The 144,179-nt window shown below is 41.6% G+C and overlaps 1 protein-coding gene across 5 annotated transcripts; it reads left to right on the plus strand.

Moving 5' to 3' along the window:
• Window positions 1-5,264: 5,264 nt before the first annotated feature.
• On the plus strand, window positions 5,265-77,716 carry LOC124551086 (F-box/LRR-repeat protein 17-like). Of its 5 annotated transcripts, none has more exons than XM_047126016.1 (8): window positions 5,265-5,369; window positions 12,124-12,494; window positions 24,433-24,601; window positions 29,226-29,545; window positions 43,935-44,123; window positions 59,109-59,282; window positions 69,524-69,748; window positions 75,361-77,716. In XM_047126016.1, exons 2-8 carry the CDS (start codon window positions 12,127-12,129, stop codon window positions 75,491-75,493), a joined length of 1,578 nt encoding a protein of 525 aa, XP_046981972.1. In that variant the 5' UTR covers window positions 5,265-5,369; window positions 12,124-12,126; the 3' UTR covers window positions 75,494-77,716. The 5 variants fall into 5 exon arrangements, with proteins under 5 accessions (XP_046981972.1, XP_046981970.1, XP_046981971.1 ...); XM_047126014.1 differs by having other exon boundaries at window positions 5,273-5,448; XM_047126015.1 differs by having other exon boundaries at window positions 5,279-5,427.
• Window positions 77,717-144,179: the final 66,463 nt, after the last annotated feature.

Genomic DNA, 144,179 nt, shown 5'->3' on the forward strand with positions numbered 1-144,179 from the left:
CATTTCCCTGTGACAGTTTCCAAAATGGCCACTAGTGAAAGTGTAAAATATTTTCACATAATAATGGACATTCAGTAATTCTCATCATTCTGCCTGAACAATATATCTTAGCTGAATTAATGAACAGAAGCTACTAACAGATGGCAACCATGATTTCCCAAAACAACTACTGTTTTTGTTTCCTTCAAACATATGTTGTCAGCACCACAAGTGCACAAAATTTTCATAAACATTGTCATACAACATTTTATTGCACTTAGTTCCCTGCACTGGTTAAAAAAATCATAGGGACTAGGAGTACTTGTCAAGTATTGTGGTTTGTTCTCAGTGTGGAAACTTCGCGTACTCTGAAAGTCAGCAACATTTCAAACAAGTTTAAAAACTTATAAACAAAACAAAAGAGCTTTGTCAACATGCCTCAAGGCACAAGGATTCTGTTAAGAGATGTATTCTTGTATTATTATTATTATTTTTTTACATTTAAGGCCATGGCCTTGGTATTACACAAGAAACTGGCTGCTAAAAATGCAATAGATCTCAGAATTGACAGTGGAATGATGCTCTTGGATGAACACTTGAATTTTACATTTTTTGTGAAGTGTGAATATTGCCATCAAGGTAGTAATTGGAAAAACTGTGAAGAGCACTCTGTATCTTTAGCATTGGGATGACAAAGTTTTCTCCCCTACTTTCTGTAATCTTACAGGCACATATTTGTTCAAAAAACAAACTTATTGTAAGGATCTGATACAAATTGCCATTTCTGGAAAGAAACCAAACCAGATATATCAATAGTGAGTATACTGGAAGAGCTGCATGTACTGTTAGTATAGGCTCATCCTTTGGATAAGAAAGTCTTCAGCTGTTTTGGGGGAAAAAGGATCGGCATTGTCTGTTGACAACAGAAGGGCCTGGAATATCTATCTCCCCCACCCCCACACCCTCTTTCTGTTCCCCTCATCTGAGTCTCCAGGTATATTTAGTGATCTTTTTTCTTTTGTATGTATTACATTGTGTGTGTGTGTGTGTGTGTGTGTGTGTGTGTGTGTGTAAATGTAGATGGCCATTGTCAGAGTCAGTGAAATTCTTGTGTTTATCACCGCATTGTCCATCCTTCATTGGTGTTTTCATTATTTCTTTTCATTTGTGGATATGGACATTCTTAACTGATGTTTGCTGCCCATTTTCCATTCACATATTTCTACCAGTGGCAAGCAGTAAAGCAATTATGATGTAGAGCTGCTTACTTGCTGCCTAGCCGAAGTGGCCGTGCGGTTAAAGGCGCTGCAGTCTGGAACCGCGAGACCGCTTCGGTCGCAGGTTCGAATCCTGCCTCGGGCATGGATGTTTGTGATGTCCTTAGGTTAGTTAGGTTTAACTAGTTCTAAGTTCTAGGGGACTAATGACCTCAGCAGTTGAGTCCCATAGTGCTCAGAGCCATTTGAACCATTTTGAACTTGCTGCCTAGTGCCAGCTGAGGCGTACCAGTACTCTCGTGTACATGCGCCACTGTGGTCTCCTGCACACCTGTGTGTGCTGTTTCACATAAACTGCTGTTCCACAGTGCTGTTACTGCTGGTAGGCAAGACACTGGAAGTCAGAATCGTTCTTGTTGGGGGGAGGGCGGGGTGTCACCTGGCTGCTTCTTTCACTCCTCTAATCTTCTTCCTGGAGGTAAGAGGCAGTTTCATCAATATGCTGGCATCTCAAACTTCTATCTGTCTGCCACACTCATCCTGGTAATCTGCCACTGCTGACATCTAGTGTTGTCGTAGTCGGGAATATCTTTCATGTTCAGATATCCGTATGCTAATGGGTTGCCCCATCTCACCTACATACATGAGTTTGCACTCACACCTGGTTTCATAAACTCTGGCAGCATTGTAGCTTGTCAACTGAATCTTTTGTTGAGCCAAGAACATCATCTGTTCTGTTGCTGCTTCGAAAAACTGGCTAGATAACTGCTCGGGAGAAAATTTTGGCCACATGTTCAGTGACCCCCTGAACATGTGGTGGTAGTACGATGTTTCGTGCTTCCTTCTGGATTTCATTATTGCCTTCATGCTTTGCCACCATAGTTTTATCTAGCAGTCTCAACCTATTGGCTTCAAAAAATCTACCTGAGGGTTTGGGGTTCAGCCTTCAAATGTTCTTCATTGTTTATCCTGTGGGCGCTCTTGGTTAAAGTGTGCAGGTTAGATTTCTTCTGCATATGGTGATGGTGGGATGAGGCATTTAGGTACCTTTCAGTGCTGGTGGTCTTTCTATATACTCTATGGCCAAGTTTACCCCATGGCTTTCAGTAAACTTACAAATTAAGTAAAGGCAGCACCCCATTCTCTTCTATCTTCGTAGTGAACCATGGACCTTCCCGTCAGTGGGGTGGCTTTCATGCCTCAGCAATACAGATAGCTGTACCATAGGTACAATCGCAATGGAGAGATATTTGTTGAGAGGCTAGACAGCTGTGTGGTTCAAGAGAGGTAGTAGCTTTTCCAGTAGTTGCAGGGGCAAGAGTCTTGATGATTGACTGATGTGGCTAATTTTTCCCAAAGGCATGGACCTCTACTATATGCTTAAATGATGACTGCTTCCATTTGGGTAAAATATTCCAGATGTGAAATGGTCCCCCATTTGGATCTCCAGGCGGAGACTACTCAGGAGGATGCCTTCATCAGGAAAAACAAAATTGGCATTCTGTGGAACACCCCTTTATCAGGCAGGTAGGCTAGAAAAATTAAATAAGGAAATGGATTGGTTGAAGTTAGATATAGTGTGAATTAGTGAAGTTTGGTGGCAGGAGGAATAGGACTTGCGGTCATGTGAATACAGGTTTATAAGTACAAAATTAAATAGGGGCAAAGCAATTAACAGTGAGTATGAAAACAGGAATGCAGGTAAGCTACTATGAACAGCATAGTGAATGCAATAATGCAGCCAAGATCCACATGAAGCCAACACCCACCACAGTTGTACAACTTTATATGCCAATTAGTTCCGCAGATGATGAAAAGATTGAAGAAATGTTTGGCAAATTAAAAGAAATTATTCTGATAGTTAAGTGAGACGAAAATGTGATAGTGGTGAGAGACTGAAATTAGATAGTAGGAAAAGGAACAGAAGGAAAACCAGTAGGTGAATATGGACTGGGGGAAAGTAATGAAAGAGGAAGCCACCTGGGAGAGTTTTGCACAGTGCATAATTAAATTATTGCTAAATTTCTTTTAAGAATCATAAAAGAAGGTTGTATACATATGAGGCCTGGAGGCACCGGAAGGCTTCAGATTGATTATATAGTGGTAAGACAAAGACATAAGAACCAAATTTTGAATTGTCAGATATTTCCAGGGGTAGATGTGGATTTGGACGACAAATTACTGGTTATGAACTGTAGATTAAAACTGGAAAACTGACAGACAGCACAGCAAAAAGTGAAAATAAACCGAAAATGTTTCTCTTTGACAACTCCTCCTATTCTGCAGATTATCTATTACTGTAATGGGTAAATGGTGATGGGCAGGAATTACTGACTAATGTATGTCTGTCTTTAGTTAGGAAATGAAAAAACTAATAAATGATGAGCACGGAGGCATATTTACAAAAGGGTGATGTCAATATACAAGACTCAGTACACATCATTATGGTTTATCGCGCAATTGATACTTTGAACATGAAACTCACTAACTATTGGTATATCACATAGCATTGTTTAGGCTTATATACTTTGAAATACTCAGAATGAAACTCAAAAGTAAAATCAAGCAGATGATCAAAGTAGGCATACATTCCAACTGAACTAGATTTGGGTACTCTTGAAAAACTCGCAATGTTACTAGTGAGAGTTACTGCGGAAAAAAAGGCAAATACGCTACTGTTGGAAAGGTAGGCCTACATCTTACACAGGTTAGACTATCATTACTAAAAAAACTTAGGCCTACTTAGAAACATGTTAAAGCAAAATATCCATTTTACGGGGTCTTAAGCGATTTAGATCATTCCCTTACTTGCATTTATAGCATTTCACAATTCTGGAAGATGTTTAAAAAATGTCCTTTTTTACCATGTAAAATGCTATACTTGGCCACACACTGAATCATGCCCCATATGTAAGATTTCAAAGTGAGAAGACATCTAAACTACAGTGAGACTAATGCCTGACAATCTAATAAAACAAGAACAATATTATGCAGGAAGGTACATATCTATGCAATTGTTTCTTTGAAATTTCAGTAATAATTCACTTTGAAATAATGTACACAAAACTAGTCACCATCAAGATATATAAAACAGATTCTTCTAATGCAACTCGTGACTGAGCAACAATTATTTATTTCGATTACAAGGCAAGCTGCGGACCTATTCTTCACCTGTTGCATGCTGAAGTTCGTAAATTCTTCATCTAGTTGCCACACAGAAGATAGATTGCAAGCCCTGATTCTTACCTCACTGCACAAGTTTATGGGCTAACAAAGAACACTCAGTTATGTTTCTTTTTTTGCTAATGTAAACATTAAAAATGTGTGCCTATGAGTTGAAAGCTGAAAATGTGACGAACAAGATGCAGTAGTAGTAGTACAGAAACAAGCATTGCTTCCAGAGTTGGTTGGTTTGTAGATTAAAGATGCTAAACTGCAAGGTTATCAGTCCGTTTTTGGAGTTCGAGCGTCATTTGCTATTGATACAAATATAATAAAAGTGAAATAATACGCATTACAAAACCACCATTTTCACATTACATAATACTTGGTTAGTCAAGTTACATCAACGAAGCCATATGTGTCTTATTACTGGAACAAATACACGTTCAAGAACAGAAAAACGTTCGAAATTGCCTTCCTTACACTATGTTATTCATGTACGGACTGAAATTTTTAATATTTAAATCAGCTATTGTGTGTGCACGCAATGGACAAGAAGCAATCGCAAACGGTAGTCTGCTAATGTTTCGGGCTGTTTAAACTTTAAAGACGCCGTCAGGCCCCGCCCACTCTGGCTGTTGCAAAACAAGACGACCACCCATAGACGGAATTGGGAAACCGGTTTACGTTATCCGGTTTTGGGAGCCCCATGTAATCAGCATGACAGCGTAAGTCTAAAGCGCCACCTCCCTTTTTTATTACCTCCATCCCACGAACTGTCAAAAGTCATGCAATTTTCGGCTTAACCAACTTTGCCGAAAGACGTGTAACAGAGGTGGCAACACTGATTAGCGCTTTGGTCGGCAACTGTGTTTGATTTTCAACTTTTTCCCAAGACAGCGAGAGGGGGGGTACAAAACAAGGGGAACCAAGAGTGAATCATTTTTGCGAAAATATGACGTATAGGATAGCACGAAGTTCATTTTCCGGCATGGTGAAACCTTTTGCAAGGTGGCACAAAGTATTTCTAGATAGTTTGCAGTTGTATTGCGTCATAAGATAACAGACGGCAAGTGTACGCTGGTTGAATGTAGGTTACTTGAGAATCCGAAACCAAATTAGTTTTAAGAATTATCAAAACGTTTTGGTAGTCAGGTTAGCGTTGTTATAGCTAACTAAGAATGACAAAGTTGCCTAGTGGAATGTAGTGTTAATTTCAATATTGGACGATTCTGTTATTTAAAAATGTTTCGATGAAAATGGGGTATTATGCTTAAGAAACTTCGCCGCATTTCCCCAACTTGGGCATGTTAAAACCCTAACCCAAGCACCTTGGGTGACAGGTGTCACTTTCCGACGAGTTGTTGGCTTTTGGGAACGTGCCTTTCAGAAGTTGAATGGTTACTATTTGTGTTTGTTGTGATTGCTGTAGCACGCGTGTGTTTACCGTCTACGGTTCGCAAGAAATAAATTCTCTCAGCAATAGAATGTTTGGGTAACAACTGCCAACATTTAAACAAAATGTGGGCCCCGACCTACTCACACTCCGACCTACTCACACTCAATATTAGAAACGATCTAGTTATATGGTATATTAGTAAAAAAAGGGGGGGGGGGGCAGAAAAAGAGGTAAATATTGTCTATATGTGCATAAAATGGGGTAAGTTCCACTTTAGATTGTGAAATATTATGTTTGGATTGTGAAATATTATTTGAACATCTCTTAATGCCATGCATCAATACTGGATCAGGAAGCACACGAGATTGCTACTGACAGATCACATGCCACCGACAGTACATATCTGAAGGTCCATAAAGCAGCTACTGACTGCTTTTATAAGGTTATGCAAATATAGTTGGAGCATCATTGTTCATGGAAAATTAAATGACTTCCTGTCAGATAGCTGTGATCAAGCATTAATACTAGGTCTGGATTATTTGCCATGTAAAATTCCCAACAGGAATGGAAGGAGTTAATGCAACAGCCATAGAAGGAGGGTGGATGAGTATTTAATGTCCAGTCTACATTGGGGTAATTAGAAATGGAGCACATACTTGGAATGTTTCAGGGATGGAGAAGGAAACATACCCACATTGGGTTGAGTGATTTAGGTAAATCACAGAAAAACAGCCATGTGGGATATGTTTTTAGACTCATCACATCCACAGTTCATCTGATTGTAATGGGCAAATGTACACAGTAAAATATGTGTAATAGTTAAATATAGATCACAGAATAAAAGTCTGATGGCCCAGAATCATAGTTGTTTGAGAGAAGTTACATAAACGAGAATAAGAAATGGATAATTCATGTGGTTAAAGAGTGTAGTTCAAGAAGAGACCTCTACGTGGTTGTGAAGAAAAGTTGTAGTCTGTAGTTGAAACTCCATTACCATCAGTATTCTAAACACAGACATAAAGCTAAAAAAATTAAAACCCTAGAAAATGTCACTGCAGCAGTGTTGAATAATATTAAGTAATAAACCATCAAAACTAGCACTCCTAATGAACTTCAGTGTTCAAAAAATTGGTGTGATAGAAATTGTGACACTTTCAAATCATTTGCCACCAACTTTAATTAGTATTCCACTGTGACAGCAAACAGAGCACCCACGAACCACCCCAAGTACAGATGCATTGGATTTACTTGTGCAGACACTGTATGTATTGCAACAAATGTTAGTTTCAAAAATACACCCCCTAAAGTGATTATGAAGTTTTGTCAGAGCACAAAATAGTTTTAATTTGCGGACACTGACAATATTTGGAGCAGAGTATTGAAAGTCTGATTCTGACTTGGTAGAATTACCCATAAGCAGTCTTAGTTATCAGTTAGCAGCTGCCTGCCGCTGTGGTCGAGCGGTTCTAGTCGCTTCAGTCTGCTACCACGCTGCTGCTATGGTTGCAGGCTCGAATCCTGCCTCGGGCATGGATGTGTGTGATGTCCGTAGGTTATTTAGGTTTAAGTAGTTCTAAGTCTAGGGGACTGATGCTATGGGATGTTAAGTTCCATAGTGCTTAGAGCCACTTGAACCATTTGAAGTCAGCAGCTTGAGGCAGCATTGGTACTTTGAACATCTCTAAAAGTCGTGGCTGCTGATAAATTTTGTCATTTTGAAGATTAAAAAACTGTTGTAGAAATGATAGTTATGTGGGGGTTTGTTTTAATGGATCTTTGACTGTAAAAGTGTCAACTCTCGTCTTCACAAGTAATAGTTTGAGCTTGGGGGGGGGGGGGGGGGGGTAGCTAAGTGCTTACAGCAGTATTCTTGTAAACAGTAGTCAATTTTTTGTAAAGCACTATTTGTATAGAACAGCTGTGACTTCCCATCATTATAGATGATTAAGATAGCTTATTGCATCTCTGTATTGAACTTTCCACATATTATTGCGTGTGTAGGGAGCGTGTATAGGTATGATTAGGAACAATGTTGATATATTATTCCAGTTCTTAGAAACACCTTCAGTATGCCTCATATTTGTGGTACATATACTGCTGAGTGGAAGTAAAATTTAGTTCAGCCAATACCCAGGAATCATAATCCAAAAATACAAGGCACCTATAGACAGAGTAGCATATTGCATGCAGTATTTGAGCCTCAGAGTACATTCTTCATGACCAGCTGACAGATTACCTTAAAACAACCGCGATAAATATCAAGCAGGCTTTGGAAATGAACGTAGTAAATCAACTACATTAATCAGTGTGACTGACAAAATCAAACATACTTTTGGACAGGTGTAAAACAATCATTTTAACAACTTGACTGCCACATGTGTTAAACATAACTCAGGGAAAATTTTGTCTGTGTGCCACACGAACCCATGAGTGAGTGCGTGGTGTACTTTGTATACATGTAAAGAGTAGATTTCGTTATGTTACCATGGTAAACATGTATGGGCAAACTCAAGACTTTAATCTTAGTTTAATTAAACAGTGATAAAATAAACTTATGTAATATTGCCTAAGACGCTGCTTTGATTGAGTCACTGATGACACGGACAAGTATTACTCCACAGTAATAACCCATTTGAAGCATTAAACAGCACAGTTGCATCAGATCCCAGCCAATCACTTATTCAGTTACTAATTCTCTCATAGACAACTGCTTCATTGTATTATTTTGCTGCTAGCTCATAATCTGGGTCTTTTTTTCATACAGAACGTAAATTTTTTTCCCACCTAGCTCACTGTTTATTTTATATTGCTGCTGCTTACTTGGACGTATGACAATACAATTTATCACTTTGTTAGCTGAACAACCAATAATGAAGGAATAGGCATGGGCTTGCCATTGCGAAACAACATTGGAATGGTGCAAAACACTTTTATTTGTGGTTGGCGCACTTTATACGTAGGCCCGCCCACTCGAAGGTTAAGTAAATACGACCAACAGGTACATTTTCATTAAAGCTTCATGAAATAAAATTTCCCTAGGGCATCAGGAACCTCAGTATGCCATGACAGCCAGATTGTTGCTTGACCTCAGCAGAGCCTTTGATAATGTTGATTTCTGTGTATTATGAAAATGAAGCAGCTGAATTTATGAAAGAGAGAAGTACTGTGGTTTGACAAATATCAGTAAATCCTTAGTGGATCAGAGAAGATGTCATGGGAACATATTTGCTGAGTTCTCTGGGGTTCTGTTAGTATCACTTACTTTCCTTACTGTACATCAATGATTTTGCATCTGTGCAACGTTTTTGTAACTACTACTTCTATGTCGACAACATCTAGTAATATCTTTGTGCCAGTCATAACAACATTGCTGCTGGTATATCAGTTATGATGGAAGACTTTTGTTCATTTTCACAATGGGTACAAAACTTTGGTTGTAAACTAAATGCTGAGAAGTTGCAGACAATCCTCATATGACAACAAAAGTTTGTCACTGGACCTTTTTGTGAAGTGATTCCTCCAATAATCTTTGATATCCAGTTACCTTATCCAAAGTTCTTGGTGTAATTGTGCATGAACATCTACAAAGTATCACAGTGTGTTTGTAGGAAATCTTTCTCTTGTCTATTTGCAATGTGGTGGGATTTCCTTTATGGAACATATATATTTCTGGTAAGAGAGGACTTCCCTATACCTGCAGTTATTTACTTTCTATTTACTGGCCATTGCAGCCAATGTGGATACTTTCGAAAATTAATTTAAATATTACAGAACTTAAAGAATTTTACATCTGCATTGTTATGTGTATAAACTTCAGCCCCGCTTTGGTCCAAAAATGCTCTTGAAAAATGAAAGCCCCCCCAAAAAGGTCTTTTGTACATGTATAGTCTGATGAGCTTTTGCGAGACAGCTTTTATAATGATCAGCATCTAAAATCTTTCGCATGTACAACACTGTGTTCCCCATCTCTGCTTGTAACTTGCAACAACATGATTGATTACTATTTTAGGTTATCTGTACACACAAAGAATGGTTATTCCTTTTTTTCCCATCGTTTGGTAGTTCAATACTTGAAATTTCAAAATGTCTCATCACTAGCTGTGGTAATGTCATGTCTGGGTTTGAATTGTGAAGCCTTTCTGAGATATGTGCATGATCCTCTCCATTTTAAAGAAGTCCAATAACAAGAGCTTATCCTTTCATATCAGGATGATGTTACTTGATGTTGGATTTCTGGATCTCTGTGCTTGTGTTTGTGATGCAAATTACTGTATATATTAAGGACTTAAGTTCAATCTAAAATTGCTGTATTTTATTATTTATTGTCTGAATATTCTGAAGAAAGATTTTTTGAGCTGTATGAATTCCAATATTGTGTAACCTTGTGTCCCCTGTCTGATTCTGATTTTTAACAAACAAGCTTTGTGCTGTGATGGAGTCTATCTTTTGTGAGCTGACTGTAGAAGTTTTTAAGTTAATTGTCAAATTTTTCAAGCAGAGGCACCTTTTGGGGTTTTTTTTTTTTTTTTTTTTTTTTTTTTTTTTTTTTTTTTTTTTTTTTTAAAAAATACCCATTCCTCCAAACAGTGACATGCGTGACCTGAGTTCCACCTACTGTGCTCTCCTAGTTTGCTCACCCATCCTCCCCTTGCAGTCCTGTGGGCTGCAGCCCTGACGTTGTGAAGAGCCAACTGTCAGTAGTCCCGATTGGTACCAGTACAACATGCCCCGAGTCACCCGGCACAAGCGCCAGTGCTGCCATTTCTGCTAGATGTCATTATTGGCATCTTACAAGAATGTAATCAGGAAACATCAACACAATGTTAACACAACTGAAATTTCTGGAATTCCATATATATTGATTATTATTATTACTGTTATTATTTACTGCTCGTGCTACACATATTGTACTGCTAACACATGTTGTAATGCCGTGGATGACTGGTCAGATAGTAGTGAGGGCATGAAGGCCCCAAAGTTGCCTGGTGTGATAAATATATGAGTAAATAAATGCATAAATGAAATAAGGGCAAAAGTGCTGGCATATTTTGCTTATTTTTTCCATTTATCTTATTGGATGGTGCGCCTGAAATAAATATAATGTTTATTCAGGAGATGCTAACGGTAAGATTATAGTGTGGAGTAGATAACCTCACATCTTGCAGAAGCCTGTTGACAGATGTTTGAATTGTTGCACTCACTTCCCCGTGCATTCACTCTTTAATGGTTGTTTCTGACATTGAATACAGAAATGTGATGTACACAATCAAAATCCAAGACAAAAATAATTTTCATGTGGACGTTGCTTTCTGGAATAAGATTCGTGAGAAGCCTTGTGCACTGGTAGTAAGACAACCATCAAGCACACATCTAACATAAAGGAATAAATTGGGAATAGCAACCAATTCAAAATAAAATTAAAAGCATACCTCATTAATTACACTTTTTTATAATCTAGGCTAGAAATGTTCCATTAGCTACAGGGCAAACAGCAGTGATTGTTAAGGTGCATGACAAGAAGCGCTTAAACATGACTGATTATTTACAGATTCAGATAACTATATTTTTCAGAATTCCTGGTATAATAAGATAGTTGATAAGCTCTCAGTAGGAGATAAAAGGGAGCCATTATGTATAAGTGAGGAGGCAGCAGCCGCTTTCAAAGTAGAGCTTTCTTGCTAATTTACTTAATCGAGTTTAGCTGGCATCAGCATCAGTAGCAGTAAGCAGCATAGTGATACTTTGCTGTTAATACAGTACACAAATTAATTTTGTACACTTTCTTTGTATTTTGTTAATACATAGCCTGGCTCATCCCACATCTGTGATGTTCTCCTTTTTGATGAGATCTGCAGAACATAATGAATGAACTGAATGCTTGGGGTCAGAGCCTCACAGCAAATATTAGTCAACCTTATATGCTTGGTAAATAAATCAACTTTGGAGATAAATTATGCTTTCACCGTTAAGTCCTCACTGTATGGCAGGAAGGAAAATGGTGTCTCCTATCAGTGTAATCTGTACCACTGAATATTTATTTTGAATGGATTAAATACCACCTCATTTTCAATTGTGTTGCACAGAGTTTGTGTTTACTTTTGCCGGCCAGGGTGGCCGAGCGGTTCTAGGCACTACAGTCTGGAACCGTGCGACCACTACTGTTGCAGGTTCGAATCCTGCCTCGGGCATGGATGTGTGTGATGCCCTTAGGTTAGTTAGGTTTAAGTAGTTCTAAGTTCTAGGGGACTGATGACCTTAGAAGTTAAGTCCCATAGTGCTCAGAGCCATTTGAACCATTTTTTTGTTTACTTTTCTAAAATATGAAGTAATTCAACATGTTTGTGAAATCTGTTTTGGTTGTTACAGGTCATGGCCACAAGGTCTCCTACTATACCTTTGAAAATATCAGAGGATGCCGATACAATGTTTAACAGCAATGTCTCTCCTACATCTACTGCAGATGGGGATAACATATCAGGTGTGGCACTGGTTTCAGACTTCGAACTGAATGACAGAAGACATTCGGAAGGAGACAGTCGTTTAAGAGCGGCCAGTAGTGCTTCGAAACTGGATTGCAGAGGCACCACAGTAGATGACCTGCCAGATGAACTGATGCTGGAGATTTTCTCATATGTGAGCTTCAGTGAAAACATTAAAGTTTTACAGAATGTGTGCACTCGCTGGAGGATTCTGGCCCAGGACGCTCATTTGTGGCTTCATGAGAAGTACATTGTCAGGTAAGAAGCTACGATTTGGTGTCACTTGCAGACAGTGATGAGTTCAGAATGAGCCTTGTGAAGCTGAGTCTGTGCTGCAACATTGATGTCTATTGTGGTGGCATTTCTGTATCAAATCACCTCACTGTTCAGACCACATCAGATTGGTATTAAAATTTGAGCTTTCAAATATTAGCACTGTCTTCTTCGTCAGGAGAGGACTCTCTGCTGGGAGTAATATCCGCTTCCTTTATTGCATTTGTGCCGAACTCATCATCGGCCAGGTGATGTCACCCAGAGAACAGGAGTCGTGTGCACAAATGCAGGAAAATGGTAATGTGGTGGTACACCTACTACTCCTTCGACAGGCCGTGATTGAGGAGCTGATGAAGAAGATTGTGTGACTTTTTGTAAAAGCTCAAGTTATAACTCCAGTTTGATGCAGTCTGAACACCGAAAAGATGTTGTAGAGAGTCTGTGTTGTTTTGGAGCTTCCTGGCAGACTAAAATTATGCACCAGAGCAGGAACTGAACCCAGAACCTTGCTTTTGTGGACAGTTCCCTTACCGACTGAGCTACTGGGCATGATTAATAACCTTTCCCTACAACTTCACTGTGAACAAGACCTCTTCCCGACCTGTCTCCAAAACTTTGCTTCCAACAGGGCTTCTCTCCTACTTTGCAAGTCCACAAAACTGCCCTGCATTCATTGTAGGACTAACAGCCTGGGAAGAAAGAATGCCACAGAGAAGTGTCTTAGCCACAGGATAGAGGGAATGTTTCAATTTCCACAAGTAATGCAGGAGAGCTATTATGAAATCTGGAAATTACATGGTGATGTACTGGCGAGACTAAAGCTTTGAGGGCAAGACTGGGACAAGGATTTGAGAAGCTATCAGGCAGACAATTTTAATCTGGCTGGAAGTTTAAAAAATGAAGTTTATCATGTTTTCATCAACTGAATCAACATTTATTCTCTCCTTACATATTTATATTGAATTAATATTGGTTCTTGGAGCTTCAGTGATAATGTGCGTGATGTACTACTTCACTGCTGTAAGTTGTGCAAGGTATCTCAACACTGAGATTAATATATCTGAAATAAATTGTTGTAGGTTCTTTGCGTTCTTTCTGTTCTTGGACATTTGAGCTGTTTGATGTAGAAGAAAGAAGACATCTGAAAAAGACTAATTTCTTATAACATGGTCATTTTGGATAACTCTATCCGAAAAAGTTCAGATCACTCTTTTTGTATAAATTTCTGTTTATTTTCTCTTCACAGGCCAGTAAATAAATTTTTAGCTGTCTAAAATGAGTATACTTCTTTGGAAATAGTCTTCTCAGTTCTTTTCCTTGAGTAGTTTCATGTTGAATCAGAGTTTATTAAGTTCCAATACAGAGAATTGCTACCGACAACTTTGATACAATTCAGTGACAGATCTGTATCTTTCAGCTGACAGGCAGGTATTGGCTTTCCCCCATTGTACACAACGAAGTTTGTTTACAATGAATATCTTTCTTATTTAATTTTGCAATAAAGAACTTAAGATATCATCACAAAACAGTGGATATTTTCCTGCCGTCACTTCCTGTCGACTGAAAGATCTCTCTGTCTGACACTGCAAATATCAAGTTCAAAGAAAATAATGATACTTCATCATCATAGAAATTGTATCTAGGAACTGTCAGGGAAGGGCAGGTGTCCTCAGTCGTTGCTGCCCTCCAGGAAGAAACACGTTACTGTAAGAGTACAACATGTGGCATTTGTAGTTTGTCAGGAGACACGAGTGCCTCAGAATAAGAGATATTGAAGATAGCCAATGAAAACTATATGCAAAAATTTGCCTTTATGTCCACAAAGGAGCAGGTTGTGTAAGTTCCACCCAGAACCTTCTCTCTACGATACTCACAAACTGAACTTGGATTGTGCCCCACCTCACAGACGGGTGTATCAGTCTGAAGAAAACCTGAAAAAGTAATGTACACTGTCTAGTAGTAGCAACTGTACCCAGATGAATTTGGTGTAAAACTATTTCGCTCTTAACTGCTGTCCTCCTTGCGATTGCAAATTCCACATGACTCTGTGTTCTAAAAGTTTCCAGTAATGTTATGGCTTCAGTTCACAGTGTTTTTTACTGTGTTTCCGGCAGTGTCAAAAATGCAAAAAGATATGTGAATACAGAATATACTTGCATGTATCTGAGTTATCCACCTGACAGCAATATAATATGTAAAAACTGCACTGTCAGTTATGTGCATTGGAGGTATGAGGCATGTGTTACAAAGTGGTAGAATATGTATGTTTGGTGATTGATAAACATAGTTTCAGTAGTTTCAAGTAATTGTGCTTTGTTTCCTCCACCACACCTACTTTCGTGAAACTAACGAGGACACAGCAGAAAGCAGAAAACCACAAGGTCTCAATTATTTACTGAGAATGGGTAGCAGGTATAAACTGCTACAGAACATTCTTCGAGGAATGACTCCTGGTAGCTGAACATCATCTTGTTTCAGAAACTTGTAGACATTGGTTTCACATACAACTGGGAAACTTTTTTGAGCAAGTAAAAGTGATTTAGTGATCACCATCTTATTGCAGGTGTTTTTTTTTTTTTACTCGCATAGAGCTTAAGACAATTAAGTTGCATCACCACATCCTCATTACCCTCCATGAGTGAGGTCTCCAGGGCCAATTCCCATTTTTTATCCAGAACTTCTTGTCTTGCTGTAATTTCCAGGTTCAAGTTGGTGCTTCCCACAGTATTCACCATATACAAGAGAATGGTGTCTGACAGGGCTCTGTATTGAGAGTTATCATTTTTCTAGTGGCTGTCAATGGTCTAGCTGCAACTATGGAATCTACAGTATCACCTTCCCTGTATGCTGATGACTTTTGCATCTACTGTTGCTCCTCAACTGTGAGTAGTGCAGAACACTGACAGCAGGATGCCATATGAAAAGTGCAGTTGTAGGCTCTCACCCACAGCTTTGGATATTCCATCACGAGGACATGTCACCATTGTACTGTCCGTCCCCAACTAGACCTCTACCTCCACGATCAATTCCTGAATGTGGTAGAGTCTTATCAGTTTTTGGGATCGGTCTGTGAACCTCGTTCAACGTGGCTTCCCCATCTTCGCCAGCTTAAGCAAACGTGCTGGTCACACCTCAACACTTTTCACTGCCTCAGCAATGCCATCTGGGGTGCGGAACACTTTATACTTTTGCAGCTCTACAAATCTCTGATCCTGTTGTGTCTCAGTTATGGGATTGTGGTATATAGATCAGCACCATCTTTAGCATTGCGGATGCTGTACCCGATACACCATGGGGTCTAACTTGTGACAGGTGCCTTTCGGACTGGCCTTACAAACAGTCAACTCACAGGGTCTGGCGTCCCTCCCCTACAGGTCGGGCACCGATAACTGCCGCTCAACTGAGCAATACACAATCGCTGGTCCCCTGAGCATCTGCACTAGTGTTTCCTTTTTCCTGGTAGGGAGACCTATCTTCCACAACAGAGGCCACAGTCTGAAGGCATGATCACAGTTTGCATTCAGGGTATCTGCTCTGAACTGGACCTTCCCCCACTGTCACCTGTTGTCAGTGCCCCCATGGTGTGTACCCACTCCTCAGATCTGCCTCGACTACTCCTTCAGACTGAAAGACTCAATAGACCTGCCTGTTTCTGGGTGTCCTCAACTCATTTGCAGGCTAGGATGTGGTATCCACTTCCATCTCTATGGTCAACAGACAAACCACTTTGCCTTCCCACATCCAAGATGCAGTGAACCACCCTCTCTGCCAAATGGATGCTGTGTATTCACTGCAGAATTGGTGGCCATTGCTTGAGCCCTAAGCCACCTTGTTCTTTCACTGGCAAGTCATTCTTTTTGTTATACTCGACACCCATTGGTTAAGACTATCCAGGATCTCCGCTATGACCTTCACAATGAAGGACGGCAGGTCATTTTTGTACGGATAATTTGTCATGCTGGGATCCCAGGGAAATTGGTTGACTCTATGCCGACAATTCTTGGAGGCTTGGAATGCGGATTGGTGTGCCCTGGTTTCACCAGATAAAGTGCTAACAATAAAGGAGGCCATGAGCATGTGGCAGCCTCTCTTTGTGCTTACCACAGGGAATCTACTGTCCTCTGTTGGCTTCACATTGGCAACACTTGGCTGACCTATGGTCACACCCTACATAGTGAGGTTCCACCCTACTCGATGTTTTGCCTGTCTCACATCTTACTGGACTGCCATAATTTGGCCACCTTATAGCATAACCTTAAACTTGCTGACAGGTTCAAACCCGCGCCAGACCATCACGATTTAGGTTTTCCATGATTTAAGGAAATCACTTTAAAAAAATGCCAGGGTGGTTCCTGTGAAAGGGCACGGCCAACTCCCTTCCCGATCCTTCCCTAATCTGATGGAATCGATGACCCCACTGTTTGGTCCTCTCCCCCGAACCGGCCAATCGACCGACCTTCCTGACAGGCTCTCTCTGGTGCTAGTGAATGATGCCAGAGTTGCTGAATTGGTTTCAAGTTTTACCGGTGTAAATGGTTTCTACTCCTGTCTGTGACATAGGGCACATTAGTTTTGTCAGCTGCCTGAAGGATTGGAAGGGTGCCCCGGTCACCTGATCTGACATGGGGTACCCATGGCTACCCTTGCTCAGTGGATGATTCCAGCTTGCTGCCCTTCCCATATTTTTAATTCTTCTTATTTTTTTACATCTGTCACTGGTTAACGGACTTGTCATCATTGTTCTCTGTCCTGAGATTTTACATTGTCTGTGTAGCTACTTTTATTGTGCTAATGATGTGGAAGCACCAGTCGGATGCAGAGGGTGTTTCTCCTGTCGCATAATGCGTGCTGTGGACCTCCAGCTTTTTTCTGGGATGGGCAGCTGCCCCACCTAACCCTTGTATCCCTCTCTCACTTCTGCTTGCTTCCATCTCATCGGTCTGTCAATTCCCAGATATAGTCGAATCCATTGGAATTTGCCTTTGGTGTAATTCATCTTGGGGAACTATTCCAGCTTGACACACAAAGGATTAACAGACCGATCACCTCATAGTTCAGTCCCTTCAATCCCATCGATGAACCATCCATTGCAGAATCCATTTATAACTGAATTCTTAATAGAAAAGTATTGTAATTAGAAAAGTTCAAGCATCTAGAAGTTTCAGGTGCACGTAGGAAAAATTTATGAAGACCAAACCGTGGCAGCTTGTGAGTGAGTTGTTCCGTTGTTATAATGCTATCAGAAGGTTACGTCATGGAAAGTACAGTTGTTTTAGAATAACCTATGTAAAAATTACTCTTGCAAGAAGAAAAATGGATTCACAGTTTATAAAATCATGTGAAATATTTTGCAATAAAAGAAACAGGAAATTGAAGTTGTTTCAATGTGATCTGGCTCACATCATTATTTCAGCACACTTGCCAACCTCTTCTGATTGAACTTCTTTCCTCGAGTGCTGCAGTTACTGTTGGAAGTTAAGAATACAATCCAAAATCCAGTTCTTCAGATAAATATGATGTTTCTCATAAGCAGCATATTGTGTATTCTTCTCTTGTTTAAAGCGACCATGTTGTACAAAAGTGCTTCATTATTCAGAACATTATACTGATAAGGACTGAGTTCAAAAAGGTCTGTCTTAACTCAAATCCCAGTTGTGTGACTGAGTATGTCACAGTTTTCTCTTGACCCTGTGATGACAATGAAATTATCACGGTTCCTCTTGAGGCTAGTGCTTCCACAACTGTGGCATTCAGTTGTTGTTGTTGTTGTTGTGGTCTTCAGTCCTGAGACTGGTTTGATGCAGCTCTCCATGCTACTCTATCCTGTGCAAGCTTCTTCATCTCCCAGTACCTACTGCAACCTACATCCTTCTGAATCTGCTTAGTGTATTCATCTCTTGGTCTCCCTCTACGATTTTTACCCTCCACGGTGCCCTCCAATGATAAATTTGTGGTCCCTTGATGCCTCAAAACATGTCCTACCAACCGATCACTTCTTCTAGTCAAGTTGTGCCACAAACTTCTCTTCTCCCCAATCCTATTCAATACCTCCTCATTAGTTACGTGATCTACCCACCTTATCTTCAGCATTCTTCTGTAGCACCACATTTCGAAAGATTCTATTCTCTTCTTGTCCAAACTATTTATCGTCCATGTTTCACTTCCATACATGGTTACACTCCATACAAATACTTTCAGAAACGACTTCCTGACACTTAAATCTATACTCGATGTTAACAAATTTCTCTTCTTGAGAAACGTTTTCCTTGCCATTGCCAGTCTACATTTTATATCCTCTCTACTTCGACCCTCATCAGTTATTTTACTCCCTAAATAGCAAAACTCCTTTACTACTTTAAGTGTCTCATTTCCTAATCTAATTCCCTCAGCATCACCCGACTTAATTTGACTACATTCCATTATCCTCGTTTTGCTTTTGTTGATGTTCATCTTATATCCTCCTTTCAAGACACTGCCCATTCCGTTCAACTGCTCTTCCAAGTCCTTTGCTGTCTCTGACAGAATTACAATGTCATCGGCGAACCTCAAAGTTTTTACTTGTTCTCCATGAATTTTAATACCTACTCCGAATTTTTCTTTTGTTTCCTTTACTGCTTGCTCAATATACAGATTGAATAACATCGGGGAAAGGCTACAACCCTGTCTCACTCCTTTCCCAACCACTGCTTCCCTTTCATGCCCCTCGACTCTTATAACTGCCATCTGGTTTCTGTACAAATTGTAAATAGCCTTTCGCTCCCTGTATTTTACCCCTGCCACTTTCAGAATTTGAAAGAGAGTATTCCAGTCAACATTGTCAAAAGCTTTCTCTAAGTCTACAAATGCTAGAAACGTAGGTTTGCCTTTCCTTAATCTTTCTTCTAAGATAAGTCGTAAGGTCAGTATTGCCTCACGTGTTCCAACATTTCTACGGAATCCAAACTGATCTTCCCCGAGGTCTGCTTGTACCAGTTTTTCCATTCGTCTGTAAAGAATTCACGTTAGTATTTTGCAGCTGTGACTTATTAAACTGATAGTTCGGTAATTTTCACCTCTGTCAACACCTGCTTTCTTTGGGATTGGAATTATTATATTCTTCTTGAAGTCTGAGGGTATTTTGCCTGTCTCATACATCGTGCTCACCAGATGGTAGAGTTTTGTCATGACTGGCTCTCTCGAGGCCATCAGTAGTTCTAATGGAATGTTGTCTACTCCTGGGGCCTTGTTTCAACTCAGGTCTTTCAGTGCTCTGTCAAACTCTTCACGCAGTATCTTATCTCCCATTTCGTCTTCATCTACATCCTCTTCCGTTTCCATAATATTGTCCTCAAGTACATCGCCCTTGTATAAACCCTCTATATACTCCTTCCACCTTTCTGCTTTCCCTTCTTTGCTTAGAACTGGGTTGCCATCTGAGCTCTTGATATTCATACAAGTGGTTCTCTTCTCTCCAAAGGTGTCTTTAATTTTCCTGTAGGCAGTATCTATCTTACCCCTAGTGAGACAAGCCTCTACATCTTTACATTTGTCCTCTAGCCATCCCTGCTTAGCCATTTTGCACTTCCTGTTGATCTCATTTTTGAGACGTTTGTATTCCTTTTTGCCTGCTTCATTTACTGCATTTTTATATTTTCTCCTTTCATCAACTAAATTCAATATTTCTTCTGTTACCCAAGGATTTCTATTAGCCCTCGTCTTTTTACCTACTTGATCGTCTGCTGCCTTCACTACTTCATCCGTCAGAGCTACCCATTCTTCTTCTACTGTATTTCTTTCCCCCATACCTGTCAATTGTTCCCTTATGCTCTCCCTGAAACTCTCTACAACCTCTGGTTCATTCAGTTTATCCAGGTCCCATCTCCTTAAATTCCCACCTTTTTGCAGTTTCTTCAGTTTCAATCTGCAGTTCATAACCAATAGATTGTGGTCAGAATCCACATCTGCCCCAGGAAATGTTTTACAATTTAAAACCTGGTTCCTAAATCTAAATTTGAATCTAAATCTAAATAAGCATGTGTCATGCTAAATGGCAAGCACCTCGGGCAGCTCAGCATTCACTTGTCAGGTACGGGTTTGACAAACATGAGTTTCCTCAGCTAGGGACTGGTAAGCATCACCAGTCCTACATAATCATAAACTCTGGGCAAAGTTTGGGAACCACTGTGTGCCACAACAGCGGAGTGTTGTGTCCCACAGGGACTGGTGATCTCGGCTTAGTCATCCTGATTGAGAGGATGGTCAAAACCCCTATGAAAGAAATACTCAGTCTCAAGGTGTGCCGTGTGCCCGTGAGATGAGTGGCTCTGGAGGTGGAACAGTTGTTTGTAGGCAACCTTTGAGCAACTTCGCACACTTGTTGTATAAGTTTTACTAAGGCAAGTGGGGCTCTGTGTGAGTGGACCTTTATTTCCCTGGCTGCTCACAGGACTGAGATGGAATCCTTGAACCCAAACTTATAGACTATTAGCATGATGGGTGTGCCGTCTGGGAGTACTCACACACACTCATCCTCACAAATGAGGGAGGCTTGTCCTCCTGGTAATGAAATTGTATTTAGTTACAAGGATCAAGAAGTTGCAAATCGAAATGTGTTTGTAGCGGAGTTGCACTCTACCAAAACTACCAAACTAGGGTTTTGGTATAGTACATAAATAACATGATATAATGTTATGATTATTGCTAGGATTGATAGGGAAAGAAAAATGAGTATTAGAGAGAGAAGGTGGCAGCCACTGAATTCTCATTGTTTTTTTGTTTGTTTCTTTGTTTTGCATATAATTAGAACCACACATTGATAAGTGTCAGTCCATTGTGTATTTTATGTCCTTACAAAATACAAATTATATGTTATAAGTATTAAAAAGTGGTTGATCACATAACTTCCACAATCTTATTTAACCAAAGCAAGCAGAGCCCCTGCTATTGACCTGCAACCAGCTGTGGGGTGGTGGTGGTGGTGGTGGTGGTGGTGGTGGTCGGCTGTTTTTATCGTTGCTACATAACGGGCTGCTCCTAGCCCAGTTGTCATCATCAGTAAATACGGAATCATATTTTAAATTTTTTTATGTAATTTATATTCATGCCTAAATCTTGTCCTCTGAAACTCTATATTAGTATTTTCACACGGTTTTAAGGTTCGGATGAGGATTGTTCGACAATTGAGACCCGTCACCTGATTCATAAATTTCCTATTTTGGCAACATGCATTCTGTTCTAGACAGTTTGTATTTAAACACTTTTATTCTAATTTTTTAATCTCTGCTTCCCAGTAACAGTGTTTCAAAAGATAAATAATAACATTGCCAACTACCTGAAATGAAAAAAAAAAAAAAAAGTATGTTCTAAAAATCTTTAGACTGAATGTTATATGTTTAGTATGTCACCACTAAATATGATCCAGTTTGAATTTTTTAGTACTGGACAACACATGGTTATTGCTGATTTTTTTTAAAGCCTAGTACATAAATGTCTTTGAATACCGTATTTACTCGAATCTAAGCCGCACGCTTTTTCCGGTTTTTGTAATCCAAAAAACGGCCTGCGGCTTATAATCGAGTGCAAAGTAGGCAGAAGTTCTGAAAAATGTTGGTAGGTGTCGCCACAACTAACTTCTGCTGTCGAATATATGTAGCGCTACACAGGCATGTTTTGCAGGCAAAATCTCTGCGTCAGTAAATAAATTAAAAAAAAGGTGGAAGACGAGCTTTTTTCTCCGCCCCGAGTTTCCACCACTGCATTTTCATACATTATTCAACGAAGTAAATACAAATTCCGTATCGGTCATCTTTGAATGTAGCAGCATTTCAATTTACTACGAAAATCCGACTGGCAAGACTGTTTGGGATATTTGTCAATATGGCCAACTCTACGTTCTGAATTTTTTCCTGCCTGTGAGAAGAGATGGTTGCTAATAGGAACTTTTTGAATTGTGAATCACATGCAGTATTCTCTTCACCATAAGAATAATACGAATATAAACATTTTGCCATGTATTCTTTCGTGTTTGCTGCTATCTCATTTAAATCCTGTCTGCCTAATAAACTATGAAACTAGAGTGAGACAACAGCAAACGCGGAAGAATATACATATCGTGTCATGTTTATATCCATATTATTCTTATGCCTAATAGTGATACAGTCAGAAATGAAGCATGGCAATTGACTAGATTTTTAAATGTAAGATGACCCTAATTTCTGTGCCGAATGTAATGTACTAAAGAGGCGTCTGCAAAGATTTTCAAACGGAGAAAAATTTTCACTAAAGTCTCGTTCAGAACATCTTCTATCATTCGCAGTCTATTATTTAGTTCTTGTTGATCATTATCAAAGAAAGCAGCAGTGTAAGTAACAACAAATAGCAGTCTCTTGCCATTGTTTCGCTAATGAGACGATTTCTCTCTCTCTCTCTCTCTCTCTCTCTCTTTTTTAATTGTAAGCGGCGGTAGCGTGCACAAAAGCAAGCCATGCCGTGAGCTGTGACAGCCCGTTAACACTCATTATCAGAATGTGACAAACAATGCAGAGATAGAGAAGATCCAACGGAGAGCAGCACGCTTCGTTACAGGATAATTTAGTAATCGCGAAAGCGTTACAGAGATGATGGATAAACTCCAGTGGAAGACTGTGCAGGAGAGATGCTCAGTAGCTCGGTACGGGCTTTTGTTGAAGTTTCGAGAACATGCCTTCACCGAAGAGTCAAGCAGTATATTGCTCCCTCCTACGTATATCTCGCGAAGAGACCATGACGGTAAAATCAGAGAGATTAGTGCCCACACAGAAGCATACTGACAATCCTTCTTTCCATGAACAATACGAGACTGGAATAGAAGGGAGAACTGATAGAGGTACTCAAGGTACCCTCCGCAACACACCGTCAGGTGGCTTGCGGAGTATGGATGTAGATGTAGATGTAGATGAATGCATGACACAGTACAATAATGCATTTTCAGCTTAGAGTGACGTAAACACCTATAACAAAAAGAACGGCACTTATCAGATCAAAGAAAAATAAGCAATCAATTCAAACCAGACGAAGCACGTGAAAAAGGAAGGGTACCCATATAAATACGGACGGAGCGCCTGATGCATAGCAGTGGCTATCTAGTAAAGCTTAACTGCTAAGCTTACGACTTGAACCAAACTACTGTAGCTGTATTGCCATTCATTTGACCTAAATTGTGTCTCATATTTCAATGGACCAACTTTGTATCGATTTGGAGGTGCGGCCTAAAACTTTTCTCTCCCCTTGAATTTTGAGTCTCAAATTTCAGGTGCGGCTTAGATTCGGGAAATTTTTTTGTCCTTGATTTCGAGTCTCATTTTTCATGTGTGGCTTAGATTTGAGTGCGGCTTAGATTCGAGTAAATATGGTAATTGTGTGTTAGAATTATCTTTTTTATGCTACATTTTGCTGGTGTAATTTTGTAAGATGCTATTTGAAAATGGACTGGTAGCTACGAAACATTGTGAAAAAAGAAGAAGAAGGAGAGAGAGAGAGAGAGAGAGAGAGAGAGAGAGAGAGAGAGAGAGACGGTGAGGCAGAATTTTATGCACTGCATCTATGTCAAGGGTTGGTTGTAATAAACACTGAATAACCAGTGGAAAAACTTCTTTTATAGAGTAAATTGTGAAAGTGTCTCCAAATATCTTCTTGTGAGACTGCTTCCTGAATTAGGTTGTGAAAGGAACGAAGTTGTTAACAGAAGTATACTTGTATGGTCATCAGGTCACCTGAACCATTGTGAATCGGTTAATTATGCTGCTTTGAAAGTGAAGATATCTTAATTTCCCACTCATACTGTTATGAACATGCAGTGGACACTACTGTGTCAGTAAAGCTACATTTGCAGTTATGTGATTTTATTGCTGAAAATGTTGTGCTTGTGCAAATGAAACTAAAATCAAATCTACTACTCTCGGCACAGACAGGAAACGAGTGAAGAGGAGGCTATTGCGACATTTTCTGCAGTGCCACAGCTGCGGACTGTGATCCTTGAAAAAGAAGTCTCACCTGGTGTCTTCCAGGCTCTGTCTAGAAGCTGCCCACACCTCACCACTCTCGAGATTAACTATTGGCAGATGCTGACTTGCTTGGTAAGTGTCTCGTATCGGTGCTGGAGAGATCCCTGCTGAGGAGGAAGTATCACTCACTATGAGGGGTGTCTGAACAGTAATGAAATTATTTTTTTTCTTCTGATGCTCCTGTCAGTCTCAACTATGCTGCCACCTATCTCGACCAATTTGACTTAGATCGGTTAAACTGGGTGATGTCTTATCTTCACAATGCTATCTAGCTCGCAAGGGCAAACTTCCTCTCACCGATGTGATTTGTATTGGCAGGCTGTGTAGAGCTTGACTAGGACTTCAACATATGCAAATAGTAAGACACAACATGCAACCGTTTTTGAGATAATCGAATTTGAACATTTTACGTGTGGTTACACAATTCGTGTGGTGAAACGTAATCGAGGATTCTGTAGCCAGGTGAGTAAGCGTCTAGTTTCGTAAGTGTGAGGTCTGTGGATCAACTATCACTTCCCACATAATTTTAACAACAGGTATGTGTGATGAAGGAACTAATGAGGACGTATTGAATAGGATTGGGGAGAAGAGAAGTTTGTGGCACAACTTGACCAGAAGAAGGGATCGGTTGGTAGGACATGTTCTGAGGCATCAAGGGATCACCAATTTAGTATTGGAGGGCAGCATGGAGGGTAAAAATCGTAGAGGGAGGCCAAGATATGAATACACTAAGCAGATTCAGAAGGATGTATGTTGCAGTAGGTACTGGGAGATGAAGAACCTTGCACAGGATAGAGTAGCATGGAGAGCTGCATCAAACCAGTCTCAGGACTGAAGACCACAACAACATGTGTGATGACCGAGAACTGCTTACGAATGTAACACACTGAAAAAGCCATACACATGCAAATATTTGACACTCATTACAGTTGCTACACCTCACAATAATTAATGTTCTCATGATCAGTATCCTCCTGATTCATACAGTGCTCCATAGGTTGCACATTTTACTTGCCATATGTAGAGAAAATAATATAAATAAAATGACTGTACTGAATTAATTGGAAGTTGCATATACATTTTTTGTTCTTATTATGAACCTTTTTTCTTCTTTTTTCAGCATAAAGACTGTGAAAATAATAAATTAATGATTCAGTAATGATGGTTTGGACAGTCATAATAATTATGTGGGAAGGGAAAAAAGTGATCCTTGGACCTTGCACTCCCAAAACCAACTGCTTAACACACTTACTGTTGACAACTGAAACAATCCAACCACTGTCATGGACAATTGAGGTACAGACTGTAAAAGTTGGTTATTGCCAACATTGTAGTCTGACAATGCTGTCCGGCGACATTGTGGCCACGCATGAGAAGTAGCAATTTGTGGATGTGTTATTTATTAAGTAAATGAACTGCCAGATGAAGGTCTTTTTCTAGAATGCTGAAACACTATTTTGAGTATATCGTTTAAAAGCAATTAATCCAAAAATTGGTGAGACCGATAACAATATGAAATTGTTTCTACCAGTTAGAACCAGACTGGTGATCAACCTTCATTTCTCCACTGGCAGTGATTCATGCAAAAATTTGCTGTTCCTCTTTGAAGTGCCTTTTTCATCGGTAGGCCTCTTGGTTTGAGGCATTTGCATTGCTGTGGTGGAAGGAACCAAGGGATCGATTGAAGTATGAATTTGAAGGTGCAATATGAATGTGGGATTTTACTTTTGTGGTAGTTACAATGGCTCACTCAGATAAACTAAAAATATTTTTCCAATGGAAAGAACAGTTAATAAGAACTATGTATCACCGTGTGGAGCCATTTAATATAAAATAACTCTGTGAAGTTGGGAATCACAAATAACAGTTTTGTATATTTTCCTCACCAGCAGAAAAGCAGCAATGAAAATTCTGTCTGAGATTTACATATATCATCATACCTAAATAGAGGAATTCAGTAGTAGATTTTGAGACTTCATGGGCAATAAAGTAAGTTTCAATCTCTTTTGTTCCCCTCTCTGCATAAGTGCAGACAAAGTCTCCAAAGATTTACATATGGCTTGTGAAGATTTTCAGTGTCACTCAGATTTGGAAAAAGTTTGAAAGTGTACCTCTATTGGAGTTCTGTCAAAAGTATGTGCTTAAGGAAAAATATTGCAGCCTTATTAGTGTGCTCTGCCCGTTTTGCATCACTTTTTTCTAATCACTGACACTCATGTGGAGAGTTGACTTAGTTGTGTCAAACCAGATATTGGAAGCCTTGTTCAAGAGTAGCAGTGCCAGGCTCTCCCCTTAATTAATCAGTATTTCTTTCTTGTACTGTTATATTGAACTAGATATATCCATAATAACTATTTACATCAAATATATTGCACTGTGTATCAAAAGAAAAAGGGGAAAATATCAAGGGAATCTGCTATGATAAATTTTTAGGTGATACAGCTTATTTTCACACTTCAACAGCAAAATATTTGCCTTCATAATTTGTGATAGTATGAATTCAGTTACAAATCTGTTGCTATTTTAAAATTTTTGAGTGATGCTTGTGGTAAATAACCTTTCAGTATGAGAAACAAATGGTAGCTAACTAGTGCAACATAATTATTTAATAAGCCGCTTTCACTCTCCCATTTTATTCGCCATGCCCCTTCCCCTCCCTCCTCCCCCGTCTCTCTCTCTCTCTCTCTCTCTCTCTCTCTCTCTCTCTCTCAACCCCCCCCCCCCCCCCCCCCCCCGCCCCCCAATACACACACACGGGTACAGTTTTTAAATAAATGATTAGAGGAAGTGAGAACAAAATGGTAGTATCTCCTTGTGGTCACAGGCCATCAGCTATATGCAACGTGCGGACTGGGATGGCAAGGATCTACTCCCAACACAGTATGTATATGAATCTGTGTTATGATCCCCACTCATTCAACATCAAACACATTTGAAATAACCATTTTGTGTTAATTCCTAAATTATAAATATCAAAATTTTGTTAAACTTCTTTCATAAACCAATACCACAATAAGAAGGGGAAAAAAAGACACACCAGGACAGAAGCATCCAAATGGGATGAATTTGATAGCAGTAATGTAGTGTATAACAATCAAATGTTTACAATTTGAGAAAAATTGAATGATTTATTCAAGACAAAGAGCATCACAAATTGAGCAAGCCAATAATGCATTGGTCCAGCTGTGGTCCTTATGCTAGCAGCTAGCTTGGCATTGATTGAAAGTGGTGTTGGATGTCCTCCTGAGGCATATCGTGCAAACTTCCATCCGACTGACGCATTAGATCGTCAAAATCTCAAGGTGGTCGGAGGGTCCTGCCTGAAATACTTGAAATGTTCTCAGTTGGGTAGGGATCCGGCAACCTTACTGGCCAAGGTAGGGTTTGGCAAGCACAAAGACAAGCTGTAGAAATTATCACACTGTGTGGGTGGGCATTATCTTGCTGAAATGCAAGCTCAGGGTTGTTTGCCATGAAGGGCAACAAATTGGGGTGTGAGATATCGTCAGTGTCCTTCTGTTCTGTAAGGGTGTTGCAGATGATAACCAAAAGGTCCTACTATGAAAAGAAATGGTGCCCCAGGCCATCACTCCTGGTTGTCAGGCCATATAGTGGGCGACAATCAGGTTGGTATCACACCTTCGTCCATGTCACCTCGAGATACGTCTTCACTGCTCATCAGTGCTCAGTTTGAAGTGGAACTAATCACTGAAGACAGTTCTACTCCAGTCAATGTGATTCCCAGCCAAATGTACCCAACAGCACTGCAAATAGGCATGTCGATGTGCAGATGTCAATGGCAGTTGGTGCATGGGCTGCTGTGAGCTCAGCCCCCTTTGTGTGAGCCTCCTATTAATGATTTTTGCAGTAACTGAAGCACCAGTTGCACAATGGATCAATGATAATGATGAATTTGAGGCTCTTAGTGCCTCTCTGATGATTGCTCGGCCGTCACATTCTGTCATCTCTCTAGGTCACCGCTTCCTTCGTGACACTATGTTTTGCCACCGTTCACCTATGCCTGCCAACATCTTCGAATAGTGGTATCACTCCATATTCAAATGTGGAATGATTCGCTGATTATTCTGACCGGGTTCTTTGAGCCCAACTACATGTTCTCTCTCAAATCCCGACATGTGCATATACATATTCATGCTCGTGTCTGTGAGGCATAGTTGCTGTACAACTGAGCACACATGATGAAATTTGTGAAGACTTTGTGCCCTGGTATTGATATTCCTCTTTTTACTAGCCTTGCCAATTGCATGACGACATTGTGCTGCAGCATTACACATCCATCCATCAGGTCTACAGTTTTGCATCATTCGTCAATGCCTGTTTGAGCATCAATTTGTGACCAGTTTTCTTAACTCCTTTGTGGTGTGTCATTTTTTTTTTGTCTTACTGTATTTACATTACATCATTCAGATGGCAAGTACTACAGTGTAACTGAAATTCTGTCACACATAGCATAGACAGATGCCCCTGATGATGTAATCTGTGTAATTTTGGAATTCTGGGGCAGTTTTGTCACCCTTTTTATCCTTCCCTGTGTCTAATGAGTTGATTTGTTAAGATGTGCAGTTTCGATGTCCTGTATATACGCGATTGACTTTGTTTTTGTACTCGTATCAGTTCTGCAAATTATCCATAGTGTATCATAAACCTGACTCGTGTCTGCTTCGCTTTGATTCAGGAAGCAGACAACCTCTTTGCTGGCTGTAGAAAGATCCACACATTGTCCATTCCCGACAAGGGTATCCGGGCAAACGTGAGATTCTTGGACGCCGTGGCACGGCTGGCAGACCTGCGAGTGCTGCACATACGAGAAACTGAAGATGCAGAGAAGGTGATTCCACTGCGCATTATAGCTGATGGCTGCCCACATTTAAGTGACTTGGGCTTGGGGGACGTTTTTGGCCTATGCTACCAGTATCAAGATGCTGAGTATTTCATCAGTTCCCATAAATGTGTGCTCAAGAGCCTGCGTATCAGGTGGACATCAGTCAAAGGCAGGTGAGTCTAAAGTCGTGACGCTCATCTCGTACGATCAATCGCTGTGTTCCCACCTCTGCTGTGCCCACACTTTCTATCCTTCAATTTGTTCACTACAGGTGAGTTCTTCTCATCCTGGCATGTGACCTGCCCTTCCTGTTTAACCCTCGCCAAACTGTCCCTCCCTCCTTCCTGAGGAAGGAACTGTTGGTATTGAAAGCTAGTAAGTGTATCAGTTTTACTTCTGTATGCATCTATCAGCAGTACTGATACTAAGTGCTATCCAGCAATTTTGTCTAAAAAAATTGCCTTTTCATTTAAAAAATCTTATTTTCTGATAAAACTGTATGTATACCAAGGTAACTTACAATGAAATCAGATGTAAACTGAAGCTTCTGTGTTTGATGTTTTGTAAATTATTTAGTATAGTCCTCCATGAGCTCGGTGCCCATCTCAGCAGGAAAATGTACAACTTTCAGTTTAAGAACTACATGTAGAGCATAATCAAAATGTTCATTTCTGTGCAAAGGACCTGTCTTAAAGAACTTGTCACTCAAATCAAAGCTTGTGAAAAAAATACTCATTTTATCATAAACAAAACAATTCAGTCCCACTACTAATCATTTCTGGAATTTGATTGATTCCTACTGTAATAATTTCATTTTTTTTGTGTGGAGGTTCTGCCTTACGATTTAATGTATTGGCTGTTTTCATTTATGTCTCAGAAGATTAATTAGGATAAAAGATGACTAAGTCAGTAGAATTGAAGGCAGGTATCAACTACTATTAATTATTTTTCAGTTTTCATAGAGTCACATGAGAGATGTCATGTTTGCCAGTTTGCTGTTTACAAACTTTTGAAAGACTCTAAAATCCAAACACATTGGTTTGTCTTCAGAAGGGACACAGAATTATGGTTGACACACTGGTGATAAAGAAAATTGAAAAATAACAAACTGAATACTCTTTTTGTAGTTTTAATTTAAATTCATCACAGGTACTTTTGACAATAAATAGCTTTTGCCATCAACTATGACGAATATACTGTGGAGCACAGAAAGATATCTTACTCCACTAGACGGTGCTTTGGGGAAAGAGACCACAGTTAATACTAAAATTTCATTTTAACTGTATTTTGTCTCCTCAGAATATCTGAATAAAAATTGGTGATTTCAGACATATTAGTGTGATCTGAATATTCTGTGAACTTTACGTGCTAAATTTCACTTTGGAAGTAATTACCATTGATAATGGAACAAGAGTTTTGGAATTTAGTCAAGCTTGGTATATTGGGACCTATATTTTTACTATTCAAATTGTCTTAAAAATGTTGGTGGAATTGAATTCATGCATCCAGTATGTAAAAGATAAATACAAAAAGTATTTTTCCAAAAAGTTTTCAGCTAAACCTCACACGCCTCCAAAAGTGTTGATATTTTTTGTCATAGTCTTTTTTACCTGCTCTCTTCTGTCAGAAGTTAAATAACTGAATTATGTGCAAAATTATGGGCATTAACTGAGTAATAGATTTTACTTTTATTTTGAAATCCACTTATATGTAAAACTTAACACTGGAAAAACCTGAATGGAATAACAGTGTGAATTAGGATAGGTTACTGCTCACCCCATTGAAGAGGCCTTGAGCTCCACAGTTTGGTTCAACACCCAGAGACACCAGTGACCATGTGTGTATTTGTATTTGTATTTATTTATTTATCCTGTGGATCACATATTGTACAAAGTACACATGATATAGGACAAGTAATTTTTCTTAACAAATATGTAGTTTGGAGAAAAAAAAATAGGCAATGGACTGCCATTTAAAAAATGTACACAAAATTGTTCATTGATGAATATAGTAACTTCACATACAGAGAATACAAACAATTTACATGGGGAACTAAGAAACATGTAGGCAATGTAGTGCTACTTTAAATTTACACAATAATCACTGAGATTACAGAATAGTGAAAATGTCAACTGGAAACACAACAGAAGGACAATGTCATTTAAAAACTACATTAAACATGAAATTAACATTGAGATTTCACAGACAATTAAGTTTTAATACTAATAGAATGTGTACTTGTACATTCAAAAGCAAGTTAAAAAATTTTGGGAAGTGAAACTGAAAAATAGTTGTGTATAGTAGAAATTAGGTTATTATTTTGCCTACAGAATGTTTTACTCTAATCACAGTATTTTACAATGGAACTTTATAATTTTTCATTTCCAGGAATTCTTGTACTGAATAAAAACAGTGCTTTGTCAGAAATGCCTTTAGTTTATTTTTAAATATTGGATCTGGAGCAGTTTATATTTGTTCTGGAATTTTATTGTGTAATACGACACCCAGATGAGTTATATATTTTTGGTATGATGATGTCCTTGAAAAAATTTGATGGATATTAGATTGCCCTCTGGTATAATGAGCGTGTATATCATTGTTTTGGATTAATTTGCCTGTTCTTGAGAGGTATTCCCTGGTGAATAGGATTGTTTCTTGAATGAATAGAGATTGGATGCTTAGAACATTAAGTTTTATAAATTGACATTTACAGGATTCCAGCTATTTGAGGCCACAGATTATCCTCAGTGCTCTTTTTTGTAGTTTAAATATATTTGTGCTGTGTTTAGTTGCTGTGATAGTATGGAGAGAGAGAGGGGGGGCTTATAAATCTGAGTAAGGGCTTTATCCCATAGTTTAGCCTACTTTTAAGTGTGCCCATCTTCCGCACAACCCCTCCTCTGTGTGACTAGTACCACTCTGTCCTAATTCATACCTTTAAATTTTGGTTGGTTATCTATACATTCCCAATTAGCCAAAGTGAAGTTTACACATCGTGCAGTCATTTCCACAGAAGGCATGTAATTCTGATCATTACGTATCACTGCGTTTATTGCTCAGTCTTTGACACAAACAAATTTTGTTGTGTCCATCCTCTATAAGTAAATGATAACTGCACAAAATTTTAGCAATTTTTCTGTCTGTGTTTCCATTTTATTGTACTCTAAAGTTTCGAAGTTTTGTTGTTTTTACCATTGTGTTGGCACGAAATTACACTTTAATATTTGGAGAATAAATGAAATTTCTGTTTTCTCAAATGAAATGATACAATTTTCGAGACGTTTTTGATCTGATACAATTATGATTTTTATGTATTTTTTATCAGCCAATCTATGTGAAATTACATGGTTATATACTCTCTAGACCAGGGGTTACCAACAAAATTTTCTCGAGGACCCCCTCATTGAGTATGATTGGTACCTTGTCGTATCACAGTATCAGGCACCTAAAAAAGCCAAATTAAGAGTCTTTTTATACATTTTCTATTTCTGGTACTTAGAAAAAACATTGACATATTCATTATTGAAAAAATATTGTTCTTAGCCGGCCGGTGTGGCCGTGCGGTTTAGACGCTTCAGTCTGGAACTGCGTGACCGCTACGGTCGCAGGTTCGAATCCTGCCTCGGGCGTGGATGTGTGTGATGTCCTTGGGTTGGTTAGGTTTAATTAGTTCTAAGTTCTAGGCGACTGATGACCTCAGAAGTTAAGTCACATAGTGCTCAGAACCATTTGAACCACCATTGTGCTTAAAACTTTTTCAGTTTATTGTTATTGTTAAAGATTTGATTATTGCTAGACGCAGAAGTTAGCGTTCGCTAAAGCGCTGCTCATGCAGGAAGTGGCCAAAACAAAAACTCTATTATCATACGAAATATATTTAATATATTTTTTATTATAATAGCATCTCGCGGATCCCTCTGGCATAGCTCGCGGACCCCTTGGGGTCCGTGGACCACCTGTTGGAAACCACTGCTCTAGACTATAGACTGTAAAGAAAAATTTCACCCCCCCAAAGGGGCCCACAGTCCTTTAGTAAGTACGTGTGTGGTACGCACGGGCCCCCGAGCTATTGCAGTCTCCTTTCCTTTCCTTTGAAGCCTGCATTACCATCCCTGTTCCTCTCCCTCCTTATCCTTGCTCCTTTGTTTGTACCCCCTCTTTCCCTCTTAGTGGACTTCTTTATGTTGACCTGGCTATCCTCCTGGCTTTGTTTTGGTCTGTGCTATTGTTTAGTTTGCTGTTTCCACGTCCTTTTTGGCGTGTTTTGTCCCCTTGGGGTTTGACCTCCATTTCCAAAATTTTCCATTCAGTGTGAGCCACTTGGAGATGAACTCCCTACCTAGCTTCCATGGCGCAGGTTCCTCTCCCCCTCCCCACCCCTTTCCCTTTGCACCCTGGCCCCCCTCCTGCTAGGTCACCAGCACCATAGCCAGTCCATGTGGTGGGGCTGTTAAGTACCCACTTGGCGTACCCCCCTGAAACCACAGGGATCACACTACTAGTACCTGAGCTGTTAATGGCTCGTGTATGCCCAGGAGTCGATGCTCATCATTTTGGGGCACCAAAACTCCCTATAATGGCCGTCGTGCCATATGGCTCTTGCTGCGGCTGGGTGGCACCCACGAGGTGAGCCCCTGATCGGATTGGGTGGTACTAGGGCGAACGCCTTGTGCATGAAGCAACAAAAGCTTCACCATCATGGCCATCCTGTGGCCGTCTCTAAGAGTGGTAGCAGATGTGACACTCCTTCTTCTGATCCTTCAGCCTTCCCTCCCACGGCCACCCCCTGGGAGGAGGGTGAAACTCGCCAGCTTGGGTTGAAACCTTTCCCTCGGTACCTGGTTTGTACCAGGACGGATGGCGATAGTTTTGCCATGACCAAGCCTTTGTTTTTTGTGGAGACGGTTGAAGATAAGTATGGCGAAGTTAAATCGATGAGTAAAATGCAGTCCGATGCTTTGCTCATAGAGACATCTTCTGCTGCCCAATCTGACGCCCTGCGTGCTTGTAACCATCTCGGTGACATCCCAGTCTCCGTCACACCCCACCAATCTTTGAACTCAGTACAGGGCATTATTTTCCACCGAGATCTACTCCTGCAAACTGACGAGGAGCTCCGTGCTAACCTCGAGTGGCGAGGGGTTTGTTTTATCCGCTGTGTGCAGTGAGGCCCTCCAGACAGTCGCATCGCTATGGCCGCCTTTGTCCTGGCCTTTGAGGGTAATGTCTTCCCAGAGAAGGTCAAGTTAATGGTGTATCGGTGTGATGTAAAACCTTATATTCCACCACTGATGAGATGTTTTAAATGCTTAAGGTTTGGACACATGGCTTTCCGCTGCACCACTGATCACCTCTGTGGTGACTGTGGGTGCCCCCTCCATGAGGGGAGTGCCTGTGCTCCCCTGCCAATGTGTGTAAATTGTAATGGACGGCATTCTCCACGCTCACCTAAATGCCCGGTGTTTGTGAAAGAAATGAGGATTCACGAGTACAAAACCTTAGATCGGCTCACCTACACTGAGGCTTGTCAAAAATATGACCGGCTCCATCCTGTGTCTATGGCATCTATTTTTGCTTCAATTACGCCCATTCCCCCTCCTACTCCCTCCTCTTCCCATCCCCGCCCCCATTTGCACCATGCCTTCAGCCTCCTCCTCCTCCTCCTCCCCCCCTCCTCCTCCTCCTCCTCCCCCCCTCCTCCTCCTCCCCTCCCCCTCCCCCCCCTCCTCCTCCCCCCCTCCTCCTCCTCCCCTCCCCCTCCCCCCTCCTCCCCCTCCTCCCCCTCCTCCCCCCTCCCCCTCCTCCCCCCTCCCCCTCCTCCTCCCCCCTCCTCCTCCCCCCCTCTCCCACTCTCCCCTCCTCCCCCCTCCTCCCCCCTACTCCTCCCCCCTCCTCCTCCCCCCCTCCTCCTCCCCCCCCCTCTCCCACTCCCCCTCAGTACCAATACCCACCCCTTCGGGTGCTGCTACCCCTCACCTGCCAGAGGAGTGCTCTCCTCCTTCGGAGGCCACCAGTACTGGAGCTCCCTCCCGGGACTCCTCTTCCCGGCACCCCCTGAAAGGTGATCTGCTGCTCCACATCGGCAGTGTGATTCCTTGCCTGCCCTCACTGAAGTCTGCCCTGCTCTTCCTTGCCAAGAGAAGAAGCAGAAATGCAGGAACAAGGTCAAGGCCCCTCTGGTACCCCCTGAGGTGCAGCCTTTCCCTCCTACAGTCAATGAACCAACAGAGTCTGGCCCCACCTATATGGATATTACCCCATCCTTATCGGTGACTGATAGTGACTCGGTGGTGTGACCGACTCCAGTCCATTCACTTCCACTTTGGACTCTGGCTTGAGAATACTCCAGTGGAATTGTAATGTATATTTGTGTCACCTTCCAGATTTGCAGCCCCTTCTTTCCTTCTACTCTGCCGCTTATAGTGCTCTCTAGGAGACCCATTTTGTCAATTCTTACTCACCCACCCTTCTTGGGTTCCACATTTTCTGTCGGAACCGAATTGGCACCTTGTGGGCTTCTGGTGGTGTTTGCGCCTTGGTCCGTAAGGACATTGTTAGTAAATGGGTTCCCCTCCATACCACTCTGGAAGCCATTGCTGTCAGGGTCCATCTGGCCACTCCAATCACAATCTGTAATCTCTACCTCCCTGACAGGCGGCCCACATCCCATGCCTTCACCACTCTTCTTCAACAGTCCCCTTCTCCCTTCCTGTTATTAGGGGACTTTAATGCCCACAACCCTCTTTGGGGTAGTCATGCGACTACTGCCGTGGGCAGGACAGGTCCTCTGTTTACTAAACACAGGCACTTCCACACACTTTAGTGTGGCGCACGGCGCTTTCTCAACCATTGACCTCTCCATCTGCAGTCCTGGCCTTCTTCCCTCCATTCAGTGGGGCGTCCACGATGACTAGTGAGACAGCGACCATTATCCAATTGTTTTGACCTTCCTTTAGTGTCTCTCACTCCGTCACCCTCCCAAGTGGGCCATATCTAAGGCGGATTGGGGTGCTTTCTCCTCTGCTCCCATCCCCCCCCCCCCCCTGTATTGCCATATGACAGTGTTGGTGAATCTACTCAGACTTTGACTGTCTCCATCCTTTCAGCAGCTGTTTCAGCAATCCCTTCTTCTTCAGGTTCTCCCCACTGGAAGATGGTCCCTTGGTAGACTCCGGAAATTGCTGCAGCTATGAAAGACTGCTGCCGTGCTCTCCAACACTTCAAGAGGCACCCTTCTACTGCTCTTCTTCTGGTCTTTAAACAACTCCATGCCCGGGCCCGCTACCTAATCAAATTTCAGAAACAGATTTGCTGGGAACCATATGTAGCTGCCATAGGTCCCCACACCCCCTCTTCACAAGTCTGGGTGAAACTCTGACGAATTTTTGGCCACTGTCCTCCCACTGGGGTTACAGGAATTTCTGTGCATGGTGTTGTCCTTACCGATCCAGACTTTGTGGCAGAAAATTTCGCTCAGCACTTTGCTCAAGCTTCGGCATCAACTCAGTATCCACCCACGTTCCTTCTCCTGAAAGAGCATTCAGAACGACTGCCTTTGTCTTTTGTTTCTCACTGCTCGGAGCCATATAATGCCCCATTGAGTGAGTGGGAATTTGCCAGTGCCCTCGCCCTTTGTCCTGATACGGCTCCGGGATCGGAACGGATACATAACCAAATGCTCCAACACTTACCAGTGGCTGGCCACCGTCGGATACTGTCCCTCTTCAACCGTCTGTGGGGTAAGGGGGTATTTCCTACACAGTCGCAGGAAAGCATTGTTGTTCCCGTATTGAAGCCAGGGAAGCTGCCTCTTCAGTTGAATAGCTACCATCCAATTAGCCTTGCTAACACCCTCTGCTAGCTCCTTGAATGCATGGTGAGTCAGCAGCTGTTTTGGATCCTTGAATCCCACGATCTTTTGTCATTGACTCAAAGTCGTTTTTGCTGTGGCTGCTCTACGGTGGATAACTTGGTCCACCTGGAGTCTGCTATCTGTCGGCTTTTGCCCATCAGCAACACCTCCTTGCAGTCTTCTTTGATTTGCATAAAGCTTGTGACACCACCTGGTGCCACAATATCCTCACCACCCTTCAAAAATGGGGCTTCCGTGGTGCTCTGCCCATTTTTATCCGTAACTTCCTTTCTTGTCACTCTTTTCGGGTCCAAGTTGGCTCCTCCTACAACTCTCCCCATCGGCAAGAAAATGGCATTCCACAGGGTTCCGTGCTGAGCGTCCCTCTCTTTCTCGTAGCCATTAATGGGCTGGTGACAGCTGTAGGGCCGACAGTGTCCCCCTCTTTGTATGTTGACGATTTTTGTGCCTACCTCGCCTCCTCCATAATGGATACTGCAGAACGCCATTTACAGGGCGTAATCTGTCCAGCGCACTCATGGGCTCTCTCCCATGGCTTTCAGTTTTTGGTGGCCAAGACTCGTGTCATGCATTTCTGCTGTCGCCCTGCAGTCCATCCCCATCCGGAACTGTTCCTCGATGGCCAGCCCCTCGAGATGGTGGACACTCATGCTTCTTGGGTCTGGTCTTCGATGCCTGGTTGACATGGCTGCCTCACCTTCGCCAACTGAAGAGGACGTGCTGGTCTCATCTCAATGTTCTTATTTGTATGTGCAATACCACATGGGGTGCAGACCGCTCTGTTCTCCTGCGATTGCATCAAGCGTTGGTCCAATCTTGTTTGGTCTATGAAAGTCCTGTCTATGGTTCTGTGTTGCCTTCGACACTGCAGATACTAGACCCCATCCACCACTGTGGGGTCCGACTTGCGACTGGTGCTTTCCAGAGGAGCCCTGTACTTAGCCTTCTCACAGAGACGGGGATTCCACCACTGCAAGTTTTGCGCCAGCAACGTCCGATATGAAACGTCCCCTTAGAAAAATTTATACAGGACTGTGCTTAACCTGACATACAATATTTTTAGCGCAACGCTATCTGACTTTCAATACTCCCTACAAAAGAATGGCCCTGACTAACATTAACCTATGCGTTTCACAAATCGCTTACCTCACAAAAATCTTGGTTACTCGAACTACTGCAATACAGCAAGCGCCACTACTGCCAGCTAAATAAAAGATTCAAACTACGGAAGGCACTAACTACTAATAGGCATAGTTAGCAAAATGAAAGATTTTAATAGAGAACAAACAATGTATTTACCTTAATAGTTATAATATATATAGCAGTTCATGACAAATTACAAAACTCCGCCATCTCTCTCCCCACATCCAATCCACCACTGCTGGCGGCTCACCTCCAACTGCGCAATGCTACGCGCTGTTCACATCCAGCTGCCGCTGCCCAACACTACAATGGCAGACAACAATGCAAACTAGCCACAGACTGCACACAGCACAGCCAGTGATTTTCATACAGAGCGCTACGTAACATTGCCAATAAGAAAACATAAACAGCCTACTTACAGATATCTTATGCGCTCCACATTCGCTGCACCCCAAAGCACGCTAATTATGGTCTCCTTTATCCAGACACGATCACCCTGCTGCAGTGGCGGCCACGATGTGGGGTTACCATGGCTGTCCGCACTCAGTCGCTCTTTTCTGAGCTCCAGCAATTCAGGGTTCAGAAGTGATCTACACTGATGACTCCATGGTTGTTGGCTGCACTGGTTTTGCTTACACCTATGCGCGACGCATGGAACTTCATTCCTTGCCAGATGGCAGTAGTGTTTTTACTGCTCAATTGGTAGCCATCTTGCGCGTACTGGACTCAAGACTACCCTTCACTGTCTGTAGTGACTCATTGAGCAGTTTGCACACTATCGGCCAGTGCTTCCCTCGTCACCCATTGGTCCCTTTATCTCCTCACTCAACGTGGATGCTCGGTGGTTTTAATTTGGACCCCAGACCTTGTTGGGATTCCTGGCAGTCAACTGGCTAAATTGGCTACTACCAGGCCATCTATTGCTATTGGCATTCCAGAAATAGACCTTCGCTTGGCATTACGACGTCAGGTTTTGGGCCTTTGGGATGCAGAATGGATCACTCTTTCTTCGCCGAACAAGCTCAGGGCAATTAAGGATTCTACAGCTCTATGCCGGTCCTCCTTACGGGCCTCTTGTAAGACCTCTGTTGTCCTCTGCTGGCTCTGCATTGGCCATACTTTTTTTTTGACTCAGGGTTGTCTCCTCCATCATGAGGACCCGCCTATCTGTCATTGTGGATCGATGTTGACTGTGGCTCACATCTTATTGGACTACCCCAACTTAGCTACCCTGCGACGGACTTTAAGCTTTCCAGACTCGCTACCCCTGGTGTTGGCTGACAATGTCTCAGCGGTGGAACTAGTTTTATGTTTTATTTGTGATGGGGGTTTTTATCGCTTTATTTAAGGGAGGGACCTTACACCTTATCGGTGTTGCTTCCTCCTTCACCCTGTCTGGATTGGCTTCAACTGGGCTTGGTGGTTCATCCCGGCCCTCTGCCTTCCCACTCCTTTCGTTACGGGGTCTGTTATGTCTTGAGCGTCTCTCTTATCTCTTGTATAATAGCTATTAATTTTCCTTTAGAATGTAAAATTAATAATTGAAGATTTGAGAGGCCTGGATAATATACTTTTGATCCAACTGGAAATTTAATTGATTAAACTTAGAAGTAGGTTCAATTACCAGTAATTTTTTCTAAACAGTGCTACATACATTTTTTCTGAACAGAGCTCGGATACTACTTTGTAAACTGGTAAATTCTCCCCACTGATGTTTTAGGATACTCAACAGTAACAAGCACATGGGGAATGTGAACCTCTCATTTGGGCTAATGGAATGAGTGCAAAGGTCCTCAGGAATGTGTAAACTGTACCGTGACATCATGTTGTGTTGTATTTAGTTCTATGATTGTCCGAAACATCCACAGTTCTAAATATTTAAAAGCTACATACCTTGCTGGTATCAAATTTTCTTCTCACACAAAAGATGCTAATTTATTCTTTAAGTTATATTACGAGGTGGTCTCGAGACATCACAACACTACTCCTCCTCCTTACTTGCAGGTTCCCTAAAAACTCTCAAATGGTTTAGAGTTATGGAAACTTCTGCCTTCAGGATGTGTTTGAATTCTGAGGACCATTCTGCACAAGAATAATTTGCCCAATTCTCTTCCAAAATAAAGTAAAACTGAACTTTGGTGACGATAACATGTTAAAACTGAAGCTAACTAGATGAAGATAGTATTTCATTTTGTAGGGTCTTTGTGCTATCTTTCAGCTATTCTTCTCGTGTCTTTTTAAAATTAATTTGTTTAATGGTCCCTCGCAGTCATTACCAAAATAGTGGATTTTTTTTAGCATTCTTCAATATTCTTTTAGATGAATTATAATGGGATGTACAGTGCACTGGTATCGCTGCGCTGTGTCCCTGGATAGTGAAAGAATAATTTTCACTTGAGCCCACTGATATTCTGCCAACAGTTAAATCGGATGATTTTTTAAGAGTCTTACAACATTTTGATTCCTTCCTATCCAGTCAACACTTACAACGCGTTGTCTGGTTCAGATTCATTGATAATATTTTCACGACTTGGGCTCGTGATGGGAAAATCCTTGCTTGTATCTCCACTTCCTCAACATCTGCTCTGAAATCCACTTCACCTGGTCCTTCTCAGCTTACCAAGTCTTTTCTTATGTCAGTCTCAACCTCTTCTGTTCATATCGAGTGGACCAACCACCAACTATATCTCACTTTGTAAACTGTCAGCCATTCCATCTCAAAAAGTGTCTTCCTTACAGTATTACTGCATCTGCAATGGAAAACAGGAGTTGGCTAAATGTAAAGATTACCTTACATACTTTACGCGATCAGGTCCATAGGATCGTGCACGGCTATGAGTCTCTTCTTCCAATGGAATCTGTTTTGTGCCTTCTGTCACCAGTCACCTTCTGTGATCTGCAGCAAGTCCTTGTACATTCCATTTCTCCACATTTTCTTTGGTATTTCTAGTGGTTTTCTTTCACATGAAGCAAAATCCATGGATTTCAAAGGCCTTCGGTATTTACCCATCTGAGTGACATGTCCTGCCTATACTAGCTGCTTGTTTCTGATCAGGTCTGCAATGTTTGGCCTGTTACAGATTTCAGCCACCTCACAATTATGTTGGATCTTCCGTTCTCCAATGATCTTATCTTCTGCCAGATCATAGAGCTCTCGTAAGACTTTTTACTGGAAAATGAGAAGATTATTTAAGTCTTTTTTTCTGCATATTCCAAGTTTCACAACTCTACAGACCTAGATTTTACGTCAGTGTTTTGCACAGGTGGAATTTGAAATTCCTTTAGAGACTACATGATTTAAAAAGCTGACACAGACTGAAGTATGATCAGTTTGCAACTCTGATCCTTGCTCTGATTTCTGCCTCACACAATGTGTCATTCGTTTTTTTGAACACCAGGTCGAACAATATCGGTGACACACCATTTTTTTGTCTGAACTCTGTTTTTATGTAAAAGCTCTCCTTTTATTTAAAAGCTCTCCTTGACTTGTTTCACAAGCTTCATTTTCCCATTGGAATCAGTGAGACAGGCTCGAACTAGGCTGATGAGTTTCTTGGGCATTGCAAATTTGGTTAGGCAACTCATAAGTCTCTCTCAGTGGATGCAGTATATCCGTTTGTAAAATCCCTGAATAGCATATGTAGGTCTTTGCCACATTCCCACATGTTTTCAGTAAGCCATTGCAGCACATAGATGTTGACATATGAACAGCCCTTTCTGAAACCCCTCTGATACTCACCAGTCACTGCTTCTGCAAATAGCTGGATTCTATCCAGTATACAGTTAGACAAGATCTTACGAGAGGCACCCTCTGTAGTAGCTGCAATCCTTTTTCTCATCTTTCTTGTATACAGAGCAGACGACTGTTGTCTTCCAATCTTCTGGGATATCCTCCAAAATCCAGATCCTCTTGATTAACTGTATTTTCTTCTGGAGTGTCTCTCCTTCAGCTTGAATGACATCTGCCTAGACTCAATCTTCTCCTGGACTTTAATTCTCCTTCAGTTTCATTCTCTAAATATTCATTTCCTCCAATGTGGGTGATCTTAATTTCCTCCAGCAATTTAAATCTACAATGTCAGGATGTTGAAATTCAAGCACATCTTTAAGATCATCACAGTTGAGGAGCTCTCTGAAGCATTGTTTCCATCTCACAGCAGTATTGAACTAATTGGTGAATGTGGTCCTGTTATTGTCCTTGATGAATTTTTGGCAACTCTGGTATCTATTCTTGAAGAAGGTGACTTTACAGCACATCTTTTGCACTTCTTTCCCCAAGAAATCTTGTTGAGCCTCCTCATTCCTTTGATGCACATTCTCTTTGCTCTCGTCAGGATTGCTCAGTTATTTCTCGATATTTCTTTGAACTGTGCTTTGCCTCGAGCAATATGTGCGACTTGTAGCAAGCCTTTCTCGGCTTCTCTTCTCTTCGCAATGCCTTAATGCATTCCATCTCCAACCCAAATCTTGTTGCTCCTGATTTATTTGTTGACGACTACATTAGCCATCTCTTCCTGCAGAATTTCAAAGCTTTCTCTACAGCTGTCAAGGTTCATTTCCTCACTCTGAAAAATGTGAAAAGGTGAAGGACAAGGAATGGGAAAATAGAGCATTCTGAGATACACTTCGTCTGGTTCTTCGATCGAGACCTGTCCGGCTCGGGAGACCCTCCCAGTAGCTATGCTACCGCTTAGCTCTTAGTGTCACATGAACATGCAAACCTCTCGACCCACACGAATAGTACTGCTTTAAGACAGTCTCTCCTGGAGAGGTACTGATAAGCATACCAGAGGTTTTATTGACAGACTATTCTATCCAGCTCATCCACAATCAGATATCCACTGCGGCCTCCTCTAGTGACACCAGTAAATGTGTTAACTGACCACTGACCAGCACTCCTCTGATCACCCAGTGTCTCCTTGGCTCTGAAGAGCTCAATCCATCCTCCCCAGGGGTTCAGCTCTGAGATGAGGGATATCCTACATGCATCACCCAAAGCTGTGTTCTGCAGCCCACCAAACTTACAGAATATCCTTGTTCATCCTGCTCGCAACCCTGCTCCCGACCCTGCACCCCATGAGTCATTCCCTCATAGTCGACCAAGGTGCAGTACTGTCCCAAAGACTACCTGTGACCTCCTACCATAGCTAGTCACTGGCTTTTCTTACCCTGTAAAAGGTGCAGCTATATTGAAAGGAGCCACATTATATATTAACCATGCAGCAATTACTGTACAAATTGTAGATCGTGTTTTGCTTCTTATGTTTAATCCCTGCTGCCTTAAGAATGTCAGACTGTCTATTCCAGATGGAATTGTTTCAAAATTAGTTGAAATCTGTAAACACTATAATGTATATTTGCTTTTCTCCAATAGTTGAGTCATTGCTTCAGCTCTTCCTACATTTCTGTGGAATTTTCAGATGTCGATTGTGTGCTGACTCCCCACGTTTGACTGTTACAGAGTTGTGAATTTGACTGAGTTGTGTAGAAGGATTTACCTGTACACCTCATCAGCACATAAAGCCGTATTGTGCTCTTCTCCGCAGGAGTATAGTTCCGCTGCTACTTGTGTGTGCCGACGTGCTGGAGCACCTCGAGCTGATAAACCACCACGAGATCAGCGTCGAGGAGGCCACAAAAACTCTCACCGCCCTGGGGAAACTCCACAACCTGCGGCGTCTCCACTTCGGTGTCACTAATCGGGAAGTCCAACACTTGGTTCCTGCTGTGTTTGAGTGAGTTACACCAGATTAAATATCATACTTTTCTTTTAAAGTGGAGCTCGTCCATGCCCACAATCACACAGTGACCATTACAAAAAGATCTGTTAGTTCTGCCATGCACAGTGCTAGTATACCACTATAGGGCCATATCATACACTTGGTCAAATTATCTGCATGTCTAGAATTGACTACCCATTAACGTGGTCCCATCTAGGAGATTGTGGACTCAGAGATTGAGACTAAGGGAAAGAAAGAGCTGCAGCATTCGCTTTGGTGAAAATACCTCTGTGAGAGACCAGACAGAGAGCAGGACAAGTGGTGGGACTAAAGTTATGTGCCACTCACAACAACTTGTACTCTGTACTAGGGTACATCAGTAATTGGATCTTCGGCACGTTGCCATAGTCGTCCGCACCTGTGAAGGCTCTCTTTTCTGTAAAAAGCCTGTCATCGTTGGAGTGACTAGTCTAGTTATAAAATTTGCTTCTTATTGTATTAGTGTGTAGGGGCTGTTCGAATGGCTGTGCATGGGACTACCCAAAAGTTCAATGCTGCACTGTGTGGAGCATCTGCAGCATGCAGTTCGCTCCCTGCTCTTTGCTCCCTCCTCCCTCCCCCCCCATCTCTGCGGCCACGCACACCCACCCACCCACCCACCCACACACACACACACACACACACACACACACACACACACACACACACACAGAGAGAGAGAGAGAGAGAGAGAGAGAGAGAGAGAGAGAGAGAGATATGAATGGTCTGCAAAGTTTTCTCTGCCTGTAGTGAGTTTTTCTGCTGCATTTGGTTCATTCTCTCATTTCTTACAGTGGAAAGATGAGTACAAGTGAAAAGCACTAGCTGTGAAATTTTGCTTCCCGCTCTGGGAAAAATGCTTCTAAAGCTCTCGTGGAGTTGTAAAAGTTTGCAGAGTTGATGCTGTGTGGAAAACTTGAACGTACCAGTGCTTTGCTCATTTCTAATTTGGTGAAATGTTGATTGATGGCACACCTCATTCTAGACATCTGGCAGTTTCTACATTGTACAGTCCAGCAAAATGAGTGTCGACTGGAAGTGTGCTATGTTTCAACAGAATGTCACCAGACTGTCACAGATTTTTTTTCTAAAATAGTTATTATTAGTGTTTCTCAGTACTAGGGTAATGACATGCAACCTAAATGACAATTAAACAGATGGAAGATGTCAGTGCTGCCTCCCCAAGTGGACATGTGAAGTGAAGTCACACATTGAGGTAGTGGTGGTTTGTTTTTGTTTTTTGTGTGAGGAGGATTGTGAAATCAGAGTTTATTCCATCAGGTCAGACCATGAGGAGGTATTGAATAGGATTGGGGAGAAGAGAAGTTTGTGGCACAACTTGACTAGAAGAAGGAATCGGTTGGTAGGACATGTTTTGAGGCATCAAGGGATCGCAAATTTAGCATTGGAGGGCAGCGTGGAGGGTAAAAATCGTAGAGGGAGACCAAGAGATGAATACACTAAGCAGATTCAGAAGGATGTAGGTTGCAGCAGGTACTGGGAGATGAAGAAGCTTGCACAGGATAGAGTAGCATGGAGAGACGCATCAAACCAGTCTCAGGACTGAAGACCACAACAACAACAACAACAGACCATAATAAAGTTTCCTGTTTAGACATTAGGAGAAGACAAAAGTGTGCAGTAGAAAGGTCTGATGTTTGTCAGCAAGTGACTATTTTTCTCAGCATGACAGTGCCCATGTCTATAGCAACTACACACCCAACTAAGTACATGCCTAAAGTGTAAATCACTTTAATGAGAAACAAGTTTAGAAGTTCCATTCACAGTCCAAGTGTAATGCCATGACAAATCTGATATGATGCAAAGAGCCCCAAGACTTCGAGTCAAGTTAACATGAGCATACAAGATAACAGAATGAAGTTGTGTGCACTCCATTCTGGGATTATATGGGATTGAGTGTTCATTGCTCATAAGCATCTCAAGGTGGCACCATCTATCGGCTGCACGTACTGTCCCCTATGCGTCCAATGTTTGATCGTGCTGCTGAGCACTGGAGCAGGTGAGTTGAATAGTGACAGTAGCAGTCACTGAGGTACGTTATGAGAGTTGATTTAGTGTTACCGCAGTCCTCTCCCCTTGAAGGTGTGACTGAGATGCTGCAAATCCCTCGGCATCCATCCTCTCAGCTTGGGATGGTGCTTGGTACCTGGGAAAGTGATATCCATAACATTCCGAGCACCGTCAGCTGTCACCCTTGGCAAGAACAAGAGCTCCCAGTTAGGCGCAACTGGAGAATAGGGCTGAATATGGTCTGTGCAGTGACGAATTCATCATAGGCTTTGAATGAGATTATATTTCTGCTTGTAACCTGGCTTTTAGACCCATTTCATCTATTTTCAGTGGTTAATTTCTTATGGCAAGTGACTTCAGTTTTATGATTACACAGCAAGACTTACTTACCCCACATTGTGCTGGAACATAAAATCATATCATACGGATGCCAAAAAAAGTATAAAGTGTTTTTTTAAGCTGTCAACAGGCATTGTGGTTTTAAGGCTCTCTCCTTTGCAAAATTGTTCCTGTGCATTGGGCTGTCAGTTGGATTCCTGGGCGGAGATGGCTTCTGTCAAATTAGATGGCGGTAGGCTCTCAGTTCCAATTCAACTTCGGAAACTGACATCACAGTGGTGTGCTGTGTGTGGCTGCTGTGCCCCACACAGTCACATCTGCAGTGCACTAGTTCCCACAAGACTTTGCCTTCCTGCCACACTTGTTTTGTCCTCAGCAGTGGTCTTCTAGCTACTACTGTGGGTAGAAAGGACGCATTGTGGCTCAGGCTCCATCTTTGACCTCTCAGTCTACTAACAACGTCTGCCCTTCAAGTGACAATCTGGCAACTGCTTCTAACAAACTATTCATCAGTGTGTGTATATTAATGAGACAGCCATACGGTTGCAAGTGACACAGGCACTGCAGCATCACTTACAAAATCTAACGCGTATCTGCCCCTCGGCTCCCCACCATTTTCTCCTACCTCGAGTCTTCATGTCAGTTATAGCAGGCAACAAATCTCTATTCTCGTACAGTCGATAGCAGAGGTGGCATACAAGGCCCTGGTCCTTTCATTGACTTTCCTTATATTGGACAGTGGTTTTACTGCAAATCTTTTTGACTCGGCTGCTCTTATGGAGTTTGGGTTTATGGTCATAGATTTGGTTAACTTAGTTTCTGACCTGGTGCCCTCTCAAGAAGTGGGTGAACTATGCAAGCAATTTTCAGACACATTTCCACCTGGGAAAGGCAAGGACAAGCATTACTCTTAACCCCAAAGCACAACCTCAGTTCTTCAGAGCCAGGCCAATGCGACATGTGCTTTGTGACCAAGTAAAGGAGGAACTCGACAGGTTCACTGCTTTGGATGTAATTGAATCTGTATTGTCTAGCCAGTGTGCTACGCTGTTAGTGGTTATTGAGAAACCTCCGCCACACACCGTCAGGTGGCTTGCGGAGTATTGGGGGGAGGGGGGGGGGGGGGGGGACGATTGGCAAGCTGTGTCTTTGCAGCAGTTTCGAGAGGACAATTAATGCACACTTTATGGTCAACACGTACCTCGTCCTGTGTCCATAAGAACTCATTGAAAAACTGGTGGGGGACAGTATTTTTCCATATTTGATGTGTCAGAGGCATATTTCCAACTATCACTAAGTGAGGAGTTCCTGCAGTTGCTTGGAGTCAACAGGCCCTTTGGTCTCTACAAGTACAGCAGATTATTTTTGGGATCTTGGGTGCTATGGCCTTTTTTCAACTTTATTTGGACCAACTCACAGAACAGGTCTCTTTTTGTATAGACTATCTAGCTGAAATTGTAGTCGTGAGTCCCATCACCAAGGAACACTTACGGAACCTTTGGCTTCTGTTTCAGACATGGCGTGATGTGGGTCTCGAGTGCAAACTGAATAAATCACATTTCTTTCAGCGATCTATTGAATACCTATGATGCATCATTTGCTTTCGGGAGGTCCAACTGACAGTCACGTCGAGGTTATAAAGGCCCTCCCTCGACCTGCTTATATCGAGGAGCTACACGCAGTTTTACGCAATGTTGCTTATTACCACAAATTCATTACACAGGCACCTATTATGGCATATCCTCTAAAGCAGTTGTCCAAAAATGGCACATTGATTCTTTGGATGCCAGCATGTGAACAAGCACTCAACAGTTTGAAAGACAGTCATCATTTGGACTTGTGCTTGGCCACATTTCAGCTGGGCTGACAGTTTGTTGTGGCTACAGATGCATCTCGGTAAGGCTAGTGGGCTACACTGGTCCTTTGGAATCCCAACAATTCCTATCAGCCAATACTACTTGTCTCAGACACTTCTCAGATTGAACAGGAAGCACTTGCCATTATTTACTCAATCAGAATGATTCATGTGTTTCTACTTGGTGTGAAGTTTCACCTGGTCACGGATCACACGTCCTTAGTCTCTCTCTTTAGCTGCACGGTGCATCTGCCAGTCAAGATGGCACACAGGTTTCAACAGCAGGCCAGTTCCTCAGCTGTTACCAGTATGAGATTCTGTTTTACCTGATGGCTCAGCAGTCCAACCCAGATGGACTCTCATGTTTCCCAATGGGACCTGACCTCAGCTTTGACTGGGAAGAAATCCTCCACTTTTACCTTAACAAAGAAGCTCAGCAGACCATAGACGGGTTCCCTATTATGAGCTCATGCAGTCAGCTCAGATCTCATTCTCTGCCAAGTGAGGCAACATATCCACAGAGGGTGGGTGACAGGGTGGCCTCTGGCTCGAGCCTCAGACCCTGTCTGTATTTATTTTCTTCTGTGCCACAGACTGCCTCTTGTTGACAACAGAAGATACAGTGCCACAGGCAGTGATTTGGACGTCCTTCCAGCAGAACAACCTGCACATCCTGCACTGTGGCCATGAGGGGGGGGGGGCATCAAGGACAAAGATGATGGCTCATTGCCACGTCTGCTTGCTGTGGGCAATCATGGGATTGAACATTTAGTCTCTGTTTGCCCCCAGTGTTCAGACCACCAACCTACTCTGCAGCAATGTTACTCACCATGAGCAGCACATACATAGCCTGAGGAATGTGTTCACCTGGATTTTCTCCTATCTGCACATATCTGTATATCCCATAGTGTAATATCCCAACACCCACTGCTGAATGTCACAAACATCTCTCATCTTCATAGAAGCTTGGGAGTGGGAGGTGCCATCCTAAAAATGTCATGTCAAACTTCAATACAGTGCAGTGATACTCCGAAAACTATAATACGCTGTGTCCAAAATTAAAGCAACAGATGGAAATTTTGCAATGCTGCATTTATTTAGCCACAAAACAGTATAAACATGTTATGGTAAAGTAGACACAAGGTAAAAAATACAGAATGTAAACAACTGCAACACAGATAAAAATAGATAAAAATGTTATTCACTTTTTCCAACTTAACGGATCTGCATACACATTCTGACAACTGATTAATGTGCTCAGTACGGGGTGTGACTACCACTGGCACCAATACAGGCATGATGACAATTGGCCAAGCTGCAAATGATGTCATCGATCTCGTGTCGAAGGAGTAATGCATGCAAGTATCGGAGAGTGGTCAGCGAAAGTTTACGTGATGCAACCCCTCTCATCATGCATCCCAGACATGCTCTGTGAGATTCAAATCGGGAGAGCAAGCAGGTCATGCCATGGGTGCAAGATCTTCTTTTTCCAAGGGAACAACCACCCACGATCTATGACGTTGAGCGTTATCATCTGTCAGTGTGAAGTCCAGGCCCACAGCACCTCACAGCAACCGCACATGAGATCTCGTGACAATACCTGACGGCAGTTAAATCTTGCCAATTCACCCGTATAATTTCATGAAGAGGTGTTAGTGTGGCTAACATAATCCCTGCCAACACCATTAGGGATCCTCCGTGGTATCAGTCTCTTTTCACAGTGTTTTGGACCCGAAATTGAGTTCCACATGCCCTCCAGATGCGAATCCATTGAGACTCACTCTCCAGACCAAATCGGGACTTGTCTGTGGAAAAAACATCGGCCCACTGTTCGACTGTTCAGGTGGCATGCTGACAACTGCACTCTAGACGTTCCCATCTGTGAGGTACACGTACGACTGGTCTCCGGCAGTAGAGGCCACTCTGCCGAAGCCTTCTGTGCACCGTCGGCCTCGATACGACACATCCAGTGGATGCTGTGGGGTCAGATGTCAGTTGCTGTGCAGTACTAAGCCAAATAACAATCCTCTCTTTCTGATGTCACAAATGGTAGCCCCTGACATGGTGTTCGGGATACGGTTTCGGTCTCTCTAAACTGTTTCCACACCTGAGAAATAACGGAACAATTCACATTAAGCCTTTTCCACTGTCCTGCTTCCATTCTTCCTATGGCTCTCCACCGCAGAGTGTCAGGTAGGTGTCTTCTCTGTGCCGCAGTGCACCCACCGTCTTTGACTGTGCACACAGCATATGTGGATGAGGGACTACCTGGAGAACACTTTCCTGCTCGATAAGTGCCCTGGCCTCATTGTTGGTGGAATGCCATATTCTGTACACAACACAATCGTACAGATGTCTCTTGACAGTTTGTACGATCACATCGTGAATTAGACACAGAATAGAGAAACAGGGGTTTTTTGCTTTAATTTTGGACACCGTATAATAGTCCTTCGAAACAAATATGTGCAAGGAGCAAAAATGTTAAAGTTTTGGCACTACAGACAGATCAAAGTCCGAGTTGGAAAACCCAGTCTGGAATTACTGAAGCACCTTTTGTTCAGCATATGTTAGCATATGTGTGATAACTGCTGTAGATGATTTAAAAATAAAGAAAAGTATTTACGTAGTTATGTTCACCAGTGAGTTCTGGAACCTTTCTTTTGGGCAGAGGGGCTAGGTTCAACTTAAGGGGATAGTGGTTCCAGAAAACAGAATTGTGTTGCAATAATTATAACAGGTGTTTGTTCTAGGACATCTTGCTGAGATTCTTTTCATAGAACTTAGTATTTGAAAGCTATTTCACAAATAGATACATTTTTAATGTCCTTAGTCATTACTAATACCTGTCTTTTCTCACAAAAAGAGGGGGAAAAAAGGAATTTGCCATCAGGACTAAAAATGATCTCTAGATTTAGATTAGTGCAGGAAGTAGTCAGGTTGGTGGCAGCACACGTATTCAACAACTGGCTGGAGTTTCAGACTGAAGTAAAGAACATTCTGTTGGGTAACCCCTCCTACTGCATTGCAAATATCTTCACAGAAACACTTAAAATTGAGGGTTAGGTTACTTTATAATCAAAATTAGCACTGTAATACAATAATGTTTTGTGGTAACAACTTAAGTGATTATAACACACGTAAGTAAAATGTACATGTTTGAGTACTTTTCACACCCCAGAGCTGCCTCTGTACAAGATCCATAAAATATAACTACTGTACAGTAATGTGTTGTGATGTAATAAACATTTTAATGATTTTTCAAACCTGCCTGTTTCAGTCCACAGCAAAAAAATTTCTCTTCCCATTGTTCAGCTGTTCCCTAGAGCCCTTCAAAGCACGATGTTCAAGCTTGGTGTACAGGAGAGACACTTTCCTGGTAAAAGGAGTTTGTTTTCTCACAGTTGAGGTGTGGCTAACAAGGATAGTGTGAATCGTAGGGATGTTTCGTGAAAAGTTACCAGTGGAGCTTATGGCACTATGGCGATGTCAAGAGTATCAGCTGTCGACTGTTCACTCGCCATGGCTGGACTGTGTCTCATGTAGTGGCAATATTGGACCCACCGTACAGATTGGATTAGGACCTGGTGGGAAGTTAATCTAAACAAAAAGTTTCCTATCATCTGTGATTAGAAATAGCCCTAGCCAAAGTAGATAATGTAGCTTATCCTACAGGATCCAAATATGGCTGCATTTTTCCATATGAATTTCAATTTTTGTTTCCTAACAAGGTCTGTTGGTATGTTCCAAAGCTTTAATGTTTGCCAGTGGCACAACTGAGCTAATCTAATCAAACTGTTACCAGACTAGCTCAGAAGATAGCAGTATGAGCCTGTGAGTGCTTTGCACCTAACAATTGAAATCCTTATCTCTCACAACAGGGTTAGTCAGAACACTGGGCTCACATACAGGAGGACTGTAGTTCAAATCTGTGTCTGGCTATCCAGATTTAGGTTTTCCGCAATTTTCTTAAATCGCTCCAGGAAAATCCTGAGAGGGTTCCTTTGAATGGGCACGGTCTACTTCTTTTCCCATCCTTGAAGCAATCTGAGCTTGTGTTCTGTTTTTAATAACATCAATGTCAACAGGACATTAAACCCTGGTTTTATGTATACAAACTGAAGCGTCAAGTGAAAATTTGTACCAAGGGTGGGAATTGAACTTGAGTCTCCTGCTTACTAGGCAGATGCGTTAGCCACTAAGCCATCTTGGCACAGCAGTTCACACAACTGCACGGATTACCCTGGCTTGCCTCTCCTCGATCCAAATTATCATTGCCGCTCCATACTAGTTTTAATTCCCCCCTTAAAAGTGAACAGAACTACAGAATTACTGAGGCTCCGTGTTTTGGAATACCACCTCAGCATCAAATGTAAATGGAGGATCCAGCCTGAAATGCAAGTGCAAGTACTAATGCAAATGACATGGCACAGTTTCAGAGACTTCGCTAGTCTCGTACAGATATGATTTTTTTGTGTATATATACTGAAGCAGCGAGTGAAAATTTGTATCAAGGCTGGGAATCGAACCTGCTTACTAAGCAGTTGTGTCAGACTGGGGCAGCAATGAGCAGTTAAATCGAGGAGGGGGGGGGGGGGAGGAGGCATGCCGGGCTAATCTGTGCAGTTGTGTGAACCACTGCGCCAGAAGGGTTTATTGGCCAATGCACCTGTATAGTAAGAAGACCTGGGTTTGACTCCCAGCCTCAGTACAAATTGTCACTTGCTGCTTCAGTCTACATACATAAAATCATATTTCTCTGAGGCCAGTAAAGACTCGGAAATAGTGTTATTTCATTTAAACCCTAGTCTTCATTCTTCCCTTCTTTATCTCAGAAATACTAATATTATTCAGTTTCAGACAAGTCAAAAGGCATGTTTGAACTGTGAGAAATCATTAATGACTGTACTCTAAATGAAACACACTGTGGAAATTCCTTTGTGTGGAGCTGCTTAACAAGTCAGGATGGAGTCGACACACAGATAAAATAAGCAAGAAACTCAGTTCAGTGTGTTTTGCCTTTAGAAGTCACTTCTGTATGTTGACCTAAAGACAAGAGTGTTGGTTTGTTTTGCGTGGTTTCACTCCCTATCTTCTATAGCGGTTCACATAAAGTGAAGTAATTGTTTGTTCAACAGAAGTAATCAGTATGGATATTGTGTAAAGTAGATAATTGAGGAACTTGTAGAAGAGTTTCTAAGGATCTGGAAATTCTTACATTCAGTTCCCAATACATTTACTCCTGTACGCTTTTAGTTGTTGTGTCAAGATATTTGAGAAGTTTCTATCTAAAGTAAAGCAATAAATTGGGAATTCCTACCAATTGGAAAGAAAATTAAAAACATACCAATGTCTTCTGAAATGCACACAAGGAGAAAATCAGAGAAATGAGAGCCTTTATATGGAGATTCAGCAACATTCATTTTTTGCAGTTTGTGCGTGGAACAGGAAGGGGGGAAGAGAGATTGGTGGCAGAGATACCTCTGCCATACAATGTAAAGTGGCTTGAGGAGTATAATTGGACCCTGCAAGAAGAAAGAACTGTGTTCAGTGGCACGAGTTTATAATATGTGGGTGTGTTCCATGATGTATCGACACACACACTGTCACTTTATTCCTTCTTCTTTCCGTGGCTTTGGCACATTCCATCCCCCACCAATTCTGTGAAGAACTTCCTAATATCTTGTCGTATCAGTTTACTTAAATGTTGAGTGTACGACAAACAATTAAAGGGAAAATCACAACACTATGTTGAGAAAGCAACTCACATAAAATTCAATCATATAAATGTATCACCAACTTCTGAAATTAAGAAAATTGTGTATTCCCTCAAAAATAAAAGCTCGTCTGGTTTTGATGGTGTTTCCAGTAGCGTACTAATGATTTAATAACATACAATAAGCTCTGCCTTCTCTGAAATATGTCATCCATCACTAGCTCAAGAATTTCCAGAGAGAGTCTTAAAGAGTGGTTTAACAATGGCATATTTCAAAGACGATAAGAGATAACATCAGTAACAATTGACCAGTTTCAGTACTGACATTTTCTAAACTTTTTGACAAGTTGATTTATTATAGAATAATCTCTCATGTAAGCTCCAATAATATTTTCAGTAAATCACAGTTTGGATTTCAAAAGAATTACTCTACTGAGAATGCCATTTACATGTTCACTCAGCAAAATTTACAAACGTTAAATAAGAGAACAGTGCCAGTTGGTATTTAGTACAACCAAAATAAGGCAATAGAGTTTGTGAATTACAGTACTATCTTAGATAAACAGAACTTTTATTTAATTGATGGTATAGCCAAGCAATGGATAATGTCAGATCTAACCAAAAGAATCAACCATTTTAGTCTGGGGACATTGTTCTGATTGGAGAGAATCGCATATGGGTGCCCTCGAGGCTCAATATTAGGTCTGCTATTATTCCTCATATGTGTAAGTGATCTTCCGTCTAATGTACATCAAACAGAAATAGTTATTTCTGCTAATGACTCTAGTGTTGTAATCACTCCAAGCATACATATAGCACCAGAAGAATGGTAAACAAGGTTCTTAAAAGTATCACTGAGTGGTTTTCTGTGATGGTATCACCTTGAATTAAAAAAATTTATTCAGTTTTGCACATCTTGGGGTTGCTACACCAACGGTAATAACATAATTAGGGAATAATAAATAGATTGGACGGTTCAAAATTTGTAGGTATCCATGTTGATAAAAATTTAAATTGGTAAAAGCACATTTTGGAACTCCTGAAACAACTTAAATCAGCCACATTTGCACTTAGAACCATCACAAATCTTGGGGAGAGACAGATCTGTAAGTGGATATATTTTGTGTATTTTCATTCAAGAATTTAATATGGAATAATGTTGTGGGGTAATTCATCTATAAGAAAAGGAAGTCTTCATTACTGAAAACCATACTATAAGAATAATACGTTGTGCTCACTCATGATCGTCTTGTAGAAATCTGTCTAAGGAGTTGGGCATTCTGACTAGTGCTTCACAGTATATTTATTCCCTCACGCAGTTTGTTTTGAAAAATCCAGCACAACTCAAAACGACAGAAGGAAAAATTAAATTCATTACTCCACATTAAGGTTGTCTTTAGCACAAAAAGAAATGCCCAATGCTACAACTAAAATTTTTGATAACTGACCCAGTGTTATAAAATGTCTGACTGACAAAAAGAAAAATTTGAAAACAAAATAAAGTTTCTCATCGACAACTCCTTCTGTTCCATAAAAAAAAAAAATTCTGTTATTGTTGTGGTGTCATCGCCAGACACCACACTTGCTAGGTGGTAGCTTAAATCGGCCGCGGTCCATTTAGTACATGTCGGACCCGCGTGTCGCCACTGTGTGATCGTAGACCGAGCGCCACCACAAGGCAGGTCTCGAGATACGGAATAGCACTCGCCCCAGTTGTACGGACGACATTGCTAGCGACTACACTGACGAAGCATCGCTCATTAGCCGAGCAGATAGTTAGAATAGCCTTCAGCTAAGTCAATGGCTACGACCTAGCAAGGCGCCATTAGCCTTACATAGTTTGATAGTTATTGTATGAAATGTCTCATCACGAACGTTGTAAACCAATGACGGATTAAAAGTTAAGTATAATAGCAGCTACGTACTTTTCTTGTTACCATTTATTACGTATCCTGTTTCAGACCTCTCTCTAGCCTAAGAGAGATTACGCGTGCCTTTCGGCTACTTCAGTGTGGCGTAGCTGTCTTGTTACGCCACAACAATTGTGATGTGTAAAAGGTGGTGGGCAGGAATTACTAACTCACAGATGTATATTTAAAAGTGATTGTAAGTACAGTTATAAATGTTCAGGATGAGCCATATTTACAAGCTATCTTGCAACGTGAACGAAAAATGACTCATTCCACTTTACAGTTTATGGTGCAGTTGAATTGTGGAACATGAAACTAACTAACTTGATTTTCAACACTTCCTATAGCATCACGGCTCAGCTGGATTCTCATCCTTTCCATAGAAAATACACCTACTGCTTGTAAAATTTGAATTAGTTAAATCTTAATTTCTTTGTTTTCTGACCCTCCTGTTCCAGGAAGCTCTGCTCCTTATTGAGGACTGCAGAACACAGCAAATGAATAAATGAGTTTCATATGACTGAGTATGAGTGTTTCTTATATACTGGAAAAGAAGTCATTTCATGTCATAAAATTTTAATTAGTGTCTAACAAGGTATACTGGCAATAAACAACAGTGTATCGAGGTAGGACTTCCTTGTATCAGTGTAGGAATTCCTTACCAGCTCAAAAAAAGAATGTTTTACCATGTTACGTATCAGGAGGCACAGGCCTATCAACATACATAAACTTACGATGTAGTTGTACAGCTCCAAGTATTCCCCACGAGGCACATTACAGTGTGTGGTGGAGGGAACTGTCATTTCACCTCATACCTGTTCTGCTTGCAAACGGTGCACAGGGCATGTAATATAATACCTCGTGCGAGGTCTAAATTCTCTTTTTCCAGTCACAGTTATTTTACAAACTGTGTGTGAGGAGGAAGCAATATCTAGCTTTTCACTTCATGGAACAAATTTTCTCAAAATGTTAACAGTAAGCTTCTGCACAGAGCAGAATGGCTCCTGTAACATCTGCCACTGGAATTCATACGGTTTCTGTTACAGTGTTGCACATAATATATAATGAAGAGAGAAAACTGGCTGGTCGTTGCTGGATTTTCTCTATTTGCTCTTTTAAGGGGGGACATATGCGAAGTTGCAGTACTTTGAAAAAAATCTGAAGTTCTCAAGGCATTGTAACTAAATTTGGCACAGTTGTTAAAGAATGTCATATGGATGCACACATATGTTTTCATGCTTATTGAAGTTATATGTTTTAATTATAAATAATTGAAATTTTTTCAACAAGATGAGTACAAATGTCCCTTCTATGAAATTCTGTCAGACTGGAATTAATGTTCTTGTGTACAAAGTTTGATATATCATTATTACAAATATCTGTGGAACAGAATATTGATACCTTCTTTTGCTAGATTTTTACAGCTATTCAAATTCCTAGGAAAAAAAATCTTAGAGGTTTGCCTTAATAATAATAATAATAATAATAATAATAATAATAATAATTTTATTGTCATTCGGCCATTACAGCAATAGACAACGTCATATACATACTAAAATACAATTAATAGTTTGAAAGAAACAACAGGTTTCTTGTTAACATTATAGTATTATATTACAGTTTACTATAGTAGTAAATGAAAGTTCACCGAGCGAGGTGGCGCAGTGGTTAGACACTGGACTCGCATTCGGAAGGACGACGGTTCAATCCCGCGTCCGGCCATCCTGATTTAGGTTTTCCGTGATTTCCCTAAATCAATCCAGGCAAATGCCGGGATGGTTCCTCTGAAAGGGCACGGCCGACTTCCTTCCCCATCCTTCCCTAATCCGATGAGACCGATGACCACGCGGTCTGGTCTCCTTCCCCAAACCAACCAACCTAAATGAAAGTTCCTTCCACAGAATGTTTCACTATAGTAGTGACTGATTTATGCCAAATTTAATTACATAAAATTGGCAAAATGTAGATTATGGGAAGCCTGAGTTAAAGATTTGACAGTGTTTATGTTAGGCCTTACCTTATCAGTGCAAACTAGTGCAAAACATATGCTTTCTCCTTTACATCCTCAAGTAGTCTTTACTTTGCTTGTCCTCTTAGGTTAATCTGATTTTCAAACTGAGTAACAGTAATGTCAGCAGCATCAATTCTCCTGCTTGTGATTTCCTTCAATGTCGCCAATGTGAAAGCTCTTGGATCAAATACTAGCCTCTCCAGAGTCTGTAGTCTGCAAGATTAGTACAGTTAAAAACTAAACAAGCATCATATGGTGCAAATTCATCAGCAGTTGTGGAAACAAATGTTGTCTTGGGGCATGGTTACCCTACCAGGGAGTTGGAAATTTCATTAGGATTTTGAGTTTTCCATGCGCATACTGAATCCGCTAAACACCAAAATATTCCCCACATTGTGGCTCCATAAAACTGGAAGAAAACACTGCTGGAATAAGTAATATGTGAAAATACAGGACAACAAAGGGGTGTGGCCCATGCAAGCTTTTGTTAATTATTATTTTTATCACACTTAGAAGTGGAAATGGAAGATAATATTGAGGAACTGAAATTTCAGTTCCATGTAGTAAATGAAGAGCCAATAAAAAAAATTCTCACTGTTTTGGTCACTTTCATATACGTCCTCACTTAATGATACCCAGTGAAGGAATATGTAAGGTTCAGTCGATTCAGTTTTTTTTAAATATTTTTTTTTCTTTCCCAAGGAGTCGTAACCTGGCATCTGCTTACAACAGAACTAACTTTTTATACTCATTAGTATTTTATTGTTCCAGGTGTATACACTTAAATACTTTATTGTTGTTAACATTTTCACTGATTTATCGCCAACAGCATTACCGGACATCAATCAGTGTCTCTGCTTATTTATGTGTAGTACGTTACATTTATGTACATTAGTATTATCTTCCAGTCACTGCACACATCACAGATCCTCTGAAATCTTCCTGCTTTGTGGTACTATACTCTGGGCTCGTGACCTCCCTGCAGACGAGAGTATTGTCTGAGAAAAGCCTCACAGAGTTTCCGACATTTTGCATTAGATTGTTTTTGTATATTGTACGTTTTGTTATAAGTCTAGTACACACCTGTTTACTGTCCCTTTAGGAATGGACGATTGCAGAAACTACAGCACCTTCAGCTGAGTGACATGGTGCAGGATGAGATGGTGCGCGCCGTGGCGCAGCACTGCCCGGACCTACGAGAACTTGAACTGCTCAGCTGTGCGGGACACACAGATGCTCTTTTTGAGCCACTCCACCGACTTAAAAAGCTGGAAACGTAAGTGTGAGCAACACGACAGTGTGTTTGTTTTGCATTAAATGCTTGTAACTTCGTGTCCAATTTCTTAATGTGACACACACTTTTATTCATACAAGATAGGTGAAAAGCAGAACTCGCACAAAATCTCTAGAGAAGGAACTTACACACAGTGGTGGCACTTTGAGGTACAGGCACGCGCATTTGTGCCCTAAAGCGTTGTTTGCTCCTAAAAGTCGGTGCACATTAGCTACTCTGCAACCTGCAATACTCACCTGCCTTTCATTCACTGCAAAAGTTCTCAGATTGTGGTGGCACATGCGTACACTTTGAATGAAATTACAGGATGGGGAAGTGGACAGCTGGCCAGAAAGTAAGTACTCAACATGCCCAGAAAGAGCAGACTATAATGTTGAGGCCCTGTGCTCTAAACTAAGTTGGTATTCATTCTGCTGCGTTGAGTGTGTACACTTTGGTGTCTGTGTGGTTGCATGTGTGAATGTGTGTACTCTTACTGCAAAATAATCGAGAGCTCAAAAGCTAATTTTAACCATTTTCTATTATGTGTTTGTGTGGCCAACACATCAATCGTCTGTAGGTTGCGATGTTCTGCTTCTACTTTATCGCGATATTGGGTGGCGATGTAGATTAAGCTTGTGTGTCAAATTTTATATTCTCATTTATGATGACCGTGCATAATGAAGTTGGTTAGTTATGCGGACCATCACAAATAGTTTGATATGGACTACATCCACAAATGGTCTGTGTTAGTTAACAGATTCCAACTGGATATGCAGATACAGGTTTTCCCTTCTCCCCACGATGTCATAGGCATTGGCACAGCCACTTTTCTTCCGTGGTTCACACTGTATCTCTAAGGCTGGACCTGACTACTCGGAATAAGCCGTCCGACTAGCAGTTACCACTGAGGCGTAATCTATTACATTCTCGAAAAGTGATGGGATATTCCATCTGTCTAGTGAAAATGACAAAGACCAGTCTTTATTGTGAATTTGGTTAAAGTTATACGCTGTGATAAAGTATAAAGCATAATGTATACAATGGCAGTGAAATACAGCACATGAATTTATTTTTCATAATCGATCTTTTAGATTTATAGCTGACACAGACTTTGCATCTTGGAGAAAGGAGTCTGCTGTCTTCAGGTGGTAATATAGATAACTAATAGTGACCACAAAAATATTTACACAGTCCACCTCCGTACTATGCCTGAACAATGGCTGGTGCATTACATTCCACCACGAATGGATTTAAGATGTCTGTCATTGGCCCAACTAGCATATACGCTGTGTCGATCTGTCTCATGATACGTGAGCATAAATAAAACGTACAGCCAAACGTCAGGTTGTACAAATTCAGTACCTAACTAAACTTTTTACACTGGCAATCATCATTCATTTTTGCGGCACATCACTTCACTAAAGTCACACATTACACTACAAGGTAAGTGGTTGCTTTTCACATATCTTATGTATTTTTCCATCCAGGAGTTTTCATTATTGGTACACATATTTATCATATTCCAACTCAAAGATATATATGCATCATGTTATATATCATGTTAGAATTTGAGGAACATTGATGGAACCAATAATTCTGAGTAACTGTCACCCACTGTGCTCTCCATGAACTAGCAACACCAGTGGAAGATAAGCCAATGGGCCATCATTACACCTGCTCATGCAAAGGTTGCTGTATGGAATATGATGTCATAAGGGACTTTATCTGTGAAACACTAGGATATTTAAGACACTGCTCGGCACCATTCACAATAAGATCCAGCACTATTGTTGATTTTCCCCATAAGGCAAAACACAATCATCTTCCACAATATACACTGCAAGATAGTGTCCATAGCCCATGTACCAATGCATTTGAGAGACATTGTGCAGTAGACTGTCATAGGTGTACATGGTTTTAATTTGCAACATCAGATAAACTACCAATTCCGCTTAGAGCATCAGTGAGGTTGTGCTGCCTCAAGTGTCACTGTCTGCTCTCAGCCAATGTCCATCATGTTGAGCCTCAACGAACATCTGATGTCAGATACATCACCTTGCATAACATTCATAATTGTTATTGTAAAATATTTTTATTGACCATTTCATGTCTATCCGCTTCAGTGTGCAGGAACAAGTCCATTCTACTGTTGCCAAGGAGTAGCTCTCCTCTCAAAACTGTATCTTCCTTTTAATTTAATGTTAGATGCTCCTATATCAACCTTCCAGAACATTCGGGGTGCCTCTTTCACTGCTCTCCAGAAACACAGTTTTCTCCAACTTCTAGTGCCCTCGCTTTTCCCACAGCCATTCTGTGCTTTCCTGAGTAACAGTGGTCAAACACAGTTGCCTCACACCTCCTCGAACTCTGCTGCTGTCCTCAATTGTGTTCAGAAATGAGTTTGGAAAGGGAAGAGTACATGTCTGCCCTATTTCATCCCACTTCTGCTGGTTTTAAAACGTACACAGTATTGGAAATTTTATTTATTATTTTATTCTTTTTTTATTTTTTATTTTGTTCTTTTTTATTTTGTTCTTTTTTATTTTGTTCTTATTTTTTATTTTGTTCTTATTTTTTATTTTATTCTTATTTTTTATTTTATTTTTTAATTTATTCTTATGACTTACTCTAAAGGATCATTCATTGCTATCCTAGACAAACTGTTATACCGGTATTTCTAGAAATTATTATCATCAATATTTATCATATCAGATAATGCCCCCACCCCCCACCCCCTCTAGAAATACCCCTGTTCCTTCTTAATCTCAGAAAAAAAGTTTCTTTGCAACATAGCTTGCACACATAAACAATCTCGAAAATTTTCTCACTATTGTACTTGGTTCAGTCACACTTCCAGCTCAACAACTACTGTGGCACAATCTTATCAAAAGGACTCTTCTGAACTCAAACAAAATCCACGCTGACCGAAAAGACAATTAGTGGCCCCGAAGTTAATGTCCAGAGTCTTGTGGTGAAACGTAACTCATACTGAGTGCAGCAGAGCAAAAGCAGATATGTTGTACTGCAGTTTAAAATGTTTTTCACAAAGGAGGACTGCCCCAGTTCAATTCTCACACCATTGAAAAGAAGAGTGATATAAATGTTAGTGTAATTGTCCTCGAGAAACAGCTGAAAGTGCTAGAGTGAGCTAGTTCCGTGGAATCCTTGGGTTCTAGACAGAAGTTGTGTATGGGCCAGCACCTGTTTTAGAGTAATTTACTGTGGATCACTCAAACAAGAAACTGCCTGTTTGTTAGAAGAAAGCATGGATCATACCATCTATATGATCGGTTGCAGAAGTGATTCGTGAAGCTGCCATCAGATCTCTCTGACATCCACTTATTGCAGAATTTTAGAACACATTTTGCACTCAAATGTAATGAGTTATCACAAACAGAATGATTTTCTTTTGTGCCGACAAGCACGGATTACAAAAATACTTGTGATGCAAAACCGTGGGTTTTTCCTACATGACAACTGGAAAGCCACTGATCTATCCAGTGTTCTGACTTTGGAAAAGCATTTCACTCAGTACTGTATTGACATTTATTAACCCATTGGCTTATACAGCTGGCTGCAGGTTTCAAGCTGCTGTTACATTGTTGGCTGGTAGTACAGTCAGCTATAGCTTCTTCTTAGTGTTTCTTATTTTCTGTCAATAGATGGTGTGTGGTGCATTATATATCATTGGAAAGCTGAAAAAATGATCTATTTAGTGATGTATACCACATTTGATTTCTTTTGGTATTTTGGGAGTTATAAGCAATCATTTTCAGACTTTTTCAGCAGCTGTGTAATAGCAAGCAATGCTGTATTGCAAAAAGTTTCTCTCGGACAAGGACATAAAAAAATCTTTTGAATAAAAGTTACAGCAGTGTTTCTTGAAAGAAATATTTCTTGAATGTGACGTTTCTGATAGTTCTGATAATGGCTCATGGCTCTGAAGTCGATGGATATAAAAGAAGTAAATATTCTATCAACTATCCATACAGATGTCAGTATGACAGTAACAGGAAAAACTGACAGGAAAACCGAAACCCCAGTCCAGAAGCCCCAAGCAGTTATACAACACAAGTAATTCAATGAATGCAGTTGACAGACAAGATCAGCAGTTGTTATCTTTCTCTGTCATGAGAAGATATGCCAAAGGATACAACAAAATTTTCTTGTACCTGATGGACATTGGGATTTTCAATTCATATGTCACACTAAACTAAGTAACAGGAGAAAAATCTTGTTTTAATCAGTTTAGAAGTCAGCTGGCTGAGGACATAATAGAAACAGTCACTCTTCCACCAGACTATTCTAGACATGGATGGCTTCATTATGGGATTACCCATTAAAAGTGCAAGCAGCAAATTGGGCACATTTTGCTAGGTTTATTCCCCTTCCCCCCAATGCCATCAAGAAAACATCCTGCAGAAACTGTATAATGTGCAGAGCAAGAGAGAAGAAAAATGACACACTGTATGGGGTGAGAAATGTCTAGTGATGTTGCACATGTCTGAACTTAGGACCTTTGTCTTTTGTGGACAAGTGCTCTAGCGATAGACCACAAAGTTGTAATCTGCAATAAAGTTTCATATCACCACACACTCCATTGCAGAGTGGAAATTTCATTCTGGTCATCATTAAAACTTGATACGGCAGCAGCAATGTTCTCAGAGCCTGTGGTTTTTCCAGTTTCTTTATCTTATTGGTACACACATTTCTGATGTGTGTTTGCATTTTCAGCTGTTTTGAATATTTAGTTTATTGTTGACAGTTGAATAGGTTGTACGTGTTTTCAAGTGCTCGGCAAAGCTTTACTTTCAAAGCTGGATGGATCAAAGAGTATGCATTAAATTTCTCTTGAAAAATGGAATAAAGTGCAGCACCGAATTTGAATTGTTGACTGGATTTAGCAGATCTCGTCTGAGTCATATAAATGTTTCAAAGAGAATTGAAAAGACGTTGAAGACAGTGACTGCCTTGGACGTCTTAGCACATCAGTTACTGATGACAGTGTGGAAGAAGTAAGAAAATTATTTTTTTTCTGGAAAATCGCTGAATCACCATCAGAGAGGTTACTGATGATGATGTGATTCCTGTGTCTCCATACTAATCAGTTTTTTCAGATATTTTGGGCATGAAACATGTAGCAGCAAAGTTTGTTCTGAAATTCTTGAATTTCAACCAAAAACAGTATCATGTGGACTGAGATGTAGTACTTAGGGAAGGTAGGATTCAGTGTGGATGGGGCCTTACTCAGTTACCGTGGCTCAGATTATTTTTTTTTTTTATTATTTTTTTTTTAAAGTCACGTACACTTTATTTGGAACCAATTGTGAACAAGGCTGACAATGAGGAACAGTTATCAAATCTGGCTGTTAAGACACACTGTTTAATAAAAAATTCTTAAGCAAGTGGCACTCATGGCTGAAGGCCTTAATGACCAGAAATTCAAATTATTTTTTGGCTGAAGGCCCCAATAGTAATAACTCAAAAAAACAATTTAACAGCTGAATGCCTGGATAACAAATTCTTAAGAACAGTTAAACTTCTCCAAGAGGTACTAAAATATATATATTTTTTAAAAAACCACAATCATCAAAATTTCACTATTAAGAGAGAATATCTATTTAAACATTCTTTAGACAAATTGCATTCATGGCTGAAGGCCTTATTGACAAGAAATTAAAATTACTTGTCAGCTGAAAGCCTCAATAGTAATAACTCAGAATTAAAATATTTAAAAAAAATCATCACAATCTGATCAAACGAAGAGAGAAGTGGGCCTCAGACAGTGCTCCAAGGATTGGCCTGGGAAAGTCGCTCAACTTCGTGACCGATGAGACTGGCAGCCAAGAGTTGTGGTCACTTAACCGGACGGCAACTCAAACCAACACTCTTGCAAAATCTACCTAACGTCTGGTAACCAACACAACGATGGAATAACCCTGGCAATGCAGAACCGGTAGACAGCATTACATCTTGAGAATCCGGTGTTTAGAACATCCAGAAGCATAAGGAACCACTACGACCAAGGTAATCCAAAAGAACAAAATATCCGAACCACAATCAAGGAGGCTGTCGAACTACGTGACTTACCATACAGCAGCGGCAAGGTGAGGAAAGGTACACTGCCGCGAAAATACGCTAACCCCCAGGGCAGGTAACTGGGGCATTGGCGGCCACTAGGCAGAAAAATACTGCTGGTTGAACTTCATCAACAAACACAAGGAATTCAATGCTTAATAATAAGAAGTGAAGGACGGCTAATTAATTTTGCCAACCCCAAACAGTCCACTTGTTGCTCTTCATCTCAGCAAACCTGCTAGCAGCAGTGCGTGAACAAAAGGCGTGATCTTGTAATAGTGGAGGTTTCACTACTGGGTTAATGTTCACTCAACTCAAACGTCCTGGGTCTGGTGGACAATGAGGTTGTGGCCCTCGCAACTACAGCCCCTCGATCTGGCGATGCCTCTGTGCTGCCAGTGGTCCCGGCATGTCCTTGCGCTGCCGGACCTCACTGCTGCTCTGTCCCAACCGAACTGCCGACACACCCGACCCATGAAACACTTCGCTCCCTTCCAAAGATAGTACCACGGTACTAGATATCGCTAATGCTGCTGCTGCCACTTCCGCACAGACAACGCCAGCAAACGTAGTGGCGCCAGTAAACACAAGAAGAAAATGAGATGCCACTATCCATATTACACGATACCAACCTACCAACGGCACCAACACGAGCCGCAACACAGCTCATGTACATCGCTCAGGAATTGCTGAATCATGTTGACAATAATCCAGAAATTCTAAAGTTGCTTTTTAACAGGTGATAAAACATATATACACAGGTGTGACATCAAAACTGACACCTAATCCTACCATTGGACATTGCCTAAAGAGCCAAGACCGTAAAGAAATTTGAGAAGTTCGATCACATGCAAAGGTTCTTCTCGGAACGAGGTTGATGCTGATGAATGAATAAAGATTCTTTAAGAAAAACAAAAATTCCCATTACATTTTTTATCACACCTTGTAGACCACAAATGAAATATTGTTGATATACAGTGGCAAAAGCAATCAACCAAGGACTTAAACCCATTGGGGGACTCCAGAGAGTCACATCTGTGATTTCCCTAAATTGCTCCAGGCTAATGCTGGGATGATTCCTTTGAAAGGGCACGACTGATTTCCTTCTCCATCCTTGATGCAATCTGAGCTTGTGCTCCATCTCTAATGTCCTCGATCTTGACAGGACTTTAAACGAATCATCCTTCTTCCAGAGAGCCACATTCCCACGATGAAATCTCCAACTCTTAGACAGCTCATGGACACATGTTTTTCAGGTAGCCATTGAACTACTGTACTACACTGAGCCTTTACAGCCGCTATTCGTCCATTCATTAAAAATCAGATTGACATCCCAGCTGCCATACATAAAAAATTCGGCACATTATGACATACATGGGTTTACAATTATATAACATATTGCCAGTGAAGGCATATGTGTGTTCAAAACCTCTACACAAAAGATGTTTTATACAGTATGAGAATTCATTAGGTTTTCTGGAAAGTCTGTTAAGCAGGCGTGGCTTGTAGTAAAATGGTCTGTGGTGGAGCCTCTCCAGAGCATGTATTAAAATATATTTCTCGGTAAAGAATTACAGAGCTGAAATCACCAAGACACATTTTGTGTACTTACCACAAGGGTGTAAATAATGACAGTAAATGTTTTTGGAACTGTTGACATCGAGTGACGTTTTTCGAACAGGTAGTAGCTAAGTGATAAGGGTGCGCGTTGAAATTCCAATTAGCTCTATGTATCAGAAGTTTGGGTGCCTAAGTCCCGTGTAGTACAGCTCATATGGATCCATTGAACACTCTGTTCATCCTGCCTAAGGGTCTCCTACCATCACCTCACGTACTGTTGCTTATGATGAAAGGGAATCAACAGAGCAGCAGAAGCTCTGTTATCAAATTTCTGGCTCTGTACATTTTTATTATACTTTGATGGGTCATTAACCTACATTCAATATTAATGTTTCCATTATGTTGAAAACAGTTTTTGTTCCCGACATTGGCTTTTAGATCCCTTGCTGGAAAGACACATGAAGTTGTAAATGGCTCACTAGAGTTCACTAGAATATGGTAACATAGGTGGCACCATCTAATGAGATTTTCATGAATAATTGGATGAAGTAAGCATGCAAAATGTGTCCCATCACTGGTAGTTACCAACAATTTCTTCACTCACTGATGTCATTCCTTTTTGTGAACGTATTGTTCCCGAGTTATAGTGTGTTTTATTTTATTGTGAGTACCTATAGCATACCATGAGTCTGAAAATAGCACAACATGAATTCAGTGTACAATTTATCAGGTAAAATTTGAAACAAGAGCTTAGGGAAACTGAAGAAACTTGGAACACTCGTACCTGACCAAACATCAAACAAGATCAAAAAACAGTGCATATCCATGCAAGGGTATAATAAGTAATATCAATAGATCAATGTACAGTAGCGTGTTTGGTCGCCAATGTCACACTTCCTGATGCTTCAGCTCAACAAAAAAGGTATTAAAAAAGATGCCTTTTGAAAAGATCTTTAATGTGGTGTATCACTTAAACTGCATATATTTGCAATACATAAGCATTGATTAAAAACCTGACAGATACAGTACATTTGCTTTACAAATGCTTAAATCATTAAATATTTCAGATTCAGAACTGAAAACATGAAAAACATTAAGTTCACAGCAGAGCTAACATACGCCACATGAAAGATCTCTCCAGAATGTGTTTGTCATGATAAAATGTCAGAAAACGTGGCTTCAATGTTGTAACATAATATCTATAGGTCATATCTCAGATTTAGCTTTTGGTGCTATTTAGTAGTTGATTACAAAAAGCAAAGGAGATGCAGTTTGTAAGCTCCTCAAAGAGTCCTGGCCCCATAGTTCTACTCTTTAAATGTTGCAGCCTTCCCCAGTGTGGAAACTGATAGTGGAATCTGATTCTGAGTTCTAATGCTGTTTCATTTATATTGTTCGTGTATGTGAGTACATAATAAATGTGTCATGTGTTTTACAATGGAGTAGCAGTATTTTGTGATATTTAAAACTGTCCCAGCTTATAGACTGTAGTATCTATATTGGTAATAGCAGCAGATAATGTGTGTACATACAGAGTATTCATTTTTACCTTTTGCTACTTGAGAGGGCTCCTGTGAAAAAAGTGTGATCATAGGATGATGAAACTTTGTGGAAACATTTGTAAGGGCATGCAGAAGAGAAATAACAAATAAACCATTGAAAGAAACACATCTTAATTTCTGCATGAGAGGGTAACATTTGTTAATTGCATACCATGTTAAGTTCCGGGTTACAAAGTGTTGCTCAGTGTGATGACCATCTGCATACACAACAGCCAGGAACTTTGTATGGATACCATTTCATAGTTGTTCGCAGCACTTTTCAAATGGTGGAATGTGGAATGTTCAGCTGTCTTGACACAGCTCGTGCACTGCTCGAAAATAGCACATTGCATTCGGCATACTCAGCCGTGGCAACATAACTTCTTCAAAAATTTGCACCACAGTTGGCCTCTCCGAGGAGCAATTCCCAAATCACCAGTTATTTTGAATATATGAATAATATTCCTCAACCCCAGTGTGGAAAGAGGACCTCTCCATATTCCTTAAATGCATTGATACTTGTGAAGAGTAGCAGCACTATTACTGTTGTTTTGATAAAACAGCCTTACAAATAAAGCACCGCATGCCTTGTCCAGACTGTCTTCAGTTGTAATGCACTATCAGTACTGGCATATATTGACAAGTCACGACACTAATACTGCTAACATCACAAATCCTGCAGCGCACAGTTTGAACATAATTCGTAGAAAGTTGGGTTCCCATACAGTAAATAATTTTGTCACTACTGGATCAAGTAGCAAAAGTTTAATTATAACCCCACTGTGTTTCACTGTATCCTTTTCATAATTCACATGTGTTTGTGTGCTTGTATGTGTACACAAAATGATGAAATTGAGTGCATTTAAACGCTTAATGATAGATTATAGATAGGTAAAAATTGCTTCTTTTACACTGTTACTTGATTTAACAATGACTTGAACTACTGACAACAGTGTACTATTTATATTATCGTAAAAATCCTTATAAACATTACTAAAAAGGTTTCTGCTGAAATATTTCCTGTTAGCAGTTCTACAGAAATATAATTTTGCTGTGTTTCAGATTGAAAATTTCTTATTGTCAATGTCTTGGTGGAAAAGCAATATCATACATAGCTCAAGTGTCAGCATTGCACACTTTGGAGTTCTGTTCTGTTAAATTTTATAAATTAAAGCCCAGCGTGGACTGCATTCTCGAAATGTCAGAGCTCCGCAGGCTTTTCTTCAAGTATTGTATTTGCTGGGCCATACCGTTTGACAAGTTTCCTGGCAGACTGGTGAACCTCAGGTAACACTACATTCATACTAGTGTAGTAGTCTAGCTAACAGGTGTGTGTGTGTGTGGGGGGGGGGGGGGGCAGCTTCCACAAACACCTTGGAGTGTTATACAGGAGATGCAAGCAGGTTACCGGAAGTTCTGTTGTCATTGAATTCCAAAAATTCTTTCTATGAACCACAGCAGCACTCAGCAGGTGACTTCTTCTCTGGACTTCTGTGATCATTAAAATGTGAAAGGGGAAGTCTTACAAAACGAAATAGTGACCAGTGGTAAGAGAAAAGTAGTCGATCCCAAGAGGGAACTAAATGGATGACCATCATGTGAGGTCATACTGCCTACCGTAACAAAACAGGAAAAAGGACACTAAACCCTGTCAGTTGGAGAGTTTGTGGATACTATCTTTTTGGGACATCAAAGGAATCTTGTTCTGGATTTTATGAAATGTGAATGGCAGTTAATTCTCAAGTCTACTGCTGAAGATTAGATGGGTAGATCACATAACTAATGAGGAGGTACTGAATAGAATTGGGGAGAAGAGGAGTTTGTGGCACAACTTGACTAAAAGAAAGGATCAGTTGGTAGGACATGTTCTGAGGCATCAAGGGATCACCAATTTAGTATTGGAGGGCAGCGTGGAGGGTAAAAATCATAGAGGGAGACCAAGATATGAATACACTAAGCAGATTCAGAAGGATGTAGGTTGCAGTAGGAACTGGGAGATGAAGAAGCTTGCACAGGATAGAGTAGCATGGAGAGCTGCATCAAACCAGTCTCAGGACTGAAGACCACAACAACAACAACAACAACAACTACTACTACTACTACTACTACTACTACTGTGAGTTACCGAGATAAGTGAAAATAACAATTCAATATAAGTGCTGTGGTCTCTAGGGTACTGGTGTCTCAATTTAAGATGACAGTTTTTGGCTGAATCCTGCCCAACAAATGTGAGAATTGTTGCATCAGTTCAAATGGGACATTTTTGAACATATACCCTACAGCCCAGACTTCACTCTAACTGGTTTCCATCTCTTCATGGCCTCTGAACAGAGGCTCGGCTACAATAAAGAATTTGAAGATACTGTAACAGGCCGGTTGTAATCTTAGCTAACAGGGTTTCACGCAGAGAGAATCTGTTGCTCATTAACTATTTGTGCATGGTATTTAGAGAAAAATTGGGAAAAATGTTTTTTTATGAATATTTACTATATATGTTGTACATATGCCATATGCTTTGCTGAAGTTGTTCTGATGCTACTGGTTCAAAAATAAAGTAATTGTTCTAAATGGCATGTCATTGAAATTCATTATATGTGTTACTCAGATTTAAAGTAATTAGTATAAATACATAAACTAATTTCTTATTTATTTTATTAGAAAGTGTTAAAACTTTTTACTGTTTAGTTAAAGAATAAAACAGCATGTTTCTTTGAATCTTACATTTATTTTTAACCGAAAATTGTTCTACAAAATTGATTTTTTACTGATTTATTTTTAATCAAAACTTCTGAAACAGTTGTTTTGTTTGTTAAAACACAATGCAACATTGCATCTGGAGCATTTGACTGTTGAATAGGCCTTTGTACAAAGTCTGCATCTTGATTCTGAATCTAAATGCTCAGGCCAGTATCCGATTTGGTCAAAGTGCACGTCAGCAACTGGGCAGATTGCGTTAGGCTTTCTTTTGGAAGCATGTGGTCTTAGAGAATCTGTGATTGGGCGGCCCCTCTTTCTTTCTGGTGTACCAGTTCCTTTCTTCAGTGAGGCACTTGCTGTGTCTGCTACTTCTCATTTTTCTGACCACAATGTCATCTCTAAAACAGCCAAGCATTTACACAAGCCATGTCTATGGAATGGAAAATAATTCTCAGGCAGTACCTTTTGCTTTTTATGTTTATTCAGTAAATCAGGATGGACATATTCCTCCTGTGTGCATATTATACTCCAGCACAATGTTCTGACATAGAACTTCTATGTACGATCTGTTTATTTTTCTCCAGTGTTCCACATTTGCAACAGGTTCTGTGCCTTTATAAAGAGAAATCAGGTGGACAGCTTTATTGTCAAACCATTTCAAAACTACAATTTTGTTTTCTTCATCTACCCTATAATCGCAGGTTCCTTTGGCTGCTTTTTTCATCCCTGCATCAGTTTTCTGATTGCATCCACCCAGTTTGATTTTTCTGGTGGTTCCCACAACATATATTCCTTCATTTCTAAGCTTTGCTGCTGCATTAAGGGATGTAAACCAGTTGTCCGTAAAGACTTTGAGAATGTGCCTACGCATGTCAATTTCAGTCAGCCACATCACTACATTTCCACTCATTCCTAACTCAGGATTACATGCAGTGTTTGTTCCCTTCCCAACATACACTTTAAAATCATAAATGCAGCCACTTGCACCAACTCAAACAAATACTTTTATGTCTTATCTGTGTGGCTTTGATTTTATATACTGGCACATAGAAGTGTGTAATTTTAAAGGCACAATAAGTTCATCAATGCCATTGTATTCTTCAACTTCAGTTTTGAGAAAATTGTTCTTTAGTTGATCTAAAGATGGCTTCACCTTGAACAATTTGTATGCTGTGTGTCACATCTGGGCAACATATTTGCATTGTCGTTCACATGCAAATACTTCCTCAACTTTCAAATAACTTCTGGGAATTCAGCCAGGTAACACTTTCAGCGACCGCCGATATTTCGGCGGGAGAACACCCCGCCACTTCAATGCAAACTGCAATGGACAGGCGGCATACATGCAAATTTAAAACCTCGGTTCTTGGATTAAAGCAGGAAAGATAATACACACACTGAACACTAGTGCCACCAAAGATGACCTAAGTCAGAGCTAGTGATAGTGAGACTATGAATGCGCAGGTGAGGTAACATTGACTCTGTCCCTCTGTTTTTTGACAAGGGAGAGAGCCGGATTCCAAACAGAGTTTAAACAGAAACCTCCATCCCTGTTAACAAGGTTGCTCGCTAATTTAATCTCAACTGCATCCCTAATAACACTGTCCCAATAGCTGGACGTGCATGCCAATATCTCGGTGTTATTATGTAACATGGGGTGACCAGTATCCAAGCAATGTTCAGCAATAGCAGATCTACTTGGCTGCTGTAATTGTGTGTGCCGTTTATGTTCAGAACATCAGTCCTCCATGGTCCTGATAGTTTGACCAATATATGCCATGCCGCAGCTACAAGGAATACGATATAACCCGCCTTACGCAGTCCACGATCATCCTTAATGGAACTCAAAAGTGCTCTAATTTTAGATGGAGGTCAGAAAACACATTTCACATCATATTTCTGTAAAATACGACCGATCTTGTTGGACGTGCTTCCTACGTAAGGCAAAAAGGCAGTAAACTTAGGTGTTGACTCAGAATTATCATCAGTCACCCGATGTTCAGTTGGACGATAGCGCAATGCACGTTCAATCTGTCTATCACTATAACCATTTTGACAAAATGTAACTTCAGCGTCAGAAACGACATGTGCCCTGTGTACCAAGGTACGAAGTACCCCTTCACGCTGAGCCGGATGGTGACAACTATTAGCCTGTAAGTACAAGTCGGGGTGAGTACGTTTCCTGTAGACTATCCCAATGATCCATCATCCTTCCTCCTAACCAACACGTCAAGAAAGGGAATGCAACCATCCTCTTCCACCTCCATCGTAAAATGAATGTTCGGGTGGATCAAGTTCAGATGTTCTAGAAAGACATTCAAATTCTCCCTACCATGAGGCCAAACAATGAAGGTATTGTCAATGTATCTAAAGAAACAGGCGGGTTTCAAAGGCGATGACTCCAATGCACATTCCTCGAAGTCTTCCACAAACAAATTTGCGATCACAGGAGACAATGGACTACCCATCGCAATTCCATCTGTCTGCTCGTTGAGATTAAATTAGCAAGCAACCTCGTTAACAGGGATGGATGTTTCTGTTTAAACTCTATTTGGAATCTGGCTCTCTCCCTTGTCATAAAACAGAGGGACAGAGTCAATGCTACCTCACCTGCGCATTCATAGTCTCACTATCAATAGCTCTGACTTTGGTCATCTTTGGTGGCACTAGTGTTCAGTGTGTGTGTTATCTTTCCTGCTTTAGTCCGAGAACCGAGGTTTTAAATTTGCACGTATGCCGCCTGTCCGTTTCAGTTTGCCTCGACAATGGCGGGGTGTTCTCCCACCGAAATATCTGCGGTCGCTGAAAGTGTTACCTGGCTGAATTCCCGGAAGTTATTTAAAAGTTGTATACACCAGGAGAAACTCAGGTCTCACTTCCTCAACTTGTAGAATTGACAGAGTGGCATCGTGTCAGCTATCTGTTTATAGCTTGTCTCATTTGCTTAATTCATCTTGTAAATGGGAACACTCACAATACCACTTACTAAATGAATGCCAATGAACTGTCTCATTGCATTGGCACTAGCATTTATACTTTGCCTTACCCTTGAGTTGAGTATACATTAGTCTGTGTAACTAAATTGTAAATTATAGCCTCATCAATAAAACTTTCAGAATATTGGAAGGGGGTATGTTCTTCACTTAGTGGATCTGAAAACTGCACAGCACACTGTACATCCATGGCCTGCAGATCCTTGCGTACCCACACATAGCACAGGCAATTTGCATTTACAGCTCCTAAAGTTTCTATCCATAACAGCTATAGGAGTTTCATCATTAGTACGAGGATCATCAAACCTGTCCAGTTCAACTTCTGTCTGTTGAGGCAATGCTTGCTGCACTGGTGGTTCATCATCAATTTCACCACCCGAAATAATTTCGTCATCTGATATTTCAGATTCATCACAGCGCCGAAGAAGAATTTCATTATCCTGTAGAGCTTTGTGTTGTCCATGCTTAACCCATAAAGAAAATATGATGCAAGAATGAAAACTACAAAATATTATATAAGAACAAAAACAATACATTCTCATGATACAAATTCATCTTTGTATACGCCATACATATTAACACATGAATGACTCCAAATGGTGACATTAGTAATTAAGTAATAATTAGAGGTAAAAATGCATACGTAACTCTATTGCATACTCATAGTTTTTTCCCCTTCCCCTTTAGTAACAAAGTAAAGCTGGTTCCGTAGCCGAGACTTTCAGTATACACAGAATAAAATGAATCAAAACGTGCTGTTCACTGACAAATGCAATAGCAAAACTCACGACTCTTCTGTGCTCTGTACATCAAACAAACGACAAGTCACAAAACCAAACGCCACTGCAATCTGTTAGCCAAATGGTGAATATTTAAATCTGAATGGTGATTGTATAGAGAAATAAAGTGTAGTTTTAAGGATGGTTTTAATAGATGTGATTCAACTATTCCAGTATTTTATTCATAGCCGAGTGAAGCTTCTTTTTTGATAGCTCTCACATTTGATGCAGCACAACATATTCCTCAATAATAAGCAGCTTTCCTGCCTCGTGTTGCCCACAGCGCGAATAAAATTTTGGTAGAAGCAGTAATCTGACTTGTCTCCTTTAACTAATGGAAGCTTTGAATGAGTGTATTTATATTACGCAGAATAAAAATTGACTGTGGCAACTCTTGATAATTACCGTGTCTCTTGTCTTGTGCAAACAGAGAGCTGGAGATTGACTACTGTGACGGAGACGAGGGCGTACTGGAGAGAATCAGTGCCCAGATGCCAGACCTGAGGGTGGAGGGCACACTCGGGGCACAAATCACAGATGATAGTCACGATGAATACGAGTGACACCATTTCCAGGGTCTGCACACAGTCGGCACATGGAGCGGGATAGCTATGGGATCGACACACTGACGGAAGTTGCACTCGTGTTCTAAAGACCCTGACTACAAAACTCAGCCACTGCCTCCATTTCCTTACTGTCAGCTTCAACAGGGCATTGGATGCCCAAAATATGGAAATGAGAAGAGGAAAACAACTGACAATACGTGAACAAAGATTTTAGTAATTGCACATGTCTCGAGTGTCTCAGTTTTGTTTTAAATTATTACATTTAATTATTGATGTATGTTACTGGAAGGTCTGCTGATACAAATAAAAATTAGTTTTTGTAATATTACGAATGGCATGCAATGTTTTTAATACTGTGTGGCTGAAAATATTTCTTTCCGTGATTGCAGATTCCAGTTTTTGGTATGTAGTAGTGTCTGACTACATATGTTGGTTACGCTAAAAGAAAACTTGTGATTTTTATTATTCCTTGTGCATTTTGTTGTGAGGTGATGTTACTCAAAGCAACAAATGATATGATATGAATTTAATCGTAAAAGTTGATGCCAGTGATGTGCAGGTTTGTGTTTGTGGTACAGTTTGGTAGAGAAAAAAAGGTTTGGGTCCCTATGATGAATGAAGGACCTCAAAGGATTAACAATCTTCAGTCCTGTCTCACCATTGAAGCTGTAATTTTTCCTAACTCATAAAATCCTGTAGTTTCCAGAACAGATTTCTGCAAGAGTGCCTCGGCTTTTATTTTATTTTTTATAAATGGCTGTAGATGATGTAGTGCTCCATCTCTAATGATCTTGTCCTCCTTATCATGATGAACTGCTGTCAGTGTTTCTTCAGGCTTTCAGAATATCACTACAATCTAGATAAAGATTTCCAAACTTTTCAGCCTCCATTGCCAGTTCAGACTTCCCATAACAACTATTAATTATGTCTGCTTACTTCAGTTACCGTTGTAGTCGTGGGACTGAAGACTGGTTTTACACAGCCCTCCAAGTTAGTCTCTCCTGTGGTTTCCTCTTCATAAATGTATGTGTGTACCCTACACCCCCTTGAAACTGTTAACTGTAGTCAAGCCTTGGTCTTATTCTAGCTATTAATACATTTCTATTTTCCCAGAAAAGTTTTTATTGCTGTTACTAGTCTGTGTTGTATACTCTTTTTACTTCTGGCAGTGTCAGTTATCTTGCTGGCCAAATACCAAAATTCACCTGCTGCAGGGTGACCAGTAGCAAATGGATCATCTTCAAATGAGCGGTATGTTAATATTTAAGAAAAGAAAAAGCTTATTTATTCAATATCAGAAGTTAATGTTTTTTTTATTATCTATATGGCCACTTAAAAAAATGTCCAAGTGGCAGCCCTTCTCTTCAACACAATTTTCAAGTCTCAACTAGAGGTTACTTATAACTCAGGTATTGGTCAATAAAATCCGTGCTGGCACCCGAACAATTGTAATAGTCGATGCCGAGACACTCAGCCAGTTGTATGAGTTTCAAATTCTGGTGTTCCAGGAACGAATAAACATTTATTAACCAAATAAACACAGAATAGATAATGGATAAGACCTGAGGCTAGTTACCACTAGAGAAGAGTTTGACAAGAACTGTCTATAACTGCCAACAAATTATCATCATAAAATATTCATAAAATGTCAATGTACACAGAGAACAAAACAAAATCCAGTGCCTGTCACAACTGGTGTAAACACAACAGCTGACAGTAAGTGACAATCTCGGTCACTAAGTCAGCCCCTCAGCAGAAGTGGAGTGCTGTCAAAAAATCTCGCTGGTAAATGCACTCGGCATATGGAGTGTGTTCTGCAGTCAGGTAGCAGGTCTAGTGTGAGTGGATGCTGTTACACTCAAATAGTTGAACAGAATGGGTAGTGCCTTGAAAGGAGGTTATGAGATGCATACCAACAAAAGCAAAATAATATTAATAACTGGTGATGCAGAAAGGATGTACGTTTTTAGAACAGGCAGTATTCAGGCTCAGGTAGTAGGAGAGTGGGACTGATGTGGTCATATATTTGGTAGCTCCTGCCATTTTGTTTAGTTGGGTCACGGAGCTGCGGACTGTGCAGCATCATGTGTTTGCTTATGATAGTTTTGTGGGCAATAATGAGTCTACCATTGCAGTTCAGCACGAGTTTTGTCACCATTTCAATCATGCGAGACATTGTGATGTAACAAAATAAAAGTGATGTTGTTATTCAATTGAAAAGTTGGAGTTTGAGATTTTGCTTACTGTTTTATCAATCACAATTGGCGTAATAATCATGGATTGACCATTGTCATAAAATATTGCATAATGAAATGTGAACAGTTTTTACTTGCAGTTTCGTGTGGCTTGAGGCAATCACAACTGGCGTGCTATTGATTAAGAAATTGCATTATCGTCTTTCTAATTACTTCATGATCGTAGATACGATCATACCCGGTCGTGAAGTTATTGTTATGAGAAAACAATTTCCTAAGGGACCAGAAAGTTCTTAAGGGCGCAAAAACAACTGTAACATCACACAAAAGGGAAATTCAGTATTAAAGTGGATGCAAGAAGACGATAAAACAGTTTTCTTTTTATCCATGTAACACGCACATTGGACTGCTGATCTTGGTCTGTGTAATCTTAGCAAAATGCATAATTAAAATGAAAATAATACTGAGGAGATGATAGGAATGAGCACTGCTAAATGATTCAGTATTCTCAGAACAAATATTTATTATAACTGAAACATATATCGTACCTTAAGCTTAGTACTACATTGACGGTAGATTTTTATGTCCGTTTCATGTCTATTGAGCGCCCTTTTATATAGCCAGTGTCCTCTTTGAGTCACTCGTGCGCCGTCACGATAAGTTATAACAGTTCTTCTTTTTACACTTCACTCAAACTTAGACGGAACATGTTTTTATTTATTTAGTAAAAAATTAGATCAGACCACCACAAATCTGCGTCCGTCTTACTTCAGAAAAACAGTACAAGTGTTTAGCGCTCAAGGCTTCATTTGTTCTCTAGCGAACAAAATAGTGAAGGATCGCATATCTATCCGTATTCTTCTGTTTATATTGCCGCGCAAAGACGACGAATTACCTTATTTAGGAAATTCCACCGTCACTATGCGACGCATTATTATACGTTAATCATTCTTTATAAACAAGTATTTGCCTTCTGGCTGAAAGTATTAACTATTTGCTGTTTTAATGAAGCCAAAAATAGCGAATATCACATCGCCTCCCATGAGGAGAGAGGGAATGCCGGAGGATTACCTCGATCCTCATGTCCTCATGAGATATTCGTGATTTTTGGTGCGACATTTACATAATGTTACTGGCGTACTAAGTACATAAATTGAAATTACATTTGTAAAAAAATATATCAGATATTTTCATTTTTCAAAACAAAGTTTTTCACTTTTTGTTCTTCAGTCACTTCATTCCATAATACCAAGATTAACACTTATGTGCATATTTAAGTTTGGTCCATATTTGCTTATAACAATAAGTGAACGTTCATTTCGCACTTCAGGGGATAGAATTCAGAAATTACATTCTCTTGAGCTTAACAACTAATACATGAGTACAGTGAGTGCTTATTTTCACTAAACTAGAGTGGACAATGTTTGAGCTTCTGTTGACTCATTGTGGTTCAATTACAGTTTAATAACGTAGCACTACACTTTGTGATGCTTTCACTTTCTGTGCTAGCTGTCTACGGCGTTCATCATGCAGTACATCTGTCCTTTCCACTGTGGTGCCAGGAATTCAAGTGGCTTCCCGGGTTTTTATTTACAATATGAAACAGAAGAAGTGGAAAATTATTAGTATAACTTACAACCTATTGGATACATTTGTTAAGGATTGGGACCGGTCTGGAGTTCAGGGTCTTCCTATAGTGCACATTCATTTTCTTTGTCCATCAAGAGACAGGATTATAATTCATTTCTGTGAATGCTACTTTTCAGTATCTGTTATTTTTAACTGTGATTTGTCGCAGTTAAGAGTCGCAGTTAAGGAACATAGGTCGTGTATCCCTCCGCCACTGCGACTTCTGCGACTTCTGCGACTTCTGCGACTTACCACCGTATGAAAAAGTTACATCTGTCCACACAGAAAATTGCATCTCAACAAACCTGTCATTGGTAAGTATGTTTTACGTTTTTTTCTTCAGTTAGCTTTAATTTTGTATTAAAGAAGCAACTGTGAAAACTTCTGCGACTTCTGCGACTTACCACCGTATGAAAAAGTTACATCTGTCCACACAGAAAATTGCATCTCAACAAACCTGTCATTGGTAAGTATGTTTTACGTTTTTTTCTTCAGTTGGCTTTAATTTTGTATTAAAGAAGCAACTGTGAAAATATTAATAGTGTAATTAATATGTAAGTAGCCGTACAGTACCGTAATAGTTCGTGTTTAGAAAATGAATTCTAACATATTGTTATGTTCACAGATACCTGAACTACATTTCAGTCACTCAGTAAAGTGATAACTCAAAATATCATTGTCGACAGATCTGAAGAAATTGCCACTGCGTCTTTAGACCATTTTCGTCAGACGAGAGGTTAGTTTCTAAGCGTTTCGATGGACTTAATTACTTCAGTGAGATCGTTCTTGCAAATGTGATATTCATTATAGCAAATATTAGCAATCTACTCTGTCAATTATATTGCTAGTAATTAGTGACAGCAAAAATTGTTTAATAATCCTTGTGTTTTTGCAGACGCAGTTCTGACTCTGACTACTGGTTGCTGTATGTATCTATCCAATCAAGGCTGTTGAGAGAGACTCGTGAAGATTCAAGACAGCTCTTAGAGGATTTGCAGTTTAAAAGTGAAATAATTGAAATAAGTGTGTGAGTGATTAAACTGTGTTTTATTGAAGTTGTTGTGCGATTTTAAAGGAATAATAAATGTTAAATACAGTGAGTGAATAATAAAAATCTCATTTTCCACATGTTTAAGCTGTCCAATACCCGTAATTTTCCGCCACTTACTTACTGCTAAACACTTGTTGGATAGCGACGTGCCGCACCCCCCCCCCCCCCCCCCCCCCCCCCTTTCTCCACAATCTTGGTGTGACACTGACCTGTAACATATCCCGAAGTCTACAATATGCATTTTGAGGCTGTTGATATGAAAGTGGGAAGTACAGATCTTCCAGTTAAATCAGGAATAGCTTAAGTGCATTACTTGAAAGTAACACAGGAAAAGCTTACTTATGTAGGTGGTAGTAGTGTCGGCAAAAAGTTCTTGTGTGTGAAGTTGCCATGTAGAACACCTGGTGTAAAACTTTTCTCCCGAGTCTTAAACTGTGTCGGAACAAAAGTGAGGCATTCATATGACTCAATAATACTGTTTTCATTTCACTACACTTACACAGATGTCTGAGTTCTGCTGTGTTAACATTGCAAAGTCCTGTAGGCATGTGGAGTATTAACCAAAACTGTCATATTGGAAGCTGAATCAAACACATTTGTTAAGTTACTTGATATTTTCAGGAGAAAAAAGGCAATGTTGCTTCTTATTAATATAATACATTCAGAGTCACAGCAGTATTTGACCAACCATAACTGATGCTGAATGCGCATGTCGTCATATAATATGAAGGGCTTATTTCAATAGTGGTACAAGTCCATTACATCCACTTTTCTGTCTATAATGCTTCTGAAATTAATGATCCAAACAAACATAAATAAAGGTTCATCTCTAGCAAGAAGCCATATGCTTGAATATTTCTGGTATCTCAACTGCAGATTTTTCAGCGCTCATTTAACTTTACGACTCTGTATCTCAAAATGAACAAAAATGGACTTGTACCACTATTGAAATAAGCCCTTCATATGCACACACAGCACATCGATCTCGTGAGGCACAAGGCTCTCATAACGAAGTACGTATGTCGGTCAACAGATGACACTAGGAAAAGTATGTTAACTGCGCTTTTTAGTTGCTACTTGCGACTCTTAGTTGCGATTTGTCACAGAAATCGCAGTTTGACTCGGTAGCGAATAGCGTAGTATGAACTTTGCTCAACAGATGGCAGTGCTAACTGCGCTTTTTAGTTGCTACTTGCGACTCTTAGTTGCGACTTGTCACAGAAATCGCAGTTGGACTCAATAGTGTATCGCAGAGATGGGCGTAGTACGAACTTTGACCCACAGATGGCACTGTTAACCGCGCTTTCTAGTTGCTACTTGCGACTCTTAGTTGCGACTTGTCACTGAAATCGCAGAAAGCGGTGCTAAATTCGACCAATAGATGGCTCACGTCTTTGAATGTGAAATACTACTTGCGACTGCTAACTGTGACTGAAATCGCAGTTAGATTCTGTAAAGTTGCTACTGTGATATCTGTGACTTCTCAGTCACTGTGATTTGTTTATTTATTTATTTAGTCCTTCAAATCCTATATGTATAGAATATATACAAGGATATTGGACATGGTTAGGTATTTACAAGATAAAATACAGTTTGTATTGCAATCCTAAGGACTAGATATTGAAGTAATTTAGCACAGATTCATAAATACAACAAACATTACAGGCAACATACAAATTAGAATATTAATAATGCATCTTTATTTTTGTTGTTTGGCTTTTATATATTCTGTCAGACTGTAAAAGCAATGATCAATTAAATATGCCTTTACTTCAGCCTTAAAACCACAGAGTTTACCTATTGATTCAATATGTTTAGGTAGATTATTGAAAATCTTTATCCCAGTATGTAGTGTGCCTTTTTGGCACAATGATGTTCTCACCCGTTTCACATGGTCAGATTTTTGCCTTGTATTGTGTGCACGTATATCTTCATTTTTTAATAAGATATCTGGGTGTCTATTGATATATTGTTTGATGAAAACTGATGTTTCATAGATAAAAATGCAAGGAAGAGGAAGAACTGACAGTTTTTTGAATATGGGTCTGCACGATTTCGTATTGTTTACCCCTTTAATAATTCTTAGTATTCTCTTTTGCATCCTGAAAAGTTTAATATTTGTTGTTGTATTGCCCCAGAAGATTATGCCATATTTAATTACAGAATGCACATAGGAGTAGTATACATTTAACAGGCTGGCTTTGCTGCAACAAGTTTTTAACATCCGTATCATGTAACAGGTTTTGCTTAGTTTTCTTTGCAAATATTCAATATGTACCGCCCATTTTGTGTTGTTCTGGAGCCAGAGTCCCAGACATTTAGTGCTGTCAACACTTTCAAGAACTCTGTCCCTAAGTTCTATTTCTATGTTTGGGTGGTGTCTTCCTTTTACATTATAGAAATTCAGTGCTACTGTCTTTTCTTTGTTTATAATTAGCTTGTTGTAGCTGAACCACTGTTCTACACTGTTCATTGTTTGGATAGCGGAGTCTTTAAGTTTTTCTTCTGTTTTACCACTAATAAGGAAGCTTGTATCATCTGCAAATTTGAGGGTAGTTTGGCAATACTTGTTGTACATAAGATCATTGACATAGAGGAGAAACAGAATGGGTCCTAATACTGATCCTTGAGGGACACCATATTTCACATTTTCATATCCTGAATAGTAGTAGCTGATTTTGTTATGGTCAGTATATTGCACTTCAACCACCTGTTTGCGACCACATAGGTATGTCTTGAGCCACTCATTGGATATACCTCTAATTCCTAACTGGTCAAGCTTCTGCAGTAGGGCACTATGGTCAATGACGTCAAAAGCTTTAGATAAATCAAGACATATGCCTGTCACAAACTCACCTGCATCCAGTTTAGTATAGATTTAATTAAGAAATTCAAATATTGCACTTTCAGTTGAATAGCCTTTCCTGAAGCCATGCTGTGAAGGAGAGAGAATCTTATTTTTATTTAGGAAATCAGACAATCTCTTATAAAAAACTTTTTCTAAAATTTTAGAAAATACAGGCAGTAGGGCTATTGGTCTATAATTTGAAACACATTCTGGATTTCCTTTTTTGAACAGTGGTTTCAGCTTTGCTGTTTTTAAGCATGAAGGGAAGGTTCCTAATGCCAGTGAGCTGTTGCAAAAATGTGTCAAGGGTTCAGCTAAGGCAAGACAGCATTTTTTAATAATTGCATCTGGTATTCCATCAATTCCACACGAGTAGCCTGTTTTCAAGGTTTTTATAACTGATAAAATTTCTTCAGAATTTGTGGGTGAAAGGAACAAAGATGTAGACACATTTCTCACACTATTGCATGTTGGAGGTGATATTTTGTTGTGTTCTTCCAGTCCACTCACCAACTCTTCACTTACGTTTGCAAAATATTTGTTGAAGGTCCCTGCAATTTCTGTTGGGCAAGAAATCATTTGTCCTTCATAACATAAGTTCACATTTTTATATTGTTTAGTTTCACTTGTTTGATTTTTTATTACTTCCCATATAGCTTTAGACTTGTTTTTTGAGTTTTCAATGTATTTGTCATTTGCCATTGTTTTAGCTTTCCTTACAAGATTTTTGAGGATCCTCTTGTAATTCTTCAGGTACAAATGAAATTCATGAGGCATGTTCTGTGTCTTTGCTATATCGTGTAATCTTCTTTTCTCTGCACAAGATATTCTAATACCTATTGTAATCCATTTGTTCTTCTTGAAGTTAGGTTGACATTTTTGCTTTTTTAATGGAAATGCAGCTTCAAAGTATGACATGAAGATTTCCATGAATTTTTCAAACTTTTTGTTAGTATTTTCACAGGGATGCACTTCATACCAAGTTTCTTCACTTAGTCTCTGTACAAAAAGGTTTATTTGTTTGTTAGTGAATTTCCTTGCTTCTTTTACAAGTTCCTCTTTCTCAGTTGTTTCACTTGGGGTGTGCAAAGCAATAAACTGTGCATAGTGATCACTGAAGCCAGTATTAAGATTTCCGGCACATAAATTGTGATTTACATTTGTGTTTATTAATATCTGATCAATTGTTGAGCTAGTTGTTGGTGTAACTCTGGTAGGAGAGTCTATGGTGGCTTTTATGTTATACGTTTCCAGTAGGGTCATCAAGCTTTGCTGGTCTTTTGAGATTTCTTGAAAATCAATATTAAAATCTCCACATATGATCACTGTTTTGTTGAAGTTTTTTATAGTATTTAAAGCTGCTTCTAGTTGGTGACAGAAATCATTTAAGTTCCCATCAGGGCTCCTATATACACAGATGATTATTAATTTTAATGCAGAGAGTTCAACTGCGGATACTTCAAAAATTTTCTCTTCAGCTAACAGTTCAATGCATTTTGTTACAATAATCAATGCCACTTTTAACAAATATACATGACCCTCCATGACTGGATGTAATTCTAGAAAATGGTGAAGAAAGATTGAAGTCTGCAAGTTTTGTGACTGACATTGCATCTTTAGGCAGCCAGTGTTCAGTTATACACACTACAGATACGCGATTTCCTGCCCACCACTACTCAGTATCCGTTCGCGCTCATGCTGTAACAGAGCTGCTGGTCATAGATCGCCCTTTTTTGTTTTGTGAACTTAGTAACACGTGAGTGCATCGATACACACACCTCGCGCGCGTTTTCCATCGGAGGAGCCGGACACTGAAGCTGCCTCCATGCTTCCCTGTCAACTGCCTCCCGTGAGGCTCACAGGTAAGTGATGACGAATATTGTAGCTGTCGTTGCACTTAGAACAACACTGAACTTTGCGTTTCACCTATTGTCGTAGTCTTGACTTATTTTTACACTTGCAGTATGACACTGCCACTAATACACACTGAACAGTTATTATGCACGTCGCACTTTAGTGTGCATCTTCACACAGCATTCGTGCTCAGTTCCTTCGTCGATAGCGTTCATTTACAAAACAATCAAATTTTGCAGGTTTCCTCCATTGGTACAGAAAGACTTATATTCTACTATTTACAAAAGATCACTTACGAGCTAATATTTACAATTAATGGTCACTGCTTTCGTTAAGTCTAGTGAACAACTGCTTTATGAATGGACCCTTTGTATCTCAAGGTTTACTTCCACTAGTGAACCTAAAAATATTCTTTCAAACTTCCTTTTAAGGGCTCATCTCCTCATTATGAAAACTACAGATTGCGCAACACTCGTTGCATATATTCTTTAGTTCACCCAAGATCATTTTCTACTGCCACGTAGCATATCTACTACTTAATGAGTACGCATTTAACGCTGAACCCTTTCTTTCGTGCTTTCCTTTGTGCTTGCCAAAATTTTTATATTTGAAGGCAGACTGGATAACAATAGGTCTCCCTCTTCACTTCATGTACTCAGCAATCGTTCTCTGTAAAAAAATAGGGTAATGCGTGTCTACTATTTTTTGCATGAATGGAATTATCCACATTTCACTGGGTTTACGCAACCTGTCCATAAAAAAAAAAATAAGAAAAAAATAAAAAAAAAATTACCAAAGCTAGCGAAGTTCATCGCACTACTTGTCTCATTTCTCATAAGCACTGCTTTGCCTGCAAGCACACGTGCCTTTTACAAGTCGACGCTTGGTCTAGGTTAATGAACCAGGATCAAAAGGAACGGGCACAAGGAAAATGGATTTCATAAGAGGAGTCTCTTAGGAGACATTTTTACAATAAAATCTGCATGTAAATAAAATTATCATAATAAACATAGGCACATATATAAATTTTAACCTATTTCATTACAGCATGCTTTGCTACTTCTACATCTGACTCTCATTATAATCAGTATTAAGTTTAAACATCACTGCATTGCTTGTTCTTTAGATTAGCTTTCAATTAGGGTATTGAATGGTCGCTAGATTACACTACAAAACTTCTGAAGATCTTTACTTGGGCTTATTTATGATATAGGGGGCTTGCTATGTGGTTATTTAGTACCTTGATTCTACTGAAATAAATTCCTCAGCTAACATTCCTCATATACTCTTTAGATTGGGCTCAGATCACAGGAAAACAGTTTACTTTCATAGCAATTAATGGCCTCGTGGAGTACTTACGCTACATTATTGATGCTTCATGGTTTGCCTATTTTTTTTTACTGTATTTCACCTAACTTAGTTTACTACAGCTTATTGTCTCCTTGCGTGAACACATGTGGGCTACCATTTGTTTTCTCATTTAACAGTACGCTGCAACTGAACTTTAAGCTAAGATATTTCCTCCACTCCTGTCCACTGTCTGGACGTTTTGAACATGTATTTTTTTTAAGCAGGTAATTGGGACTTTTACAACAGAACTTCAAGTACTTACATTACTAAAAATAAATCTATAAATCTTCTTGTACCTTGAGAGAAGTGCTTATTTACGCACCCTCCTCCATTTCTCACCTGTACATATTTATATAGCTCCCGGCAATCACCTCGCAAGCACTTTTTTCTGTATACTAACTTAAATTGAAATTCTTTCTGCAACCTGAATTTCCCGCTTCAGCATGTTGAAGAAATATCAGTTCATGTCCATCACTATAAACAATTTTTCCATACTTAACATTTAATACTTAAAGTTTACATGTAGTAGCCGTTACCATGAAGTCCGTGCGCTGTTCAACACAATACTTATCATTAACAGTTCACACAAGGAAATTTCCAGTACGCAAGAGGCAAGAAACCGAAACAGATTCTATCTGCAGTTGAGGCTGTGTCTGTAAACTAACTCTCTGTTTCAATGGACCAATCGCTCCCGATATGAAGCAGCCCCGAATCGGCAATGATAAAACTTTTGAAACAGAAGACACCTGTCTGAAGAGACATGGTGACATGACATTGATGTTTGCTCATGTATCAACAACGGCTGTGAAAGGAATGTTGGCAATAGAAATCTTAATCGAAGCCTGGACCTGTTCATCATAAATGTTGTTAATGTCTTGAGCTTCTTTGTCAGGTGCAAGGTCATCTTGTAAGTCGGTCTCATGGTCCTACCGTATCGCATTAACATACTCAGAATCAGAGTATTCGTTAGTGCCCCCACTCAAAATCCGCAGCGACCTCTTGGAGGCTGAAAGGCGCTGCCTCTAATTTTCCGCAGGATGTTTATTCTGTTTGTCGTTCATAGCCTTAAGTGTTTGTTCCGTTTCATATGGTGCTGGTCATGTGGTACAAATGCCGGTGTAAAGGGGTAAAATCCACTGGGTGCATTCACTTGTGAATAGAATACTTGAGACGGCTGCTGTCGCCCGATCTTTTGGTTACCGGCAAAACCATTTCCTTGTGAAGGAAAGATCGCATTTGGTGTTGTTTGAAAATTGTTCTGCGGTCCTCTATCCCGGGAAAAGTTGTTTTGATGTTGTGTTGGGTGGCCTCCGCCTTGCCCCTGCCACTTGCTGTTTTTCGACCTATAACTTTGATTGTACGCTGGCCCATTTGAAAAATTACCAATCGTTTGTGGAGAATTTCCATACTGCTCAGGCGCAGAATTAATGGGTGGGTTTCCGTACTGATGTTGTACCTGGTGGTTGTAAATTGGGTGGTATCTCTGCTGATTACTGTAATTGGTTTTCTGCTTCTGTTAAAAATTATTGCCGTTTGTGTTTTCGTAACGGCTGGCAGGTCGGTACCAGCGATCACAGTAGCTCGCTCTCTCCTTCGGTGCATTGTTGTCCGCGTGCGTTGCATTCTGCTGGCTGCCAGGGAAGAATTTGCCACTGCCAACTTTGGAACGCACATCCTCGCTAATTAAATCTAAGGAATCCAGCACAGAAAGGAATACATCCGTGTCTTCTTCGGACACATTTACTAGTTTCTCTCTAATTGGCACAGGGAGTTTAGTTTTGAGAATCATTATTACGTCTTTGGAAGAAATCGGAGAATCCCAGAATTTAATTTTTGCTAGATACTTCTCAAAGTATCGCCGGAGACTTCCATGCTTCTCATTGAAAATTTCCGCACTATACACCTCCTTCCTTAATCTCTGCTGTACCCCATTACTCCAAAATTTTGCCAAGAACATTTTCTCAAACTCTTTATAATTCGTACACGTGTCTACCATTTCTGTTCCCCATAATGCTGCATCACCGGAAATAAAGGCAGTGACGAACTGAATACGCTGTCTGTTTGTCCAGCTCCTGGGAAATATGCCGGAAAAATTCTTTAGGAACACGATGAGGTGTATTTCTCGCTTCTGCGGATGAAAAACAGGAAAAGTGCGATGCTTAATCACACTTTCCTCTTGCATTAAACTCACATATGTGGGCGGATTATTTATTTTCCCCTCTCGGGGTGTAACGTCTAGTAAGAAACAAAAACAACATATTATGTAGTAACGAGAAAATTATATGTATCATATTGTGTTATTGTATAAAATTATGTATTTTTTTTATTATTTATTTTTGAGAATATCTGCGTCGGCGAGTAATGAAACCGCCACAGACGATAAATGTCGAACAAAGATTAAAATAAGTAACTAGTATATAATACGTGACGAATAGCAATTTCTTTGTCTTCTTCATCTGGGAGTCGAACGAGTAAGATATCCTGTGTCGTAGTAGCGAACGCTAGTGTAGCATTCTTTTGTCGAGACTAAGCAATGTACGCCATTACGTGTGAATTCACAAAGGTCTGTAATCACTGAGATATTTAAAGGTTTTAATAGAGTTGTTTAAATGAAAACTTGTATTATTTATTGTTAAGCTTGCTTGCATATTATCCCATCCTGTTGAGACATTTTTCAGTTATATAAATATTATCTGTGGTGCTGAGCTGCGTGGAGAACGAAGAGCCGCTGCCACGGCGTATTTAAACGACTTACAATATAGTCGAGCATACCGCAAGGAAGCGGTAAAATAATAGTAAAATAATATTATTTCTTTTAGCTCCCAGACTGGCAGTGAAGATCAGCAGATTTTATGATGTGTTGCAGATTGACGCGGGCTGCTGATAGGATATAATTTACAGTGCAAATAATTTACTGTACCTTCAGAATCTGATAGGAATCTTGCTGTGCTCCGTTCTGATCTGGAAAACTTTATAGTGACAACGTATTTTTTAATGAGAGTCTCATGTTCTTGGGCTAGTCGTGGTATGAAATAGCATTTTAACGAGAAATAAAATCCACTGCGAACTTGTGTTTTTGAACGATCACACGGACTGTAACATCAGTGCTCATAACAAAGTAATTTCAACTTTTAATCACTATGAAGTAGGGAAGATATATTGATTCTTAGCATGAGTTGCAGTTACGAAAAATCGTTCCTTAAATTGTAGGCCAGATACAGAACAATAAGACTTCCATATATACATTCTATTCCGCTAAAGGGTAATTATGATAAAGAAAAGCAAAGCACAGCATTATTAACAGATATTTCGCGGCTCTTTTCGTATATGCGATAGTAAAAAATGTGAAAGGGGCTCAACAGGACTGTTGTTTTGCATGTAATCAGGTGGTGAACCATAAGGAGTTGACTGACATTCGTCACCGTCTAAAGAGTTGTTCCCTATAGCTTGTGTATGCTTGTGCGGATTTTCTACTCAGTTTCTCAGAATTCTGACTTCATCCACTACTTGCTGCTTCCACTGAGGAAGATCCTGTGTAAGTGTCCTTCGAATCTGTCCCAATTCAGAAACCACTGTGTCTCCCGACTTACCAGGAGCAGCTAAGATTTCATATGTTGCATCCTTGACAGTCTCTCTAAGCTCCTCCCTGACCTCCTTTTCGATAAAAATATCTTTACCCTTTATCCATTCACCGTAGTGTTCCGACAATGCCTCCGCGTGTGCTTTCACAGTGCTCTTAACCTGTTCTTCTATATTGATTGAGTCTATCTGCCTCGACAGATCCTCTGCTACACCTTCAATGTCAGATACCGCATTTCTAACTGAGTTTATTTCTTTGGTAGCTGCCTGAATTTTTGTGTTTAATGTTCCAGATACTTCAGCTATTTCACTTTTCACCTCTTTCTGCATTTTCTGAATTTGATCACTGATCTTAGTTTGCACCTCACCCAAATGGGTATTTAATTCAGCCGTACTTTCTTCATGCAGATCTGTTTTGATTGTGCCTACCTGTGTTTTTACTGATTCGCTCACAGCATCTAATCGGGCGTTAACAGTCTCATTCTGTGTTTTTATAGTCTCATTTACTGCGTCAAACTGTTGTTTCAGCATTTCCATTAACGCACCGAGGTTGAAGCGGGAACGTGTTGTATCTCCGCTTACAGTCGCTCATGTGCAGTGAACCGGCTTTATCGCCGCGCCCACGCACTATGCTCAAGGGAGAGGCTTTGTGGCAATAAACGACTAGAGCAGTTTCGGGACAGGACACATTTATTTTTCCTACTGTTACAATAAATGACAAATAATATACTTCGCTAATGTCCGTCTATACAGGCGCGTTGCACTGGGGGCATGGCTCGGTCACCGATCCCGGAGGGTGTACACTCCAGTGACGAGCTGTGGCGCGACCGCGTGGACCGAGTGAGACAAAAGGCCGCGTCACAGAATGTTCTGCTCCTGGCGCGACCGGAGGCACCGTAACGTCCGCGAAGAAGCGAAAGACGGTGACTGCGTTTACGACCGCGCGTACGCATTTACGGCAGAGTCACGTTGACTCGACGCACGTGGTCCGCGGCGGAAGAACTGGGGAGACGTGTGTCGCGTCGCGTTCACTAGCTCGCACTGCTCACCTGCTTCATTCCCGTGCGGTCCGGTGTGCGACGCACCGTTGCCAAAATTCTGCTTAACGGTACAGCTGCCCCTACTTGTGTCGGCAGTGCCGTAGTTCAGCCCTTCGTGCGTTGGACGGTGCTGCTGCCACACAGATCCCTCCTTGGAGAGCGGAGCTCCATAGCTGCGAAAACGCGGCGATGGTTCGGTGGCGCGCGTGTGTTTAAAGTTCGCGCGCTGCGTGATGGCAGTGCGGCAGCTTTGGTGGGGGTCGGTTGGCATCGGAAGGGCGGCGGCCCGTGACGTCAGCGCGCCGGACCGGCGAGCGTGCGGTGGGCGTGTCCTCGCGCTGGCGGCTAGTGACAGCGACAGCAGGCACTGGCTGCGACTGTCCGTAGCGATGTGCATGAAGGCGCGCGTTGCAGGTCATTGGTGGTGATGTCTCGAAGGTGCTTACGCGAGTGCGGTACCCTCGGAACTCGAACGCGGGTCCGGGAGCTGCTACGGACAAGCCGGGCGGTGTGGAGCGCGATGTCCGGAGCTCGACGGAGAAGCAAATGTGGTAAGCTGGCACGGATGCCAATCCGGCCTCAACGCCCGACGCGGCGGGGGCAAACGACGCGAACGCGGGTCCAGGAGCTGTGACGAACGCAGGAGACGGTGTCCGGGGCTCGACTGGAGTTACCGGCCGAAGGCACTTACAGCTGGAGGTCGGGTCTCTACAGCAGACGGCGGCTCGTGGGCGCCGAATTCTGACAGCGTTCGGCGGCTCGGGCGCGTGATTGCCGGTTTGGGCGTCGTGGTGCACTGGTGACGCAGCACGGCCATTTGAATCGGACGCGGCGGCTGGTGCGCGTGACGTAGTCCACTGGCGGCTGTGGTGGGGGCGACCGGTGCGCCTGTGGTAGGCGCAGTCCGGGCGGCCGTGCCAGCTGCCTGGGCGTGGAGGTGGGAGGCGCACGTGGCGGCGCGATGACAGCAGGCTGCATCTGTGCGTCACCGGTGGCTCCGGGTGCAGGTTCCGTCTGACCGCTGGCAGAGGGAGTGTCGTCCGTGATCAGATCTTCTGCCGGGTCGAAGAAATGCGTGGCTGATGGAGCGTGCAAGACGTAGGCTGGTTTGACGCGGTCGACTGACACTGTCGACGGCTTTCCGTTGCACTCGAGGACCAGCTTTTTGTCTCCTCGGGCGATCACGCGGTGCGGTCCACTGTAGGGCAGTCGGAGAGGTGGCCGTACTGCGTCGGTACGCAACATGACGTGCGTGCAGTGCTGCAGGTTGGCGTGGACGAATATCTTCCCGGTGCCGTGCCATGTCGGTGCGTGCGCTCGGAGGCCGGCCATGTGACTGCGCAGACGTTCTGCCAGAGTGGGGTGCCACGGCGTCACGTGGGAGTCTTACATCTTCGACAAAATCGTCCGGGATTGTCAGAGATTGCCCGTAAACGAGGTCGGCAGGTGACACACCGATCTCCTCCTTCAGCGTGACTCGCAGGCCGAGCAGCACCAGTGGAAGTGCCTCTGGCCATGAGGTGTCGTGGCAGGTTAGAGCAGCTTTGAGAGTCCTGTGGAACCATTCGACCATGCCATTCGATGCTGGATGGTAGCTGGTTGTCCTGTGTAACCGGGTGCCACACAGTCTGGCGACATGCGTGAACAACGCGCAGTGAAACTGGCGTACGCGATCAAGTGTCGACGAATGCGGTGGCGACGGTCTCGGCTGTGACGTCCGCGACGGGCGTTGCATCCGGCCAGCGAGTGAAGCGGTCCACCATAGTTAGGAGGTACCGCTTGCCATGTGAGTGAGGAAGCGGGCTGACGACGTCCACGTGGACGTGCGCAAATCGGCGTGTCGCGTCCGGGAAGGTGCCCACGGGTGCGTGGGTGTGCCTCCCGACTTTGGCGCGCTGACATGCGGTGCAAGTGCGCGCCCATTCGCGACAGTCCTTCCGAAGCCCAGGCTAGACGAAACGCGCAGCCACGAGCGTCGCAGTGGTGTTGGTGCCGGGGTGTGACAGTCCGTGGACACGGTCGAAGGCACTGCGCCGGAATTTCTCCGGGAGGAATGGTCGGTGCCTGCCGGTTGAGGTGTCACGCCAAATCTTCCGTGCAGAGCCGGGGACAGGCACCAGCTCCAGTTGCAGGCCGCTGGAAGTGTCGTGACGGAAGCGGTGCAGTTCTTCGTCACTCTCCTGTACTTGGGCCACGTCCTCAAAGTTCACAGGGGGTGAAATAACATCACACGCTCGGGACAAACAATCGGTGACGATATTGTCTATCCCCGAAATGTGTCGAATGTCAGTCGTGAATTGCGACACGTACTCTAACTGCTGGAGTTGGCGCGGTGAACACTTAATGTGGTTGTTCTTGAATGTGTGTGTAATGGGTTTGTGGTTGTGAAAATGCCGAATTGTCAGGCTTCTATAGACGGTCAGAAGTATTTCACCGCCGCGTACACTGCAAGCAACTCTCGGTCATAAGCGCTCCAAGCACATTGCGAATCAGAAAGCTTTTTAGAGAAAAAACCGAGAGGCTGCCAACTCCCGCCAACGCGCTATTGTAACGCCGCGCCGATGCCGGCCTGGCTGGCATCCACGACTACAGCTAAGTCCGCGTCATGTACCGGGTGCGCGAGCAGCGTCGCTTCCACGAGATTCCTTTTTGAGTCCGTGAAGGTCTGCTCCATTGCGTCTGTCCAATTCACGAGGGTCTTTCCTTTTGAGGTAGGACCTTGTAACGCGTTAGTCAGCGGCTCTTGTACGGCTGCGGCGTTGGGCAGGTGTCGACGATAAAAGTTCAACATGCCGAGGTAACGTCGTAATTCTTTGTGCGTCTGCAGATGCGGCATGTTCAGTATTGCCTTCACTTTCTCCGGTAGCGGTGTCGATCCGGTGGGCATAATTAAATGGCCGAGGAACTCAATTTCCGTTACGCTGAACTCGCATTTAGCGGGGTTAATGACGAAGTCGGCTTCACTCAGGCGCTGAAAGACGGTCGTTAAGTAACTGCAGTGGAGTTTGGGCGACTTGGAATACACCAGGATGTTGTCGAGGTACGCGAAGCAAAATGGCGAGCCTCGCAAGACGCCGTCCAGGAACCGCTGCCAAGTCTGGGCAGCATTCCGAAGACCGAAAGTCATAAACAGGCTTTCGAAAAGCCCAAAGGGCGTTACGATGGGTGTTTTTTCGATGTCTTCGGGCGCCACCGGAATTTGGGTGTACGCCTTTGCGCAGTCAATCTTGCTGAACACCGCGCAGCCCGCCAGGGCATAGCTGAAGTCTTGAAGGTGTGGGACTGGGTATCGGTCCGGCACCGTTCGCGAATTAAGGGCGCGATAGTCCCCACAGGGGCGCCACGAATTGTCTTTTTTGGGCACTAAATGCAACGCCGATGACCATGGGCTGCTCGATGCTCGCACGATGCCTTGCTGCAGCATGGCCTTGAACTCTGCCTTTGCTGCTGCGAGTGTGTCCGGCGCGAGTCGACGTGGGCGACACGATGTGGGGGGTCCGGGTGTGCTTATTATGTGCTGCACCGTCGAATGTTTGATGTCTCTCGGTGCACTGGCTGGGCGGGTGAGGTCGGGGAATTGTTCCAGAATGTCAGCGTACGGTCCGGGGCACTTCACAGGTTTGACATTGTAGTATGCAGCCTGCCGGCACTGTCCCGCTATCTTTAAATTAGCTGTGGCGTCGATGAGCTGGCTGTTTGCGATTTCGGCTAGTAGCCCGTAGTGGCCGAGAAAGTCTGCGCCCAGGATTGGCTCATTGACGTCGGCCACGGTAAAAGTCCACGAGAACGTGCGCCATAGGCCTAGATCTATATTGCGGCTGTGTGTGCCGTAAGTTTTAATAGTGGAATTGTTCGCTGTTGTAAGGCAGAGTGCCTCGGCCTGCCTGCGGTCTCGTAACATACACACCTGGAAATTGAAATAAGAACACCGTGAATTCATTGTCCCAGGAAGGGGAAACTTTATTGACACATTCCTGGGGTCAGATACATCACATGATCACACTGACAGAACCACAGGCACATAGACACAGGCAACAGAGCATGCACAATGTCGGCACTAGTACAGTGTATATCCACCTTTCGCAGCAATGCAGGCTGCTATTCTCCCATGGAGACGATCGTAGAGATGCTGGATGTAGTCCTGTGGAACGGCTTACCATGCCATTTCCACCTGGCGCCTCAGTTGGACCAGCGTTCGTGCTGGACGTGCAGACCGCGTGAGACGACGCTTCATCCAGTCCCAAACATGCTCAGTGGGGGACAGATCTGGAGATCTTGCTGGCCAGGGTTGTTGACTTACACCTTCTAGAGCACGTTGGGTGGCACGGGATACATGCGGACGTGCATTGTCCTGTTGGAACATCAAGTTCCCTTGCCGGTCTAGGAATGGTAGAACGATGGGTTCGATGACGGTTTGGATGTACCGTGCACTATTCAGTGTCACCTCGACGATCACCAGTGGTGTACGGCCAGTGTGGGAGATCGCTCCCCACACCATGATGCCGGGTGCTGGCCCTGTGTGCCTCGGTCGTATGCAGTCCTGATTGTGGCGCTCACCTGCATGGCGCCAAACACGCATACGACCATCATTGGCACCAAGGCAGAAGCGACTCTCATCGCTGAAGACGACGCGTCTCCATTCGTCCCTCCATTCATGCTTGTCGCGACACCACTGGAGGCGAGCTGCACGATGTTGGGGCGTGAGCGGAAGACGGCCTAACGGTGTGCGGGACCGTAGCCCAGCTTCATGGAGACGGTTGCGAATGGTCCTCGCCGATACTCCAGGAGCAACAGTGTCCCTAATTTGCTAGGAAGTGGCAGTGCGGTCCCCTACGGCACTGCATAGGATCCTACGGTCTTGGCGTGTATCCGTGCGTCGCTGCGGTCCGGTTCCTGGTCGACGGGCACGTGCACCTTCCGCCGACCACTGGTGACAACATCGATGTACTGTGGAGACCTCACGCCCCACGTGTTGAGCAATTCGGCGGTACGTCCACCCGGCCTCCCGCATGCCCAAATGGTTCAAATGGCTCTGAGCACTATGGGACTCAACATCTCAGGTCATCAGTCCCCTAGAACTTAGAACTACTTAAACCTAACTAACCTAAGGACATCACACACACCCATGCCCGAGGCAGGATTCGAACCTGCGATCGTAGCAGTCCCGCGGTTCCGGACTGCAGCGCCAGAACCGCTAGACCACCGCGGCCAGCCCGCATGCCCACTATACGCCCTCGCTCAAAGACCGTCAACTGCACATACGGTTCACGTCCACGCTGTCGCGGCATGCTACCAGTGTTAAAGACTGCGATGGAGCTCCGTATGCCACGGCAAACTGGCTGACACTGACGGTGGCGGTGCACAAATGCTGCGCAGCTAGCGCCATTCGACGGCCAACACCGCGGTTCCTGGTGTGTCCGCTGTGCCGTGCGTGTGATCATTGCTTGTACAGCCCTCTCGCAGTGTCCGGAGCAAGTATGGTGGGTCTGACACACTGGTGTCAATGTGTTCTTTTTTCCATTTCCAGGAGTGTAGAACGTGGGAATATTGAGAGGTCCGAACCCGTGTCAACGAGGTACCTCACGCCTGCCCCCCCGTTCCGCAACAAACAGACGCTTCGATATCACACTGCAGCCGGGTGCACCTAGGTCCGGTCGCAGCTGGCATTTGGGTGCGAGCAAGGAGCACGGCACCTGGTTGCTTCGTTGCCGCTTTGTGCGTGCTGTGATGTCTGCGGGGTACCGTTGGAGCGGCTGTTGCTGCGTTGCCGGCTGCGCGAGCCGCGCCGCCTGTCACCCCGTCTGCTGCCACTGCTGCGCATGCTGCCCTCTTGCTGCGAGGGTGCCAACCGGTCGACTTGCGTCGAGAGAGCTGCCACCTGTGCGGTCAAGTTTTGCACTAGCTGGTGCAGGTCGGCATCCGATGCGGGTGCGGGAGGCGCTTGCCGCCACGGAGGTGGGGGGACGGAGTCGTAAGCTGCCGCAGCTGCGGTGCTAGGCGCCGTTGTCAGCGCGTCGAGCACCCTGTCGGCCAAGTTAGCGACGGCGTCCAGCTGCATCTCCGTCTGTGCGGCTATCACTGCCTGCACCTGAGCTGGGAGGCTGCGCACCCAGATAGTGCGTAACAGCGAATCTGGCACCACATCGGACTGCACGAGGCTCCGCAAGTGGCGCAGGAACTGCGAGGGCCTCCGATCGCCGCATTCCTCTTGCCGCAGCAGTTGGTGCACTCGCTATTCCTCTGATGACGAAATCCGCCGGATCAGCTCTTCCTTGAGCCGTTTGTAGCTTGACTGCATCGGCGGGGTGGTGATTATATCCCGCACTTCGGCCGCATAGTTCTGGTCCAGCTGGCTCACTATGTGCCCAACGCACGAGAGACCATTAAATAGTCCCAAGGTGACTGACCGGTGTGCTGTAACTGATACAAATGTTACTGATCCATACTTTTTCCAAGGCAACGGGAACACTGTAACTGTAACCTCAGAATATTATAGCCGGATGATCACTGAATTCTTCCTACCTAAACTAAGAGGAAAATGTATTCCTATCCGGTGAGTCTGGTTTCAGCAGAAGGGGCTCACAGCTGACACAGCAAGAATGTCAGTGAAAGTTATTTGGGCTGTTTTTCGTGGTCACGCCATTTCCCGGTTTGGTAACATTAGTTGGCCTCCTCTTTCCCCAGACCCATCCGTGTGCAATTACTTTTTGTGGCGTTACCTCAAGTCACATGTAAATGATCTTAAACCACCTACACTTGACCTGAAAAAGCAATTCATGTGGAAGTTGTTCACATTGACAGAGCAATTTACTCATTACAACAATGGCTGCTCTGATTTCTGTGTCCCATTAACACGTTTTGTGCACCCTCCATTGCTACTGCTGTCACCAGCCATCTATGAGTAGTTATTGCATGTTGATGTCGAACTTAGGTGGTGGTCACATCAATGTGACTGAACCATGTATTACCTCCAATATGACTCATTGAAAATAGAAAGGGTGGACAAAAACATGCTAACAGCACATTACCCACCTAATACAGTGTAGGAAAAGCATTGACTTTCAAAACGCTTTGCTGTATCTGAATGGGTAAATACAGGTCCTGTACAGTTTTCCGAGGAACATTATACCATTCTTAGTGCAAAATAACGGGAAGTGCTAGTAGCGATGTTTGAGGTGGATAGCGATCACGCGTCTTTTTCTTCAATAATATTGAGAGTTAGCTGTGGTAGCCAGGGAAATGTGGCAAATCATCCTGGTGCTCACAAAACCTGTCCTCAGGAAAGTGGACTGTGTGAATAGGGGCCCTGCCGTCCCAGGACACAGCATCGCCAATGGGAGACAAATAGTGTACACTGGAATGCACACAAATAGTGTACCCTGGAATGCACGTGATCAGCCAAAATAGTCAAATAATGATAGTACTGTAACCTTGGGGTCTACACATGACCATGATATGCTGCCCAAATCATCACTGAACCGTGTTTCACTCTTAGAATGTAAACTCAGCCAGAAGTTGGAAACAGTGTGAAAAAAGACTCACCTGCCAAAATGACTTTCTTCCATTGTTCTGCAGTCCAGGTTTTATAGATTCAGGCATTTGTATCACTGGTTTTGGAATTCCAGCTCACCATGAAAATCCTAGCTTGTGTTGTCTTAGTGATGAACGGGTTCATGAGTGTGACATTCTACAGTGACATATGCAATGGTCATCCTCTTACGTTTTCACATTCATTGAGCATCTATCACAGTCAGTCTCTCTCTCTCTCTCTCTCTCTCTCTCTCTCTCTCTCTCTCTCTCTCTCTCTCTCTCTCTCTCTCTCACACACACACGCACACGCACACGCCCACACACACACACACACGCACACACACACACACACACACACACACACACACACACACACGCCCACACACACACGCCCACACACACACGCCCACACACACACACACACACACACACACACACGCACACACACACACAGCAATGTGACTTAGTGGATGAAGTTTTTCCACATTCCCTGTATGTTGTGCAAATCCTCGATATGGGACCTCTTGCAACATCAAAAACTTGGGCTACATTGGTCATGGAAATGCCCACATCTCACCATATGAGCACTAACAATTTGCCTACATTTGTATCCAGTTATCTCTGTCATAATACACTCACACCTACACAGAAAACTGTTCTTACCACGCCTGACACTTGCAATGTATTGCACAAATTGCACAGGTGCCATTCGTGGTGAAATACATTTCTCGTGATGTTTCTGTGGTTTTGTCCACCCCTCTATAATATGTGGGCACGAGGAAAAGATAATGAGAGCTTGGAGGCTTCTGACTTGCATTTTCCAGCAGGAAAAACCGAAATGACTTTAGAACTCTTAAAATAAATATATCTTTATCTGATCAATTCCAAGTATTTCCAGAATGTGAACAAAATGATAGTAAAAGACTAAAATTTCACTATTTCTTGTGTTCATCAACCGATTATGCTGCTTCAAGCCAGACTGTTGTATAATCCACACTGTAGCCCCACAGGAATAGTATTCACTTTTTGTTTGTTTCATGTTACTTTACTTCACCTCCCTCGCCTCATACGGGCAGGGGTGAGTTGTCAACAGATGTTGTACTTACTTTAGCCAAGTGCAAACTAACAAACTAAAAGTGCTGCTTTCGTGTCAAGAATTATGTATCATTATAGTTGTAGGCTATTGTGTTTCACGTCAGTTGCTCAGAATTAAAATTTTGCCTTGGGTGTTATGTGTGAGCACGTGTTTTACAGTATGGTGTAATGCGTTGTTGCTGCCTGTTTGTTTTATATGCTCCGTATGCCTGCCTCACCTGATATTACCTAACATCTATAGGAACCACTACACAACAGGACGTCGGCTGCACAATGTGGCCATTTGGTAATTCCGTGATTATGGTATGTAAGTGAATTATTTCAAGAATGATGATGGCAATCGTTAAAATAACATTCTTTGGTTTGTGTGATTCCATGTCTTGATGTAGGTCATAAATGAAGTCAACATAATTTAATTGCCTGTGGTCGGTGGCCCCGTGAAGTGAGAGTCAATTTATATACGGTTAATTTACCAACACCTTCACCTATATCATGGTGCTCAGAGGTTGAGTGGCAATGGAATTCTCCATAAATTTTAATTTGTGAATGTTTCGATGGCTCTGATAGTAATATTTGAAGTGTTAAGATTTGATGAAATATGTTATTAGGGTCGTTTACACAACCCAAATAATGTGCGGTGAATTTTCAGATATATCGGTTATGCTTGGTCTTTCGATCAGTTGGCTGTCTTGCAAAATCTGTAGACAGAAACAGCGATTAATCTTTATTATAAATCGACAGTCTTGGAATTGGCCACTAATTGCAGATTGCATACGTAATGACTTTCTGGGGCAACAAATATTTGATTTTTATTTCGCGTAATAATTGGGCGAATTTAAAAATTTTAAATGCTGCCATAATCAAATCGTTAAAGAGGTAAATTCTTATGTTAAAAGTTTAACCCAAAGACAAGATTTCCTGGTAGAAAGTGTGTGTTTGCCTTCAGGCACCAAGTGAGGTAGCACAGTTGTTAGAACTCTGGACTTGCATTCGGGAGGACAACGGTTCAAATTGACATCCGGCCATCTTGATTTAGGTTTTCTGTGATTTCCCTAAATCGCTTGAGGCAAATGCCGGGACAGTTGGTTTGAAAGGACACGGTCGGCATCCTTCCCCAATCCAGTGGGACAGATGATTTGCTGTTTGGTCCCCTCCTCCAAAGCAACTAAACAGCTTGAGGCAGTGTAACTGATGGTGTGCAAACACCTGGCCTTTATTCATTCAGTATTTGACAATGAGAGCTCTTAGCGATTTCCAACGAACTTTACACATAATTTCAAATCTTTACAAAATTTGTTCTTGCTGATATCCCCCATAAAATGATGAAAGTAAGTAAGTTTATCACTTACTACATTTTCACTATTCATGCAGTAATACTCCAGCATCAGACATGACGTTTAATTTTTTACTTCTTTACTACCGACTGTACTCGACTTTGAGGACAGATCTACGTATATCACTGAATGTACCTGGAAGATTACAGAAGTGTCTGCGATAGCATGTGTAAATAGGCAGCCTGGACTCGCAATTGATCATTGTCATTTGCAAGAATGGTAGCCATGCTATAGGCCACGATATGAAAATACGTTCATGAGGCACATGGAATTTGCTGTAAAAGACTGTATTCACAGTGGTAGTTAGATACTGTCGGCAGAGGTAACCCAATAACATCAGACGATGGTGTGGTTGAAAAATATGGTAAAGGTAATATTCACTCAAACGAAGTTGACATGCAGAGTGGTGGCTGATGGTTCCAACTGTAAGTGGGAAATGCCTTTACGGTCACTCCTATCAGCCACTGCACCAAGTGTCAACTTTGTTTTCACGTATAATATGTCCACATGATACCCCTTCCATCACGTGCAATTGCAGATGCATGGGGATAAAAGGGCAAGCACAAAAATTTGTGGAAAGAATGCATGTACACATGGGTGTTCTCGTGTCCACACATTGCCTCATTGTGCATTAAGCAATATGTTATGAATCCCCTTCTTTGCTTGGGAGCTTATTTTGTGTTTCTTGTGCTGGAAAGGCAACAGAACAAGAAAACACAAATGCCACTGTAGCTAAAGAACAACAGAGGTATGTGAAATACAAAGTAATGACAATGTTTTGTCTGGAAATTTCAGGAGGAGGTTACAACCGGGTTTTAGATTTTCTGCTTGGGAATAAAATGTCCTCAGCTAGTAACTACTTTTATATCTGTTTGAATTATTTACTCCTCATTTGAAAACAAAGGATTTCAGTTCTATCAAATTTGTAACTTGTAATGTGGAATAATTGTAATTTATTATGTGATTGTTTTGTACCTCTTTTCACTGTAAGAAATGCCTAAGCTTGTAATGATTAGCACATTTTGTTCCTATGCAGTATTACAATTTATACCTATTTGCATCAATAAGTATTGTGCTCGTGTATAATTACATATGATCCATTCCATATCCATGCTATTCTATTGCAAATAGATCAATGGAACACGAATAAGTAAATAAAAGTGATTATTCGTGAAACTGAGGACTCATTCATTATGTTCAGTTTACTTTGAGTGTGTCAGCTGCATTTAATCATGAATTATCATACTGTAATGTGGGGTAAAATAGGACACCTTTTTTTTCTGCTAGTGGTTTCTCCAATTTAACTAAAGTATACCTATGAACTTTTTATGCCCAAAATCCTGGTGACTTTGTAGCCCCTATATTTTGTGAACATTTTCAATTTAGTTTCACATCTGACACTGTTTTGAAATGAAAATTCATGTGTCCTATGTTAACCCGCAGATAGGGGTAACATATGACATTGGCATTTTATTTTACAAAAAAGCTGTTGTGTGTGTGTTTTCCAACGGAAGGCTAATGAAAGGTATTCAGAATCAAGTAATAATTGTGGTGTCACCGCCAGACACCACACTTGCTAGGTGGTAGCCTTTAAATCGGCCGCAGTCCGGTAGTATACGTCGGACCCGCGTGTCGCCACTGTCAGTGATTGCAGACCGAGCACCACCACACGGCAGGTCTAGAGAGACTTCCTAGCACTCGCCCCAGTTGTACAGCCGACTTTGCTAGCGATGCTACACTGACAAATACGCTCTCATTTGCCGAGACGATAGTTAGCATAGCCTTCAGCTACGTCATTTGCTACGACCTAGCAAGGCGCCATTACCAGTTTATATTGATATTATTATTAATGTACTGTCAAGAGCGATGTACACCGATTATGGATTAAAGTTAAGTATTCCTTATTGGCTATATTAATTACATTTAACTGTTCCAGACCTCTCGCCAGTCTGCGTGTAATTAAACGCGTGCATTTCGGCCTCCTCTAGCAACATGGTGTTGGCTCTTCTGCCAACACAGCACATGGCGACGAGTCTCAAAAGGGTCTTCTTCTTTATATTTGCTTAAATTACTTGTGTCATGGCTTCGCCACAATCTCCAGATGTACTGTCCGAATTTTATTGCTTGCAGAATCAGCAGACGCAGACCTTATTGGATGCCCTTGGACAGCTCGTCCAGGGTCAACGTGCGATGCAAAACGATGTGGCAGCCGCCGCTCCACCGCACCCGCAGCCACAAAATGTAGTTGCACCACCTTTTCGTCCTTTTGATGTGGCACTGGAAAGCTGGACGGAGTGGTCACGCCAATTTGGATTCCATCTCGCCGCCTACAGAATTCAAGGTAATGAGCGGCAGCCTTTTTTGCTTTCTTGCGTCAGCGTATCCACGTACCGAGTGATAGTGAAATTATTTCCCCGACGCGACGTAGCAACTCTGTCCTACGACGAAATTTTGTCTGCATTAGATGCATATTTCAAGGAATCAGTCAATGTCGTTGCAAAAAGTTATACGTTCTTTTGTACGAAATGTACGGCCGGTCAAACTAATCGGGAGTGGGTTGTAACTTTGCAAGGCCTTACTAGGGATTGTGCTTTTGAGTGTGAATGTGGACTCCCTTATTCAGAGACTATGGTGCGTGATGCAATTGCACAGATCGTTTCTGATGTTCGTATCAGGGAACAGATTTTGAAACTAGTCAATCCCTCCCTTCAACAAGTGATGGACATATTGGATCGGCAAGACACGCTTGACTTTGCTCAGGAATCATTTGAAACTTCGCCAGGTGTGTGTCACATTAACCGGCCTGCCGGGCGCGCTGCACGGAACGGTAAACAGCCCTCGCACCCGTCCGCGCAGCTGCCGCCGAGCTCTCCGCTATGTGTGCCGCGCAAGCAAGCAAATGCAGTGCTAAAGTCATGCCCGCGGTGTGCAACTAGACATTCGCGTGAGAATTGCCCGTCACGCCAGGCTATTTGCTTTTTCTGTAATAAAAAAGGACATGTTCAGAGTGTATGCCAGAAAAAGCTCAGATCGGACACTCACAACCATTCCAGGCCCTTTGCTTCGCGCCGGAATCGGAGTCGAACCACGAATACTCAGGCTCGTGAACCTTCGCCCATGGACATTCATGCAGTTCATTCCACTCCGCCCAGTGCCACTCTCTCTAACAGTGTGCGTTGAAGTCGACGGAAATCCCGTCAAGTCGCATGTGATTCTGTACCAGTGTCAGTTCATGTTGCACAAGACGGTCGCTCTTGTCCTCAGCAGGGCAATAAACTTTTTGTAGATTTGGACATTCATGGCCACGTGATACCATTCCAGCTCGATACCAGAGCTGCAGTTTCACTAATCAATAAAGACACGTACAAACAACTGGGCACACCTCAGTTGCGTGCCACAAATGTTAAGTTAACTAGCTATTCCGGTCAGGATATCCCTGTATTAGGACAGTGCAGCCTTCTTGCAACATACAAGGGACAAACAAAACTTGTGTCATTTTATGTTCTTCTTCTGCAGTGAACTTGTTTGATTTAGATTTATTTCAGTTGTTTGACTTGTCTATAGTCAATCAGGTCCTATCGGTGAACCAGACTGTGCCTTCACCCAGTGTTTCTCATCTATGTGAAGAGTTTGCAGACATTTTTGCACCGGGCCTAGGTTGCACTAAGAACTATGCAGCACATTTGGAACTGAAAGTCAACGCGCAACCGAAATTTTTCAGAGCGCGCAATGTTCCCCATGCATTGCGTGATGAGGTCGCAAGAACATTACACGATTTGGAATCACAAGGTGTAATTGAACGTGTGCAGGCTTCTCTCTGGGCCTCACCCTTAGTAATTTTGCCAAAACCTTCCGGAAAATTGAGACTTTTTGTGGACTTCAAGGCAACGGTGAATCCACAACTAGTGATTGCAACTAATCCTTTACCCCGCCCGGAAGATCTTTTTGACAAACTGTGCCCGGGTAAATATTTTTCGAAGTTGGACCTAGCAGATGCGTACTTGCAAATACCAGTGGACGACGAATCCCAGCGCGTCTTGGTGGTTAACACGCATCTTGGTTTGTATCGCTTCAAACGACTACCATTCGGGTGTGCATCCGCCCCTGCATTGTTTCAGCAATATCTGCAAACTGTTTGTGCATCGGTCCCTACTGCAGCAAACTATCTGGACGATATTGTGATCTCCGGAAAGACGGAAGAAGAACATTTAGCCAATCTCAGGACGTTATTTCAGGTCTTGCGTCAACATGGTCTTCGCTTGCTGAAGGACAAATGTGTGTTTTTTGCTCGTGACTTACCATATCTGGGCCATGTACTCAATGCCCAAGGCCTACATCCCAGTCCAGAGCACCTCCGTGCCTTACAAGACTTGCCTTCGCCGCAGAATTTGAGGCAACTACAGAGTGTGCTGGGAAAAATTAATTATTCTCATAAATATGTGCGCCACACCTCTTCCATTTCAGCTCTGCTTCATCGCTTACTCCGTAAAGGTGTTCCGTTCGTCTGGACGACGGAATGCGAACGCGCCTTTCGCCAGTTGAAATCGGCGTTGCTTTCAAATACTTGCCTTACGCCATTCGATCCCCAGAAACCCCTTTCGTTGATGGTAGATGCATCGGATTTCGGGATCGGTGCTGTGCTTGCGCACAAAGATGGATCGCACGATCGCCCTGTTGCCTTTGCGTCCAAATTGCTCTCGTCTGCGCAATGAAATTATTCCCAGATCGAGAAAGAAGCTTTGGCTCTCGTATTTGGTGTTACTAAGTTTCATGATTTCTTGTATGGTCGTCACTTTACCATCATCACAGAACACAAACCTTTGACATCGCTTTTTCATCCGAACAAGCCTGTACCTCCACGTACAGCGCAGAAATTTATTCGCTGGTCAATTTTCCTCTCGCAGCACCGCTACGATATCTTGTATCGGTCCACTGCTAAGCACGGAAACGCTGATGCGTTGTCTCGTTTGCCTGTTGCTGAGGATAGAGCATTCGATTCTTCCGAACTTCCTTGCATGTTCATTGATTCGGAAACCGATGACGTGGTCGAATCGTTTCCGATTGATTTTCGTCGTGTAGCTACAGCCACAGCTGCTGACCCTGTCCTTAATCCCGTTTTGCGTTTTGTTGCTACACAATGGCCCTTTTCAACGTCACGGATCGAGGATCCGTTGGTTCGCCGATTTTTTGCTCATAAGGAGAGACTTTTTGTTCGACGTGGTGTTTTGCTGTTGCGTTCTGACAATGATCAGTCCAGGGTCGTGGTCCCACGTTCGTTACAGTCCTCTGTCTTATGGCTTCTCCACCAAGGACATTGGGGTATAGTGCGAACGAAACAACTTGCTCGTCAGCACTGTACTTGGTTCGTAATCGATGCTGCGATTACGAATATGTGCTCTTCTTGCATGGCGTGTGCCGAACAACAATCCGCACCACCGCAGAAATTCTTTGCATGGCCGAAAACCACTTCCCCTTGGCAACGTTTACACATCGATTTTGCTGGTCGATTCTGGAATGCTCGATGGTTGGTTGTGGTAGATTCATTCAGTAATTTTCCTTTTGTTGTCCGGATGTCTTCCACGACGTCATATGCCACCATCCAAGCGTTATCTGCTATCTTTTGCATAGAAGGTCTTCCACACACTATTGTTTCCGACAATGGCCCACAATTCATGTCCGCAGAATTTCAGCCATTCTGCCAGGCCAATGATATTCAACATCTGACATCCGCGCCGTTTTCGCCTCAGTCAAACGGTGCCGCTGAACGATTGGTCCGGACTTTCAAGTCACAGATGTTGAAGTTGAAAGAGTCGCATTCTCGGGAGGACGCGTTATTGCTCTTTTTGTCCTCGTATCGCTCTCAGCCCCGAGATGGTCGCTCGCCGGCTGAGTTGCTCCACGGTCGTCCTCATCGAACCTTGATGTCTTTGCTGCATCCGCCGCATCAAGTTCCTGTGCAGCGGCAGCCACCTGCTTTTGCTCCAGGCGACGTTGTATATTATCGCAACTATCGAGGTTCACGGCGTTGGCTCGCAGGGCGCATTCTTCGCTGCCTCGGCCGCGCTATGTATCTGGTTTTGGGGCCTCTGGTGAGGTGCGTCGCCATCTCAATCAGCTGCGCCTCTGTCGTCGCCCGGGTTCTGCCGCTCCCCGTCTGCTTTCAGCGACGGTGCCGTCCGGTCAGCGCCCTGGGGACCCATCTACTGGCTCGCCTCAGCCCCAGGTGTCACCGACGCTGCCTTCCATTTTGCCCCATGGCGACGCGCCGCCGCCGCCGCCGCCGCCGCCTGTTATCCCGCCGGCGCCGCCCGCAGTGGACGCGTCGCTGCTGCAGGCGCCGGGCGCCTCCCTGGGTCACGCGCCGCCGATCGCTTCCCGTGACCAGCTGTCCTCCGACATGGAACTCTTGCCCGCTCCGGATCACATGGCGTCTTCGCGCGTCGGGTACCCCGACGCGATGGAGGTCGACCCTTCGGCCCCTCCTGTCTCTCTACGGCCGCATACTCCGCATGTTGGCGTGCACCCTGGACTAGGTTTTCAGGCGTTTCCTAGCTCCCCTCGGACCGAATGGCCGGGTGCGGGGATCACAGCCTCGCCTGTTGTTCGGCTCCCCACCTCGTCGCATACGTCAACATGGGGTCCTCCCCACGGCGGACGGAAGCCTTATAACACAACCGTCCGCCGATTTGCGGGGGAGGAATGTGGTGTCACCGCCAGACACCACACTTGCTAGGTGGTAGCCTTTAAATCGGCCGCGGTCCGGCAGTATACGTCGGACCCGCGTGTCGCCACTGTCAGTGATTGCAGACCGAGCACCACCACACGGCAGGTCTAGAGAGACTTCCTAGCACTCGCCCCAGTTGTACAGCCGACTTTGCTAGCGATGCTACACTGACAAATACGCTCTCATTTGCCGAGACGATAGTTAGCATAGCCTTCAGCTACGTCATTTGCTATGACCTAGCAAGGCGCCATTACCAGTTTATATTGATATTATTATTAATGTACCGTCAAGAGCGATGTACACCGATTATGGATTAAAGTTAAGTATTCCAGCAACAGCGTACCTTATTGGCTATATTAATTACATTTAACTGTTTCAGACCTCACGCCAGTCTGCGTGTAATTAAACGCGTGCATTTCGGCCTCCTCTAGCAACACGGTGTTGGCTCTTCTGCCAACACAGCAATAATGAAGAAAAAAGAATTTTGTTTTATTTTAATACCAAGCATTTGTCATAATTTCAAATTTACATCGATAAAAAAACTGAAACAGATCGTAGTTGAAATTGAAACTTGTAACATCCTCTAATTCAATTTTTGATGTCATTTCCACTTTCATTAAATCAACATCATCCGGGAAAACATGTTTTGTTACATTTTAATGATTTCATCAAGAACTTGCCTCCTTCTTAGTGTCCTTGTTGTACAGAAGTTTTATGACTACAAATGCACCTCCTGGTACACAGCTTGGAGAAAACTTTATACTTTCAGATGGAAATTGGTTTTCTTCATTTTCTCCTGCTGTCTCCTCTACAGATGTTTCAAGAAGGGACATGTTACCATCCGGGTCAGAGTCATGAACTGAATACATCTCACATTGATCACTACATGATGTGTCGGGTTTCTTATCTTTGTTGCTGTTGACATGTTTCTTTAAAGTCCCAGGAACTGTAGGTGTAGTGTAATCACTTGGTGATACAGTTTTTCCTGCAGGAAAACGTATTCTTTTCCTATTACTTCGGAGGGGTTGTGTTTCTTTTCTTCTGGTTTGCTCAAGAAAATTTTTATGGTTTGAATCTATTCTGGTTCATTTCCCTCAAGATTGAAACTGGTGATTTTGGGTCCAGACAATTTTCTCAGCACTTCTTCTCTGTCTATAAGATCAATGCCTGTACTTCTGAACCCTGATTTCAGATGCTTTCCACAATTGTCACCAAATTCATCAAGACATTGTTTTAGCAGTCCAGGAAACCTGCCTTTTGGAATAATTCTTCTCTTCTTCTGTGTCCAGTCATCAACAACAGTTTTCCGCTTAATTTATAAAGTCTTTAACATAATGCAGCGCTTCAGCAGCTGTGAATTGTTCAGACAAGAAGAAATTCAGCATTCAGTTGCAGGGTAAAAAAGTTTTACCTTGCAACTGAAGGCTGAATTTCTTATTGTTTAATTTTTAAAGGCCTGGAAAAGCCAACATTAAGTGGTCGGCATAAGGCCGAGCCTTTGGGAGGAAGTGAAACAAATCTGATATTTCCAGAATGAGATTTTCACTCTGCAGTGGAGTTTGCGCTGATATGAAACTTCCTGGCAGATTAAAACTGTGTGCTGGACGGATACTCAAACTCGGGACATTTGCCTATTGCAGGCAAGAGCTTCTGTGAAGTTTGGAAAGTAGGAGACAAGGTACTGGCAGAATTGAAGCTGTGGGGATGGGTCGTGAGTTGTGCTTCGGTGTCTCAGATGGTAGAGCACTTGCCCGCAAAAGGCAAAGGTTCCGAGTTCTAGTCTCAGTCCGGCACCTAGTTTTAATCTGCCGGTAAGTTTCAAAACTGGTGTTGTTATTCTGACATTCAGATATTACCTTTGCTGATATGTGGCTGCTTAAATTGACTCTAATGAAATTTTTTTGGAGATTCAGCGCTGAATCTATTACATATATAAAACAAAGTCGGGTTTGTTACAACACTTATAACTCGAGATCCGCTGGACCAATTTTCATGGTTTTTGATTTTTTGGATTTGTCTCCGCCCCGAATAGCAGAGTACATCTTAAAAATAATGAAAAATTGACGAATAAAAATTTTCATGGTTTTTGATTTGTTGGATTTGTCTCCGCCCCGAATAGCAGAATACATCTTAAAAATAATGAAAAATTGACGAATACTTGAAAAATGCGTTATTTTCCCTAAAAGTTCTTTAGTTTCGGAGCTGTCACATTTTTTTGTCAAAATCTGTAAGTAACGATTGACATTTATGCATGCGTTCATAAACTATTTAAAACGGATGAATAAACTATTATGTGTATTTTTTTTAAAAAAAGATTGAAAAATATTACGCGTGCGTTCAGAAATGTGTAATGAATACTTAATCATTTCAATAAATGCTCATTTGTTTATTACATGTCAAACATTTGGTGTCCAATCCTGTCAAATACTGTAACAACTATTTATGTGTGCGTTCAGAAATTTATTTTATGTAAAATGTCTCGAAAGTTCAGGTAGGTACTGTTATATTTGTTTGTTTTAGACATTAATTTGTGTAAATTATTTATTAAATTAATTAAAGATTTATTCTACAGGTTAACAAAAGTGTAAATGTCTTTTCATAGGTTGTCTATGATTTTTCTTGATAAGCTATTATCAATGTCTCGATTGTTTTATGTGGTTTTGTGCGAGTGCATATTCAGTATTACTATTAATAAAAATACCGCGTCCTAGAAGATCTAATCTTTCCCAGCAGAGCCGTAATGCAATTAGGCAACGGAATATCGCGAGTCAATTATCTGACGAAGAACGAGAAATTGCCCGAGAAGAGCGCCGCGTTAGGATGGAGCAAAGAAGGGCCTTAATTCGTGCTTCTCAAACACAAGAGCAAAGAGAGGCAGCCCGTGAAACGGCTAGATTAGAAACGAGAAATCGTCGAGCTTATCGTACAGATGAACAGAGGAATAATCTTCGAAGTGCAAGAAGAAACGGTTCAAGTATTGATTTGAATCGAGCAGCGTTTCGATATGATTGCACCATCGACTACAGCTTGCATCGTTTAGTTTGCATTGGTCCAATGGACGTTGTTTGCCAGCATTGTGGCGCATTGAAGTTTGCTGGTGAAACGCCTGGTTTGTGCTGCCTTAGTGGTGAAGTGACATTGCCATTAGTGGTCTCGCCACCAGAGCCATTGCGTTCCCTGCTTTATGGCGAAACACTAGAATCACGACATTTTCTAGTGAAGACTCAAAAATACAATGTCTTTTTCCAAATGACTTCATTTGGGGCGGAAATTATCGAAGAACACGGATATAATCCGACATTTAAGGTAATTTACGTTAAAAACTTTATTTTCTATGATTGTAAAAAAAATTTGGAATGTAGTTTGTTAGATTTCTGTATTTGTCTCTAAAATAAAAATGGTATGTTATTATTTGAAAAAAAAAAGTGTTTGTAAATCTAACTATAACTATGGCTTTGAATTTACTGATTCAAGGCCAGATTTGCCATCGCAATGGATCATTGCAACCTATTGAAGGTGCACAGCACACATTCTTGCAAATATACTTCATGGGCAATATGGAAGAACAACTTGACCGGCGTCAAGGGATCAACACAGCTACGAAAAGAGCAATTCTCCAAGATTTGCAGCAAATGCTTCATGAACATCATGCATTGGTCAGGCTGTTCAAGACTGCTTTAGAGCGCATGCCAAGTGATGACTATAAAGTTGTAATCAGAGCAGATAAAAGACCAGCTGGAACACATGAACGCACATTTAATGCTCCAACAATCGATGAAGTGGCAATCCTGATTGTTGGTGAAAACTTGGAAACACGTGATATTGTGTTTACACGACGCAATACTGGGCAACTACAAAGAATATATGAAACACACCGTTCATATGACGCGTTACAATACCCGGTGATGTTTTGGCAAGGAGGCGATGGATATCACTTTAATATCAAAATGATTAATCCATTGAATGGTAAGATCAATACCATTGTTTTCATTTTAACTTGATATACATTTTATTCTGTTTGCTTTTGGTACACAAAAAAAGTTGTCACTCCTAATTTAGTAGAGAGTAGCTGTAAGAGTCGTTAACCTATTAGGGGTTCCAAAATACAATTTTTACTGTATTTGTTTCAGGTGAGGAAACTACCAAGAAGGTTAGTTCGATGAATTATTACGCATATCGTTTGATGATTCGTGAAAATTCTGACAATTATTTGTTGCGATTTCGTCGACTGCTTCAACAATACTGCGTTGACATGTACGTTAAAATCGAAACGGAGCGCCTGACTTTCATCCGGTTGAATCAAGCTAAATTGCGTTCGGAAGAGTATATTCATTTACGCGATGCAATAAGCACAGAAGGAGATTCAGAAAATGTTGGTCGACTGACTATTTTACCAGCGACATACACAGGTAGTCCGCGTCATATGCATGAATATGCGCAAGATGCAATGACATATGTTCGTCATTATGCTCGGCCAGATCTATTCATTACATTTACATGTAATCCGAAATGAATGGAAATTATTCAGTTGCTGCTTCCCGGACAAACGTCAAGCGACCGACACGACATCACCGCACGGGTTTTCAAGCAAAAAAATTCGGTCACTAATAAATTACATTGTTAAGCAACACGTCTTTGGGATTACTCGATGCTGGATGTATTCAGTCGAATGGCAAAAGCGAGGCCTACCGCATGCTCACATTCTAATTTGGTTAGTAGACAGAATTCGGCCAGATCAAATAGATGACATCATATGTGCGGAGATTCCTGATCCTGAAACCGATCCAGACCTACATGATGTTGTAATCACGAATATGATTCATGGACCATGTGGCACTATCAACCGCCAATCACCGTGCATGATCGACGGCAAGTGTTCCAAACGGTATCCGCGAAAATTCACGGCAGAGACCATTACAGGCAACGATGGTTATCCATTGTATCGGCGTCGATCGCCCGATGATAATGGTAGAACTATCACAACTAAAGTGAAAGGAAGCGATTTCATAGTTGACAACAGTTGGATTGTTCCATATTCGCCACTTCTTTCCAAAACATTCAAGGCACATTGTAATGTTGAGTGTTACAATTCGGTCAAATCTATTAAATACGTTTGCAAATATGTCACGAAAGGGAGCGACATGGCGGTTTTTGGTATCCAAACATCCAATATCAACGATGAAATCACGCGCTATCAAGTTGGTAGATATGTGAACTGCAATGAAGCAATTTGGCGTATATTCTCATTCCCTATTCACGAACGTTATCCCACTGTTGTACATTTGGGGGTGCATCTAGAGAACGGTCAGAGAGTATATTTCCCAGCGTCGAATGCTGCTCAACGTGCCGAAACACCTCCAGCGACAACACTGACCAGTTTCTTTGCGATTTGTCAAAACGATCCGTTCGCACGATCGTTGCTTTACTCGGAAATGCCACATTATTGCACTTGGAACGCTACATCGAAGAAATTTCAACGTCGGAAGCAAGGCGATGCAGTTCCTGGTCATCCAGATAAGCGTTCTGCTGATGCTCTTGGTCGTATTTACACAGTTCATCCGAAGAATGATGAATGTTTCTATTTGCGGTAGTTGCTGGTACATGTTCGAGGGCCAACATCATTTGAATCACTACGAACTGTTAATGGTATAGTGTGCCCCACATTTCGTGCAGCATGTCAAGAGCTGAATTTGCTTGAAAACGATACTCATTGGGACACGACAATCGCTGAAGCAATTATTTCTGCATCTCCAAGTCAGATACGCACATTATTTGCTATCATCATTTCTACATGCTTCCCATCGAACCCACGTGACCTGTGGAACAAATACAAAGATAACATGTCAGAAGACATTTTATATCGAATTCGTGTCAGCTCAAGAAATCCCGATCTTGAGGCGAATGAGGAGATGCATAACCAGGCTTTGCTCTTGATCGAAGATATGTGTTACCTCATGTGCGGCAGTTTGTTAGTTAGGTTAGGAATGCCAGCGCCAGATCGCGGAATGAATGACGCATTTAATAGAGAATTGGAACGTGAAAGTGAATATGATCCACATGAACTAATCCAATCAGTTCAAACGAATGTACCACTGTTGAATCCTAAGCAGAAGGAAGTCTATGATACACTGATTAATGCAATTGATGATGGAAATGGTGGCTTATTTTTTTTTGGATGGCCCCGGTGGAACTGGGAAGACATTCCTCATGTCATTGATTTTGGCCACTGTACGTGCGAGATCCGAAATTGCGGTAGCAATTGCTTCTTCTGGAATAGCGGCCACATTGTTAAAATTGCCATTAAACCTTCAAACTACTGAACAACCGACATGTAAAATTTCGAAACACTCCGCAATGGCCAAAGTTTTAGTAGCATCAAAAATCATCATATGGGACGAATGCAAAACGGCGCACAAACGCGCATTGGAAGCACTAGACCGAACATTAAAAGATCTGCGCAATGACTCTAGACGTTTTGGTGGTTCAATGATTTTATTATCTGGCGATTTCCGACAAACACTACCAGTAATTCCAAGATCTACTGCTGCCGCCGAAATAAACGCTTGCCTCAAAGCATCAAATCTGTGGCGATATGTAAACAAACTTCAACTGTCTGTAAATATGAGAGTCGCATTGTTGAACGATCTATCTGCTGATGATTTCTCGAAGCAATTGCTGACTATCGGTAATGGCCGTGTTCCTGTTGACGAATCGAGAGGTTTGATTTCATTTCCTCCAAATTTTTGCAATTTCGTCTCATCAAAAGACGAGCTTATCAACAAAGTATTTCCGGATATCATTGCTAACCACAGAAATACTAAATGGTTAAGTGAGCGAGCAATTTTGGCGGCTAAAAATAAAGATGTAGATGACCTCAATTTTATAATTCAAAATCAAATCGTAGGTACTCTGTATTCATTCAAATCTATCGACTGTGTAACAAACGAAGAAGAAGCCACTAATTATTCAACTGAATTTTTGAACTCCTTGGATGTGCCTGGTTTACCACCGCACAATTTACGACAGAAGGTTGGCTCGGTAGTCATCATGCTTAGAAATTTAAACCAACCAAAACTGTGCAATGGAACGCGTTTGGTGATAAGAAAACTGATGAGCAATGTGATTCACGCGTCGATACTTAAAGGGAAAATTTAAAGATGAGGAAGTTCTTATTCCAAGGATTCCGATGATCCCAACAGATATGCCCTTTGAGTTTAAACGAATTCAATTCCCGATTCGTCTTGCCTTCGCCATGACGATCAACAAATCGCAGGGCCAATCCTTGACTATGAAACACGTATGTAACGCAGCAGCGATGGCGAGGCATTGTAGCATCTGTGACCAGAGAGTATGCGCTTGACCGCGCGAGTGTTGCGAGCGGTTCTCAGTCAGTAGTAGTCTTTGCGAGTTAGTTGTCGCTATGCAGAGTAGCAGTCAGTCAGTCGTTGCGAGTCTGTAGCTCTGTCTAGTTGAGAGCAGTTCTCAGTCTTTAGTCGTCATGCAGAGCGGTCGGTCAGTAGTAGCAGCCCAGTGCGGTTGTGTGATGTAGGCGGTCGGCAACAATGGTCAAGATGAGGAATAAGGTATACTGTTAATTAATATAATCATTAGATAATGAAAAATTTTATTTATTGTAATTATTCTCCAACAAGTCTCCCAATAATAATTTTTTATTTCAAAAGCATTTTCTCAAAAGTTTAATTTTTTTGAACTAAAGATCTCGTTGCACTTCCCATTTCATTCCACTTCTTTTTGAAGAAAAATTTCACTAGAATTACAAAAAAAAGGAGAATATTATTATTTGCAATGTAGTTCCTCCAAGTGGTGCGCAACAACAAGAGCAGATATGTGACATCCATTTATTCTGAGGTAAGACTTTAATTCTGATTGTTTTTACACAGGGCCAAAAAACCGATATTTCGGTTTAATTGAATTTTCTTGTCACTGAATGGACTTTAATTTTTTGAAGGATTTATAATTGAGTCAGATTGCGAATTTCACATTTGTTGCCATTGTCAGTACATTTGATTGTGGGCAGGTTACGCATAGAGCCACGTCCATCAGTATTTCTAATTAGTATCGTTATTTTCTTTTAAAATTTTTGTGGGGAGGTTACACTTGGCCCCCATTTCTATTAAGTATTGCTATATTTTCTTTTAAAAAAAATTGCGGTGGGGAGGTTACACTTGGCGACACCCAGTCCAGGATCGTATTTCGTTGAGAGTCTTTTGAGCGACAGTCAGATATCTGCTCTTATTTGCTTAGATAATTAGGATTTGGCGCAACGCTTTTAATAATATTGTGACTTTCTTTCTACAGGTCAACGGCAATTTGCTGCTTTGTTGTATTTGTGTGTTGCTTTTGCATTGTGCTTATTTGCTTTGTGAAAAATTTTGACTATTGTAAAAATGCCGCGAAAGACTGTGAATAGTGTATCGCGAAGTATTGTGAATGAAATTACCGACTTAAACAACGTGACCGATAGTAATTGTGATACGCAACGTAATGATGACAATCCTGCGTTCACTAACAATCAGTGCATTCCAACCACTAATGATGACTTTCACCTTAATGATGAACAAACGAACTCAATTGTCTCGTCTGTTAACTTGACGACAATTGATGACGCAGAATGCTCTATGGTAATGAGCGCTGTAGAGCTTAACACACCCGATTTGGAAAATTCAAGTAATGTACAGTCAAATCTGTCTAATGAAAATGAACAGATCACACAAAGTAGGACAGATGTATTTAATTCCGAAACAATGACTGATAGTATACATTTGACTGACAAACCTTTTTGTAAATTTCAGAATGACCAAATGGTTACAGAAAGTGAAACAATTCCAGATCCACTATTGAACAGTACAGATAATAGAAATGGTAATTTTGGCTCGGATCCAATTATGGCAATACTGATACAACTTAGGGAAGATAATAAACAACAGAGTGAAAATTTCAAACAACTTAGGGAAGATAACAGACAGCTTAGTGAACAAATTAGAGACGTTGCCGCGCAGTGCCATGACACTAAGGAACAATTGCGCGTGGAAATTGAGGCTTGTTCTCAAAAAAATAGCGAAGAAATTAAGTCTGTTGCGCAAGAATTAAGAGAAATGCAAACAGCCGCAACAGAAACACTCAGAGACGAAATTAGCGGAGTCGCTAAACAATGCTCTGAAAAAGCTGCACAATTACGGGACGAGTTTAAAGCAATGACGGTAGAACTTTCGCGCACTATGGACGCAAAGATAGACGCGAAATTCGAACAGCAGAACACTCAGATTAACGAGCGCTTTAGTCAGCACATACAGAACAGTGATACGCGTTTCCGCAGATTTATTCAAGATCAAAACAAAGTAAAACGACAAGTCATGGAAACAATCACTGCACAGAAACAAGAGGACAAACGTAAAATATTCGCGAAAGCGAAGACGTATGTAGACAATAATATTACTACAGTGTCCGACAAAATTAATACCATAGAACAATTGAACGCGGAATTACGGGATGAAATTTCTGATCTTAAAGCAAAAACGGATACACACACAGTAAATATTCAAACAGTGACAGATAGATTCGAACAACTAGATCTAACACAGGATTGCGATGTCATCAAAGCTGATGTTAAAAAACTGAGCGAAACTACGCGCAAGTTGCAAAAACAGATTAATGCGTCTGATTCTAAAACCGATGATCAGGTTAAAATACTGACTGAAAAATGTGATGAATTGGCCAGTCGTATTGATGTTATCGAAAATACTAATGACAATAAATCAGACGATACTGCACCGGTTACTTTTATCCAAACACCTGAATTTCAAAATTTACAGCTGACAATTAATGAAATCGATTCATCTAACAACACGTTACGTCGGAAGTTATCAAATTTACAACAAGAAGTAACAGAGATGAAAAACATGTCAGTTAATAACATACCACAACAGACGCCACTTTATGAACATGTGTCAGAGTCACGCAGCGTGTATAATGTGAGCAATTTACAGCAACTACGCGACTTAAAATCCGAAAAGCCACGCGACTTAAAATCTGAAAAGCTACGCAACTTGAAATCCGAAATGACACAGACGAACAGATTCACACACAAACCTGAACGTGTTATCAAACTGAGTGACGAGAACGTAGATTTCGAGCAATTTGCATTTGTAAGCAAATGTAAAGAATTTAATAATGACAGAACACAGATACACGATTTGCACTGTATACGACAATTTATCTTTGTACATTCACCGCTATTATCGGTAATGGAGAAACTAGCTTTGAACCAGATGCGACAATTTATTTTTGTATTTACAACAGCATTGCCTGTAATGAAGAAATTTGAATTAGCACGGATACAACAATTTGCCTTTGAAATTTTACCGCTATTGCCTGTAACACAAAAGCTAAAATTTATTTGCAGTGCGTAAATGACCTCAGGGGATTCATTACGCTTTAATGAATATGTGCCGTAGCGAGCATAGGGCCCCGAGCTGTAGTAGTGCTGTTTCATCTTTAGTTTTCTGCACTGCTGCCTTTTCTTCTACTATCCCTTATATCTATCCAAACTGCTCTTTAACTATTGCTCTACCTAGTATTAAGAAACGTATGTAATGAAAACCGGATACGACAAATCTTTTATCGAATGTGACAATTTTCAGTAGGCACTCCAGTACCGCCGTAATTTTAATTACAGATAAAATCGTAATCATCAGTATGTATAAAATTTTGAGCAGTCGGAAACATATTTTTGTAACAATAGATGTTTTTCACCACAATAGCATGAAAGTCAGCCGCTTAGCATACCTAACCAACAATGCAGTCTACAAGGTGAGCCAAACTTTAATGTTTCGCCGCGTGCATGTATAGTCTCAGCTCCGACAAATAGTAACGCATGGCAGCAAAGAAATAACTACGTACAGACAACACTCTATTTCAATTCCTATCGCAATACACCGTATAGGAATGATTATTAGGACAGACGTAAAAAGAATGATGAGCACAATTTTCAGCGTACATTTAATAACAGTCGATCTTATGAGCAGCAACAACATCAGCAACAACAAATAATCATGAATGGAACAGACAATAGGTGTCATCCATAGCGTAACACGTCAGTAAGAAATAACAGAACAGTTCATATAGTGGATATGCCACAGCATCCTCCCGTAAATAACAGGACGAACGATAGAATTTAACCAGATACAGCACAGATTGCATACTACAGTAACGCAAACATTACTTTTGACACGCAGAATTTTGTTCACGAGAATGTTATTTGAAACATGCTTTATTGAATGCTCTACTTTTATCGCACCCAGATCTCACCAGAAATTTTTCCATTGCCACTGACAGCTCTAACACCGCTTTAGGTGTACATATTTTTCAGGAAATTGAAGAAGATGGTTCTACAGTAATTAAAAACATCGCATTTGCAAGTCGCATTTTGTCACCTGCTGAACGAAATTATTCCGTTACAGAACTGGAAACATTATGTGTTGTATGGGCTTTTACGAGATTTCGGCACTTTCTTTATGGCAGACATACCACCGTTTACACAGACCATAGAGCTATACAATTTTTGCTTTCAGCTAAATTTACTCACGACAGATTAAGTAGATGGAAACTATATTTACAAGAATTTAATTTTACGATTGTTCATATTCCCGGCACACAAAATGTTATAGCAGACGCACTATCGCGTTCTCTCAGTAACAATCAGCAAGACGTAGCAACCAACTTCTGCAAAGCAAATTTCAGTGTCATGTACATTCAGCAGGTTGCATTTGAAAATTTTATTTCATCGTCATTACAGGACATAGCACAAGAACAAAATAAGGACAATGTGTGGAAAGAAATTAAACACCTTTGGCAAGATAGGAAAAATGTTATGATTAGGAACCACTACACTGTACGCAATGACATTCTGTTTCGCCGCTCTCATCCTGACAGCAACATTTGGTTATTATGCATTCCTGACGAACTGGTTAACAAACTAATTTGGTACACTCATTTAAGTTACGCACATTACGGAGCACGAAAATGTTTTCTTATACTGAGACAGAACTGTTATTTTACCAACATGGAAAAACGTATACGACGAGTTTTAGCGTCTTGTAAAATTTGCCAGAAAGCTAAATCAGACACCACTTCACATATTCCTCCTTTATATCCCATTATACCTGTGAAATTAAGACACATGGCCGCAGTAGATATTTTTGGTCCGATTCCGAGAACTAACAGAGGTTTTTGCTACATTTTTGTCGCTGTTGAGCTCACTTCAAAATTTGTTACTTTCACTCCGTTACGCAAAGCTACTGCTAAAACTGTTTCGAAAGCATTTGTAAAACATTTTCTATTTCATGTAGGGCATGTAATGAAAGTAATTTCTGATAATGGATCTCAATTTCGTAGTAGTGTATGGACACGCATGTTACGAGCTAGAAACATTTCTCCGATCTATATATCCAAGTACCACGCTTCTTCGAACCCTTGTGAAAGATTAATGAAGGAAATTGGTAAGCTGTGCAGAATATACTGCCACAAAAGACATATTGATTGGGATACACACATACTCTCATTCCAAGATGTAATTAATTCCATTCCAAATGAATCCACTATGCTATCTCCGACTGTTATACTGAAAAACGTTGAACCACCGAACAAAATTAAAGAATTAATAGAATTCCCCAAAAATCGTCGCCTACGACACCACGAAATAATTGACATTGCGCTGAACAACATCAAACGTGCCGCAGAGCGCCGGAGAAGACAGCAAAAACAGGTTTGTACACGCCGCGACTTTCACGTTGGACAGAAGATATTAGTACGTACACACTATTTATCCAGCAAATTAAAAGGTAAGTGCAGTAAATTTGAACTTCTATACGCAGGTCCGTATCGGATTCGCAGTATCCCTCACCCCAATGTTGTACACGTCGAAACTTTGAGAACCAGAAAATCGAAAGGCAATCACCATATCTCAAACATTAAACCGTTTATTGAGTGAAACCACTGTATGATTCAACACACTATGATGCCATTTACTAATGCAATTAATTCACCTGACTAATTATTGATGATTATCGTATTTTTTTTTCTTGGCAAGTGCCCGGCAAGGTAAGGTTAGCAGGTCGCTCTTCTTGTCGTTACACATCAGACCGTGCATATTTTTCCAGATGAATTTACACATTTACGACTATTTCTGCAATTATATTTATGTGACTACTTATTGATGATTATCGTATTTTTTTTTCTTGGCAAGTGCCCGGCAAGGTAAGGTTAGCAGGTCGCTTTTCTTGTCGTTACACATCAGACCGTGCACATTTTCCATTTTTTGTGTATATGACTGTACTCCAGTTTTGTTTGTATGCACTATGAAATAGTTAAGATATAACACACACCAGTCGACTTTGACATTTTTTTTTTGCCTTATGACATCTCAACATCGTGACTGTTTCACATTTTTTTTGCTACTGCATTGTATTATTCTGTGTACATTTTTTCGCATCCGAACACTGTCAATGTCTTGGACATATTACGTTTTCTGTCATGTTATGCTGTATGGTTAATTGTGTCACCATAAACCAGTCATTATTTAGTGGGTATAGAATTTAAATGCAAGACATTAATCTTTGTTCATCAATTTCAGAAAGGAATGATGATTCTAAGAAATAAATTTAACATAAATGGGAATTTCACCTACGGAATAAACGAAAGGAGATGCAATAACTTTATGAGGAAGAGTAAATGGATCAGGATTAACAAACATTAACAAGACTATACTATACTCATCACAGAATAGCAGTCTTAACTAATTTTTTCTTTCAGAATACAAGGTGATTGATGCAGGCTGTCAGAGAGAACTACACATCTTATTTTTAGTGATGAAATATGTTAGAGATAAGGAATAGTTAGGTAATGAGTAATGAAGTGATTTTTTGCAGATGATAGTGAATACTGATGAATAATGATGAAGGAAATGGTATTATGAATAATGAAGTTTTTCTCTACAGGTGATGATAATGGTGAAGTTATGATGATATGGATAATGAAGTTTTTTTCTTTATGCCACGTAGTTATTTAAGTATTTGTTGCGGTTTGCTTTGACAGCAGGTGTTACATTGCATAGTAGGATGACGGAAAGTTTTGGAAAGGACAGCTATGGAACACATTTTATACACATTTCACTACTTGTTAATTCGAAGTTCACTACTTTTCAGCATAGTGTGCGTTTCTTCTTTCAGGTCAATAATCCGTTTTTGTATTTTTTCCAGGAGAAGTTTTTCATGACACTTACTAAACCTGTTACTTATTATACCTGTTCTAGTACTTGCATTTTTATATTTTTTACCCATTTGTGTTTATCATTTATAAATGTGATCACATGTACTGCCTTGTTACATAATCTTGCTACAGCTGACTCATGACGAATGACGTTACCTATCCTCATTTGCAGCAATAGGTCAAAAGCAAAAAGTATTATGCCTCAGCAATTAATTATCGATCCCAACGCAATGCATTGCTACCAAAAAAATGTATTACCAGTCCCACATAATGTCACTAGTTTATGATAATTCTGAATAATACTGATCAACTCTGAATAGCATGTCACTCGAGTAATGACCTCTTAATGAGACTATATTCAAAATAATGCTTTGTCACTAGCTAATAACTGCCACTGTTTATTGTAATGCCTGTGATTACTAATGATTTGACTGTAATTAACTGATTTTTAATAATGACTTTGTAATGATCTGAATAATACTGAATGATGAACTATGTTTTATTCTATTCAATACTTGATGGCCACTGAGTGCCAATAATTAATGTCAATCAACGAAATTGTTATTAATTATGCCATTAATTAACTCTTGTTTTCAATGTTCATACTTTGTAATTGGAAATAAATGTGATTGTTTAATAATGCTTTGTAATTAGAAGAAGGCTAATGATTCTTAATAGATTGGAATGACAAATGATTAATTAACTGTAATTAGGAGAAGGTTAATGATTCTTAATTATACTCTGTAACTGAAAAGAATGCGATTATTTCATAATATTTTGTAACCAGGAAAAGAAGGCTACTGATTCTATGTAAAACAATTAATGAACATTTTTCTGTAATACTACATACTTGGTACAGAAATGTTCAATAACTGGGCTATGAATGCCACGAACTATCAATGAAGACTGTAATTGTCAATATTATGTGACTTGATGTCCTTCACCTCATAAGCTGACTACCCTGAATTACTGCAATGTCCATTTGTCCTGTTTATCCCAGTGATCATGGAGCACTATATTTGGTTTTGCACTAATTCTACGTTGGTGTGCCTTGTAAGAGTGTGGTGTTGACACGACATGCTGTCCACCACCATGAGCGATGAAGACATTATTATGGACCCACTGTTTGGTGTACCTAATGTACTGCCAAAATGAAAACATGGAACATTACTACGACAGTTCAGTGTCTTGGCTACACTGATAAATTCTGATGGGAAAAGAACTTCAAGTTGTGTCACTTGGTGTTGTACTACTGTGGAAAGATATGGACTTTCAGAGCAGCTGTGTGCAATCTAAAGTGCTACAACCATGATGCAATCCTTCCCTTTCCTATCCTGATTCTTGTCACATAAAGAAAAAAATTTTTTTTTTTTTGGTAACATCATTTATGTTCATAGGTTATACATTTTTCGATTCGCTAAACTCCAGTGTGAGTACACTTATGTCACTGGTCGACATGATGTTTGCCATTATGTTTATTTGTTGTGAAAATACTAAAGACATTTTTCAGTGCATGTGCACTTTGGACATGAATTTTTTTTTTGCCATTATGTTTATTTGTTGTGAAAATGCTAAAGACATTTTTCAGTGCATGTACACTTGTCAACATAATATTTTTTGCCAGTCTGTTTATTTGTTCTGAATATGCTAAAGAATTTTTTCAGTGCCTGTGCACTTTGTTATCTGTCAAATAATTTGTATATACTTTTCTGATTTGCTACTATGTTTTGTACTCACATTTTGTCTTTGTCTGATATATTTTGTACTTAGTGCGTGTGCACAACATTTACTTTATGTACTACATCTAATTATTCTTGCCAGTCTGTTTATTTGTTCTGCATATGCCAAAGAATTTTTTCAGTGCCTGTGCACTTTATCTGTCAAAAAGTTTGTATATACTTTTCTGATTTGCTACTATGTTTTGTACTCACATTTTGTTTTTGTCTGATATATTTTGTACTTAGTGCGTGTGCACAACATTTACTTTATGTACTACATCTAATTATTCTTGCCAGTCTGTTTATTTGTTCTGCATATGCTAAAGAATTTTTTCAGTGCCTGTGCACTTTATCTGTCAAAAAGTTTGTATATACTTTTCTGATTTGCTACTATGTTTAGTATTCACATTTTGTCCTTGTCTGATATATTTTGTACTTAGTGCGTGTGCACAACATTTAAATATTCTGTAAGTTGTAGGATTTTGTTAATTAAAGAAAAATTTTGCCGCGCTTGGCAAGTCCAAATGACTCACCATCGCTGCCAAATTTTTGCCCCCCGAGTGGAGGGTTATGAAACACGTATGTAACGCAGCAGCGATGGTGAGGCATTGTAGCATCTGTGACCAGAGAGTATGCGCTTGACCGCGCGAGTGTTGCGAGCGGTTCTCAGTCAGTAGTAGTCTTTGTGAGTTAGTTGTCGCTATGCAGAGTAGCAGTCAGTCAGTCGTTGCGAGTCTGTAGCTCTGTCTAGTTGAGAGCAGTTCTCAGTCTGTAGTCGTCATGCAGAGCGGTCGGTCAGTAGTAGCAGCCCAGTGCGGTTGTGTGATGTAGGCGGTCGGCAACAATGGTCAAGATGAGGAATAAGGTATACTGTTAATTAATATAATCATTAGATAATGAAAAATTTTATTTATTGTAATTATTCTCCAACAAGTCTCCCAATAATAATTTTTTATTTCAAAAGCATTTTCTCAAAAGTTTAATTTTTTTGAACTAAAGATCTCGTTGCACTTCCCATTTCATTCCACTTCTTTTTGAAGAAAAATTTCACTAGAATTACAAAAAAAAGGAGAATATTATTATTTGCAATGTAGTTCCTCCAAGTGGTGCGCAACAACAAGAGCAGATATGTGACATCCATTTATTCTGAGGTAAGACTTTAATTCTGATTGTTTTTACACAGGGCCAAAAAACCGATATTTCGGTTTAATTGAATTTTCTTGTCACTGAATGGACTTTAATTTTTTGAAGGATTTATAATTGAGTCAGATTGCGAATTTCACATTTGTTGCCATTGTCAGTACATTTGATTGTGGGCAGGTTACGCATAGAGCCATGTCCATCAGCATTTCTAATTAGTATCGTTATTTTCTTTTAAAATTTTTGTGGGGAGGTTACACTTGGCCCCCATTTCTATTAAGTATTGCTATATTTTCTTTTAAAAAAAATTGCGGTGGGGAGGTTACAACTATTTGTGGCCTCAATCTAGAAAATGCGTGTTTTTCTCATGGTCAATTGTACGTGGCATGCTCACGTGTCGGCAAACCATCCGCATTATTTATTCTTGCGCCTGATCAAAAAACAAAGAATGTCGTTTACCACAAGGTGCTTGAATGAAAATCCGATTAATGAATTAATCAGAGTGTATCCCAACCTGCACAACATAGTTTTCAATGATTTTTTTCTGACATGTGTTTGAAATACTTAATTATTATTATTTTTTAAATTTTTATTCTCATTCTGTATGTATTCATCATCATTCATCAAAATAAAATACTTTTATATTTCTATCTATATTAATATTATTTTGTATCATTGTATTACGTTCATCAAAGCCTAAATTAATTCAGCTAGAAGGTAACATGACATTCATTCACTGTTAGGCGGTACGAAGTTCGCCGGGTCAGCTAGTTGTTTGAAATAAGGCAAAGCTACCATTTCAAACCAATGTTCATAAATTTCCACATTTCCCTTCATTATAAACTGTTCCTTTTGTACTGCCCCCCCCCCTCCCTCCTCCCGAAAACATGACCAAAACACTCGATTCAGTTGAATCGACAATTCTTTCGGGATGTCAGCAGCCACGTTTGATAGTGGCTGATTTTCTTCCTGTGTCATCAGTCATATTGGTGTCGTCGTAGTTTACAGTAAGATGTGGTTTTATTCAAGGGATTGTTGTAATTCATCAAAATATTGGTTTATTATTTCTGAAGCAACTTGAGCTCTTGATCTTTGCCCATTCTGAGACAATCTTTGTGGGAGTTTTCGTTTGTGACAAGATAAAACTGATAGAACCCAATCTTTGCCTGGTAAATTATTGTTGAATCTCCTCTCAATAATTCCTCTGTGGTCAAGGAATGGTTTCACAACTAGACGAATGTCTAAAGGTATCAAAGAGAAGCTGCAGTCTCCTGCAGAAATTATACAAGACACAAGGACACACTTATCACCTTCAGTTTGTATATGAAGGTCTACAGTGGATCTGGTCACCTCATATTTTTCAGCAGCTCTCCTTAGAGGTATACCTTTATGTTTCACTTCGCCAATCGATTTCTGTAGTTGTTCATGAGTGAAACGACGATATTTACATGGCCCAGGCTTCCTTTTTGGATTTCCAAGCATACTGATTCTCCTAAAATAGAAAAAATGCTATTAATATGTTGAAATTGCACTTACAAATAACAAGAGAGGTTACATTGGACACTGAAAACACAAGGAGGTAACACAGGACACTGCCCCATGTTACCCCATCATTGCTCCTTCAAAGAATTTTCGCAAGGAGCATTACTTGTGTTGGCAGCACTGATCTTTCAAGTGTGCTAATGTAACAGCAATATTTGAGGGTATGTTATGGATGCATTGGTACTGACTCAATAATGGTCATTTCAGAACAAACAAAGTTTCTTGAGGCATATTTTAACAGTAATTTATTGACATGACATTAATAAATAAGTTCAAACTCAGCTTCACCAAATGAAACAACTTTTTTTTTCTTAAACAAACCAGCACTTTTCTGACAACGTCCTCATAACATAAGCAGTATCACTAGATCACCAGTGTCCCCACAATGTGCACTTAACACAATCGATGTCAAAATGGCTCATGTTACCCCACTGTTCTATATTACCCCATTTTGCAGTATATGGACTAATATCCTCGGACTCGACAAATTTGGAATTTTATAGACGACAGAATCCACTAGAACGGTCGTCGTGTTTTCAGTTTCATATTTTTTTCATCATCACATACTGGTACATCACTTCATTTGTTCAGATGTAAGGCTTGTCAGTTGTTCTTTTAATTCGATGCAGTGTGAATATAATTCCGTAGTTTTCATATACACTTTTCATTTATTTTCGGCTTAATCTTCTCAGTTTTCCTACTTATGGTACATTGTTCTTTATAGAAATGTGATTGGAGACTTTTTATCTAATACTTGGTGCTCAGGGCAACATACTCGAGATTTTATTCAAATAATCTTCAGATGCAGCATTCCACACAACTTTTTATTTTGTGTGTAGTCATCTATAAACTTATGCTTGCTTCTTTTTGAGTCAACAGAGAATATTGCACATAAATCACTGTACAGGATAACCTCAACACACTACGCAGTCACCCCGTTAACATGGGGCTCCTAACACCCGAATCGTAACCCAATTTTCAAATACCGCTTCCAGGTGATCATGTAAACATTTCAAAATCGACTCTGGAAATCCGCTTCTGGTTGCCAATTTTCCAACTGCGCAATAGATTTTCAGTACCATGTAAATTCAACCAGTTTTGAGACGTTCTTTAGCTGTCAGGTTTCGTCTTGTTTTAAAAAATTTTCAGATAATATGGACAAATTGTTTTTTTTTTTTTTTTTACAGTGATGGGTAAGTAGAAATATTAGGCTGGAGCTGTTTACACCACGTCTAATCTCAGAGAAATATAGATGGCACTGAATAAATCATACACTGTAACATGTTTTCCAGGCGCCATATTTAAGGCCATTCGCACACGCAGTGACTGAAAAGCAACGCAACAGGTCGGCGATGTCTGATTGCAGACTGGCTTGCAACGCAGCTCCACACACGGCGCAACTCTGCAATGTGAAACTACAGGTTGCTGTTTGCAAACTTGGCGGAGAAGGAGTATTGTTTCTTGTACCTGAGCATCTTTTGATTACAGGCCATGTCGAGCACAGATTCTAGCACAAATGATGTGATCCTCTGTTATTATTATTACTTATGAATTTAAAAAAGAAGGAAATTCTGCATTCTTCCATACATTCACAGAAATATAAACTGTACTTGAATGTTCCTTTCATGTTGACTATAATTAAATTCCGTGAATGAATGAAACCTACATTCTTCACTTTGATGTGTTGTCAATTACTGTTATTTTGAAACCCTGAACTTGATTACATTTATACACATGGAAAGGTGGTGATAGTGGTTTATGATTTTTGAATCATTTGTATTTGAGCACCACTGTATTTAACACATATAGTAGATTTAAGGCATCTTTGTCTTTTCCGCCGTTTTCAGGTTTGTTTGCGGACAACAACATAACGGCATTGTCACACAGAGAATACTCCAAGTATGAATTATCTATTTTTTTTTTGTACATTTGTTCCCAATGATTTACTGGTAATTTTATTATAAACAATAGATATGCAGTGCATTACATACCTGTCATGTGAACTTCTTTTCCGACATGTCTGTGAAATCTCTCTTGCACCAGCCTGGAAGCTTGTAATTATATAAAATGGAATGTTTGTCTACTTCCCGCACAGAAGTAATGCTTAAAAACTTGCTCCTTCATCCTCATAATCACGTAAAACAAAGCTGATGTCGTGGACACGACGCAACTCAGATCGCTTGCAACGCGGGCGCCGAGTCGCGCGCAACTGGTTGACAACGCGTTGGAAGCGTTGATGTACCGGTGAGTCGCGCCGTCTGCGGAGCCCCATTTGACAATATAGGAAACGGCTCGGTTGGCAACTGGCGTCGGCAGTGGGTTGCATTTGAGTCGCTGCGTGTGCAAAGGGTCTAACTGGACTAGCAAATCCGCTTCAGACCTTAACATGCAAACACGACAGCAAAAAATTGTTTCCGAAATTTGGTTTTCGTCTTTCGGAAGATGTGTCCCACGTAAACGACACATATGGACCCCAGCTATCCGACATCTGGTGAAGAGCGTGGATTCCCACTGAAGGCGGGTATCAACGCGCTGTATGCACAGCCTCCATTTCCAATTGTGCATGCGTAGTTGCGCTGTTGGAATGTGTGAACACACGTTAAACAATACTTGGAACAAAGTGTTTTGGAGAGATGCTTAATGTGATGTATCATTGAAGCCAGGTACATATTTCGTAATACACACGCATAAACATGAAAGACATCAAGGATACTAATCGGTGGTGGGAGAAGCAAAGTTGTCTCAGAGAGTTAAAGCGTTTTTTAACTTCCGTGGCATGGCATTTTCCCCCTCATCTATTCGTAAAGCTCGAAATTCCAATAACTCACGACAGTGTGTACAATACTCGCCAAGTTCTTTTCAAGACATAAGTATCTCATTTAGAGGCGTTCGACCTCGTTTTTAATAGCAAACGCCGCACTGCAGAACTCATTTCGAACCACGGAGGAATCATGGTATCCATCCCACACTCAGAGGTTAAAATCTAACCTAATTCTTGCATTTAACAGGTTCTAACCTCACCTCCTCGGACCCACCCAGAACTGACGGAGATCAAACGCACTCTATAGCGTTATCACCATCCAGAGTTGGTGACACTGATTAGTTCTTTGGTCAGCGACTGTGTTAAGCCCTTTCTACACATGACTTACGAGCTTGCAAGATTACTCATGATGCACAATTTCCGCCGTCGCTTACCGTGTAGAGGGACCTACTTGCACGAGATTCACGCGTACAATCGCTAGAAGGCAGAATAGGATTGATCCTATTCTCACGCGTATGTAGGTGCTTCGTGCATGTGCAGACGTCCAAGTGCGTAGCGCAACTGACAAACCGCTCGAAGTTCTTTGTGAATTGTGTCTCCTGCTCAACGAAACGTTGTAGTTCGTTCATCTCATAAAAAGAGTTAATGGGGTCGAACTTTGGCTATAAGCATTCAGTGGAATTTAAACGATAAGACGCTTGTATCAAGAAGTGAATGTAAACCAGTGATCCGGATCTATCTGGAATTGCTCTTAAGAAAAATGTTCTCGTTCACTCACATATGCACATGCACTCGCACAAAAGCCATAAAGTGTCTTTTAATGAAAGGAAAAACGAAAGTTAATCTAGAAAATTAATATTGGCAACAGAAAAGCAACATTTCTATTAGTTTATCCATGATTTCCATCTCTTACAGTGAGGTCGTTTACAGATGTAAGTGATTTACTTTTATATAAACTGCACGAAAACAGCTAAATACAGCGTCACAATGTCCATCTGAAATAGTTAAACATAGTAATCATTACAAAAGGACATAGAATACTTGATAGTCACGAAAAATAAATTTAAGCCGTCGGTTCACTTGCTGGCAGTTGACAACAAAAACAGTACATACGTAGAGCACACGGCTAGACAGGCATGTACCCGTGTAACCACTATTTTATAGTTGAACCGTCTGTCGCGTGGAGCGCTGCGGTAGACGGCGGTTTTTTTGTTCGTGTCGCACGTCCTGTGTAAAACGGACATAAGTTTTTCAACTTTTTCCTACGAACAGACTACAAAGAAAGTTGACACTCGGCCCTGTAGATGGTGGGGGCAGCGGAATCGACCACTTTCTAGCGTGCTAGCTGTGTGGTTTGCTTGGACGAATCGAAGACACCGACACAGTCCAGAGTAATTTCCATTCCAAGTACTCTAAAGATCCTCCTAGAGTGGCATAAATGACATGGGAAATCATCAGGTCGTCTAAGCACATCCGACGACGTCGTTAGGAGAGTGAGGCAACGTTTCGTCAGCAGCCCTTCGAAATCGAGCCGGCGTGCATCTCGCGAACTGCAAATCCCACATACGACCGTTTGACGTGTGTTGAGAAACTGTTTGCATTTGAAACCGTGCAGACTGACGATTGTGTAAGCAATGAACGACACTGATAAAATTGCTCTCAAGAACTTCTGTGCAGATATGTTAGGTCGATAACATGAGCATGAACATTTCCTGAATAAAATCATCTTTTCTGACGAGTCGACTTTTCACTTAAGTGTCAAGGTTTACACACATAACTGTAGGATTTGGGGCAGTGAAAATCCACATCAAACATTGCAACATGTTCGTGATAGTCCTAAACTGAACGTTTTACATGCATTGAGCAAGAACAAAGTGTACAGCCCTTTTTTTCCGTGAGAGAACCATCAACGGGATAGCGTACCTGGATATGTTAAAGCAATTTTTGATACCACAGCCCCAATACCTGGCTAACGTCCGGGGTTTTCTCAGTGACCGTTTCCCAGGTCAACGGATTGGCCGTGGTGCGCCATTTGCATGGCCCCCACATTTCCCAGACCTGACACCACTCGATTTTTTAAATGGGGATTCATCAAGGATATCGTGTTTGTACCTCCTGTGCCGGCTTCTCTAACTGAACTTAGAGCACGAATTGACGCCGCCACTGAGCAAGTTACACCTGCAATGCTACAGCGAGTTTGGGAAGAAATTGACTTCCGATCGGAAGTGTGCAGGATAACCAACGGAAGCCACATACAACATCTTTAGTTTAAAGTTAAAAAAAAAAAACTTGATGTGTTTCCCTACAAAATAACACTAAACCCAGTTCTCTATCTTCTTTCGATAAAATTATATGAATTTTTAAAGTTGTAAAGTCCTTTTGAAACGCCCTGTATGTGAACTGTTGCGAAAAGCTGCCAAAGCATAAATTTTGACTGCTGTAGTAACGCTCACCAGCTACAATGACGCCCATTTCTTCATAAAATCTGGAAGTTCTTGGGGAAATGCCCCACCGTAAAATCACATTCCATGGTTTGAGCATTCCAGGTTGTAAAATGGACATTGAGGATTTTGGAACCTTTGAGTGTTATCGACCTTACTAGCACACCGAAAGCTGGTGTTCATCGTAACAACGCACTTTTAATAAGTTTTGAAATTATGAAATTTTCAACAGGTTTCCGTGAACAGTTGTTTAAAGTAACGTATTCTTTAATGGAATCGTGGGAGGCCAACATTTTCTTCAAGTCACATCCAGGGAGACCACAATTTGCTATTTCTCTACAATTTGTTGATGCCTTGCAAAGTCTAGTGCCCCAATACGTAGATGGAAGGCAAATATATCAAACTTGAAATACATAGACAAAAAAAAAACTACTATATTTCATGCCTAAAGTTAACAGATAGTTTTGTCTGAACCTCAAGTTAGAGAATTTGCTTAATGAAGATGATGATAACGAGGAATGTGAAGTGTTGGGACAAGTCCCAACTATGTGTGGTGCATTAAGTGTCTATTATTTATGTTCTGATTCCAGTTTTACATTGATTACAAATCATACTACAGTAAAAAGACGCAATTGCCTCTAGCCTATATATACAAAATTTGTAGATCAACAATAATAATAAATATTAAATGATATTATGATATTACAAAACAAGACCGGTGGTTTCCCTACAAATTTGATTTTTACAAATATCTGTTTTTCTCTAAACTTTCCATATGTGCTTTGGGCCCTCATGGTTCTCAGTGGCTGAATTGTGATCATAGTTCGCGCTAGTAAGTGAAAGGGTCACAGACTACCTTTAAAGTTCACCGCAATATGACACATAGTACACTCGTAATGTTACGGAATAGCTGTAGTTCTTAATGGCAAGTATTGAATCGTAGGGGATAGGGTTTTGAATGGACACGTACTAAAATGTAACACAACAACCGCAAAATGAAATAACAGCAACACATAGGAAACGTAAGCAGGGCAGGAGCAGGAAATAACGAGACAGCAACACAGAATTTCTAAAAGAACAGTCACTACATACGTAACGAAAAAATGACAAATCTTGGAATCGACAACCCAGAAGTGAGCTCATTTCTAGTTGTCGATGCCAAGGTTATTTAACGCTTTTTTGCAGTAGTACAGGAAGCGATACCGTACAGGTAAATCCTAAAGGAAATAGGGAGCCACGCCTAATGAAAATGACATAAGAATGGAACGTGCAATCGACAATTAGAACGGTATCATCCACGAAAATTTTAAAAGCATGCACAGTTATACGATTTCTGTTTTCGTGTTACTTTATGTACTACTGCTGGTACCGCAGGTGTGCACTGTGCATTCTTTGAGAATTGCCATGTATGGTGTCACTCCAACTGTTGATTCCACGTTCCGTTATTTTTCATGATTTTTATTGGCTGTTAATTATTTCGTCAAAAGTTTAACTTTTTCATATCACTCGCTATGCTACTGGATGAACGAGAAAAATAACTAACTTTGGAATCCACAACTAGACTTGACCTATAGAGACAAGAAGTAAATAAATAAATACGGTAATCATAAAAGAAATAACAACAAACACTTATTGAAAAATCACGAAAAACAACGAACCGTGGGACGAAGAACTAGAATTGACCTATATAACTGTCCTCTTAGGTTGCTGCCTAATCTCACCCTCGGCAATCGTGGCACGATTGGAGAAAAACAGCCAAATATTTGTGAGAAGTAAGATTATGTACCAGCAACTGCAGCTGTGCTCTTAAGTTTGTAGCCAATTCAGCCTTATGAGAAGGTGCCACATTCGGAAAAAATTAGTCATATATATTTATGATTGCTACTTGATTCACGAGCATACATACATACATGCATACATACATTAACCCTTGTTCCATAGATCATGAATACGACATTTCGTAATGATGTGGAATGTGTCACTTTAACATAAGTTTTCTTTACACAAAATAGCTAATTTATTTATTTTTCAGTCACTACTTGATATCTAAGAATTCATCTATTGAGTAGAAGGAGTTGTCATTCAGAAATTCTTTTCTTAAGCGGTGCACTTAGGTTTCTGCTTAACCACAACCTGGGAAATGGCGATATATTTGTAATAAACTGCATAGCTGACGACAGTTACTAAGACAACCACAGATAAAATTTATAACAAGCCACTTTCATCTTTCGCATCGTAAACTCATGGCGTCGTTCACTCGCGATGTTCAAAGCTGACGGATGGAATCGGACACTAGAGTTGACTCAAAATAGAGCTCAATACCTGAAATTCATCTAAAACACGCTAGAAAGTCTTATAGAAACATATTATTTCTTACGATAGGGCCATGGAAAACGTGTATTTGGTGAAGTACTAAACTTATCGAACGTTATCTACACGAGCGAATACAGCAAGCAATTGGCATGGGCATCTTCGTAGGATCACGTTTAATTTGTCGTATTCAGATCTTACTCTAATTACAAGATTTATGAAGTTAATGGTTCTCCAGCACAAACTGCTTTAGACGAACCGCGTAAAATTAAATCAGCTCGAATATAACTGCTGTGTTGAAGATCACCATACTCATTCAAAATACGTGATGTCAGAATTAATGTTATGCACCCGCAGAAAGGTGCAATCAATTAAACGCCTGTCTTTTTGCTGCTATGGATTAGTGGAAATCAGATGCTGTTTAATGGCTTACCAGAGACCGCTATCGTTGCCCATACGGCATTTCAGTATTTCGTAAGATTTTGCTGAATGCGGACACCACTATTCACGTTGCTCACCATCCGACTCGAACCACACTGTTGCTAAGAAACGACACGGGACGTTTAAGCGATCCCTGTATTGTTGAAAACTGCGTCACATCGTCGTGATTGCTGTTGTTTGTTTACTTTAAGAGTGTATGCGGACAATTGTCGCCGTATAATTAAAGGAACTGTACAGCAATAATAATGGGGACGTAAATGGGCTGTAGTTTTCGGGCAATTCCGCCGAGAACAACACCCTCACAGCCTTACTTCCCTCAGTAAATCATCTAACACACTGAAAAGCTGAGGAAATTAATATCGTCTTGGGCCCCCGCGAGCACGCAGAAGAGCTGCAACACGACGTGTTGTGGACTCGAATAATGTCTAAGTAGTGCTGCAGGTAACTGAAGTCATGAATCCTGCAGGGCTGTCCATAAATCTGTAAGAGTACGAGGGGATGGAGATCCCTTCTGAACAGCACAGCAAGGCATCCCAGTGTTTAAACACGAGAAGAGTGTTCCTGGAGCCACTCTGTAGCAATTCTGGACGTGTAGGGTGTCACATTGTCCTGCTGGAATTGCCCAAGTCCGTGGAATGCACAATGGACACGAATGGATGCAGGTGATCAGACACGATGCTAATGGACTTGTCACCTGTCAGAGTCGTATCCAGACGTATCAGAGGTCCCATATCACTCCAACTGCACACGCGCCATACCTTTACAGAGCCTCCACCAGCTTTAACAGTCCCCAGCTGACATGCAGGGTCCATGGATTCATTAAGTTGTCTGCGTACCCGTACATGTCCATTCGCTTAATACAGTTTGAAACGTCGTCCAACAAGGCAACATGTTTCCAGTCATCAACAGTCGAATGTCGGTGTTGACAGGCCCAGGAGAGGTGTAAATCTTTGTGTCGTGCAGTCATCTAGGGTACACGAGTGGGCCTTCAGCTCCGAACACGCGTGTCGATGATGTTTCATTGAATGGTCTGCACGCTGACAGTTGTTGATGCCTCAGTATTGAAATCTGCAGCAATCTGCGGAAGGGTTGCACTTCTGTCACGTTGAACGATTCTCTTCAGTCGTCATTGATCCATTCCTGCAGGATCTTTTTCCGACCACAGCGATGTCAGAGTTTTGAAGTTTTACCGGATTCCTGATATTCACGGTACATGCATGAAATGGTCGTACGGGAAAATCCCCACGTCATCACTACCTCGGAGATGCTGTGTCCCATCGCTGTTGCGCCGACTACAATGCCACTTTCAAACTCACTTAAATCTTGATAACCTGCCATTGTAGCAGCAGTAATCCATCTAACAACTGCACAGACACTCATGTAGGCGTTGCTGACCGCAGCAATTTCCCTGCTTACACATCTCTGTATTTGAATACTCATGTCTGTACCAGCTTCTTTGGCGCTTCTGTGTACATCCAAACCTCACAGATGTTCACCTGCGAAATATGCAAGACCTCCACTCCTGGAAGAAAGGATATTGTGGAGACGTGGCATAGCCCCAGGTTGTAGCCAAGCAATGCCTCTGCAAATTTCTTTCTTTCAGGTTTCACTGGCGAGCATCTGTGAAATTTGGAAGATAGAAGACGAGTAAGGCTGTGAGGGCAAGTCATGAGTCATACTTGGGTAGCTTAAGTGTTAGAGCAAAGGTCCCGAGTTCAATTCTTATCCTGGCGTGCACACGCCAGGAATTTCATATCAATATATTCTCTCGTTGCGGGGCGTGGATGGTCGAACGCAGGACTCCAGATGGCCGAGCTGAAGCCGGGACCCACTGCACAACTTCTCGTCAGGAGGTCGACCAAGTTCAATAGCGTCAAGGGTCAGTGCAGTGTGATACAGCGGTCTTCGGACGTATTCCTATATTCATATAATTTACAGTACTACGATGGGTGCAGTGTAGTGTCGGCGTGCCGCACACAGCGTTGTCCCGCGAGTCCAGCCGGCTCAGCAACTCCTGGTATGCCGATACCGCTGCTGCCGTCTTCAAGGCTGCTCAGTTGGAAGCCGGCCATGTTCTGCCCGGTCGCCGCCTGAGGATGCATCGTGTCTTGCATCGCGTAGCTGCTCGCGATTCTGGGAACTGTTACAGTCCCTGGTCCCTGCCGTCCTCTGTCCCATTTGGCCTGCTTTGTCTGACCATCGGACGAAGGTGGAGATACTGGCCGCCACTGCTCCCAGGACAGGCCTGGACTCGAACCCGTGCCCTCCTGGATGCTGTGTTGCAACTTGCCGCTACTGGTGCTTGTTCGATGGCAACACCCACTGCCGCCTACGGAAAGCGTGGCCCGTCCTGGACTCACTGCAGACTGCTGTCACCACACTCCTTCAGACAGACCGTGCAATCTCCAAGTACCTGGCTGCTATTCCATCCCACCCCGGTGTTGTGTCCCTGGAGGCGGAATACAGCCTGAACAAGAACATAGAAATAAAGTGCAGGTTACACAGAATATTTAAAACATCGCTGCCAGACTGGCCTCTATAAAGGTAGATTAGCACACGTCCGACCCGACTCTTGACTGACCTAGCACACACGCTCAAGCTAAAAGTGCCCGACTATTTATACTGCTTTTCCCCTCACTTCTGACGTAGTGCCAGAGAGAGAGACAGAAAGTATGGCAGGGATAAATTCCCATACGTCAGTCACTTACACATCGCCCTCCTGGCTCTGGCCTGGTGCCCCACCTCATACATCGCAATAACTCCATGCAACGCTGCAGTTCCCTGCCTCGCTGTTGCTCAAATCGTACGTGCAGTACGCTGCTACAGCTGCGCACCATGTTTACTTACTCTGTCTGGCCTACTAGCTGCCGACTATTACCACACACTGCCAGTGGCCCCAGATTTCATCACTCAACTGCATCTTTACTGAATTTTGACAAAATTCCCCTTTCCAACGACTTTCCTAAGGCTAATACCAGCGCAGCACACCTCCCTCCTTTCAACAAGATTCATCCCGAATCGAAATATAACAGCCGCAGCCTGTGGCTGCGTAAACATACCTTGCTCACAAAACTTATATGCTACAGACTAAAACTAACGAGAACATAAAAGCACGAACGCTACCCCCATACATTGTTTACACTGGTTACTCATGCTGTAGGCAACTGATGTGCTGAAATGCTCACTATCATTGTTCTGTCGGTGTGATACCGTTGTAATATTCGAACGTGTTCCAATACTTTATTAGCCGTGATAGATTCTTCCTGTGCATGAATAAAGGAATGCAACGTTTCCAAAAACTCTGGATTTAACGTTGAGTTTAAATATGTCAGATTCCCTGTGACAAAGATAAAATCTGTTTCATCCGTACATGATGCTGGAAGACTGAAATCCTTCAAATGGTTCAAATGGCTCTGAGCACTATGGGACTTAACATCTTAGATCATCAGTCCCCTAGAACTTAGAACTACTTGAACCTAACTAACCTAAGGACATCACACACATCCATGCCCGAGGCAGGATTCGAGCCTGCGACCGTAGCAGTCCCGCGGTTCCGGACTGCAGCGCCTAGAACCGCACGGCCACCGCGGCCGGCACGGAAATCCTTCCCCACAATCTCACAAACCATACCATTTATAATCATTCCACTCTCTTGCAGTTGTAACCTACTTATTTTATCCGCTACAAGTTACTACAACATCGTACGACGTCCTCAAAAATTCCCGATACTACACTCCGCTCCTATCGAACTCTCTGAACAAAAGAAAATAGTCTCCTTCATACCATGACAAAACCTAAACAACAAATAAGAAAAACACAACTATTATCTGACCCACCAAAACAAAATGTAGACATGCCATGCAATCTACATCTACATTTATACTCCGCAAGCCACCCAACGGTGTGTGGCGGAGGGCACTTTACGTGCTACTGTCATTACCTCCCTTTCCTGTTCCAGTCGCGTATGGTTCGCGGGAAGAACGACTGTCTGAAAGCCTCCGTGCGCGCTCTAATCTCTCTAATTTTACATTCGTGATCTCCTCGGGAGGTATAAGTAGGGGGAAGCAATATATTCGATACCTCATCCAGAAACGCACCCTCTCGAAACCTGGCGAGCGAGCTACACCGCGATGCAGAGCGCCTCTCTTGCAGAGTCTGCCACTTGAGTTTGCTAAACATCTCCGTAACGCTATCACGGTTACCAAATAACCCTGTGACGAAACGCGCCGCTCTTCTTTAGATCTTCTCTATCTCCTCCGTCAACCCGATCTGGTACGGATCCCACACTGATGAGCAATACTCAAGTATAGGTCGAACGAGTGTTTTGTAAGCCACCTCCTTTGTTGATGGACTACATTTTCTAAGGACTCTCCCAATGAATCTCAACCTGGTACCCGCTTTACCAACAATTAATTTTATATGATCGTCCCATTTCAAATCGTTCCGCACGCATACTCCCAGATATTTTACAGAAGTAACTGCTACCAGTGTTTGTTCCGCTATCATATAATCATACAATAAAGGATCCTTCTTTTTATGTATTCGCAATATATTACATTTGTCTATGTTGAGGGTCAGTTGCCACTCCCTGCACCAAGTGCCTATCCGCTGCAGATCTTCCTGCATTTCGCTACAATTTTCTAATGCTGCAACTTCTCTGTATACTACAGCATCATCCGCGAAAAGCCGCATGGGACTTCCGACACTATCTACTAGGTCATTTATATATATTGTGAAAAGCAATGGTCCCATAACACTCCCCTGTGGCACGCCAGAGGTTACTTTAACGTCTGTAGACGTCTCTCCATTGATAACAACATGCTGTGTTCTGTTTGCTTAAAACTCTTCAATCCAGCCACACAGCTGGTCTGATATTCCGTAGGCTCTTACTTTGTTTATCGGGCGACAGTGCGGAACTGTATCGAACGCCTTCCGGAAGTCAAGAAAAATAGCATCTACCTGGGAGCCTGTATCTAATATTTTCTGGGTCTCATGAACAAATAAAGCGAGTTGGGTCTCACACGATCGCTGTTTCCGGAATCCATGTTGATTCCTACATAGTAGATTTTGGGTTTCCAGAAACGACATGATACTCGAGCAAAAAACATGTTCTAAAATTCTACAACGGATCGACGTCAGAGATATAGGTCTATAGTTTTGCGCATCTGCTCGACGACCCTTCTTGAAGACTGGGACTACCTGTGCTCTTTTCCAATCATTTGGAACCTTCCGTTCCTCTAGAGACTTGCGGTACACGACTGTTAGAAGGGGGGCAAGTTCTTTCGCGTACTCTGTGTAGAATCGAATTGGTATCCCGTCAGGTCCAGTGGACTTTCCTCTGTTGAGTGATTCCAGTTGCTTTTCTATTCCTTGGACACTTATTTCGATGTCAGCCATTTTTCGTTTGTGCGAGGATTTAGAGAAGGAACTGCAGTGCGGTCTTCCTCTGTGAAACAGCTTTGGAAAAAGGTGTTTAGTATTTCAGCTTTACGCGTGTCATCCTCTGTTTCAATGCCATCATCATCCCGGAACGTCTGGATATGCTGTTTCGAGCCACTTACTGATTTAACGTAAGACCAGAACTTCCTAGGATTTTCTGTCAAGTCGGTACATAGAATTTTACTTTCGAATTCACTGAACGCTTCACGCATAGCCCTCCTTACGCTAACTTTGACATCGTTTAGTTTCTGTTTGTCTGAGAGGTTTTGGCTGCGTTTAAACTTGGAGTGAAGCTCTCTTTGCTTTCGCAGTAGTTTCCTAACTTTGCTGTTGTACCACGGTGGGTTTTTCCCGTCCCTCACAGTTTTACTCGGCACGTACCTGTCTAAAACGCATTTTACGATTGCCTTGAACTTTTTCCATAAACACTCAACATTGTCAGTGTCGGAACAGAAATTTTCGTTTTGATCTGTTAGGTAGTCTGAAATCTGCCTTCTATTACTCTTGCTAAACAGATAAACCTTCCTCCCTTTTTTTATATTCCTATTAACTTCCATATTCAGGGATGCTGCAACGGCCTTATGATCACTGATTCCCTGTTCTGTACATACAGAGTCGAAAAGTTCGGGTCTGTTTGTTATCAGTAGGTCCAAGATGTTATCTCCACGAGTCGGTTCTCTGTTTAATTGCTCGAGGTAATTTTCGGATAATGCACTCAGTATAATGTCACTCGATGCTCTGTCCCTACCACCCGTCCTAAACATCTGAGTGTCCCAGTCTATATCTGGTAAATTGAAATCTCCACCTAAGACTATAACATGCTGAGAAAATTTATGTGAAATGTATTCCAAATTTTCTCTCAGTTGTTCTGCCACTAATGCTGCTGAGTCGGGAGGTCGGTAAAAGGAGCCAATTATTAACCTAGCTCGGTTGTTGAGTGAAAGCTCCACCCATAATAATTCACAGGAACTATCCACTTCTATTTCACTACAGGATAAACTACTACTAACAGCGACGAACACTCCACCACCGGTTGCATGCAGTCTATCCTTTCTAAACACCGTCTGTACCTTTGTAAAAATTTCGGCAGAATTTATCTCTGGCTTCAACCAGCTTACTGTACCTATAACGATTTCGGCTTCGGTGCTTTCTATCAGCGCTTGAAGTTCCGGTACTTTACCAACGCAGCTTCGACAGTTTACAATTACAATACCGATTGCTGCTAGGTCCCCGCATGTCCTGACTTTGCCCTGCACCCGTTGAGGCTGTTGCCCTTCCTGTACTTGCCCAAGGCCATCTGCCGGCCGAAGTGGCCGTGCGGTTAAAGGCGCTGCAGTCTGGAACCGCAAGACCGCTACGGTCGCAGGTTCGAATCCTGCCTCGGGCATGGATATTTGTGATGTCCTTAGGTTAGTTAGGTTTAACTAGTTCTAAGTTCTAGGGGACTAATGACCTCAGCAGTTGAGTCCCATAGTGCTCAGAGCCATTTTTGAACCAAGGCCATCTAACCTAAAAAACCGCCCAGCCCACGCCACACAGCCCCTGCTACCCGTGTAGCCGCTTGTTGCGTGTAGTGGACTCCTGACCTATCCAGCGGAACCCGAAACCCCACCACCCTATGGCGCAAGTCGAGGAATCTGCAGCCCACACGGTCGCAGAACCGTCTCAGCCTCTGTTTCAGACCTTCCACTCGGCTCTGTACCAAAGGTCCGCAGTCAGTCCTGTCGACGATGCTGCAGATGGTGAGCTCTGCTTTCATCCCGCTAGCGAGACTGGCAGTCTTCACCAAATCAGATAGCCGCCGGAAGCCAGAGAGGATTTCCTCGGATCCATAGCGACACACATCATTGATGCCGACATGAGCGACCACCTGCAGATGGGTGCACCCTGTACCCTTCATGGCATCCGGAAGGACCCTTTCCACATCTGGAATGACTCCCCCGGTATGCACACGGAGTGCACATTGGTTTTCTTCCCCTCTCTTGCTGCCATATCCCTAAGGGGCCCCATTACGCGCCTGACGTTGGAGCTCCCAACTACCAGTAAGCCCACCCTCTGCGACTGCCCGGATCTTGCAGACTGAGGGGCAACCTCTGGAACAGGACAAGCAGCCATGTCAGGCCGAAGATCAGTATCAGCCTGAGACAGAGCCTGAAACCGGTTAGTCAGACAAACTGGAGAGGCCTTCCGTTCAGCCCTCCCGAATGTCTTTCGCCCCCTGCCACACCTTGAGACGACCTTCCACTCTACCACAGGTGAGGGATCAGCCTCAATGCGGGCAATATCCCGGGCAACCACAGTCGTAGTTCGATCGGGGGATGCGTGGGACGAGTTGGCCGTCCCCGACAAACCCCCATCCGGAACCCTACAGTGATGCCCATTGGCAACAGCCTCAAGCTGTGTGACCGAAACCAACACTGCCTGAAGCTGGGAGCGAAGGGATGCCAACTCAGCCTGCTTCCGAACACAGCAGTTGCAGTCCCTATGCATGTTAAAAACTGTTGTGCAAAGAACGTCTGAACTAATCTACAGAGAGCGCAAACAAATCGACACAAAATTTAAACGGTTATTAAAATACAAGACTGCCTAGTAAATGCAGTAATGCTACTACTTGCGCACTGCTGACACACTGCTCGGCGGCGGAAGGAGACTACGCGATTTTACACTATTCAGGTACTAAAACGCGATGCTACAACTCTCAAATACTATAATACGCCAGAAATTTATGAATTAGACAATGCAAGTACCAAAAACACGCAAAGAAATTAAGAATTAAACTATGTAACAAATGAGTGAGCTAGGAGTATACGACACATGTAATAATTTACTCCCTCCGTGACCATAACGCATACAGAACGTTATGCGTCCGCTGTTGTCCCTCTGCTACGACCTTCTTCCGTTTGCTTTGCCTAGCCTCTGCAATTGGGTCACTTCCTTGTAATTGAGCTAATCCGTCCACCATTCCTTTAAAATGATTTACTCTACTTACGTGGATAACGGATGTTTTTGTTTGCAGCTGCACTTTAACATTTACAGGCGAAGTCATCTCCACGACCTGGTATGATCCGTGGTACTTCGTCAAGAATTTTTTCCTCTTTCCCTCAGGTGTGTATGGATTCGTGATCAGTACCCATTGACCTACCCTGTACTGTGGTGTAGATCCCAACCGCATATTCTATTCTTCCTGCCTTTCCAACGCTTTCGTATTGGCCTTCTGTACCCTCTTCCAGACTTCCTGTATTGTCCGTACAAATTTCCTCACTGCGTCCCCTTTAGCTCCCGATTTCGGACATAGAACGTCAAACGGTGATGGCATCTTTCTTCCATAGACCACCTCGAACAATAACATTCCGACCCCCGAAAGTATTTTGGTGTTATAACTCGATACCACGTACAGAAGATATACGTCCCAGTTATCATGGTTTCCATTCACATTAAAACTTAGCATTATTGAAATTGTCTTATGTACTCGCTCCGTTCTCCCATTCGCCTGCGGATGAAATGGACTGGTCCGTAATTTTTTAATTCTCAATAACCGGCACAACTGTGTCATTAATTCCGACATGAAATTCGTTCCCTGATCCGTAATTAAGGTATCAGGCACCCGAAACTTCAATAACCAGTTATTGACCAAACTAGTGCTACCGTACTTGTCTGTTGGTCTGGTACTGCGAACATGTCTAGAAAACGCGAAAAGTGATCAATTATAGTTAAAACGTAACGATTCCCTGCCGATGTTTTGTTGTATGGCCCGCAGGCATCTAGCCCGATAAACTCGAAAGGTTCCGAAGCCTCTGGTAACTGTTGCAATGGAATTCTTGCGTGCGTCACATCTGCTCGCTGCACACACGGTACACAATTTGCTACGTGTTGTTCCACATCCCTTCTGCGAGTGCGCCACCAAAATCGTTCTGTTACTCGTCTTTCTGTTGCTCGACAACCCCCATTCCCTGACGGAACACGATCATGGGCCTACTTTGAGACTTCCTCTCTCAAACTCTTTGGTACCACTACCCGTGGCCCACACCTGGTAACTCTACACAACAAATTTCCCTCCACAATGAAATGCGGTTGAGTTCTAAAACCTTGGCACTCCTCATCCTCTGCTTATGCCCTTCGCCATTCTGCGACACTCTTGCCCATTACTTCTAAACCGTCTAACTTGCGACTTAATGCATCTGCGTTCCTGTGTTTCTTCCATGGCTTGTGCATTACTTCACAGTCAAACTCACTTAACTTTAGAGCCCACCGTGTTAACCGACTAGAAGGATCCTTGAGTCTCAGTAACCATCTCAATGCTGCATGATCTGTCACAACTTTAAACTTCCGGCCATAAAGGTAACAAAAGCCAGCCGGAGTGGCCGAGCGGTTCTAGG

Source organism: Schistocerca americana, chromosome 9 (genome assembly GCF_021461395.2).
Source record: "Schistocerca americana isolate TAMUIC-IGC-003095 chromosome 9, iqSchAmer2.1, whole genome shotgun sequence".
Classification (NCBI taxonomy): domain Eukaryota; kingdom Metazoa; phylum Arthropoda; class Insecta; order Orthoptera; family Acrididae; genus Schistocerca; species Schistocerca americana.

Bases quoted from the DNA above. Each gene is read 5' to 3' on its own strand.
- LOC124551086 (XM_047126013.1), top strand. From the start codon at position 11,632: ATGCTTGGGGTCAGAGCCTCACAGCAAATATTAGTCAACCTTATATGC. The intron at 11,683-12,123 runs GTAAATAAATCA...TGGTTGTTACAG, and splicing joins TAGTCAACCTTATATGCTTG to GTCATGGCCACAAGGTCTCC. The intron at 69,749-75,360 runs GTAACACTACAT...TTGTGCAAACAG, and splicing joins GGCAGACTGGTGAACCTCAG to AGAGCTGGAGATTGACTACT.